The 124,326-nt window shown below is 52.1% G+C and overlaps 2 long non-coding RNA genes across 5 annotated transcripts; one reads left to right on the forward strand and one right to left on the reverse strand.

Annotated features, from left to right (window-relative positions):
- Window positions 1–5,665: 5,665 nt before the first annotated feature.
- LOC120884948 (uncharacterized) lies at window positions 5,666–60,821 on the forward strand. Of its 4 annotated transcripts, XR_013428664.1 has the most exons (9): window positions 5,666–5,760; window positions 7,189–7,233; window positions 8,474–8,631; window positions 54,457–54,595; window positions 55,156–57,846; window positions 58,022–58,329; window positions 59,351–59,381; window positions 60,008–60,261; window positions 60,336–60,821. It is a non-coding gene; the product is annotated as an uncharacterized LOC120884948 (long non-coding RNA). The 4 variants fall into 4 exon arrangements; XR_013428663.1 differs by having other exon boundaries at window positions 59,351–60,261; XR_013428662.1 differs by having other exon boundaries at window positions 58,022–60,261.
- Window positions 60,822–84,260: 23,439 nt separating this feature from the next.
- Window positions 84,261–87,538, reverse strand: LOC144369171 (uncharacterized). The gene is made up of 4 exons (XR_013428665.1): window positions 86,807–87,538; window positions 86,589–86,659; window positions 86,064–86,198; window positions 84,261–85,670 (listed from the first exon to the last, which is right to left on the reverse strand). It is a non-coding gene; the product is annotated as an uncharacterized LOC144369171 (long non-coding RNA).
- Between the last annotated feature and the right edge of the window lie 36,788 nt (window positions 87,539–124,326).

Here is a 124,326-nt window from a genome sequence, read left to right on the forward strand (position 1 = left end):
TGGTGAGCAGGGTTTTTGCAGTGAACTTCGATGGCACTGTTTGGTTAGATTGCCTTTTTTCTGTCAGCTCCCCAACAGATCGAGCCACACATAAATCATTGCTGACGGGAGCCGCGCTGGGTAGTTCCAAACAATCCGCGATTGGAACGTGCACTTAGCCTTGGGACGCACGGCTGAGATTCAGTTTCAAAATGTACCTTCCCAGTGTTTGTTGGAGTGACATGGAGAGGGGCCTCACAGAGCAAGAATGTGGTCAGGGTGTTGGGAGGTGACCTGGGTGGGGTGGGACAGATGGGGGGGAAAGACAATGCTGGGGCTCTTCTGACTTGGAGCAGACATGTGACCTCAGGCAAGTCCCTCAACACTTAGCTTTGCTTTTATAAAATCTGGGAACAGCAGGTCATGTTCCAGAGTGTTCCACTCCAGCGGGTGGAAGTTTCCACTGACAAAGATGTCAGAAGCCCTTCCTCCTCCTCTCGGTTATGTGCATTAGCATGCTAAAGGCTCCGCCAGTCCCTTCAGGAAGGAACTACTACATTCTGCAGCCTTTCCCTTAGCTTCTGACCACAAACCCCCTTTGGTGGTGATGGGGGAGACATTTTGGGAAATACTGGTTTAGGGGTTCTTCCTGCTCTGAAACCCTGTGATGTGAACTGGTTGCCTGCAAAGCACATGCTGGGGACTTGGCCTCAGTGGACTTGTGGTCAGACCTGTTTTAGAAGAGAATACGTCAGCAGGGTCCAGAGCTTGGCTCCACCACCCAGGTCCACTGCAGGACACCCAGCACAGCTCCAGTTCCCACCCCAAACTCAGTTGTAAAGCAACGGCAACTGTTGCAGATCCTCATGGACGTGGAGCATAAGATGCTACCTCTGCCACCCTCTATCACTGTGCCTGGAATGCTCCCCCACCCTCTCTCCAGGGGTCCCAGTCACTAGCCCAGCAGGCCCCCTACCCTGGTTCTCCTCCTAGGGAAGCCAGGCGGATGAGCAAGGGGCTAGCAAGGGGAGGGGCAGGACTATTCCCTGTATCCTTCTCCCCCAGCTTGAGGCAGAAACTCCCTCTTACCTGAGGTCAATCAACAGTGACTACATTCCAAGGCTTCTTACTCTTTGTGGTTTCAAAGAAGCTTTAAAAAAAAAAATCAGAATATCTTGCTTCTAACTAGTGTTTTCACTGTCTTGAAGGCCCAGGTCTGGATAGTGACCAGAGACCCATTTAATAGACCCTGTGGCCCACAGGGCCAAGGGGGACAGAGGCTCAATGTCCTGCCAGCAGCAGGGGCTCTGAGTGGCTTTCCTTCAGGACTCCCTGGGCATGGCTGGCTGATGGACTCCGTAGAAGCTTCCAGGTTGGCCAGAATGCTGCGTCTCTTGTGGGCCCCTGCTGTGGACCTGGGCAGACACCAAGGCTGGCCACCCCAAGCCAGGGCCCCTACATGTAGAGGTTAGAGAGCGAGGGTGCAGAGCCCTACTCTGGGGGCTTCTGTCTCAGAGACAGGGGCTTCTTTGCGTGGCTTTGGCAGGATATTTGGAGTGCCTGAGTCTGAAGTCCTGGAGAAGCAGCTTTTATCATCCAAACATTCAAGGGAGCCTGGAGGAGGTAGCTGGGAGCGCTCTGTGGATGGTTACGTGGGGTGGCAGGGTCCCAGCTGCCTGGTTCCTAACCAGGGAAGTCACACCTGCCCATTCTAGCCTCTGCCAAGGACATGCTGACCAGCTCTGGCCCTCCTCGCTGCTGTAGTCATGGGTTTCAGACCAGAGCTCTCCTGGGAGATGGAGGCCTTTTCCGACCTCCCTCCCAGCACTGGGGCAGACATGTCTCCTTGGCACTTTCCTGTGTCCTGTGGTTTATACCTGACAGCTTTTGGTTTGTTTCTTTTAAGTTTCTCAGTGCAGACAGTCGTTCTATAAACTTTCCTTGTAGCCCTTACAGTGTTTAAAAAGAGACATAGCAGCTGGGTGTTCTTAGGTGTGCCAAGATAGTTTGTCCTGAGTCTCCAGCACTGTTGCAATCCTGCTCTGTCCACCTTCAGCCCCTGTGCCATTCTGTTCTTGGGAACAGGTTAAGAATCTGGTACTGTGTACCAAGTTCAGCTCTGCAAGGCAAAGCCAGACCAGAGCAGGGGCTCTTTCTTCTTCTTCTTTTTTGGTATTAGGGGTTGAACCTAGGCACGTTTTACCACTGAGCCACATTCCCAGCCTTTTTTATTTTTAATTTTGAGACGGGGTCTCACTAGTTGCTTAGGGCCTCACTAAATTGCTGAGGCTGGTCTCAAACTTTGATCTTCCTACTTTAGCTTCCCTAGGGGCTCTTCATTCTTATAGAAATTCCACAACAAAAAATTCCTATTAATCCAAACCTGTACCAATAATGAGGGGAAGTGTTTCTTTTTCTTGAATTTTTGGGTGGAAATTTCTATTCAGTCAACTTTTAAAATGATAAAGGCAATGTATAGAGAATAGGAAAAGGACAAAGGAGAAAATAATAATGAACCCTCCCCCTGCCACCTGGAGATACCCACTTTTGACGTTTTATTTGTTTTGTTGTTCTAATTCTCTGTATAGGTACGTGTATGTGTAATTCTATTGTTCTGGAATTCATTGTGCATGTAATTTTGTGCTATAGTTTTCCATAGATGTTTCTGCATCATTAAATAGTCTCAAAAGTGCCTCTCGAGGTTGCTATGAGATGCCATCTTATGGAGGTACCATCATTATCTAACCATCTCCATATTGTGGGACCAGTATACTGTGGCCAGCTTTTTACAGCCATATATAAAGCTTCAGTGAACATCCTTGAAGAGTAATCCAAGCTTCTCATTCGCTCCCTCCTGTGGTGCCGGAAGGGTCACTGCCAGGTGGACGGACATCAACTCCCTTTTCAGGGCTCTCAGTTCACAGTGCCAATTGCTCTTCAGAGTGGTTCGGTTTGTGCAAAGAGAGACACACAGCTGGGGGCTCTGGGATGGGAAAGTTCATTTTGGATTTCATTTTCTCCTGAGGTAAAGAGAGAAGTCAGGACTTGAGTTGTTACTTAAAAAGCTCTCAGCCAAGAAGGAAAGAAATGAATGAGTGTTGAGATTAACCTGGGTCGGGTCTGCTGGAAAGAACAGTGATAATGCAATGCCTGGGCAGGAGCTCTTTCTAGAATGTTCTGCACATTTACTTGGCTGCTTTAAGTTTTTATTCAGATATTCACTATTTCATCTGCTAGTGTTTTCTCTGTGCAGCATGGACAGCCAGCAGACCTGGGCACGCCTGGGCTGGGCACTGCCTCTGAGGAACATGACAACCGGCACCTCATGGGTAATGCCACCTACAGAGTCTGAGGAAGGTAGTTTTTGGGGTGACTAGACAAGGCGCGTTGCCTTCTGAGGTGATTTTCCGCTTTTCTTCAGGTTCAGAGAGAGACATTTTCCCCTGCCAACTCCTGAGTTCAGAGCCTCCTGGGTGATTCTGAGTGTTGGAGAAGCAGAACATTATGATTCTCAAATTCAGGTTTATTTCTTTTAAAAAAAACATAAAAAAGATTTATGGAAACATCTTAGCTAAAAGCACGTAGCCTCAGACAGCACAGACCCAGCCAGTGTTTGTGAAGCTAAATGGGAGACTGGGGAGGCTGGGGAGCACCCTCCAGGGGGCAAAACGCACTTTGTATAGCCCACTGCCACCTTCTTGGAGGTACCTTCTTGGGCCCAGATCCACATTTGGCAAAGGGTCAGGCGTTGGTCTCTCCAAAAGGAAAAGAGCAGTGCCTTCTGCGGCTCGCCAGTGGGTGGCGCCACAGAGCCGTGGCGTCTGCTGTGGGGATTGAGTGGCGTGGGCTCTGTGGGGCCAAGGGTATGCAGTTCTTCAACTACCAAATGGGCTAATAGAACTGTCCATCTCCTTATATCAAAGAAGACATTTGGTATTTGTTTTTTAGGGATTGGCTAGCTTCACTAAGCATATGAAATATGACATGTCAAGAGCTTTGTAATGTTTTGAACAACCAATAAAAAAAAAAAAAAAAGAACTGTCCATCTCCTAAGTGGTGATCATTCATCGAAAGACCATATGTTGGAAATGTTGTGAGACGCGCAGAAGTTGCGGATGTCACCTTCTTGTGGTTATCCCCTGGAGCCACCAGCTGGAGAGTGAGGTGACAACCTGCCATGGGGGAGGTGGCTCTAAGGGAGGATTTCCAGCACCTGGGGGAGAACTTGAGGGAGATCTCTTCCTGAGCAGAGAGGTTTTCAGAGAGCTGGTGCTCAGAACCGTGAGCAGGATGAGGGGCAGCTCGTCTACGTGGGGTTCGGAGTCCCTGTTTCTCCTCGCCTGGTGCCCAGGTATTCCTGCCCCAGGTGTCTTCTCTGAATTCCTAGCTGTTGCCTTGGTATCAAGGACCTGAACATGTGCCCACTGGTCAGTGTTTAGGGAGCAGAGATGTTCCCTGGGCAGCCCACCTGGGCACAGGGCACAGTGGTGCAGATGAAGGCAGGCTGCAGAAGAGTTGGGCTGTCCTGGCATCTGCTCCTGCTCTGAGGGGGGTGGGGGGGCCAGGGTCCCCAGGTCCCCAGATCCTCACAGGGTAGCTTTAGTGGGCAATGTCTGGGAACGCAGCGCCCGGCTGCCCATGCATAGTTCAATCTATGGAAGCCACCTTTGGCTTGTGGCCCAGGCCTCGCTCTGTCAGGTGTGACCAGGAAACCTGAGCCCTGTGACACAGAGCACAGCAACTTTGAGGCTGGCTACTTTTTCCAAGATGACTCCGTGGCCTCGCGGGGCCTGCATTTCTTAGACAGCTGGGCTCATGACAATTACCAACCATGCAGGGCCTTGCCTGGTGCCTGGCGTGTGGCTTCCTCTACCAGTAGGAAGTGGCCAGGCCCAGGCCTGCCCTTCAGGAGACTGGTTTCTAGAAGAGCGCCCAGGTTGTGCAGTGGTGGCCGATCAGCTGCCGTTCTTGGGGTGCAGCTCCCCACAGCTATTCCAGGGCACAGAGCAGCCACTGACAGACCAGACCGTTCTTGATGTTTGCTGAGGTTTCTTAAAGGAAATCTCTCACCCGTTGGTTCTCTGGGGTGTGGCAGTTGGCTGCTGGGAACAGACACAGTTTATCTGGCAGAGAAAACTGTTTTGCAAGAGGTTTCCCACAATTATGGTCTGAGGGAGGGTCCCTGCCAGCTTTTCTTAGTCACTTGGGCTTAGGGGGAAGGTAGTTTTTTTTTGTTCTCTCTCTTTTTTTTCCCCTGAAGGCAAGAGCCATCTAGGGGCAGGGCACACATGAGTAATCACCCCAGTGAGGGAGGGCAAAGGACTGCTGATGAACAGCTTTCAGTGCCCCTGCAGGTGGCTGATGCCTTTTGGTGGAATGTCACAAAGTACCCAGGCTGCAGGGTGAGTCAGAAATCCTTAGGTCACTTGTGGTTTTCTTGATGGTTTTGCTGTGACTATGAACTTGTTTTTACTTAACAAGAACAACAGGTGTTTGGGTGTCTGTTTGAAGCAGCGCTGGCCTGTTTTAGCAGCTTACTGTAGTCACGAGGCTGCCCCGGTTGGGTGGACGGCCAATGTGTAACTGGAAATAAGTTGCATCTGGCTAATCCCTTAGGAAGCCCAGGTGTCTCATGGAGGGGGCGGGGCATCCCCAGCGCAGGTGCTGAGCTGGAGTCAGGCAATCCATTCATTAATTTAAATCGCTCTCACTGACTGGACCAGTCCCCAGCACCTCCCAGGACCCCCACTCTGGAAGAGAGCACATGTTTGTGGAGCCCAGGTGAGCCGAAAGCTCTCACCTTGAGCTCCGTTGCTTACTGGATGGACATAAAAGAAGTGCATTTGTCCACTCCTGGCCCCGGGGCTTCTTGCTTCCTGGCCGGGCAGCCAGGTGCTCCCTGGTACCAGGAGACAGAGCTCTCCCCCTCCCAGAGTCAGGGGCCCACTTCCCCCCTCGGGTCCTCAGGCCTGAAAGGATGGTGTCCAGGTACACAGACCTCGGAGTGAGCACGTCGGCTCTGCTCTGCACACAGTGGAAGGGAAGGGAGGTGCCAGCCCCGGCTGGAAATGCTGGGATCTGCTAGAGAACACAGACCGGGACTTTTCCTTCCTTCCTTTCTTTTTTTCTCTCCTCCTCCTCCTCCTCCTCCTCCTCCTCCTCCTCCTCCTCCTCCTCCTCCTCCTCCTCCTCCTTTTTCTTTTTCTAAACCCAAAGCTAATAGTGACCTTTCACTCATCCTCACTCAACCTGCATCACGCCCGGCTTGTGTCTGGGACCAGTGACACAGAGCTCTGCAGCTGTGAGCACAGGGATTAGAATGTCAAATGGCCATGGCTCAGCACTTCCTTATCCCTGCCATCCAGTGAGACCCCGAGGCTGTGGGATTCCTGGAAATTGCTTGGATTGTCCCTGTTGTGGCTGGGAACTCCAAAGACTTGCTGTCCCACGACTCCCTGCAGCTGGCAGGGAAGAAGCCGGTGGCCGGGTGTGTCAGATGCCTGGGTCATTACAGATCAGTGTCTCAGAAGCAGTTCCCAGGGGAGGTGACCAGCCCCACACTGCAAAGTCCCCAAAGCTGGGAGGAGGCAGCGACTGCAAGGATACCACTCTTTGCTGGGGGTCCCCATCCCTCAGCTCGAGATAGGCAGGGCGTTCGTCTGTGCTTCTTTTTAAGAGAAAGTAGCTTCTCTTTTGCGGGGCTGGTCAGGGCGGGAAGCTGGTTGGTGTCTCACTGGCTACCCTAAGAGCCATCTTTGGCTTTCTTCTTCCCAAATGTGTTATGGAAGGACACAAGATGGTGCAGACAGTAGCACTGGGGCTTTTTTGAGTGAGTACCTCAGATCGGAGGCTCCTAGGTCTCTACCCCAGGTGCTGGTGAGCCCTGAGCCCTGTGGGGGACCACGCCAGGTTGCTGTTCTCTCCACACATCCCTTCCAGGAGGTGGAGACTTTGCCAGACGAGGGGCGGGTCAGAAGTTGCCCTGGAGTTGAGGAGAGACTCCTCCAGCCTGGCTTTGCTCTCAGAGCCCCTGGACAGCCGGGTAGATCCTCACCTGGCCGTCAGCTGTCGGCTCTAGTGGTCTGAGGTCCTGGGGCTTTTATTGTTCTGTTTGACCCTGCAGGCCCAGGGTCAGAGACAGTCCACACTGGTCACTCCTAGGGTTTCCCTTGATTTGACCCACACTGATTGAGCACCTTGTGTGTACAGGGAACTGTGCCAGGCTCAGATGGATGGATCTGCAGCTGATAACAGGTGAGAGGAAGTGTCCATTCAGGAGCGCCGTCTAATCCCCACAGCCCGCGGGTGTTCTAGGGTGAGGGGGGGACAGGGGCCCTCAGAAACTGCCAACAGAAGCTCTTTTATCAACCCAGTCTCTGAGGTCTGTTGTCCATCTGGCAGCAGCTCCAGGAGCAGAGTCACCATTGTGCTGCCACTGGCCTATGCAGCTTGTCCTCTGGATGTTAGACTTGGACACAGGAGAGCTGGCGTCCAGAGAGGGGACAGGGAGAGGGCAGGCCCCACAAAGCAGCTGGGTGCCCCTTCCTCCTCTGGCTACTGGCTTCTAGGGAAACCAAGGTGTTTCTGGGGCAAGTTTTGCTCCTTGCTCCGTTGTCCCCTCCCTGGCAATGGACGACATGTCCCCTTTCTCTCCCCTCCTATCGAATGACTCTGACCTTTTCTTCCTCCACAGCCAGCTCCTTCCCAGAGCGAGGTCTCCCCCTGTGCCAACCAAGCAGGGAAGAGACGGCTGATGGCCGTCCTCCTAGGGCAGGTCCTTCCCTGAGCACAGGCCAGCCCTTCCTTTCCCAGCTGTGGGGCCCAGGTGGGAAGCACCCTTCATTATTCCGTTTCTCAGGCCTCCCTTTCCCTCTGAGGAGGGTGAGCTGTGGAAATCCCTTTACCATGAGGTCCCGGGCGAGGAGCGGGACCCGCTGCACCACAGCTCCCCTTGGGGGGTCCTATCTCTTTTCCCAAGTTCTCACCGAGGGCAGGGGGAGCCTTCTGCGTTTCTCCACTCAGTTTTCTGACTTGCCCTAGTGAGGAAGGTGTCTTTTCTTACTGGAAGGCCCATGGGAGGCTCAGGCCACGCTGATGGGGACTTTGGCTACCGTGGGGCGCTCAAGGATACCCTGGTCCATGTACAAACGGCCACAGTCTCACCTGGGAAAGAAGGGCCAGGGCTCTTCTCTCGGTCTTCTTTCCTGGGGGGAATGACATCTGGGACAGAAATAGTATCTCTCTTAAAATAAAAATGAAATGTCCCCCGTTCCCCCCCCTGCCGAGCTCACGAGCCAATGCAGCCACCACATTCATAGGTGAAATGACTTTTTATGAGAGTGAAACCTTATCTGTGTGTGGATGGATAATCTGAATGGATAATTGGGTAGTAACTGGAGGCAGGTGGGATGTGGCTGGAGGCAGCAGGTCAGAGGGGTTTGTCCTTGGAAATTCTATTTGCGCCTGCTCCTCACTCTCTCTCTCTGCTTCTCAGTTGCCAGGAGCTGAGCAGCTTTCCTCCACCCTGTCCCTCCACCATGATGTTCTGCCTCATCTCAGGCCCAGAGCAGTGGAGTTAGCTGACTTTGGACTGAGACCTCTGAAACCGTGAGCCCCGAGTCAACTTCTCCCCCTCCAAGTCGTTCCTGTTAGGTATGTTGGTTCTGGCTACCAAAATATGCATGATTTTTGACACCAAATAATTAGCTGTGGAATTTCAACGCATGCACACAATGATGTGCATTGATCATGGTGATTGGCATACCTGTCGCCTCAAATGCTTCTCACTGCTTTGTGTGATGAACATTCAAAATCTCTACTCGCCGTTTTGGTTGACCTGTAGCTACCCTACTATGCTATTGAACATTAGAAGTGTTTTTTTTTTTTTTTTTTTCCCATCAGCTGCACCCCTGTGCCCGTTGGCTAACCTCTCTCCATTCTTCAGAGACATGACGTTCCAGACAGGGCTTAGCAGCCCCACTCTCCCCGGCAGTGCTAGAACTGAGACTTAGGGAGTGAAGCCAGGATCTCAAGTTCCATCTCTGAGGCTAGTCAAATGGCCTCATCCAGCTTTTCCACAGAGCTCTGAGCTCTGCAAGTTTAGGGACAGTTAGTCCTTATTTTCTAAGTGTCCCTCATGCCTGAGCTGAAAGTTTTCCTAAGAACCAACTAATCACAGATGCGCTTAGGGGTGACGGTTTGTCCTCGAGATCCTCACTGTAGTGACATTTTCAGAGTCACGTTATCCTCTTGGCCAGTCTGCCCACGGTGTCTGGGACCTCAGCTGGTAAGATGCCAAGTCTGAGGCCTGTAGTTTCCTGAAGTCTGAAGTCTGGCTGTGCTTATGGCCACTGATGCTGGTCATCAGCTGGAACTTCTGAGGGGGCTGTTGGCCAGAGCACCTACAGGGGCCTGGACTTTCACAGCATAATGGCCCCAGTGTGGTGGTGGCAGACATGGAGATTTCTCCTTGGGGCTCAAGACCCCAATTTGAGAGCTTTAATGGTGGAGCCTGTGTCTTTTCTTATGACCCAGTCTTGGAAGTTATGTGGGACAGTCGCTGCATTCTTCTAGTGGCGAATAAGACTCAAGCCTTCCTGGACTCAGGAAGAAGGATGTTAGAGTCCACCCGATGGTGGAGGAGTACTGTGTGCTTGCAGAGCCTCTGGGCTGAGAGGTGTTTTTTCACCATCTTTGGAAACATAATGTGCCACAGAACAACCGGGGAGAAGGACCTTGCAGATGCTTCGGTCCTGTGTGTCCAGTTGTGTGGGTGGCCACAGGGTGGAGAGGGGCAGAAGATGGCAGGAAGGTGCTCAGGAACAGCCTGTGATAGGAGGATGGGTTTCTCATGGTGCGATGGCGACATGCCCGTGGCAAGGCAGGGGACTCAGGGAGTCAGGGCCCTTGGTGTGGAGCATTATTTGCTGTCACACTTGCAGTTCTGGACTTGACTCTGGGCTTCTGCAGCACAGCATCCTTCTTCTTGCCACTTTGAGCCCAAAATAGTGTCACAAGGGGTTGGGGAACCGCTCAGTGGCAGAGTGTGTGCTTAGCCAGCGCGAGGCCCTGGGTTTGACCCCAGCATTGATGACACCCAGTGCTGACAGCTCGTGTGTTCCGGTCTGGCCAGGAGGCTTCAGGGCCACAAGAAATTCTGTTGCAGGATGTATTTTTATTTTATTTTATTGTGGCTGTTACCTTCTAATGTTGAGATGCCAAGACTGAAAGCAGTGGTTTGCTCGGGACCTGTGAACGGCAGACGCCAGCGCACGGCCACGTATGAGTATGTGTGCTCCATGCACGGGCCAGAGAACTAGAGGCCCCGAGATCCTCCAGCTTGACAGATGGGCCTGGCCAAGTGTGCATCCGTAAATAGCATGTTTTCCAGGAATATTTAGTGACAGAGAGAAACGTGATCTAACGTGGAGGGGATTGCACCAACCATCTAAGCTGTGTGCTGGGCTTCTGCTGAGTCAGCGGTAAACCACAGGCAGGAAGGGGCCAACCAAACCCTGCTCGCCCGTGCCCGCAGAGGGGCCGGGGGAGCGCCGACAGAAGGTGCCGCCCAGCTAGGGCAGTTAACGCCTGGCCCACAGGGTCCGGGGCGGGGGGAGGATGGGGAAGGCCCAACAGGAGGAGGGGCTGCTGGGAAAAAGAGCAGATGGCCCCATGGGCAAAGTTCATCCCTGTGGACCATTTTCCCATCAGCCTGGCCCTGTCCCGTCACCCCAACCTATTCCACTTTGATTAAAGGCTCTGGGTGCCGACCTTTGTTTGGCAGCCCTCCTGTTCCCCAAAGCCATGCCTGCGTGCCCTCACTGCATGCTCTTCTTCTTCTTCTTCTTCTTCTTCTTCTTCTTCTTCTTCTTCTTCTTCTTTTTTAACAGTACTCTCCGAAAGGCCACTTGAAGTCGTAACTGGAGGGTCAGCTTAAATGAATGCACATGGCTTCAGAAGTCCATCGCAAATGCATTTTTCAGTTAATGTCATTGATAGTTTCTGCTGTGGTCTGTCTCCTCCAAAACTCGGTGGGAACTTAATTGCTCCTGTCACGGTCCTAAGAAGCAGGACCTTTGAGAGGTGATTAGGTCATAGACTCTGCCCTGACGACTGGGCTAGTGGGGTTATTCCTTGTGCCGAGCGAGTGTCTGTTATTGACGAGCAGGTTTGTGTTGACTTTGGCCCCCCTCACCCTCTCCCTGCCTGTATGCTTGTTAGACATTCTGCCATGTTAGGGCGCAGCGCCGAGGCCCTCACTATAGGAGAGCCTTTCATCTTCCAGCCTCCTGAATCACAGACTGAATAAACTTATATTGTTTATAGATCACCCAGTTTGTGGTATTCGGTTACAGCATCAGAAAACGGATGAAGGCAGCTACAATTAGCTTGCTTCGGCATCAAGGGTCTTCTATCTGATGGGGTTTAATGAACCAGTTAGTGGAGGGGAATCTGTGAACACAGATTTGCATGGCCTTTGCCGACGGTGGAGTTCCTTTATTTAGACCCTTGGTTTAGATACAAATGAAAAGAGGGGAAATTGGTTTGTTTTAGGAAGGAGTGGAAATGAAAAAGAACCACATTCTGCTTCTGAAGGGACAGCTTTCCAGGTAATATTTGCCTGTCACTGCTGTCCCTGGGGACAAGGGGATAAGGGGCAGAGTGAGGGTTTCAGACTTTCCTCTGGGGACCTGGCATTCTGGGAGTTGGTCAGCCTGGTGGCTGCCAGGCATTCAGGGGACTCTTCCTTTGGCATCTTAGGAGATTTTCACTTCCTCCAACAGTTTTTAAAAGACATTGGTTTTTAAAATACATATACATTGGGGATTAGGGTGCTTCTTTTTTCTTTTTTCTTTTTCCCCAGGGCTGAGGACTGAATTCAGGGCCTGTGTGCTAGGCAAGTGCTCTGCCACTGAGCTAAATCCCCACCCCCAGGGCTGCTTTACCACTGAACCACTTCCCCAGTCATTTTGATTCTTTTAAGACAAGGTCTTACTAAATTGCTCTCAATTGCTTAGGACCTCACTAAGTTGGTGAGGCTGGCCCCGAACTTGAGATCCTCCTGTCCCAGCCTCTTGAGCTCCTGGGACAGGTGTGTGCTGCTGTACCTGGCTCGTTCTTTTTTATTTTCTCTGATGTTTTTTAATTGGTGTGTTGAACGTACTGAATTTTGTTTTTTACACATTCATAAGTGTACACAGTACACAACACACAGGATAATTCGGGCACTTCTCCTTCTTCCCGTCTCCAGCTCCCTGGTCCTTTTCCTCCATGATCCCCTTTGATTTTCATGAGACACCCCCTGCCCACCTTTCTTTCCCTTTTTCTTCTCTAGCTTCCATGTATCAGAGGAAACATTTGATCCTTGACCTTCCGAGTTTGACTTAAAACAATGGTCTCTAGTGCCATCCATTTTCCTGCAAGGGGCATAACTTCATTTTTCTTGATGGCAGAATAAAACTCCAGCTGTGTGTCGACCACATGATCTCTGCCCATTCATCTGTGGACGGCACCTGGGGAAGAGAGAATTCTGCCAGGGGTTGGGCTTAGCCTCCAGTAGCGGTAGCGGGTTTTCCATCATGAACCGCGCAGTTTGGGACTTACCGCCCTCCACAGTCCTGTGGGCCAGTTCAAAATCTCTTGCTGTCTTCTCTCCGTAGTTTGGCTACTGTGAATTGTGCTGCTGTATCACTATATAGACACACACATATCACTATTGCATGATGACTTTGATTCTTGAGGTTAAATACCGAGGAGTGGTGTAGTTGGGTTGTACGGTGTTTCCATGCCTAGTCTTTTGAGGAAGCTCCATACTGATTTCCATAGCAGTTGTATGAATTGATATTTCTACCAACAGTGTAGACATGTTCTTTTTTCTCCATATCCTCTCCAGCATTTATTATTATTTGTATTCATTCTCTATCTCTCTCTCTCTCTCTTTTTTTTTTTTTTTTTTGCACCGAGAATTGAACCCAGGATACTTGACCACTGAGCCATGTCCCCAGCCCTTTTTTGTATTTTATTTAGAGACAGGGTCTTGCTGTGTGGCTGAGACTGGGTTTGAACTTGAGATCCTCCTGCCTCAGCTTCCTGAGTCCCTGGGATTATAGGTACGTGTCACCGTACCTGGCATTCCTATGGCAGCCATTCTGACTGGTGTGAGATGAAATCTCAGGGTAGTTTTGATTTGCATTTCCCTAATTGCTAATGACGTTGAACATTTTTCATAAATTTATTGGTCATTTGTATTTCTTCTTTTGAGTCATGTCTATTTAAGTTCATTTGCCCATTTATTAATTGGATTACTTGATTTGTAAAGTTTTTTGAGTTCTTTATATATTCTAGATACTAATCCTCTATCAGAGAGTGACTAGCAAAGATTTTCTCCCTTTCTGTAGGTTCTCTCTTCACAATCCCAATTGTTTCCTTTGCTGGGAAGAATATTTTAATTTGATGCTGAGCCATTTATTAACTGTTGGAAAGAATCACTCTGAGGTCATTCCAGGTGCATCTGAGGTTGCATACCTCAGGGAGGTCCTGGTGCCTCCTACCTGGCTGGCCCACTGGGGACATCTTAACTGAGTCTCGCACAGTACTGGAACCAGGAGTCTGCACTGGTCATCGTGTGTATGGCTTCATGACACCTCATCATGGTTGCAGAGCCTTGAAGTACCAGAGACCTCCCTGCCACCCAGCCCTGGGCGTCTCTTAGTTCTTTTGTAAATGTCACACACAAGGAGTCACACAGTAGGTGGCCTTTGGAGACTGAGAGTCTTTCCCTGAGCAGAATTCCTTGGAGACCTGTCCAAGCTGCCATGTGCAGCAGGGGACTCTTCCTTCTTATTGTGAGTAGCATTCCATAGTGAATGGTCGATCTTATGCACCAACTTGCCTAGACCATGGTACCATGGGTCAAACATTCTAGATGTTTCTAGAGAGGTACTTTTAAAAAAATTTTTAATGAGATAAACATTTAACTCAGCAGACTGATTTAATAATGTGTGGGCCTCATCCAATCAGTCGAAGGTCAATAGAAAAAAAGACTGACCTCCCCTAAGGAAGACAGAATTCTGCCAGCAGATGGCCTTGGCCTCCAGCTGCGGCAGCAGCAATGCCAAGTTTTCCATCAAGAACTGTGCGGTTGGGACTCGCCGCCCTCCACAGTCACGGGCCCGGTTTCTCACGATGCCTCACTCTGGCTCCCCGGAGGCACCGCCGGCTTCCCTGTTTCCCGTCCTCTGGACAGCCCTGACTAGACAGATGCATGGTCCATCCCAGATATGGATTTAGCCATTCGCCGCGGACGGACATGTGCGTTGTTTCCGGCTGTGTAGGTTTGGGTGTGACATAATTTCTATTTTTATAGGTTAAATACTCCCAATTGCAGTGGCTGGGCTCTGAGGTAAGTGTATGTTCAGCTTTTTAAGAAACTACCAGAGTGTTCTCAGAATGGCTGTCCTCTACGTTCCCGGAGCTGCAGTGCACCAGGAGCCACTTTCTCCCTGCCCTGACCACCTTTGCGCTCTCCTCCTCTCCTTTTGGAGCTCTGATAGGCAGCAGTGACAGCTCACGGGGCTCCTGATTTGCATTCCCCTCATGGCTCCTGGCGCTGAATGGGCTTTCCTGCGCTTTCCTGGTGTATCATCCTCATCAGTGAAATAGCTTTTTATCTCTTTGCCCATTTTCTAATTAAATTGGTTTTTTTGTCTGTTGAGTTTTGAGGGTTTGAAATGCATATTTATATTTTAGATATGAGTCCTTTGTCATAAATGTGGTTTATAAATCATTTCTCCAAGTCCCTGATAGGAAAATTTATGTCCCCTGGTTATCCAATTAAATACTAATCTAGGTACTGCCACAAGAGGATTTTCAGATACAATTAAGGTCACTGAACAGTTGACTTTAAAATAGGGAGACTATCCTGATTTCTCTGGATGGGCCCTATGTAATCACATGAGCCCTTAAAAGTAGCAGATGAGTCAGGCACGGTGCACACATGGCTCTGGAGGCTGAGGCAGGAGGATCACAAGTTCAAAGCCAGCCTCAACAACAGTGAGGCGCTAAGCAACTCAGTGAGACGCTGTCTCTAAATAAAGAGCTGGGGATGTGGCTCAGTGGTCGAGTGGCCTGAGTTCCATCCCTGAGTCACCCTCCCCACAAAAAAGTAGCAGAGGAAACAGGAGAAGGAGGAAGGGAGTAGTGTGTGTGCATGTATACACACACACACACACACACACACACACACACACACACTTGGCTTGTGGGGGAAGGATTCCACCAGTACAAGGGACTCCACGGGTCCTTGCAGACATCAAGATGGTGGTAGGGAGCCACCCGGCAGGAGACACAGGAGGCATCAAGAAGCTGAGAGTGAGCCCGGGCTGCAGTCAGGGAGGAGGGAGGCCTCGGCCCGACACCTCCACAGTCTCTGCTGACTCCAGGAGTAGCCCGGCGAGTCTCCAGACCTCTGGAGCGGAATGCAGCCTTCCTGCTGTGGGAGGCCAGGAGCACGGGACCGTGGAGTCGAGGACCATCAGCGCTGTGTTCCAGGCTGCCAGGACAGTGGGGCTTCGCAGCAGAAGCCAGGGAAACCAGCGCACGGCCTGTAGCTTGGCTTCCGGTTGCCTTAACCAGCTCTCTCCTTGGACAAAAGTTTGAGTTTTGATGAAATCCAGTTTATTAATTCCTCTTCTTTATGGATTGTGTTTTACAAAGTCTTTACCAAGCCCTGGGTTTTTTTTTTTTTTTGAGAGAGAGAGAGAATTTTTAATATTTATTTTTTAGTTCTCGGCGGGCACAACATCTTTGTTGGTATGTGGTGCTGAGGATCGAACCCGGGCCGCACGCATGCCAGGCGAGTGCGCCACCGCTTGAGCCACACCCCCAGCCCGAGCCCTGGGTTCTTAAGATGCTTCATATGCATGCTTCTCAATGTCTCACAGTTCACCTCTTATACTTAAATACACAATCTCTTTATTTTTTGTATAAGATGGGAGAGGAGGCCAAGGCCCCCTCCCTCCCTCCCTTTCGCTCTCCGATTGCTGTACTACCCTTTGTTGAAAAGACTCCTCTTCCTCCACAGAATTGTTCTTTCTCCCTCTTCAACATCAGCTGGGAGGGCTTCCCAGAGCCTGGGCCACTTCACTGGGTTTTCAGCATCCAAAACTGCAAGCTAAATAAATCTCTTTTCTTCATTAAAAGAAAAAAACCCGTTGGCTGTACTTACAGTTGGCTTTTCTGATGGGGCCATTTTTGGGTTCTCTTCTGTCCAGCTGGTCTGTGCACATGTTTCTCTGTCAATACCACAGTCCTGATCACTGCTGCTCTGTAATAAGTCTTCAAAATGGGAGGGTGGGTTCCGTTTGTTCTTGTTGAGCAGAGTTCTCCCTGTCTGGGCTTCCTGGCGCCATGTTGCTAGCTGCTTTCCTCCATCGTGTGCTTCTGCCGTGATGTGCTGCTGCTCACTTTGAGCCCCGGGGAGAGGAGCTGCCATCTACAGACTGAGACCTCAAACCCTCAGCGCCAAAACAAACTTTTTCTCCTCTAATTGTTCTTGTCAGGCCTTTTGGTCACAGCAATGAAAAAGCTGACTAAAACATTTCTAAATTTTATTTATTAATATTTTGTTAAAATATTAAAACTGCCCTGGGGCACTCTCCAGGTTAACCCCGTGAACCCTGCCAGGAGGAAGCTGGAGAGGAAGCGGAGACGGTGGCCCATGTTGGGTGGTCTCTCCCTGTCCCCAGGGCCACCTGGAGAACTCCAGGGACCTTCCATTTGCAGTTGAGGATGCTAGCTCAGGGTTCTCTCTGGAGATTCCACATCTGCACTGGGCCCTCCGACCTCCTGCATGGCCCCGGGAGCTCTGTCTTGACTATGGAGACAAGGTATGACCCTTCCATTCCCAGGTCCACCTCCGCTGTCATGGGGGTGGGCAGGACAAGCAGGAGGGACACGGGTCCTGGCAGCACAGCATCCCTCCCCCACTGAATAGGAGAACCCAGGCTGCTTTCCACATATAAATATATGAGTGGAAAGTTTCCCAGGCCTTTCGGAGTTTAAACAGCTCTTATAAAATGGCATTTTGATGAGCTGAGCATAAATGAATTGGAAACATTCAGATAACATTTCTCCAGGGTTCAGAAACTGAGGGAAAAAGTGCTTGGCAAAGGGTCCAAGGGGCTGGGCCAAGAGTTTAAAAAATGATTTGAGATGTTGTGATGAACCCGAAGTACCACCAGCTGCTCCCGTGTCCTGCTTCAGAAAGGCCAGGAGGGAGGCGGGACAGGAGAGAGACCTTTTGTCCTAGGGTGAACGGGGAGCCGCATTGAAACCCAGGTCATCTGCATAGGGCTTCCCACTGCACTGCATTTGCTCTCAGCATCCATCTGGCCGGCCGTCTGTCTACCTACCCATCCATCCTTCTGTCCATCCATCTCTGTTCATCTGTTTTCACCCACCTATACATCTGTCTCTGCCATAGATAGATGGAGGATAGGTGGTGGTGAGGCTCAGCGACCCTGCCTTGGCAGAGCTCAGAACCACAGTGGAGAACCTTCTACAGAAGCCTTGAGGACAGGTCAGCCATAACAACCTGCAGGACCGTGAGGGTGATGAGCTTGCCAGAGCTCCCCGTGTTGCCTGAGTGGAGTGTTCTGTAGCCTCCACCCTGTACCCAGGACAACCAAGTTGAGAATGACCTGGGGTGCAATGTGAAGGAAAGGATTCACCTTCCCTCTGAGCCCAGGCTGCCCCCAAACTGCCTTGGGACAGTGGAAATCAGACACTGAGCAGTGTCTTGCTCAGGGAGGCCCTTTCCTTGAAACGCTGTCCTAGAACGTTGCTAGGGTCCCCACCAACCCCTGCCACCATGCTGTACTCTCTCACAAAACGGAGGCAGAGGGTGAGCCTGGATGGAAAGGGGAGACCCAAGACCCAAATCGGGGCCCACTGACCCCTCTACTGGGAGATGGAGATTCTTCCATCAGGTATGAACAGAGCCAGGGACACAGACTTGGTCATCAGGCTGGGCTGCGTAGTGTTTGACCTTAATCATAAAAGGAAATTGCTGAGAACAGCAAGGCCCAGCGAGGCCTCTCAGCAAGCCCAGGTCCTCCTTGGTGCAGAAGACAGAATCTTGGAAGAATTTGGAAACCTTATGACCTGAGTACTGACCACACTGACCCCATCCTGTCCCCAGAGGGAAATTTTATAATGTGTGTGTGTGCTTTTTTTCCCTTTTCTGACCTAGATGCAAGAACACTTTGGATTAATGGTGTCCATTTAAGTGCTGGGGGACTTCAGATAAATCTTTCAGCCTCGTTCCCTCACCTACCCTCAAACTCATCACTCTAAGAAACCCCTGGTCACATGCTCAGCTGGCAAGGGGATTCTCTGAATGACTTTTGCGCCCTGCCTTGCTTCTCCACACAGAATCACCATGGAGACAGGAGCTGGGGTGTGCTGCTGGCCACCAGATACATGGACAGCATTGCTGTTTGTGCCCTGATGGTTCAGACCGGAGAGGGGCCCCTCAGGAAAAGGGGCCCTCAGGAGAATTCTAGGCCAATCAAAGCACAGTCTTCTCTTGATGTAAACAGAAATTGCATTCCTGGGGAATTTGGGGTGTTTAAAGTTTGAATATTGGGGGAAAAAAATCCAGGGTATTTTTAAAAATAGGCACAATATCTTCATGTCCAATTAGGCTCCAGGCTCAGGTATTATGAACAGAATTTTACCTCCAGGGACGTCCATGAGGATGTTTGACAATCATCTGGGATCTGGGGTGATTCTTCATAGTGAGTGACAAGTATGAAGTTCTGACTTGTATCTGCCCAAAGCTCTCAGTGACCCTTCCCCCTTGTGGTGACAACAGAAAAGGCCCCAGTGATTTCCTCAATGTCCCCAAAGGGGCCTGGTCTCTTTACCCCAGTGAAACCCACTTGCATGAATGGAACATTCTGGAAAGCATAGAAAACTAGGCTGCACTTGTCATGACCCATTTGGTAAAGGGATGCTGTTCTCTTTCCCGCTGAGAACACACGATCACTCGGCAACTCAGGAAACTGAGGCACATCCAGAAATAACCCACGGAAACCCGGCAGGCTACGGTGGTTTTCCTGGACTGGTGATTTTTTTTTTCCATGACTGTTCAAAATGAGAAGATGATTGTCATATTCCAAAACAGTAACTGTTTAAAATACCTTCTTACCCAAAGCAAGGGACCTTGGTGTTCTAGAAAGTCAGCAGCTTGCTGTCCCAGCAAGGGGCGCGAGGCATTCAATGCAGACAATTTCCAAGTTCAGGGGTGTGTGCTGCATGAGGAGTCCTGGGCCACGTGGATGGAAGGCACTCTGTTAGGCTGCACAGGAGGCCCATAGTCCACCCCTGGGAAGTTAAAGAGCTGAGACCAGCATGCAGGCCACCTGGCCTGGAAGCCTGAGGTTGAGACCATCTTGCGATGAACCTGCAAACCCAGGTTCTGGGACCTCCTGGCCTGGCTGGGCTCTCCGGCCACAGGCCCTCCCCAGCACAGCAGGTCTGAGATCCGTCAGGGCAGCCTACCTTCCCTGAGGGAGGTAGAACCCCAGTGAGATACAACGCTGGCCCCTGGGTGAAGTGGGTTCTGGGATGTGTGTGGCCGAGTAGGGAGATAAGCCAGGCTCTCTGAGAGCTGAGGCCACACTGTTCTCCTGCCCCTTTGGTATCTGCCCCTGGAGAAGGGGTTCTAGGGCTCCTCCGTTGATGTCCTGTTAATTTATGATGTTTTGAGAGTAGGGCAGCCAAAAGGGGCCTGGGGACGTAGAGAGCACCCACCTGCTCTCTGGAGTCTTCCGCCACAGTGGGCCGGAGGGCTGTGGGTGACCTTACTGGAGAGTCTCCAGTTCCTGATGTGGCTGGCACTTCCTGCCTCTTAGGGCTGGTGGGGCCGTGACCAGTTCTGCCCAGTGAGCTGTGAGCCAAAGGACAGGATCTTCCAGAGCTCTCTTTCCTGCAGCTCAGAGTGGGCCATGTCTGCGGTGGGGGTTCCTTCCTCAGCTGGGGTCCCTGGGAGACCCCTGTGAGCGCCAGAGGTTGGGGCTGAGCATGGAATCAAGGCCCCCTCAGCCCTGGGTAACTGTGGGGTGGCTGACAGGGAGTCAGCCCAAGGGATCTGGGTGTTGAGGTTGCTCAGAGGATTGGCCTCAGCTCAGATTGTCCCATGAGTAGAAAGAGGACTCAGACTCAGATCTGCGTGGAGGCTGCAGGGTCCTGCTTCCCAGTGATGGACTTGTGGATCCAAAGCAGACAGCTGCAAAGCCACCTTTAGAAGAGGGGAAGGGACTTGTGACTGAGGCTGCCCATCCACGGGCCCCGTTCTATGCTCACACAGTGGGTTTACCATTCACTGGAGCAGAAGCTGGCTTTGGAAGACTCAGAAAACTTTCACAAGAAGTGAGCAGGCAGGACTTATTCTCATTCTGTGTCCTTTGTCAGACATAGAGCCCCTGCCCGGTGCTTCACCCACGACCCAGGGAGGTAGCACTTGCTATCTCTAGGCCCATGTGGGCTCAGCCATCCCCTGCACAGTAGCCACCTAGAGCTTCAAGTCTTAATGCCACCACCTTGAGGTGAAGTTCTACCTTTCAACTTTGGAAAGATGCTTTCAGACCACTCCACTGGATATGGCCTGGGCCTACCCCATCTCTAAGGTTTGCCTGGGGTGGGGATGACTGTGGGCTTGCAGGGGACGGGGAAGGTGATGTGCTCTTGTCCTCACCGCGTCTGGGGTGCCTTTTCTGGAGGAAACCGACTTTCTTCTGGTCCTTGGGTGTGCAGCTCACGCTCACACCCCTCAGACCTGGATGTGCGCAGGTGTGTCTGGAATTGGTGGAAAGACGGCTCTGGAGCTCTACGGCTCTGGAGCTCTGCGTCTCAAGCTCTCAGGCTGGGGCAGGACTTTACTTGGCATAGCAAAGGTTTCGATGACACAGAGCTCCTAAGAGCAGCAAGTGCTGGTGAGACCCAGCCAGGCCCACCCATGCAGGCCCCTCATGTCCCCAGAGCACCATTTGGTGACTGACCCGCATTGCCGAAGGGGCTCTGCAGTTCCGATGATCGTGAAAACTGGTGAGAGGCTGTGATATCAGGCCGGCACACACAGGTTCCAGGGTAGGCTGGCTTCTATTTGGTCTCTGAAATTTTTCCAATTTGGCTACAGAATAGGTTATCAGCTCCAAAGTAGGTTTCATTTTCTAGCATATTGAAATGATTAGAAGTAAAGGATCTTTTCCTGCTCATTTTGAATAAAGAAGACAACGAGGCATGCGAACCAGAGCTGAGCCACTCCGAAGGCTCCCAAGATCTTGCCCCCCTGGGGCACACACCCCTTCTCCCAGCTCTCCGGGAGGCCAGGTGCAGCTGCGGGGATTTTGCAGGCACAAATAAAGCCCCAGATAAATGAACTCTGAAGAAAGAGGTTACTTTGGAGGAGCTGGACTTCACCAGGTGTGCCTCAGAAGGGGCTGGGCCCTTCCTGGTAGAGACAGTCCCTATGGGAAGACTCCATGAGACGGGTTCTCCACGGATGGTTTTGGAGATGGAGGAGCAGTGTGGCTGGGGATGTGTGTGGTGGCTGACCCGTGTCCTTGCCATCCTGTGGGGACTCCATCCTATGCTTCATTTATCCTACAACCTCAGTGAGCTTGCCACAATCTTCCCTGGAGCTTCTAGAAGGGAATTCTGTGCACCTATCCGTTGGTTTCAGCCTTGTAAGACTCCGAACAGAGACTCCAGCCCTGCCATGTCCAGACTCTGACTTCATGAGCTGTAAATGACACATGGTGCAAGTTTAGGCTGTTTAGTGTGTTGTACTTCCATGTGCAGCCACGTAAAACTACACAGTGACAACATTAGAGGTCAAAATTGTCACTCATCAAGGGTTTGGGATTGAAAAACTTTTCCATTTTAAAGCTCATTTAAAATATTTTTTGGTACTGGGGATTGAAACCAGGGACACTCAACCACTGAGCCACATCCCCAGTCCTTTTTATCTTTTTTTTTTTAATTTAGAGACAGGGTCTTCCTGAGTTGCTTAGGGCCTTGCTAAGTTGCTGAGTCTGGCTTTGAACTTTCGATCCTTCTGCCTCAGCTTCCCAGCCACAGGGATTACAGGCATGTGCAAAGCCCATTTTTTAAATTTAACATTATTTTCTCCCTTTTTCTTATAGGACAAAAAAAACCTTAGGACTATGATTTAAGGAAAGAACCACTGTTTACCTAAGGTGACTGCACCCGCTAAAGATAATGGCAGTCTATGCAGTATGCTATCTGTTATTTAACTGGTCAGAGCAGGAAAGTATGGTTTGAAGTGTTTGGTTAACCACTGAACCAGGAAGTGTGGGTGGGCTTGTGGGGTGGGGGGTGGGGGTGCCTGAGTGTCACAGGCCGCAGGCCGATTTTCCTTTGGTTATGTGGGGGGTTTTAGAGATCTCCCTTGCTTAGCTAAGAGGTGTATGATATTCCGTTTTATCGCCAGATTTGTTAGGGTAGTATTTTGTGAAGAGCTGCGAGGTACACCTCACTCCTCCAGGCTCCCTGTTTCAGAGAGCCCCTGCGTGGCTGTGACCTGCCTTTGAAGAGCCAGACCCCCCAGGGTGGGTCTTTTCATGGTTGCACTTGGAAACCTCGCACGACCCACATCATTTTTGAGTGACTCACTGTCATTTATTGTTCTTATTATCACCTCCTAAATACGATGGTGACTTCAGTGTCCTAATGGGGCCTCAGATGCTGATCTGTGGGAAGGTCCCTGTCTTCTTCCTCATTCTTGAACCGACCCAGCTTTAGGGCAGATTTAAGGGTGATTTAAGTAACCGATGTCAGGGCATGACTTGTATGGGGTTGTGGGGTCTGCACTCATCCCGTCGGCAGAAGATTTGGGGGTCCCTGAGGAAGAGGTGAGCAGACACGTCTAAGCTGGGCACGATGTGACCCCATCTGAGCCGTGGCCAGCACTGCCAGCAGGGAGGTGAAGCATGTGAGTCAGAGACCAGAGCAGTCGCCAGGAGGAGGTGACTTCAAGGCCCGCTTCAGAGGAGGGGAGCAGAGGGGACAACTGGGTGATGGGCTGCTATGGGTGGCCTGTGGGAGACAGGAGGTGGGCCGTCCTGGACAGGGGAGTAGGGAGGGCTGCAGGCCATGTACTTGACCTGCTTGAGGACAATCGGCAGGAGAGACTGAGTCTTCTGGGAAAACCTCCAGCACTAAGGACAGGAGCGAGATGGGGGGTCGAGAGCCACTAGGAGTTTGGCTCCCTTCTCTACTCATTTCTATTAACTCCCCTCTGATCCCCCTTCTGAATTAGTTCCTCAGGGCTACTGTCACACATCACCACCAGCCAGGTGGTTTATGATGCAGAAATTTATTCCTCTGCAGTTCTAGGCCCGAAGCCTGGTATTGAGGTATCAGCAGGGCATCAGAATACTTTTATCCACTTTTACCAAAGTTTTCTCTTCTTTATGGATTTAGGGATATCCTAGCAGAATTTCTGGATCACCCCTTTCTTCAAGGTGTGAAAATCTGAAATGGTTACTTTTATTTAGTGGCTGTTGTGGCCTCTGTCTGTAATACGTATACTACCGGGAAACAGGAAAGAAAGCGATGTTTTGCCAGAAAGGGGTTACCTTCTTAGTTTCCTGACTATAGTGCCTGAAGTTAACGCCACTTTAATAAACTATTGTTTCAGTAGAATCTGTCTCTACCTAATTGTTACCACCATTACCACCCTCCCCCACCACATCCACCCCCACCACCATGCCATTAACACCACATCTCCACCAGCACTACCGTTAATACCACGGCACTGCCTAGGCTGCCACGGACCCCGTGTCACCACCAAGACCACCGCTGATACCATGTCACCACTGACGCTACCATTAACACATGTCACCAACTTGACCACAATTGCCACCACGTCACCACTGATACTACCATTGACACCACCATCACTGCCAACACTACCGTTGATACCACCGTCATCAACATCATCATTGATGCCACCATCACAGTCATCACCAGCATTGTCACCGTCCATACTGGTTTGATCACATCAGCTCCATCGCTGTCTCCGTCCACACCACCAGCACCAGCACCTCATCACCCTCGTCACCCCACTCGGGCATGCTTTACAGCCGAGGTTTCCAGATTACTCTGTGGAGCTCACAGGCTCTGATGAAGCCCTCAGGGGTGGTTAGAAGTGGGGAGATGGGGGCCACGAAGCAGGTGGGTTCTGCGCTTACCTCCTTCCACTCAGTTTCAATCCAGAGCTTTTCTCATTATTTGTTTTGCATATTGGGGTTGCTCGTAAGATTCTATCTGAAGAGACCCTAAAAACCACTGCAAGCCCTGCATGTCCGCTGCTTCCTCGTGCTTTACCACAACGCCGTGTTCTTTCCCCGGAGATGTTTGTGAAGACGTGAATGTGCTGCCTGAGGAAGAGGCACAGTCAGGGGAGGCCCACCATGGGTTAGTGTGTCAGCAGAGAGCAGGCAGTTCCCCTCGAGAGAGGCCACCGCAGCCCGCTCCTGAGCTGGTGTCTGAGAAGGGAGCTGGAAGTAAAAGGGGGTAAAGAAAACTCAAAGGAGCAAAGTTGGGTATCGATTTTGTTCTCAGTGTGTGTGCATCAGATGCATTGGGGTGGGTTAGTCTCAGTGTCGGAGGAGCAGCTGAGGAGACTGTCAGGTTTGTGGGACGCAGTATGATGACAGCCACTCCTTTCCAGTCCACTGCCTGGTCACTCTGCCCCATGCCAGGGCAGGGCAGACTTTCCCATGCTTGTTTCTGGCACATCTTATCTCTGGGTGTCAGTGGCATGAATCTCATCTCTTCTGGATAATAAGGGTTGGAGAATGTGTTGGCCGAGGTTCTGCAGAGAGACAGAATCAACAGGGTGGATGGATGAACAGAGACAGATGAGGGAGAGTTTGCTAGGGAACTGGCTCAAGGAGCGATATCTGACCTCCAGGTATCCAGCTTGTCTGCTCTAAAGTGTTCATGGTCTCCAAGTGAATATGCAGGAGAGAGTCAGAGTGTCCATGTTTAAAGAGGGCCTGTTCAGTGAGGACCATTTCCCTTCTAACTGGCAAACTTTGAAGGATCTGTCGGGGAAAAGCCTGATCCCCAATGGCTCTGGTGGCCAGATGTTCAAGAAGCAGTTTGAGCTTAGACTGCTGGTCATTGGGAGGAGGGACTTTTGTTTGATTTATTTATTTATTTATTTATTTATTTATTTATTTATATATTTTTAATTGGTTGTTCACAACATTACAAAGCTCTTGACATATCATATTTCATACATTAGATTGAAGTGGGTTATGAACTCCCAATTTTACCCCAAATGCAGATTGCAGAATCATGTCGGTTACACATCCACAATTTTACATAATGCCCTATTAGTAATTGTTGTATTCTGCTACCTTTCCTATCCCCTACTATCAAGGGACTTTTGTTTTAAATCACCACCAGTGCTAACCACTGCTGCTCCATCACCTGTGAAGTGAGGGAGCTGGACTGGGGTTCGTATTTCAAGTATGTGTGCATGTGTGTGCATGGGTGCGTAAAGTATATGTGCATTGTGTGTGCATGTGTGTGCAGTGTGTGCATGTGTGTGCATGAGTGTGCAGTGTGTGCCTGTGTGTGCAGTGTGTGCATGGGTGTGTGCATATGTATGCAGTGTGTGCATGAGTGTGCAGTGTGTGCATGTGTGTGCATGTGTGTGCCGTGTGTTCAGTGTATGGAGTGTGTGCATGTGTGTGCAGTGTATGCACATTGTGTGTGCAGTGTGTGCATGTGTGTGCAGTGCGTACATCTGTGTGCAGTGTGTGTGCATGAGATCTTAACCAAGTGGTCCTGCAGCCTCAGGCCTCCTTGACCAGGCTCTGCAGTGGTTTGCCAACCTGGCCTGTCTTTTCCAGATTGTGTTAGTAAGGTTTTCATTGCTGTGATGAAAACACCTGGCAAGAACAACTTAGAGAAGGAAAAGTGTATTTGGGGCTCACGGTTTCAGAGATTGAGTCTGTGGTCAGTTGGTTTTATCACTCTGGGCCTGAGATGAGGCAGCACATGATGGTGTAAGGGTGTAGCAGAGGAAAAGTGCTCAGCTCCTCGCGGTGGCAGTCAGGAAGGAGAGGAAGGTGGGGATGGGAAGAGACAAAGAGAGAATAAGCCCAGGGACAGGATGCATAATCCCCAGGACACATCCCCAGGAACCTACTTCCTCCAGCCATGCTTTACCTGCCTATAGTGGTAATTATTACAAATTTTTCCACCTGGAAATTCTCACAAATCCATTCTAATTATTAACTCATCAAATGGATAATCCCCTGATTAGGTTACAGCTCTCATAATCTAATCATCTAACCCCTGAATATTCTGACATTGTCACATGAGATTTTGGGGTGGGAGAATCTCCTCATATCCAAACCACAACATTCTATCCCTAATCCCTAAAAAATCATGTCCATCTTACAGTGAAAAATGCATTTAGTCTGTCTCAAGAGCCCCCGTATTCTTAACAGTCCCAGCATTGTCCCAATGTCTAAGTCCAAAGTCTCATCTAAGACTCAAGGCAAACTGTTGGCTGTCAGACCCGGTAAAGACCAAAAGCAAGTTACACATATCCAATATGATAGTAAACGTTCCCATTTCTAAAAAGGGGCATAGGAAGAAGTTGTAGGCAATCTGTATACGGGGTAAAAATGGGAGTTCATAACCCACTTGAATCAAAGTGTGAAATATGATATATCAAGAACTATGTAATGTTTTGAACAACCAACAATAAAAAAAAAAAAGAAAAAAAAAAGGAAGTTGTAGGACCACAACAAGACCAAAACCCAGCTGGGCAATTAGGTCCTGCAGCTGCATATCCAGCTTTTGGGGCACACAGTGGCAAGTTCTCCAAATGGCTTGGGGAACTCTGCCCTTTGGTCTTGTTGGCTGCCACTCACACGGCCTCTCTTAGGTTGACTTTCTGCAGTCGGCAGGTTGGGCAGATGTCCCACATTACTGCATCTCCTCATCCTGGGGGGCTCCACTGCTTGTGCTTTTGCCTCCTTCTCATGGTTTCACGAATTGTTCTCCCAGGGGAAATCTTGCAGGGATTCCCACCCTGCTGCACTCTGCCTGGCCTCCCAGGCCTCCTTTGACATCTTGGTGGAAGCCTCCTTGATCCCTGAACTCTAGCATCCTATGTGGTTGTACAGCCAGCACCACATGGATGATGCCAAGATCTCCTGCCAGCTTGAGCCGCTGCCAGGCCCCCTAGCACCATGTTTGCAGCAGCCTCTGGCTACATGGGTGGCTGAGCATGGTGAGAGAATTCCTGGTAAAATAGTTCTCTAGGCACCCCTGAGTGAGCAGAGTGTCCCCCAAGGTTCTTCTCAAAGGAGAAGTGTCATGGGTGTGGTCTTGGTGACCTCTGAGATGCCCTCAGGACATCTTTCCTATTGTCTCTGTGCAAAATACTTATCTTCTCTTTAGTAGTAGTAATCTCTCCAGCAACTGCATTTCCCTTGGCCCCAATCTTACATGTTTACACTGTGCTTTATCTCCTGATTCTCACAGTAAACCAGGCTAAAAGCCACCAGCAATACCTATGCCATTGCCTAAATGCTGTGCTACCTTGAAATTTCCTCTGTGAGATTAATTAATTCATCACTTGTAAATTCAGCCTCACAGAAGTCTCAGGACACAGAAAAAATGTGGACAAGTTCTTTGTCAGCATATCACACAAGTAACCTCTAGTCCAATTCCCACAGGGTTTCCTTTCTTCTCTGAAACCTTGTGAACACAATCTTTACTGTTCACATTCCTATTGGCATTCTGGTCTTCTTAGCTCAGTCCAGAGTTCAGCTCTTCTTAGAACATTGCAAATCTTCCCCAGCCTGCATCTCTAAACTTTCCCAAACTCCTCCCAATATCCAGTTCCAAAAACTTCTGAGCCACACGTATAGGTTAGTCACAGCAATGACTCTACTTCTTTCCATGTTAATCAGCTTTTTTTTGCTCTGACCGAAATACTTGAAAAGAAAAACGTAGAGGAGGGAAGGTTTATTTTGCTCATGGGTTTAGAGGTTCAGTCCATGATTGGCCAACTCCACTGCTCTGGGTCTGAGGTGAGGCAGAACATTATGGTGAAAGAGTGTGGCAGAGGAAGGCTGCTCAGCTCATGGAGGCTGGAATCTCTCTCTCTCTCTCTCTCACACACACACACACACACACACACACACACACACACACCACACATAACACACACACACACACCACACATCACACACACACACACACACACACACACACCCCAACACACCAGGGAAAGACATAAACCAGTGAGTTACTTACTCCCTCCAAGCTCCACCTGATCCTCTCATGCTCCTCTAAAAGCCAAGTTTGTGGGGGACACAAATTTGCAGATGCAGAGGACTTGGCCAGAGTAGATTCTTACGTAAAAAACACAGTGGAAAATCCAAACCTCAAAGCAAATCATGCTCCAAAAGGCAAAATGTGTTTTTCTGGTGAGTTAGAACTCCCACTTCTACTAAGAAAAGAAATACAGCCTAGGAGTCTTCAGAAACAGGAGCCAGCGTCTGGAGGGAGGCACCTGTCCAGGTGCTGCTTGGTTGCTGTTTTTCAGTGGAAGACCACGAGTTCCATCCAGGATGCGGATGGGAAACACACAATGGGTGATGTCCTGCTGGGCACTCGGGGTCCTGTGAGCAATGGCTGTGCTCCAGCTAGTTCATCTGCTGTGCATTTGGCCTTTGGAAAAATCACAGCCATGAACAGTGGTGTCAGGTGTGGAGAGTGAGCTTCAGGAGGGTGGGAAGAGCCTGCAGAGGGGACATCTGCAGAGTGACTCCCTTCAGTGTTCCCACAGGTGTGCTCTTTGTTACCCAGAGCAGAGAGCCTCTGGGCATGGGAACCGGGAGGGTCGGAGTTCTCTTAGGCTGTACCTGGATTCTCTCATTGAGTCTCAGGGTGACCTTTTCACAAATAATTTGACACACGTCACAAGTGAGGAGGCCGTGGTCCCAGGACAGCATTGTGGGGGAGGGGATGGAGCCCTCCACCCCACTTGTCCCCAGATCATGCTCAAAGCTGTTGGTGCTCCTGGGAAGCCTCTTCCTGGGACCGGGGTGTGGCTCAGTGGTAGATCATGGGCTTAGCAAACTTGGGCCTGGGTTTGAGCCCCAGCCCAAGGAAACAAAAGGAAAAAAACCTCACTTCTGCTTATCCCCGTGATGGGTAGTGTTTGGACGGTTCTTGGCACCCTTCTCCTAATGTGGCCTGTTGAGTCCTTCCTTCCTGGGGAATGAACACAGGGACACAGCATGGCAAAGCTGGCCATCCTGGGTGGCTGCCCCCCAGGCTGAGGGTGCACTGCCCTTATCATGTGCTCCAGGAGGATCTGTTGTTTACTCTGACCCTGGATAACAGTTCTGTGGGCACGAACATGGCCTGATTACTCAGGGGTTCCATTCTGCAGGAACGTGTTCACCAGAGGTGGCCTTTGGTGACCCTCTGACTCCTTGGGATCTGACCCCTCTCAGTGCTACAGGAGGTGGCCACATGGGCATTGTGTTCTCTGGGTGCCAAAACCAGGTGCTGGTGAGAGGGCCTGGGTCCTACTGGGGCTTCCAGGACCCCCAGACTGCCTGGGACACAAGGGACGAAGAAGCTCTGGACAGGGCGAGAAGGGACAGGCGAGCCTGAGGAAGGGAGCTGGATGGTAGCAGGGCTGGTGGCTCAAGGCCTCAGCGAGTCTGCAGGCAGGGCCCAGGGGACATGGCCAGTTCCCTCTGGCAGCTTGGGACTGTGATTCAAAGCTGGTTCCAGTCGAAGCCCAGATGTTTCTTTAGGGCCCCAAACACATAACCATTTTCACAAATGAGATAAAGCTTCAAGATCACTGTCCCGAGCAAGGACATTTGTCCCTCCCTCTTCCACCCTTCCTTCAGGTCGCAGTGAACACACAGGGCTTTGCGTCAGCAGGAGGGGCAAATGAATCCCACCTACAACAGAACCCCAGGCTCCTGCCCTGTGGAAAATGCACAGGACAAATGGAGGACCTGGAGAGAACCACAGCACTTCTGAGTGGAGACGGACCTTGGGCATCACCCCTTTCAGCTCCTGAATTTCTCAGGAGAGACCCTGGGGCTGGTGGAGCCGGGTGGTGGCTAAGGTCACCCACCAGTTATTGCGCAGACCAGCCAAGGGTGGACATGAGAGCCCAGGATCATGGCTGTTGGTGACTAGCTACATCCTCTTGGGAAAGCCACCCGACTGCTCTCAAACTCGGTTCCCTCAAGAGCTGATGGGAAGAAGAATGCCGTCTGCCCTGGTATGCTGGTGAGGACCAGGGTCAGGCCTTGCACCCTGAGCGCAATGGCGGGAGTTCTCATCCTGCCATAGGGCTTTGGGGCCTTATTCCCTAGAACAGGACGTGCTCCTAGTTATGATTCAGTTGAACAAATATTTATTGGGCTCATAATGTGCACGCAGCCACTAGCCCGGAACATAGGGCAGGTGGGAGGGACGGCAGTGGTGGTGCGTGGCGTGGGGGGCTGGAGAGGGGTTGGGCCCCGGGGGACAGGAGGAGGCCGGCAAGGAGCAACCATGTGGCGGGGGAGCCAGGAACAGGGCCAGGATAGAAGGGGCAGAGAGGCCGAGCCCCTCCTCCTGCCCTGGACCCCAGGGCTGGCCAGGGGGAGCAGAGCTACAGGCCTGGGGCAGCCGGGCCCTGGGAGCTCGCTCAGGAGGAGCGCGGAAAACGACTTCCGCTCTTTGAGCCTCAGTGTTCTCGTAAAGTGAGAGGCTTCAACAGATGGCATTTGTCCTTTCTCTTTATTTTCCAGCTCTCTCTGCCCATGAAATGGACGACCCGCCCTTTCCTGTCTCATTTCCTCTTCCTTGGAAGTAGGACCTTTCTTATTCTCCTTTTCCAGATTCAGTCAGGGTGGGAGGAGTGGGTGGGGTCCGCTGATTGACTCCATCAGCTTCCTAAGGGAGAATATTGGTGGGAAGGGGCTGGGGGTAGAGCTGATAGCTCAGGTGCCAGGCTGAGGTCTCTCACTGGGGATGAGGCAGGGGGAGGTTCACCTGGGAGGCTTGCATCTTGGGCAGACCCCCAGGGTTGGAGGCCCCGGGGCTGGAGGCCCCAGGATTGGAGGCCCCAGGCAAGCAGCCAGGAGGGCCCGGGAATCTCTTTCAGTTTCTCTGAACCTCAGTTCCCTGTCTGTAAGGTGGGTGGCTAATGGGTCTCCTAGGCTGTTGAGAGGACCAGGTGGGGACACCTGGAGACAACTCAGGCCCTGTGAGTCAGTGTCTCCTCGGTGCTCGCCAGTATGTTTAAGGCTTCAGGTTTCTTCTGCTTCAAAGATGGCAATAGCCTTTGTGCTCTGGAAAGAAAACAGTGTGTGAAAGTCATTTGGAAATGTAAATGTGCAATGGCCTGTCATTGTTGGCACAGCCCCGGGGTTGCTTTCGCTGGGAGATGGGGGAACATTCAGGACCCTGGGAATTTTATGTGTTGAGTTAGAAGAACAAGATAGAGGATCACATGCTGGGTTTCAAAAGGAAAAAAAGGGGGTCTTAAATAAAACTGTGTGTTTTCCCAATAGATTTGTGGAAAGAACATAAAATCCCCCATAATTGGCCTCCAGTTTAATGAAAGAAAGGGAAACTTGATTTAAAGGGCCCGCTGACTGCATCGGCAATGCGAGGGCTGCATTGTGAGCTGGGGGGAATCATCCTGGGCAAAGGAAACTTTCAAAATGCAGAGCAGGCTCCTCGTGCCCCAAGCGGATGCCCAGAGAGGGCTCATTCTGAAGGGGAGGATTATACCAGCACCTGAGAAGGGCTCACACCGCCAGAGGAGAGCCCCGAGTCTCCACCAGGTCTCTGCAGAGAGAGGAGAGGGCCGCAGCATCCATTCCCCATTAAGCTCAGACTCGGAGCTGCAGCTGCTGCTGGGGTTTCACCCCATGGGCCTGCGAGGCGGCCTCTCTGGCCATGGGACTGGAGTAAATGTTGGTGACTTGTGCCCCCCAGGGAGATGGCAAGGGGCTGGAAGTTCCAGCTCTCTAAGCTCTCCCAGGGCCACCTCTTAGCATCAACTCAGATGTGAGTTACACGGGGCTCCTTATGAACAACCAAAGGTGCGCTGACCCTCGGGGCATTTCCAGTGTGTTCGAAGCTCTGGACTGAAAACAGGCGACGACCGGAATGTCTTTATTTTGTACAGCCCGGGTTTGCACAGCTCAGGTCCTGTTTTGAATCCTGGCTCCTCTGCCCTCTTGGAGCCTGATGTCCTTTATTGATAAGATGAGAATAGCGTCAGGACTGCCTTTGGGGGGGACCAGGTCCAAGCTGATGGAGAGGCTGGGAAAGGCTTGATGCAGGGTGCACCCTGCAGGAGACCAAGAAATTCCAGGATTCGGGGTGCTGTGGTCCTAGGGTGAAGGTATGGGAGCACCAGCACCACCCTGTTCCTCTGTGCCCAGAGCAGCCCTGAAAGCTCTCAAGAGGGAGCTCAGGACAGAGAACTCGGTCAGCTCTGGAAGGGGTTGTGTTGGAAGAAGGTCTTGATTAAAAATCCAAGTCATAAAAAGTGACGAGGATGACGGCTGACGGAACTAAGACTGAGCCTCCTGGGCTCGAGGGACACAAGACATTCTGGGGACACTTCCCTCAACCCTGGGTCACGAGCTCACGGACGTGGCCACGGCGGCCCTCCTCCAGTGGCTGTGGGGCCCTTCCTCACGCTCTGGTTGTCCTTGGGAAGAGCCCAGGTCTGGACACTTTCCCGCCCCTCAGACTTGCAGCTTGAGATGGCGCTTGTGGTCACAGCCTCGTGCGGTGGGTATGAAATGTGCATCGGGAGGACCCAGGTGTTCTTCCTCTCGGTCATCACCTGGGTGATCTCACTGAAGAGGACTTCGTCACAGGACCCTGAGGGCCATCCAGAGTGGACGGCCTGTGATGGCCTGGGCACCAGAGACTGGGCTTCCGGCCCAGGGGCCTGTCCACATCTTGGTTCCTGTGGAAAACGAATCTCCACTTTCCAGGCTGGGTATTCTCCTTGTAACAATGAGAGGGTTCGACCAGATGGCTCTTCGCCCCTTTTCCCAGTTCTCGCTGCCCGTCAAATGGACACGAGCTGCACTGTCCATCACACACTACGCACCTAGCAATCTCTATCCCTGTCTTACCAACTGTCGATTAAGCAGACGCAGCCAAGCTCAAAAGAGCACACCGTGTGCTCCCAGGTGTGCACCATTTTAAAAAATCCAAAAACTAACCCACACTGAGGGAGGTCAGAAGAGCGGCCACATTGGGAGGAGGAGATCCTGGTGGGGGGGCGGGGGGCGGGGGGCGGGGTGCCAGGGAACAAATGGAGCGTTCAACGTCACTTTTCAGGGAGGACGTATTCGGGTGTATGTACTCTGTATTAATTCATCACACTGGAAGAATTGTTCCTATATTGTGGAAAAAGTTTTACCAGGGGACAAAGGCTTCAGAAGGCAAGAAAGGTCATCCAGAAACTGCCAGAAGGAGTGTGAGCAGAAAGCCGACCAGGTGAGAGTGAGGCTGAGCAGACCCGCGAGTAGCCAAACACCAAGGCCGAGTCCCGCTTATCCAGTTTACTAGGAGGATTCCAGAGCTTGGTCCGGCTGACACGGAGCAGCTGCTGCTCAGAGCACCGGGGACAGAGGTCTGGGAGAGCCCCTGGCCCCAGAAGAAAGCCTTATCTCATGTGCCTCCTCCCCAGAGTTCGGAACCATCTCCAATGCCCTCCTGATAGCACAAAAGGAAGAAATGTGCTTCTCAGAATTGACCAAAAAAGTGCCTCTAACGATGACCGGGGAAATGCTAGGCAGTTTTCAAAAGGCAGGCGCACAACCCTTGAACCCCAGCACGCAACTCTCCTCCCTCTCTCTCTCTCTCTCTCTCATGTGTGTGCACCTTACATTTGTACATAATATTCAGGTTCATTTGACATAATCTTATAAGCCTGGAATGTCATTTGCTCCACTTCTGTCCCCAGTACCTCCCTTTTCCCTTCCTCCTCTGTCCTCTGTTCCCCTTCCTGCACTCTACCGCTCTTCCTTCTATTTATTCACAGTTTCTTAATTAGTGCTCACTAACAGATATCCAGGAAGGTGGATCACGTGTGTATTCACACGTGTTCAGAGCAGTTTGGTTGACTTCGTTCCATGGCTCCTCCCTTTTCCTGTCCCTCTCTCTTGCCTCTTGGAACCCACATGACCCCTTTCACTGCACCTCTGATGACGTGTTTGAGTGGTGCCTGTGTCAGGCGGGCTCTGCACTCCAGACATGCATGCACTTATCTGATCCCCCCAATCTGTGATGCCCGCTTACACCAGCATCCCCAGCATGCACACGAGGATACTGAGGTGCCCAAACATGGGCACCTTGACCATTCTCACCCTGCCCGCGGTGGGCTTGGTGCACGCCCTTCACCCCGACACTGTACCATGTCTCTGCAGCTTATCAAGGGCAGCTTCTGCAAGACAACAGGGCTTCTTTCGCCTCGTGATAGACATATGATTCCTGCACCCTGTTAATTCATTCCACCTCTCAGATGAGCCTCTGGGCTGTTTTCAGTTTGGACGATCCAGCCCAGAGCTGCCGTGGCCCTGCCTTTGGCTGAGTGTGGTCAGTGTTTCTGCTGAGCATATGTCTGAGGGCATAGTTGATGATTCATACACCATCCCCTCTTCAGCTTCAGTCAGTGTTGACTGACAGCTGTCAGATGGTGAGCCAGCTGCAGTCCCCAGATTCCTCTGAGCAGGCTCCTGTTGAACAGCTTTAATGACTCTTGGTGTTATTGGTTGCTTTCGGGGGCATATGTATAGATTCTCACTGTGGCTTCAGTTTGTATTTCTTGGGTGATGAATGAGGTGAACTTTTTCAGATGTATGTTGGCAGTTTGGATCTCTCCTTTTGCAAAGGGTCTGAGTTCATTATTTGCTCCATTTAAAAATGAGCCTGATTATTTGATCTGCCTTGGAGATGCTCTTTGTGTATGTTGGCTATGAGTTCTTTGCTTTTTTTCCTGAACAGATATTCTCAATTAAATTTTGTAATTTTTTTCACTTATATGTTACTGCTTTTAGGTCTCATTTGAGAAATTTTTACTTCACTCGAGGTGTTGATACATTTATTCGACTATGTAATATACAAACTTATTGCTTTACTCTTCCCATTTAGGTCTACAATACCATTGAAATAGATTTTTATATATGGCATCAGGCAGATGTTAAGATTTAATTGACCTAAAAACACTTATTGAAAAAAAAGCCTTTTCATCCTTTGCCTATTATCTTGCTATGGAATCACGGCTGTGAACCAAGTGAACATGTATGTAAAGGTCTGTCTCTATGCCCCTTATTCTGTACCATTTTCCTATTTGCCTACTCATTCATGAAGAACCACACTGTCTACTTAGTCATGAAATTCTCCAATTTCATTTTCCTCTGAGATCATCTTGGTTATTCTTAGAGGTTTGCATTTCTAGATATTTTAGAATCAGTTTGTCACAGGCACACACAGGCACACACACAATGGAGTTTTGATTAGAGTCACACAGCATCTATGCATTAGAATGTCATTGCATCTATAGATGAGGAGAGAATCAATACCTTTACAATATGGAATTTTCTGATCCATGAACATGGTATGTCCTCCCATTTATTCATGCCTCATTCCACTTTTTTTTCAGTTGCAATTGTAAGTTTCATAATTTAAAAATTTAAACTGCTTTATTGAGATATAATTCATATACCAGACAACTCACTTGTTCAAAATACACAACTCAATGTTTTTTTTGGTTTATTGCAATTTTAAACATGGTGGTGAAATACATATAACAAAATTTGACACTTTAAGCATTTAAAAACAAATTACATTCCCAATGTACCACCATTACCATCTCCATTTCCAAAATGTTTCCATCATTCCAATCAGAAACTTTGTAACCAGCGGCCTCTATCTCTCTGATCTCGAACTGCAAGCAAGGAGTTCTCTGTACCATGACTTGTACAAAGCAGACTGCCTGGCACAGACTGGTGGTAAGGCACACAGGAAGCACCTGGCTACTTGCAAGAGTGTGCCGCCTACCGCAGAGGTGAAGAAACCTCTTTATTACGGGACTGGCATTGTGGCGCTCTGCAAAAGTGGATGTTATCAGAAGCCCATTGATTCACCAACTCTCCTTGTAGCATTGGTGCAAGAAATTGCTCATGAACTCAAAACAGATCTATGCTTTCAGAATGCAGCTGTTGGTGCTTTGCAGGAGAAAAGTTGAAGGCTGTCTGCTTGGCATTTTTTGGAGACGTCAGCCTGTGCATGATCCATGCCGACTGTGTGGAGTGCCAAAGATACCCAGCTAGCATGCTGCATGGGTGGAGAACATGCTTGTAAGTCCAATATGGTAGGAAACATTTCATCCCCAACTTCTCTTCTTCCTGTTAGTGGTAGCTCTGAACATTAGGTATTTTCCTCCCAAGATAAAGGTACCCACGTACGTGACTTAGAGTGGGAAAATTAGGGAACAGAAATCAGACATTGATAGTATCAAATACATTTGTGTGTGACTTTTTAGGATAAATGTAAAACTTTTATGGAAGTCCAGCATGTCAGTGAGCAGGTTTCAGCAGTTCAACTTTCTAACAATCATAAATAAACCTGTTAAAAATTTCTGGGCAGTGTCAGCATCTGAATTTTTAAAAAGTGAGTCAATTTCTTATTGATGTCAACTGAATGGTGTTCACAGTGTTTTTTTCATGCAGTAGATTCTATCCATTCACTCTATTTTTCTGAATAAATTGTCCTGTGTATTAGCACAAGCTTTTAATACTTTCTGTTTTCTGTGCTGTTCCTGTAAGTTAGCTATTAAAATACTTTAAAAAAGCTCCATACTCTCCTCCCCCAGCTCATCGGTAAACTCTAGTCTCTTTTCTGTTATATGAGTTGGCCTGTTCTAGATGCCTGATGTAAGGGGGAGTGTACTTCCTCCTTCAGAGTCTCTAGGTCTTGTTGAAATGTCATTCCACTGTATGTACAAATCCCATTTAAAACCCATTCACCGGTTGATGGATAGCTAGGCTGCTCTGAGCTGTTGGCTATGGGGATGCTGCTGTAATGAACGGTGTGAGGACCTGTTTGAGTCTGTTTCCAGTTTCTTTGGATTTACACCTAGAAGGGAATCGCTGGCCACGTGGTGATGCACTCTTTCAGCTTTTTGAGAAACTGCTCAGCGGACTTTGATTCTAACCCTTTGGTGGGCAGCGCACCGATCTTCCTTGAGAGGTTTTTCCTGTTGGGAGAGGCTGCCGGGCACGGAACCCTCTTCTAGAGCTAGGTCCAGCATTACTAGAACCAGGAGAACTGAAGAGTCCTAGTTATTTCATAACTAAGCAACATAGGCAGACATCCCTGCGCAAGGTACTCAGGACCAGTCTGCAGAGCAAAGGTGGCCTGTGTGTGTGCACGTGTGTGTGAGCATGGGTGTGCATGTGTGTGTGTGAGTGTGTGTGTGCACATGAGGTGTGTGTGTGGAGGGGAGGTGTGCTGTAGGGGTCTAACAGCTCTTTAGTGGCTCTGGGCTGGGACCTGGGAGGCACGATTGGACGGTGACTAATGGATGGCTTCAGGAGTCCATCCAGTCTGGGATGGAGTCCGACCTCCCCACACAGTAGCTGTTCGACCTTGGAAAACGGACACACCTTCTCTCTGCCGGGTCTCCCTGCTAGGGGCTGGGTTTGGTCTCTCCTAACCCACACCTTGGAGTCTCAGCCCTGGTACTTCATAATATGACAAGGTCTGTGGTCTTTGATGTGGCAGCCCTAGACAGCGAGTGTGCTCCCTCCACACGGAGGCAGTGATGGCCGCAGAGCCTCCTGACCACATGGAGGGGAGGGCGGACAACATCAGGTGTGTGTGGGGGCTCTCACACAGCCTGACCCAATGCCTGTTGTCACCACATGTGCTGCTTTCTTATGGCTGCTCCAGAACCACCGCAGACTCAGTGATTCAAAACAACTCCAGTCACCATCCTACAGTTCTGGGTGACACCAGCCGGACATGGAAGTCACCACATGGAAGCCAAGGTGTGGCTGGGCTGTGGCTCCTCCTTTTGGGGGCTTGAGGAGACACCTGCTTCCTGGCTCGTCATGCCCCGCCGGACGAGCACTCAGTCCCGTGAGGCTGTAGGATGAGTTCCTCATGTTCTTGTGAGCTGTAAACTGAAGCCCACTGCCAGCTTCCAGAGGTGTGCTTGTCAGCTCTCTGTCTCTGTGACAAGTGCCTGAGATAAACGGCTCCCAGGAGGGAAGGTCTACTTGGGCTCAGGTTTCAGGGTTTGAGTCTTTGGTGCTTGTCTCCGTGGCCTTTGGGCCTGTGGCAGCAGTGTACCTTGTGGTGAGAGCACATGCTTGCCTCATGGTGGCAGGAGCAGAAAGAGGAGGGGCAGGGTCCCAGGTTCCCCTCAAGGCCATGCCCCCAACGACCTAACCTCCTCCCACTAGGCCCCACCTCTTAAAGGGTCCACCACTTCCCCCAAGCACCACAGGCTGGAGACCCGGCCTCTAGGTGACATTTGAGATCCAGGCCATAACCAGAGGCCAATGCATTCTTTGGGTTGTGTCCCCTTTGTCTGCCTTTGAAGCTGGTGATGGCAGGTTGAGCTTTCCTCACTTCCCCTCTCTCACCGATGGTCCTGCCTCTTTCTGTTTCCCACAGCTCATGGGGTTAACCAGGGACAGTTGCTCTACCAGCAGATCACAGCATTGATTTCTTCTCCTTTTAAATAAATTGTGTGTGTGTGTGTGTGTGTGTGTGTGTGTGTGTGTGTGTGTGAGATTATGTAGCTGTGCCAGGATTGGAAATCATGGTTAAAGGCTTGGTCCTGCTTGGTGCTGTTGGGAGGTGTCCTTGTAACAGGCAGGGCCTGGTGGGGATCCTAGGTCGGAAGGCAGTTCCAGGCTTCCCGGACACTCTCTAGAGGGGCTGTTGTGGATGCCCGAGTTTGGCCCGGGCTCTCTGCACTCTGTGCTCAGAGGTGGTTGGCCCCGGTGGCTTCCTGTTCCTGCGCTGGGGTCGGGACTTGCAGCCTCTATAGCTGTTGGCTGAACACCCTTGTGCACGAGTGGCCTGGGTCAGGTGTCACCCCACAGTGACGCAAGCCGACTGAGTAACTATACAATCCTGAGGCTGGAACACGGCCGCAGGGCTGAGGGTTAGGAGACAGCACCTCCCTTCCGCTCACAGTCACCCCTACCTAGGCTTTGGCCTTCAGAGCCACCAGCCCCGGGACATGTGGCCCCAAAGCAACAGTGGGGGAGGCCGGTGAAGTCCCAGTCCTTGGGCACCAGCCAATAGGAGTTTCGGAACGTTCAGATACGAGACACGGAGAGGTGAGTCCAGAACTCGGCCCTTGGGTGGCTGAATTGATGCCACTCTGTGTCCTCGCACTGGGTCCCAGAGCTCTCCGGCTTCTCAACTGTATGCCTCTGTGGAAGGAAGAGTGCATGGTGACTCAGGGGGGTGGCTCTGTGTGTGCAGGCTGGCTCGGTGGACACACACACGGACACACACAGACACAGATATATAAACTCACACAGACACACACAGACACACACATACATAGATATATACACACACAGAGACAAACACAGACACACATAGATACACACAGACACTCATAGATACACACAGACATACAGACACACAGACACAGATACACACACAGACAACAGATAGACACACAGACACGGATAGACACAGACACACACAGACATAGATATACACACAGACACAGACATATGTACAGATACACACAGGCACAGATGTATATACACACACAGAGACAAACACAGACACACACAGATACACACACAGGTACATATAGACACACATACCTACACACAGATGTACACAGACAGAGCGGGGCAGGGAGACGGGAGCTGTTGTTCAATGGATGATGAGGACAGCTCTGCGGGCAGAGGGTGGCCACGGCACCACCACCACGTGAGCATCCTTTGTACCACTGGGCAGCGCTCTTACAAATGGTCGAGCAGGTAAGTGTGTTTCTTATCATGATTTTTTTTGGGGGGGTACCAGAGATTGAACTCAGGGGTTCTCAGCCACTGGGCCACATCCCCAGCCTTATTTATATTTTATTTAGAGACAGGGTCTCACTGAGATGCTGAGCGCCTCACGATTGCTGAGGCTGGCTTTGAACCCGCCATCCTCCTGCCTCGGCCTCCTGAGACACTGGAATGATAGATGTGTACCACCGCACCCGGCTCTTACCACCACAATTTTAAGATAGGATGGTTAAATGTGGTAGGTAGTAAAGGTGAGAGAAGCTGGCTGTTCAGTCCCCAGAGGTGTGTGACTTGCTGTGAGTCCCAGTGTCTTCCAGGTGTCTTCCCCATCCTGGCCCATGTCCCCTGGTGTCCTCTTGGTTGTTATCCAGTAATTGTGCTCTTGTGCCTGGCTCGTGATGTGTCACATGCCCCAGAGCTCTCCGCCAGGGTGGCTGGGGCCCCTGGGGGGTGTTTTTGTGGGCAAACCCGGGTCTGTGGTTTCTTAGACGTTGGCTGGGTTTCGTGATGCGAGCCTGGGAAGAAGAACTGGTGCTTCTTGCATAAAAAAACCTCGTGGCTGATTGACAAGTGGATCAAGGTCATCACACAGAGACAGACCGTGGAATGTGTGATCCCAAAAGACAGCGCAGGCCATCCTGTTTCTGATGCAGATGGGAGCACAGAAGAGTCTGTGGCTCTCAAAGTTCCAGAAATTCTCAGGCACAACTCACGGGGGATACAAGAGACCCTTTAATCAGGATTTGATTTGGGTGGGAGACATCCTTGGAGGGTGCTTCTCCAGCGCTGTCTTGCGAATCTCCACAGGGTTCAAAGGCAAGGCCCTGAGATTTCCTCGCCCTCCTCTCCCTGCCCAGCCATGGGTCGGGCGGCAGTCCTGAGCGCAGCAGGGATGCCCGGCCTGTGCAGACTCACTGCCTGCTTGCATTTCTGTCAATTTCCTGCCCACATCCTCCTGCTTAAAAAAAGGAGTTGTTATTTTTTCTCTTATTCACTCTGAATAAATTCTGTCCACAAATTCTTTATTCACAAGTGTATGTTGAAACGATTTTGTTCCAGTCTGCTGCTTTCAATCTGTATTTGGTCATTGTACATAATCAAAAGATGTATATAGGCCTTTTCATTATAGCTGTTGTGCTTTATTTCTGTTCTACTTTAAATTTATAAAAATATTATCTCATTATTGTTATGTTTTTATGATATAATTTCATGTTTGCTTTTTATTTCATTTGGAATTCATTTTTTTTGTGTGTGTATGGTGTGAGGTAGGGACCTAGATTTACTCTGTCCCAGGTGGGTAACTATTGGTCCCAATATAAGTTATTTAATTTTCCACTGACTTCAGACTTCAAAATGATTTCATTTTCACTTGCTTGCATGCATCCCTTCCCTGGAATTCTAGATTACTGACCATCCCCCTCCTTTTTAAAGAGTTATTTATCTAGATTTTAAATTTAATTTCCAATGAAATGAATTTTTTTTTGGTTTCATTGAGCAAATGTACTATCTTATAACCTTAACTTTAAGCTCTTGCATTTATTAATTCTGCATTTCTTTCTTTGCTATTTTTTTCTTCTTGTGTTGAAAGTTTAGGATAGCCATTTTTATTTAATTTTTTTCATACTATTTGCATTAAAGACTGTGAGTTTGAATCTGGGGGTGGAAGTCAGGTAGGGTGCTTGCCTAGCAAGCCCAAGGCCCTGGCTCCCCCCAGCACTCCCTCAGCCCTGCAAAGCAGTCTTTTCCAGAATACCTCTCTAGCTGCGATGCACACATGTTGATATGCAGTGCCCGTGTTTGTTTTCAACTTGTTTGTAAGTCTGCTGGGGTTTTTCTGTTTTTTAGAAGGTTGTTCTCCAGTGAATTGGATATTTGACTTCTTTTTGCTATTAATTTATATTTTATGGAATTGTGTTCAGTGAAGTTGCCCTGGGAGATTTCTGCTTTGAGAAACCTGTTGAGATTTTCTTTGAAGCTGGATAATGGTCAGTTTTTGTGAAGATTTTTTTTTTGTGTTTGAAGTGACTGTATATTTTCTGCTTGTTGGGTACATAGTTCTTTATTAAATCCTTCCTGCTAACTATATATTATTTAAATCTTCTAGGTCCTCAATTTCTTTGAATCTATTCAACCTTTTGATTTTGATGTTTTGAAAGAGATACATTAAAATACCCACTGTGGGTGGACTGGTTCTTTTTTGCCTCTATCAGTTTTTATGATGGGTGTTTTGGAATGAGCTGTCAGGGGCTAGAGGCTGATCTTTGTTATATAGATTTTACTTTTTTATTAGTTAGAGGTTTTTTTTTTTTTTCTGTGCCCACTCTGATGTTTCTTCTGTGGTTTCTATTGATTGTAGCTGTAATCCTGTTCAGTAACTGTTAGTGTCTCCCTTGACTCTTTGTACTTTTTATTTTTAGCTCTTTTGCATTATTTTATTTCAGAGTGTCCCTTATTTTCTGTATAGGGAAACCTAACCTTGACTTTTGACTGATTGTCAATTTGTATAAATTTATTTTTTCCATGTTATTTCATGTTTTAGCTCCAAAATAAAATATTACTTTTCCCTCTCTGTCTTAATTAAACACACACACACACACACACACACACACACACACACACTTCTTGCTTTCTGTTTGTTTCTTTATTTTCTTACTAATTACTAGAAATGACACATCTCAATTCTACAGTTTTCTAATGATTACTGCAAAATCTAGTGTATACACTGTATTTTTTCCTTCTCAATGTTGACTTATTATATCTATATATCTTATTGTTGTGTTTGAACAAGATAAAAACCTTAATTCTTACTTCTCTAGCCATCACCATTTCTCATTTATTATCTGGAATGATCAAGATTATTGTTATTTTTTACTATGATCAATATCTATAGAAATTTAACTATATATTTTACTTTTCTTTCTTTTGGTACTGGGTATTGAACCCAGGGACACTTTGCCACTGAGTTACACCCTGGACCTTTAAAAAAATATTTTATTTTAAAAAATTTTTTTTAGTTGTTGATGAACATTTATTTTATTCATTTATTTATATGCGGTGCTGAGAATTGAACCCAGTGTTTCACACATGCTAGGCAAGTGCTCTACCACTGAGCCAAAACTCCAGCCCCCAAAATATTTTATTTTGATAAAATTGCCCTGGCTGGCCTTGAACTTGGTGACCCTACTTCCTGAGCCCTGAGTTGTTGGGATTGTAGGCATTCCGCTGTGCCTGGCACTATTTCACTCCTTTCTTACCACTTAAAAGTATATTCCCTGTCTCTTGCTTTGTGCTTCCTATTGCTGAAGGATATTTTCTAGTACTTCTTTTAGAGACAGGCCTGAATAGTAAACTCTCTGCATTTCTCTATTCACCAGGCTTTGCTGGGGCTTGGCAGTGACCAACTTATGCTTTCCTTGCTGTGTGTCAGCTGAGGTTTCCACTCCTGGTTAAACTTGGTGGGGCTTGGCTCCAGGGTCCTCTGGGTCTGCTCCCTGAGACCAGCTCTGGGAACAGTAGCTCTCTGGGGAAGATTCCTGCAGCCAATCAGCTGAGGCGCTCAGCCACACCCCAGCACTTGCTCACATTTCATTGGATGAAGCAAGCCAAATAGCTGAGTACTCGGCCAATGGGAGCTCAGATCCTCTGTCCATGCGGGGAGGCCCTTTCAGGTCCCACTTTGGAGGGAGGAGAATCCAAGTTACCATGACAAAATGGGAATAGATTTTCCTCAAATTTGAGTGATAGTTTGGATGAGTATAGAATTTGATTTTTTTCCTCTTCCCTCTCTCTCCTTCTTCTTTCCTTCCCATAAAGCTTATTCTCTCTTATGCCTAGAAGATTTTACTTGTGCTTTTTTTTTAAGTACTTTTTACTTGAAAATTCCTATTTATAAAAGAATGTGCACCTGTGATTGGTACCCAATGAATTACATCTATTTTTGAGTCCCCTCTGAGTCTTCTTAATTCTTTTACTGGACAACTTGTTTTTCCATTTGTTTGGTGCTTTTCCCCCAGCAATAGTTTTCTTTAAACTCTGTGTGCTCTTGTGGACTTACTTCCCAGTTTTAAAGAGGAGGTTTCCTGAGTTCTGTTTTCCCTTTCCTGGTCCAGGGTGGGGTGGACTGGGGCAGGTCAAGTTGTGCAGGGAGCAGCTGTCTGTGGATGTGATCTCTGCGTCCATCTGGTATCATCTCATGGGGGTCTAGTAAGCTTCTGGTCCTGTGAGTGCCTGCTTCTTTTTAAACAGCCTGGGTAAGGGTTGTCTACAAAGCATACTTTATTGTCTCTTGAGATGTGGGATGGGAGGGCAGTAAGTCTGTGTGCTTTTATTAGTTTCTTCTTAGATGCTTTTCTAGGAGTCATATTTTTTTTTGCTGCCACGGATGGAACCCAGAGGTGCTTAGCCACTGAACGACATCCTCAGCCCTTTTTATATGTCTTTCATTTTGAGACAGGGTCTCACTAAGTTGCTTAGGGCTTTGCAGAGTTGCTGAGGCTGGCCTCAAACCTGGGACCCTCCTGCCTCAGCCTCCTTGAGTCACTGAGTTTACAAGCATATGCCACCACACCCGGTCTTGGGAATAAGTTTTAAAAGGAAAGTGAGAATCTAAGGATCCAGGGAAGAGGGAACAGAAAAAGGATCCAGATAATTAGAGTTCTTTTCTCTGCCCTTTCTGTAGCACTGGCCTGCTTGGGCTCTGAGGACCACCCCTAGGCAGGGATGCAGACAGCTAAGGTCTCTCCTTCCTCCTCCTTCAGCCTCTCCCTGTGCCTTCTGCTCTCCTGTGCTAGGACTAAGCCGGCCATAGCTCTGGGTCCCTCTCCCCTGGTCTTTGCAGGCCCTAAGAACCTTTGTATGGCCGGCATCTGCATGACGAGTGCCTGGAGCAGCATGTCTGTGTGTTCCTTGGGACCCAGTGGCCTTTCCCACAACACTCTTCCTCGGTGTGGGAGAAACCTTGGGACCAAACTCTTCTTAAAGTGACCTTTATTGCAGCAAGGGCCTGGCGTTCTTTGCCAGCTGACAGGTATGTTCAGTCACTTGTTATACATTTGTTGAGTGTCGTAAGTGCAGGTACTGTGGGGGCTGGGAAAGCTGGGCATGCAAAGATAATTTTCAGAGTTACTGCCCTACAGTACCTTTTCCTCCATTGTGAGAGACCTTCATATAGGAGTTGTAGTGCTTACAAAATAGAATATGAAGTGTTGCTTCTGCTTGCCTGCGTGGGGAGATGGATGGAAGGTTTTACAGAGGAGATGAGTCTCACCGAGTCTTGAAAAGGTGAATGGGCATTTTTCATGCAATGTCAAAGGAAAAGAGACTGAGGAAAGTGAGACTTGCTGGGAGATGATGAGTACAGACCTCCATGCCAGGCAGTGAGGCAGTGAGTTCTAAGGCATGGAGAAGTGACTCTCATTTTGGGGAGTTTCAGAAGATCTGTATGATAGATGTATTAGTCAGCTTTCCCTTACTATAACAAAAAACCCGAAGCTGCATATTTATATAAAGAAAAAAAAGTTTTATTTAACTCACAGTTCTAGAGGTTCAAGGGCTTAGCATTGGTCAGTTCAGCTGACAGCAAGGTGGAAGGGAAGCCACTCCACCACCTGACATCCAGGGTTAATGAACGAGTGCATTGGAGGAGATGCTGGGTCATCTAAATGACTGTTTTCGTTGAGCTTCAGAGCAAGACAGAAGCAAGAAGAGAACTGGTGCTGTGTCTCGTCCTTCCTCACGTGTGTGCACTGTTAATCAAGATTGGCAGAGGCCATTAGGAAATCAGAAATTTGGTTGCTTCTGGGACTCATTTGGATTCCAAGCAAGTGAGTTTAGGGGTATTTGAGTCTCTTATTATTTCTGGTTAAGTGGCACACGTCTATTTACCAGTGAGATCTAACCCCAGGGCCAGGGTGTGGCCTTCTAGACTTGCTTCTCAGTGAGGGAGGGTCCCTGGCACTGGGCCTCCTAGTTAAGATCCGAGTCCAGGACAGGTTGCTCCACATTTTGGAAATGGCATTATCCAGTCCACAGTTATTGTGAATCACTACTGGGTTTAATATCCAACGAGGCTCCCCGGACACACCCCTTGGCCTCCACATCTCTTGTAGCAGAGCTGTAATTAAGTTAACTTTGCATCGTCAGATTTCATTTGGGGTTGAAATGTCTCCTGCTCGATTTTGGCACAGGAACAATTTCTTTTGGAAAGAGTTGTAAAATATCCTTTCAGTTACTTTCTTATACTAGTAAGAGTAGAAAAGCGGATTTTCACTTTTGTTTATTCTACCTCAAAATGATTTGCGTCTGTTTCATGAGCTTAAAACTGTTAGCTTTTTTTTTTTTAAGGGATGTCTACAAAGTAAATACAAAAATGCTTCATTTATTCAGAGGCCATTTAAAACAAAAAAACAGCCTCCATGATCTGGGACATAGCCAACATCAGGAATATCATTTTTAAAAAGCTATCTAACTATCAAAAGATTGTCAAAACTCCAAGTACCCCAGTTCTGCCCCCCCCCGTATCCCTGATTTCTTAGGTGTCCCTTCGCAGCTGATTTATTCTTAATTTAGGTACAAGACAGCAATCCTGGGTACAGGGTTTCCTCTGCCCTCAGCCAGTGAGAAGCGAGGATTGAGATGACAGCACCCTGCCATCAGAGGTGGGGCTGGCGGGATGACAGCAGGCTGGGGGACAGAGACCCAAAGGCCAGGGGAAGAGAGACCCACTCACGGGGCTGGACCAGGGCAGGAGATGGGAGCTCAGCCCGGGACAAAGCCATCAGGAGGAGTTAAGATCCTGATGGATTGAGCAGCTGTGCGACACGCAGAGAAAGCTTTTCATTCTCGGCTGCTGCTGAGGAGCCGGTGGCCTCACAGCAGAGGGCAGCCGTCACACTGAGGGTCTCAAGCGTTGCTTTGGATGTGCCTGGGCACGGAGGGCAGTGCCCTGCGCAGCAGCTTTTCCAGAGCAGGCTGGCCTACATTCGATTTCCTCCCTGTAAAAACAACCACATACCCTGGAAATCATCCAACAGACAAGTCTGGGAGCATCCTGACAACTGCACAGAGGTCCAGGTGGGGCTCCCGGGGCCGGAGGATCGGCCATGCAGAGAGTCTTTGGGGTTTTCGTTTCTCGCTCTCAGGTTGAGTGCAGGAGAGGCCTTCTCCCCAGGACGGGTACATGCATAGATGAGCACAAAGAAGCAAACCCAGAAAATCCTGCTCTCCCGGGCCAGAGGACCAGGAGAGGGAAGCCCAGCAGAGCCCTGGTGGGGAACCCAGCCTCAGCCTGGGGGCCAGGCTCTCTGCACTGTTTGCAGCAGGAGAGGTGAAGCCCTGGCCATTCCAGGCCCGGCCCATAAGGACATCAGTGGGCGCTTCTGTCTGCCCAGAGTGGCAGCAGCAGTGGCACCCTGTGTTGGCGTGGGACTGGAGAGGGTGCCGAAGACTCCCCAAGTTTCACAGAGACATAGGTGTTCCGATTCCTAAAGTCAAGAAAACCCCAAATAGGATCAACCTAAGAAACCTGCACCAAGACACGTCGTCATGGCCAAGCCTGGGCAGAGTACGGATGAGGACATCTTAAAAACAGCCCAGGAGAGGTGACATATGACTTTTAACAGAACATCTGAAACCCTGCAGGTCAGAAGGAAGTGGCGTGGCACATTCCCGGTGCCGAAGGAGAAGGACTGACCCACCAGGTGGAATATCCAGTGACACCGTCCTTCAGGGTCAGCAGAGAAAGGAAAGCGCTCGTGGGTGAGATGCTGCGGCAAGCCAGTGCTACCGTGCATCTGGAATGTCCCACAAAGGCCTTGTGAAAGGCTGTCGCCAGCTCGGTGCTCCTGGTGGCGGTGGGACCTTGAAGAGGTGGCCTGGCGGGACATCTTCAGGTCACTGAGGGTTGCCTCCAAGGCAACTGTGGGGCCCCTGTCTCCCCCTCTTCCTGCTTTTCCAGGCAGGAGGTGCATGTTCCTGTCCCTCATGTCCTCCACCGTGATGCACAGCCCCCCACAGGCCCCAGAGCAAGGGGCTGCCTGACCGTGCATGGATTGACATCTCCAATACGGCCCCAATGAATCTTCTCTTTATAACGTGATGATCCCAGGCATTTTCCTAGCCAGGAAAGCTGACTAAAACACCAGCCTTAAAAATGCCTAAGAAACCTCCAGACAGAAAGAAAACCGGGGCAGAAAAAGGCCGGAACTTCCACAGTGGAATGGCCAGAAAGAAACACAGTGGCCTCTTCCTTCACCACCTGTAGGTCTCTTTAATTCTGTTCTGTCGTTTTATGGTGGAAACCACAATGACAACACCATGTGAGGTCACTCTGTCTGGACCTGGAGGGTACCTGGAAGATGATTATTTAGTAAGTGGAGATGAGAAAGGCATCTAGGAAAGGAAGATCTCTACGCTTCACCAGCAGCGGCCCAAGGTCAGTGTAAGTCCGTGACCATCAGTTGGTGTGTGGGAGGCTAACCAGAGGAAGCAGTAACCAGAGGAAGCACAGTCCTTAAACACAAACTAGTTCAAGTCACCCACAGGGAGAAAGAAGCAGGGGACAAGAAACAGAGGAACAGACGGAGATCAGTGAGATGGACAGGGCAACATGCGTCTCAGCAGGTCGTCCTTATTGTTGCTCAGTGTGCCCTTTACTTCAGTCTTGAAGATTCACTCCAGCGGGAACTCCCAGTGCTGTGCCCAGTGTGGCTGGGGCAGACAGTCCTGTCATGTCCTGGGTGCCGGCTTCTGGAAGCCAGCTTGCCATCCTTAGGAATAAAGACAGCTGTGGATGCGGCTCCTTTTGGGGACAATCTCTATCCCTAAAATATTTTAAGGAAGGCCACATTTATTTCTTTTCCTTCCTTCCTTTCTTTCTTTCTTTCTTTCCTTCCTTCCTTCCTTCCTTCCTTCCTTCCTTCCTTCCTTCCTTCCTTCCTTCCTTCCTTCCTTCCTTCCTTCCTTCCTTTCGAGAGAGAGAATTTTAATATTTACTTTTTAGTTTTCAGCAGACACAACATCTTTGTACGTGGTGCTGAGGATGGAACCCGGGCCACACGCATGCCATGCGAGCGCACTACCGCTTGAGCCACATCCCCAGCCCCACATTTATTTCTAATTGTGTTTTTATTATGATCGAGTGTTTCAACTTTATCAAATGCTTTTCCTGACTGTGTTGATAGGGTTGTTTCATTTTTCACTGCTGACAGGGTAGACCTATGTTGATAAATTAAAAAATATTTAACAAGACTGAATTCTTGGAGTGAATCCTACAGAGTCATGGTGTTTGATTCCTTTTACATATTGATGAATTCTATTTGCAAAAGTTTTGTGAAGGACTTTTGCATTTATATTTGTGAGTAATACTGGTTTGTAGTGCTTTTAATACTGCATTTGTCTGGGTTTGGTGTTGGGGTAAATAAATAGAAGTGTTCCTTTCTATTTTCTGGATGAACTTTATGTAAAATTTCTATGAAAACTTCCTTTAATAAGTTTTCTCTCCAGTGAACCATCTGGGCTTGGAGATTTCTTTCTTTCAGGGGAGAAAGGGAGCTTTTAAATTACGCACTCAGTTTCCTAAGCAGTTGCTCTGTGTCATCTGAGTTGCTAAATGTCTACAGGGGTTGTTGGTTTTAATCTTTTGGCCTTTTGATGTCAGTGCAATCTATAGTGATGACTCTTATTTAATTCTGGATCCTAGAGATTTGTGTCTTATATATTTTTTCCTTATCAGAATGTCTAGAAGTTTGTCAGTTTTACTGATCTTTTAGAGAATCCTCCCTTTGTTTCATTAATTTTATCTTTTGCTTTTTTGTTTTAATTTCATTTATTTCTGCTCCATTTGCTTTGTGTATATTTTGCTCTTTTTCTCCCAGGCTTTTGAGAGAGAAGCTTAGATTGATTTGAGATTTTTCTTTCTTCTATCGATGCATTAATTGCTACCATTTTCCCTCAGTTTATTGCTTTGACTTCATCTCCCAGCTGTTGATATGTTGTATTACAATTTTCATTCAGTTGGATGTATTTTTGAAAAATCCCTTGTGTCTTCCTCTTTGACTTATTAGAAGTGTGTTCTTGCTAGTCAATCCCTAAAAAACAAATACCAAATGTCTTCTTTGATATAATGAGAGCAACTATGAACAGAGCAAGGAGGAAGAGCAGGAAGAAAAGACTAACATTAAACAGAGTCATGAGATGGGAGGGAAAGGAAGAGTAAAGGGAAATTGCATGGAAATGAAGGGAGACCCTCATTGCTATACAAAATTACATATAAGAGGTTGTGAGGGGAATGGGAAAATAAACAAGGAGAGTAATGAATTACAGTAGATGGGGTAGAGAGAGAAGATGGGAGGGGAGGGGAGGGGGGATAGTAGGGGATAGGAAAGGTAGCAGAATACAACAATTACTAATTGGGCATTATGTAAAATTGTGGATGTGTAACCGACGTGATTCTGCAATCTGCATTTGGGGTAAAATTGGGAGTTCATAACCCACTTCAATCTAATGTATGAAATATGATATGTCAAGAGCTTTGTAATGTTGTGAACAACCAATAAAAAAAATAAAAAATTAAAAAAAAAAAAGAGAAGTGTGTTCTTTAGTTTTCGAGCATTTGGGGATTTTCATCATGGGTTTCTAGTTAGATTCCACTTGAGCTGGAGGCCACTCTCTGTGACTTCGATCCTTTTAGGTTAGGTGCAGTTGTTTCATGGCTCGGGATGTGGTCTGTCCTGGGGCAGGTATATAGGCAGTTGGGTGGAGAGGACTATGAACGCTGTGTTGGTTGATGGTGTTCAGTTCTTCTACTTTCTTGTTTATTTTCTAGTTGTTCTAGAGGATTAGGAAGTAGAGTGTTTTCAGCTGTACTCAGGATAGTTGCATCGTGCTAAGCAGAACGAACCTCTAGAAACCCTTTAAAGTATCACCTTGGCTGTTTCTAGAGTAAAAAAGCATGTGAGTTTGAGGGGACGAGGTGGGGAAGGTCTACCCTCCAGGTGGGCAGGAACCACCCAATGGCTCAGGACCCAGAGGGAAGAATACAGAAGGGGAGTTGGTCTCTCTGAGAGCTGGGCCCATTTTCTTCTACTGCGTAGACATCAGAACTCCAGGTCACTGGTCTCTGGACTCTAGGACTTACACCTATGGTCCCTGAGTCCTCAGGCTTTTTGCCTCTGAGAGTTGCACCATAGCATCTCTGGTTCAGGCTTTGGGACTTGGCCTGAGGTGTCCCAAGGTCTCCAGCTTCCAGATAACCCCAGTCGTCAAGCTGGTGCCCACAATTGCCAACGGGAGTGACGTATGTTTCTACCCTCCGCAGTTTGGCCTGTTTCCTTATGAATATGATCCATTGCTCTCAACTGTTACACCTGTAACTGCCATTAGTACACCTGAGTGCTTAGGCTTACAAAAACATGCTATTTATTTTATTATGTAAAGTAACATATGTGTTCTGTTGTGCTTTTATGTTTTACGAATTTCCTTTAAAAATGTAAACAAATATCTTAAATTTTTTCCCCCAAAATTTCTTTTTTTCTTTTAAAGTAGGATTTTGGTGTTTTGGGATTTCAGCATCTAGGACGATGGCATTCTGGATTGTGTCTTTCAGAATTGTGGCCCAATCCTCTTTCAATATCATCTTTCTTTGCTGAGACTCTTTTTTTTTTTTCATTCTGATGCTGGGATTCGAACCCTGTACCTCACACACCCCCAGCGAGGGCTGTTATTCTGAGCTGCATCCCTTTGCTGGGAGTTTTTCATTGGCTTCTACTGTGTTTGCAATTGTTTGTTAAAGTATTTTTATGGTGGCCGTTTTAGAATCTTTGTCAGGGGGGGATAGTAGAGGATAGGAAAGGCAGCAGAATACAACAGACATGAGTATGTCAATATGTAAATCAATGGAAGTGTAACTGATGTGATTCTGCAAGCTGTATATGGGGTAAAAATGGGAGTTCATAACCCACTTGAATCAAAGTGTGAAATATGATATATCAAGAACTATGTAATGTTTTGAACAACCAATGAAAAAAAGAAAAAAATAAATAAACAAACAAATCAATTAATAAATAAATAAACCCTCAATTGATGACCCCCCCCCTAAAAAAAAATAGAATCTTTGTCAGACCATTCCAGGCTCTGTCATATTAGTGTTGGCATCTGCTGTCTCCCTGGCTGAGAGGGTGAATAGTGACTCATTATCCTCCCTGTGTGGCCTCAACTGACACCGCTGGTAGGGAGTGGCCTCTTTGCTGCAGGGTTGTGGTGAGAGTCTTAACTCCACTCTTCTTTGAGGCTCCCTGAGCTGAGTCGGGGAGGCCGTGTTACTGTGGATTGGGGTGGAGGTCCAGGTCACAGGTCTGCAGTGGCGCCATTCAGGGAATGGGGAGCATCAAATCGCTTGTGGGGATGAAGTCCCAGCTCCCACACCACCTTCTCTGACTGCACTTGAGGGGGGCTGAGCCCCCTTGCAGCCTGGGAGGGGAAATCCAGTCTGGCGTGGGTGGTGACTGGGCCACAGTGTCGCCTGTGGCATTGGGCTGGAGTGGGGTGGTTATTGTCTTGCTAGACTGTCTTTTCCTGGCCCTTTGACTGTGGAGGGTGGACTTTTGTTGAGGCTGATTTTTAGAAGGAATGGGGGGGGGGCGTGCCTCTCCTTCCTCTTTCCCTCTGTGCAACTTCTGATATCACATTTCCACGAGAGACTTGCTCCTCTTAACAAACTCGCAACACATCCCAATCTATTGTATTATTAATTTTGCAAACATGATCAGGATCCAAAGACAATAAAAGCATCCCTGAAGGGGCGGTGTTCTGAACACGGCATCCGAGCGCACTGAGCTTGCAACCGACTTGCTCCTGGCTGGTCACTGGATTATATCTGCCCCGCCCCCACTTTCTTCTTAGAGATCCACACTGGGGGACGTGCTACTGCCCGGGCTTCAGTGAGATTAGCATCTGAACATGTTGCTGAACAGAGCTACTATTTCTACACCAACTGATTTATATCAGGAAACCTACCCTTGACAGTTCTTAAAGGAGCACAGCCAGCTGATTCGTGCACACACAACCTGGCAGCCTTGAGTTACTGGAGAGGCAAGTCATCCTGTAAAAAAGATTACTGTGATAGGTGTGGGGACACGGAGGTGCTGGAAGATGGAAAAGACGTGTCTCCACCTAAGGATTCAGGGTCTAGCCAGAGGGAGAGGATGCAAGGGCTGGTTGCAGGGCAGTGGGAAAGGAGGAAAGAAAGACCCAGAGGTGCCCGAGGGAGATGCCAGCTGGCAGTGCAGGATGAAGGGGACAGACGGGCGCTGGCAAGGTGTCATGGAGAGGTGAGGAGCACCGGGGCTGCAGTGTGGGAGCCTTGATGGGGCGAGGAACCAGCAGGTGCAGGAGCTGCGGAGGAGGGTCCCTGACCCAAGGAGGAGGGAGCGCCTGTGGGCGGAGGCCACAGACGTGGCTGGAAGGTCGGTGGATTTTGCCAACCTTGAGGGCAATTGTTCTTTGGGCTTTGTTTTGTAGCTTTGAAATAGTAATAAACATGCGAAGGCAGGTGTTTGTCAGTTTTCCTGCTGCTGTGACTTCAGAGCAGGTAGGCGTTCAGGCCTCCAGGAGAGAGGACAGAGGCAGGTGCCCACCAGGCCCAACCCAAGGGCTCCCTGGCTATTTTCTCAAATATGCCTTCTCTCTCCTCTCCCGTCCTCCTCTGGGGCTGAGTGAAAGTAATAACAGTAATAAACAGCAGCCCATGTGTTGGGGTTTGGGAGTATTTCAGATGACGTGGTGCAGGCGCCAGGCAGGTTTCCTGGTCTCTGTGTAACCGGGAAAGCTCAGGGCAGAGTGATAGGCGCTTGCCCTGCGCAGAGTGGACGGAGCCTCTGTGCTCCTCCAGGGCCTCGCTCCAAGCCACCTCTGTCTCTTCTCAAGGTGCAAGCCACCATGCCTTTTGGTTTTTTCCCCTCAAAAGTGAGGAGAAGGTCCCTATTTTCCTTCCTCATGGAGCTGCGTCTGCGACACATGTCCATCATAAACATGAAGCTAGTGAGCTCTCACACTGGACTTGCCCGGGTCATGAGTACCAAGGTCAAGACCAGGACACAGCAGGCTCCCTGTCCCGTCGCCCAGCCCCCCACCTCCTCCCATCCCCAGGGTTGGCTTTGCTTGCTCTTGAGCTCCCTAGGAAGGGCCAGGCCATGCCTTCTGGGTGACTCAATCCAAGATCCATCCCCTGGGGTGCTGGCCAAGTGGCTCTCAGCAGCCACCAAAACAAAGCCTCCTTTTCCTACACTGACCAACGCCTGCCATGGCTGATTTCCAGCCACCAGTGATTGAAGAACCAGCTCACAGACTGCCAGCCTGTTTCCCCATCCGCCCTCGTGAGTTGCACGCCTGGGTTAATTCAGCCTGAGCCAAGCCCTGCTGTCTTTCTCTCGGACATCTGGTGACCAGACGTGGAGGTAAGTGGGTTCTTTTCATTGTGGCCCTTTGGCGAGTCACTGGTTTTTAGAAATAGCCTCTTTGGGGGTTTTATTTTTGAAGTTCACGGATGCCAGAGCAGGGGCTTGAGTTCTAGTCCTAGAATCTCTACTTCGGGCCCTGTCCCCCCACCTCTTGACTCCCACTCTCCGCCTGTCTGTGCAGAGGGGAAGCACCACACCTGCCTCCCAGGCTGGGAGCACCCATAGGTGCCTGACCAAAGGTGCCTCCAAGCCGTTCTTCCCCTGTCTCCCGCCCGGGCGCTGGAGGGTGGCTGTACCTTGGGTGGATCTGTGGAGGTGGGGATCCGTGTCCCTGTACAGGCCTCTGGGTATTTGGCTCTGCACAGAGCACCTGCAGGATTCCTCAGCTTCATCACGGTTTGGTTTCTGTAAAGAAGACGAGGAGGATAAAGAAGGGAAGGAAGGATGTAGGGGACCTGCCGAGTGCAGCAGCGACCCCAGCTCTGAGCTGGCAGGCTGCGTCCTCTTCCGTGCTCACTTCTCCCGGAGTCGCACAGAGCCTTTCCTCTCTGCCACAGGCTGGAGTCGTCTCTGCGTCCTCCATTGTGAGCAGACTGACGGCTGCCAAGGAAAACACCCCCGGCCTGGCCTGCGAGCTGCGTCTGTGTCCCTCGACAGCCAGCCATGCTGGGGATCGGCGTCTCCCCCCAACCCGTGCCTGTTTTCTTTGGATCTCCCTCAGAACCCCAATTCCAGGCCTTGGGCCTCCCCACGAAAGCCCCTAATTTCCATGGCCTCTTGGATGGCCCTCTTGTGTCCCAAGGGCAAAGACCACATTCAGCTTCTTGGCCGCCTGTCTGTGGGCCATGCCATGGCCGCCTCGTGGGGCGCCATTAGGACAGTCTAGGAAGAGGCAGCTGGTGTGGAGGGAGCAGAGGGTACAGTTTTGGAATTGGCAGGACCTAATTTCAAACCCTGGCTCTATGTTACACTGAGGGTGACCTTGGGCAAAGGCTGGCTCCCAGATGTCAGGCTCAGCGCAATTCCCGGGGGACCCCTGCAGGCACAGACTCACCCCTGCTGTCCAGGGGCCCAGATGAAGCGCTGCTGAGGTGCCCCCGGAGCAGGACCAAGTGGGGCTTGAACCTGCTGGCCGCGCCTGGTCCCTGCTCCAGGCTGGAAGCGCTGGGGAGCTGGAGCCCCAGCCCCTGCAGCCCCGCGCATGGCGTCGGAGAGGCAGGTCTCTTCCTGCCCCGTATGTGTGAGGGGTGAGTGCTGTGTGTGGCGTGGCCCGGACAGGGGGTCACTGCTTGTTAGACACTGAGTGCAGGGAGGGTGTGCGTTGGTTTTGTGTGAATACCACGCCATTTTATGTACAGGACCCGAGAGAGCATTCCTGAGTTTTGGTATCTGTGCGGGGGTTTTGGAACCAATCCTGTCGATGCCAAGGGACAACTCACATAGTTCTTGATGGTTTTCGGTTGGCTTTTTAATGCTTAGATAGCCTCCCATGTTGAATACTTGTGACCCAGATTATTTGGCCGAGAATCTAGAGCTGCAGCCAAGCAGGAAGCAGAGAGCTGGCATCTTGGGAAAGCCTGCTCCTCTTGTTGGACATCCCCTCCTGCCACGGACCTGCCCTGCTGACGGCCCGCTGCCTCTTGTCCAGATGAAGACTCGCCCGTCCCAGAACATGGCCTCTGCCTGGCTTCTGCTTCTCCCTGGGTTCATGCGTGGGGCTCCTCTTACTTTTCCATGTCTTGTCACCGTGTCACTTGCAGCCCTGGTTCTGTTGGGGGTGCCCTCACTGACCAGGAGTGAGGAGCTGATGCTGAGGTCCCCTGGAGATGTGTTTCCCAGTAAAGTAGAAAAGCTCAGAACTGGGGGACACAGGCCCCTGTGAAGAACCCACAGCCCAGAGGGCCACTCACAGACGGGCTGGTGTGCCCTACCTGTGCCACGTGGGGTTTGCCTTCGACGCTCCGATGCGTGTTGTGCCCGTCAACTGTCCCACCGACGGCCCAGTCCTTCCTGGGTGGTCTGAGTGTGTTTGGGGTCCCTTGTGACCCAGCCCCATCTGGTCATCGACATTCCCTAGAGACGCGATAACGGAGATGGTTTCTGCAACCAGGAAACACCGATGTCTCACCCCCTCGCGTGGCCACGCTCTAGTTAGAGACGAGGCTTTCCTCTGTAGGAATGAGATTTCCCACCAAGCAGCTAGAGTCTGCTTAGGCTGCAAATAACCGAAAATCCAAATTGCAGAGGTTTAAAAGGAATGGGGTTTGCCTCCTCCATCTGTGGGAGGTCTGAACAGGGGCCCTGGGGCGGGTCAGAGGTCAGGAACGCCAGGGCCGAGGCCGGGCGCTTTCTTTGGCCTTTTCCCTAATGTCACCCAGAGGAGGCTGGGGGAGGATGGGGCTTGGGGGGCAGTGGGCTGTGAGGCCGGCGTCCCCTCCTGCTGGCCTGGAGTTAGTTCCAAGGGGCTCTTTTCCACACTGGCTGCTCCTGCGCCTATTGCCAAGAAGCCAGACTGGAGCTCCCAGGAGGAAGGGTAAGTCCCAAGGTACAGGGCCTGGGTGGGAGTCACACCCTGTCCTCCGTGAGTTCCTGTCACTTCGTTTTAAAAGTCTGGCATTGCCCTGGTGACTTCGTCACCATCTGGTCAACACCCATCTGTGCCGAGAGCTGAGCCCTGGACCCCATGCAGCTCACTGTCTTGCAAACCGCACAGCTTTTGAGATGGAGCAGGAAGTAGCAGTGCACAGGAGGACACAGAGTCCCCAGCAGGCGGGAGCCAGCTACGGAAAGATGGTGGACTGTCCCAGACCCTGGCTTCCCTGCTGCCCTGGTTTCTTTGTCTTCCTTGGTGAGGCCAGGCTGGGTTACCTGTCTCTGGGCACCCCAGGCACCCCTCTACCTGGGCGCCTAAGGAGAACCCACAGTTCCACAGGGCAGGCAAGCACTCAGACCTGGACGCCAGGCAGGCCAGACCTGCACCTCGGCTTTCCCTTGATATCACCTAATTCCCCAGTTCCTGGGGTCACTGGGGTCCCTGCTTTTCCTGGGGCTCTGTCCATGCTGGACTGGGCTGGCCCTGCCACTCAGGTGCTTTGGTTGCCGCCACCCTCTCTTGTTCTTGTGGTTCCCTAGTTGTGCTCAGGACTCCTCGGTGCAGGCCGCAGCCCCCCACTTGGAGTCCCAGGAAGCTCTCCAGAGTGCCCACCGTCCTGGGAAGAAACCATCTGGCTCGTGGATTTGGATATTTGGTCTGTCTGCTTCTCCAGGGTCCCAAGGGTTTTGACCCACCGGGGCTTGGCCTCGGGGTCTGAAGGTGTCCCTTCCTGAGGCTGCGTGAAGTGGGTGGGGCAGCTTTGGGGCCCTGGCTTTGCTCAGGACCCTGCAGCCTCTGCTCACCCTCTGTCCCACTCATCCTCTCTGCAGCTGGGGCCCGAGACTTGGCTTTGCGAGGCTGCACATGCCCCTGGAGCTGGCCTTACCTGGGGCCTCAGCTTGGCACTCAGAGGTGAAGGTGGTGAAGGTGAGGATGTGCGTTCATCGGTGCCGCGACTAAGTCACCCTGGCTGGGACAGGACTAGGGGATGAAGGAGCCGTCACAACCTGGAATCAACCTTCAGGGATAGAGAGGCAACATCCCAAGCCACCCACTGTCTGCTTAAGGGGAAAGAAGAGAGAGGAGGCAGAAGACAAGTGTTTTTTTTCCTTTCAATATAATGCTGATTAAATTTCAGGTTAGTGTTTTTTTAAAATTGGGTCCATTAGTGCCAGAAAGTTCCCAAATACATTAGTAGGAATAAACTTGCTTTTCAACGCTCTTGGGGTTCCTTTGAAATAACCAGCATTAAGAAAAGGAGTTATGTTATTTTACTTCTTTTCTTACCCTTTAAAGTGACCTGCTAGCCCAGGGAGGGGTTTTCACACTCTGACCTGGAACCTGAGATCCCCGTTTGGAAACCGCTGCGTTCCCACTTCCACTTCCCTCAGTCCTCGCTCGGGGACAAGGTTCAGGGAGACATGCCTGTGGCCTCTTGTCCCCAACCGTCCCTGGCTGCTCTTTCTGTCTGGGAGTGTCCCAGGCATCTGCACCTGAACTGGCCTCGTGACTGTGGTGACTAGGGTAACAGGTGGATGAGTGGTGATGGTCCCCCTGGGTGGTGAGCGGCTTCATTCCTGGCACCATATTTTAGTGATTTCTTTATCCCCAGGGCTGGTGCTCGACCCACAGTGTCAGGGTTGAAGTGTGTGCCCCCAAGTCCTTATGTTGAAGTTTTAGCCCCCAAGTACCCTAGAATGAGACATTATTTGGAGACAAGGTCTTTACAGAGGAAACCATTTGAAAAGGAGGTCTTGAGTGGGGTGTGGTGGTGCTCATCTGTAATCCTAGCTGCTTGGGGGGCTGAGGCCCTTGGTGTCCAGAAGGAATTGGTTCCAGAACTCTCCGCGGTTCTTATATAAAATGGTATAGCTTTGCATGAAACCTACACACATCCTCCAGATCACCTGTGAAACCTAGTAAAATGTAAATTACATGTAAATAACGGTCATACAGTGCTGTTTTGGGAATAACGATGAGGAAAACATCTGAACACATTCAGTACAGATGCATTTTTTTTTTAATGCTTTGCAACTGCAGATGCAGAGGCAGGATGGAGGGCCAAGTGTATTTGTTTTAAATAGTATCTTTTCTTTTATGATTTCCTTCCCTTCTCTTCTGGCCTCCCTGGAATGTCCCTCATTCTCTCTTTTGAGCAGACAGCTTGCTCTTCAGGATGACAAGAAGCGGGTAAGGTTTTGGGATGTTAAAGAATTATGTGAAGCACCGTGAGGCTGAGCCTCAGCTTGGGCTACGGAGCCTGGAGCAGGTGAAGTGGGGCCTGGGAACCTGTGCTGATCTGCAGGAATCCAGGGGAGGGCTGCCTCCTCCAGGGAGGCTGAGGGTCCTCTAGATCTTGGCAGGTGGATGCTTTAGCAAGGCTGGGGACATTCTGGCTGTGAGGATGTTACGAGCCAAGTCTGAGGGCAGCTGAATGTCTGGGCTCCTGCTGGGGATGAGGGGGTGATGGTGGGAGACACAGAGACGGAGACAAGGTACCCCGAGGGTCACCACACAGGCGGTGAGAAGCAATCAGGAGTCAGCCTGGAGGTGATGCCGGGAACCTTCTAGAAGGTGGACTGGGTGGTAGTGTCCACTGGGTCAAGAGACAGGAAAAAGAAGGTAGAGATGCACAAAAGAGGGACCCAGACCCCAGGAGCTGGCTAGACACACAGGCCTGAAGGAGGGGAAGGGCAAAGGGACCCTACCAGGCCCCCAGCGTTCCGTCTGTTTGCTTGGTACTGGGGACCAAACCCAGGGGCGCTTTACCACTGAGCTATAGCCCCAGCCTTTTTTGTGCTTTTGTTTTGAGGCAGGCAGGGTCTCACTAAATGCTGAGGCTGGCCTGGAACTTGAGAGCCTCCTGCCTCTGCCTCTGGAGTCCCGGGATTACAGCTGCGCACCCCGGCACCTGGCTAAGGCCCTGCACTCTTGACCGAGCTTGACGTGGACTGCACGTCGACTCACAAGAGTTTGAGGCCCGTAGGCACTAGTGACGGCATTTTAAAAGCCACCTCCGGGTTTTATAATGAACAGAGGCGATGTCCCATGCACAGTGACGACTATTTTGGTAAGCCACATTAAAGAACATTTAAAAACAATACAATTTCCATTTCCATTTACTAGTAATGTCTATTTCTCTAGCAAATGAGAAACAGTTGAATACTGTTTTCTTAAACCTCTCTGACGGAGCTGGGAAGATGTGGAGGAGCATGCACACTTACTGCCCTTTGGCAAAGGAATCTTCTCTTGTCCCATGTGGAAAGACATAAATTTGGGGGACCCCTGCCCCTTCCCTAGGTTTCTGTGGCCCATGGTTAGCAAACTCCTCAAATGAATTTCAAAGTCACTTTCCAATCAGCTGCAAAACTACTTAAGCCACTCCTTTGTTCTGGTCCTGAAGTCAGAGCGACCCTGTAAACTCCCCAAGCGTCCCGACCATGAGAAGTCTGATGGTAAAATGACATGTTTGGAAGTCGCTGCGAACGCTGGCAGCTGGACGCGATGATAAATCTGAGCCATTTCACATGGTCACTTGGGTCAGTAATAAAAAACATGAACTTAAAATATATTTCCTCTTGCCTTTCATGGCCATAAAGATCAATAAATTTCATAAAGTTTCAAGATAAACTGTGAGACATTTTGAATTTTATGCGAGGGACTTGCACAGTTCAGGAACTAAATCCTGGCCCTGGAGTGGAGGTGATTTACCGTTGATGGTTTCTTGGCGTACTATATGCATATTCGGGGGGTAATATTTTAAAATCAGCCAGCACATGGTCTCTGATAAGATGCATAATTCAGGTACTTTTTATAGGAAGAAAGATGTCTGCCCCCTGTGCAGTTACGATTTGGGCACGTTCCTCCTCTTGGTCCTCTCCTGGGAATCACCAGGGATGGAAACCTGGCCCCCTGATGGGAAGGATAAAGCATGCCCGTGAGAAATGCGTCCCGGGCCTGCGCTCAGGGCCCAGTGCTCCAGAATCCAGAGATCTCCCAGGACTCTGTCCACGTTTGTTTCCCTCGAAGCCAGGGACTGCTGGTACTGCTGGGCAGCCAGAGGAGGGTGGGCTGCCTTCTGGAAACGGGGCTCTGTGGGATGTGACTGTCCCTGGGCCAGGGGCTCCTTTCCTCCCCTGGACTCTAGCCAAGCTCCAAGACTCCCTGTGGTGCTGGGTGCCAAAGCTACCTGGCCCTGGTACAGGGGCTGGGGGGGCCTGGAAACCGCCTGCAGTGCACAGTGGGGAGAATGGCCTCGTGACTTCTGCACCCTCCGCTCACAAATGGCCAGCTCTGCTCGCAGGCCAGGTGGGGAGCCAGGACCCAGAGCGCAAGCCTCTGCTCAGGAGCCGCCTCCTGATGGAGAAACAACCGTCCCCTTAGCCACTCAGAATTGACCACCATTTAATCTCAATGGCAAAGGTAGACAGAGGGAGCTTTGAACGTCAGCAACAAGGAGATTCTTGATGTCCTCAGATGGTGGGGTGGATCACAGTCGGGAACCTGGCATGTGAGACCCAGAGGGTGCTGCGGGAGTGTAGGAGTTCCAGGCAGAGCTGATGGTGCCCAAGATGGCTCTGAGGAAGGAAGAGAGCTGGGTGGGCAGGGATGGGCCTGGGGTGGGAGGGCAGAGGACATGGGACCAGTGTGCTAGGGAGGGCTGGGCCAGGCTCAGGAGCACTGAGTGTCCAGCAGGGACACAGCACAATCAGGCCTGTGTTTTAAATAGATCACTTTGTACAGAAGATTCTTAGGGTAGTGAAAGTATCCCTTCTGACACGTTATGGTGTTTGGCTGCAGCCACGGGTCTTTTTATCTCAACAGCTTGGCTGACCAATCCCTGGCTACAGCGTTCTGTCCAACAGGGGGCGCTCTGCTCCCCGCAGCCTGGGCCCAGGGCATTCGGGCTCCCTTTTATGTAAGACAACTGGCTTCCTTGGCTTCTTTGGTGGGGAAGGGAGGCTGCGGAGTCCCTCGGGAGCTCCTCTGTCTGGAGTCACTGTCAATGTGCTTCTCTGGTCAGAGCTCATCGCGGTGACCTTGACTGAGTGCCAAGAAGCCAGGCAGTGCAGGAGAGCCCCAGGGGCATGGCGGTGGAGTGGAATGCTGGCTGAGGGATTCCATCTCGGCCACAGCCCAAAGGCAGGGACCCAGTGAAGAGGTTTCATGGCTGATGGCACAGGAAGGCTGCTCTCACATAGAGGTGCCTGAAAGGGTAAAGTTTCTAAGCTGGAAAGCTTGAATGTAAAAGATTAGGTATTATTAAGTTCCTCTGTTACACCCAGAACCTGAAATTCCTGACATAGTTAAAACAACGTCCTACTGGCCATTTAGCCTAGAGCCCTGTGCAGTTTGTCACAGGGCCTGAACCAATCAGTTTGAATGTGTAACCCGCTTAGGAATGACCAATCACCCCCGCCCGACCTGTTCCCGCCAATGAATGTGCTAATCACGTCTCAGAGTTGTTGTTCAATTTTCCCTAGCCTCCTGATGATTTGTTCTGATGTATGCAAAGCCCACCGCCCTCTCCAAAAAGTGTACTTAAGCTCTGCTTGACCTCTGCTCTGGGCTCTGGGCTGCTCTCCCTTCTTGAGTGAGCACGGAGACCCAGCACCCTGGAATGGATCCCCAATAAATCCCTTTTTGCCAATTGCATGGAGTAAGTCTCTTGTGTGGTCTCTCCCTCCGACGCTCCACCGGACCCCTTTTACAGTGCCTGCTCCTGCAAATGGAGAGAGACACCTCGGGCTCCAGTGGAGACCGTTGCCCCTCTTTTTCCTGCTCCCCTATTTGGTCAGCTCCCCGTGTTTGGCAATAGCTGAGTTTACTTAAGACAGTGTATAGATTCCCCTTGGGTCAGTCCCATGTCCTTGAGTGGCAACAGGCCTCTGGGCCCAGGGTCTCCTGTGCTCCCAGCCTCCCTTTCCAATCCTGGGGAGGCCTGGCACTGCACTGTGCTCTCCAGCCCGCTGCCGTGGTGCCCTCCAAAGGCACAGTGGTCCTTGTCTTCCAGGCTGAGGCGTGTGACTCAGATCACTGAAGGGCAGTGTGACGAGTGACTCAGAGGAGACACTACCTCTTCGACCATGGTTCTCACGGACAATCTGCTGGGAGGGGAGCAGCTGCCTTCTCTTGAGGACACTCCAGCTGCCCGTGTGGAGGGGTCCACCTGTGAAGAACTGGAGCCCCTGCCCACAGCCAGGATGAGCCAGGCTGGAGGAGCTTCTCCTGGTCCGGCCAGCCTTCAGGGGATTGCTGTGACCCCAGGAGACACCTGGGTCTAGAAACACCCAGCAAAGTCCCTCCCGCAGTCCTAACTCTGTGAGACAAACCTTTATTGTTGTTGAGGCCTCTAAGCTTTGGAGTAATCTGATACAGCAATGGACAGAGAATACTCCCAGCCGTCTCCTTATGCCACTCCTCCCTGGTGCGTGCCAGGATTCCGGTGACTGTGGTCTTCTCCTGAGGTCCCTTCACTGACTTGTATGAGGCTGTTTCTTCTCTTGTCAGTCTCTTTTGGGTAAGGATGAGCTCCTGAGGCCAACGTCTGGCTCATCCTTGGGACCCTCCTGTTTATTTAGGGGCGTGGTTGATAGTAGCAGCCAGCACTGACGTGGTTCTGGCCCAGGCCAGGCATGTTCTCAGACTTTACACACTTCTTCCCACACATCTGTGAGGTGGGCCCTGTCATCTAGGAGACTGAGGCACAGAGAAGTTCAATCATGTGTCTCAGGACACACAGTGAGCAAGGAGCAGGGCTGGTGACCTCCAACAGCTGGGCTCTGGAGTTCCTGCTGTGGTCACCCTCTGCTGACTGATCCTATTTCTTGTTAAGGGAATAAAAGAAGCCAGGCAGGTGAGGGGCTCAAGAGCTAAGAAAAAAGATTTATCGGAAGAAAAAAAGTAAGGGAAAGGACACATGGACAAGCTGGACACACGGACAAGCTGAAGTCTCAGAGAAACAGGGGCTTCATCCTGCCTAGAAGAATAATTTCAGCATCGGCTTTATCTTACTGTGACAAAAACCTGAGACAACCAACTTATCAAGAAAAAAGGTTTATTTTGGGCTTATGGTTTTGGAGGCTTTAGTCCATGAATGGCTGGTGCTGAGGCTTTGGGCCTGCGGTGGTACCTCAAGGCAGAGCAAAACCATTCACCTCACAGTGGGAAGCAAAAAAAAAGGAAGTCTCCTTCAAAGGCGCACCCTCAATGACCTGAAGACCTCTCTCTAGGTCCCGCCTCTTAAAGGCTCCACCCCCTCCCAACAGTGCCTCTCTGGGGAAAAGACTTTAGCACGTGGGCCCTTATAGAACCTTCCAGATCCAAATAATAGCATTTTCCAAATCAGTTGGGATTTTATCTCTAGGAAATACAGATAAGGTAGATCTTTGGGTTGGGAAGTCAGGAAAGTATGAGATAAAATAGAAATGGCCTGAAGGAAATCTTTCTGTCCACCTAAGTCTGGCCCCAAAGCTGTGGGCGGGTCAGCCTGCCCAGCACTCCCTTACGGGGCTTTCACCTCTGTGTGTCCATCAACTTGGAGATGGCCAAGTGTGTGTGTGTGTGTGTGTGTGGGGGGGGGGTGTCCCAGGGCGCCCCCTGGTGCTCGCTGAGGACATCTCAGGATGCCCTTCTGCCGTGGTGGTCCTGGTAATGGGCAGCAGGGGCGGCGCCCAGGGCACAGGGTGAACCTCAGATCTGCAGTGTCAGCAGAGGAGTTCACCAGGAGGACAGAAAAGCCACCGAGGGCTCAGTCAGGTCAGAGACAGCCAGCTGTTTGCAGAGTCTGAGTTCTTCTGGGATTTGGTGGCTTTATAGTCACCTCTTAGAACATTTGGGAGGGGCATCTGAGTAAAGAGACGCCTCACCACTGTGGCAGGCACTGTCCATCGGAGGAGGCCCAAACAGGACAAAGGACAGAGGGGGAGAAACGCTCCTTCTGCTTCAGCTGTGACAGTGGCCTTTTACCCAAAGGCAGGACCAGGGCAAGAGCTTAGAGGGGGAGGGCCTGGCCTGCACCACCACCGAGAGGCACCTGGGCAGGGCAGGGGCTGACCACAAGGAGCAGGACACCAGGAGGGCAGGTGGGGACACAGGAAGGAGACCACGAGTGGGTTGAAAGCCCCAGAGTCGAGCAGGTGGGAAGGAGGGCCCTGACACACTGAGTCCCCAGGGAGCACTGGACAGCGGGTTTCAGGATGCAGGTTTGGTACGCAGAGGCCCAGGTGGACAGGGCTTGCAGTGCCAGAGTGTCGAATCCCTCGTCACTTCAGTTTTGTGGGGTGGGAAGGACAGGGACTCAGACTCCAGGGGGCGGGGTGTTGTGGCTCTGGAGCTTGGGGAGGAGCCGGACTTTGCCAACCTGTCCTTCTCCAGGTCTCCCACCTGCAGGCTAAGGAGGCCAGGGGCCGGCTACAGCAGGAAAGGAAGGTCTGCAAGTTCAAAGCCCAGCCAGAGCTGTGTGGAAACCCTGGTGGAGGCTTTTCCCCAAGTAGCTCCCGAGGTGGGAACCAATCCAGACTTCACGGAAACATTCCCTTCACGTTTAAGCCCCAAATTGACAGCAAGACATGGAAATACCACCTTTAATTTGACCAGCTGACCTCGGGAGGGAAAGGGAAACTGGCCTCTTGGGCCCTGGTATCGCTACGGAGAAGTGAAATCATCAACAGGGGTTCGGATGGTGCCAGTGGGGGGCTCCATGTGCTGGGACGCTATGGCTTTGAAAGCCATGGTCACACCACCGTGGGAGAAGGAATAAGTCCTCGTTACTTATTGCAGTGAGTTTTGACTTTAACTATGAGGCCACAGGCTGTGACGTCCAGATGTCCCGGGGGTCTCACTGCCAACCCTGCCAGTGTGACCCTGGGCAGCCCCGTGTCTCTCTAGCAGCCTCTGAGGTCCTGCCGGCAGAGTGCATGTAATTGCTTCAAGAACTAAGCTCACATGGAAGCATTCGGATTAGTAGAATATCTCTTCTTAGTTTTATTTTTGGTTGATTCTGTCTCATCTAAATTGCCCAGGCCCAAATTTTGCTTGGCTAATGGAAAAAAGGAGACCCAGTCCCCAGCTCTACTTTGCATACGGATCTGTTCCTCCTCATCTGGCTGTGGCCAGTCTGGGCACTGAGGATGGGGAGATGAGATTTAGGCTGGAGGGGACTGGGAGGGGCACGCCGGGCGGGCGCCAGGGCTGCAAGAGGGCTGGTGGGACTGGTGCCTCTTCATTCCCAGTTGCCCTTGCAGCTGGCGCCATGGTGAGGGTGAGGGTGAGCAGAGGAGGGTGGGGTTCTGGAGATGTGGCTTAGCAGGGTGATGGGTCCCCTTAGCCTCCCTCCTTCCCTCTGCGAGGAATGTGGTTGTGATGGTGGGACACAGAACTTGAACAAGGTCACATGCTGAGGATGGCGGAGTCAGAAGATGATGGGTCTCACTCCCTGTGACCGTGGTGGACGCGGCTTTCTGTCTTATGTGTGAGGGTGTGAACCTCCTCTCCTGCGAGTTGCCTGGAGTTTTGCTTTGGATCCGTCTACTGTGGGCTGAACTGATTTCCTAAGGAACGTCTCTGCCCTGGCTCACGGGGAGACGGCCCTGTCCCCACCCCCTGCGAGGCCCACCCTGTCTGAGGTGCTGTGCTGCTTCTCTGCTGTTACAGGGAGATGCTACCTGGTCCTCTGTGGCCAAAGTCCCACGAGCACCTTTGTGCCAACTGGGAGAGGGATCCCTTTCCTGAGATGCCTCCCTGTCGCCTGCCAGATGCCGTTGACCGTGTGTGATGGGAAGGAACATGTCCTTCAGAAGTGGCCCCTGGAGCATTCTATGATGTCCCCTTGGGTCAGTGGGCGCTGTGACCCCTTGGGGCTCTGCTCAGGCCACCCCTGACCTTGAGCTTCTCAGCCCTTCCCTCTCTACCCAGAACTGGCTCAGAGCAGCCCGGCTGGGAAGCGGGAAGGGGACATGTGAGACGGGATGGGCGGCAGCCCACAGCCAGTTGCTGGCTACTAATTCCTTTTTATTTGAGTGATTCATTTCTGTCCCAGTCGTGTGGACTAGTCCACTGGCCAGGGCCCTGTCTGTACTCACAGTCTGGCCCTCTCTGCAAGGCCACCTGGCAGCTGTGCAGGGGGGTGCCGACCCTGCCTGTGGCCCTCTCTCCAGAGCTGTCTGGGGGACGTAGGGTCCCCTGTGACTTGTATCGCTTTTGTGTCGATGAGGTGTGGGGGGGTCACAGGCAAAGGTGGCTCACGTCAAATGTCATCTCCCGACAGGAAGGGTCACTCAGGCCTTGGTTCCGTGCTCCTCACACTGCCTTCAGGCCAGCTTGCAGCACAGGCTGGAGCGTGGGTCCCGGCCGTGGTCAGCAGTCCGCCCACCCCTGCCCGATGCCCAAGCCCTGAGGGACGGTGTCAGAGCTGGACATGGCTGCCCTGGGCTTTGTAAGGTGCCAGCACTGGTCTCGAGAAGCAAGACCTGACACAGAGGCTCCTGGGACTTTGGAAATCGCCACATTTGTGGTGAGAGGATCACTTGCTCTAAAAAGAAATAAGGCTCCTAGTCTACGTTTTGTTCTAGTTTTCTTCTCTCTCTCTTTTTTTTCCTGGAGCTTTAACTTGTCCTGCCAACACAGCCCGTGACAGAAAGCCACCAGCTCCTTGAAATGGCGACAGTGTTGGTAGCAAGTGGCTCCTTGGAAGGCCGCTGCATGTGCCTGTCTGAGCTTCATGGGACTGTCCCCTGGTGGCTGTGTTCAGATCAGTCCTCTGGCACCAGTTCCCATTGTGCTGGTGGCTTATTTGAAAGCTGTAGCTTCTCAGTAGGAGGTTTTTTAAAAAGGCAGCAGCCTGCGGGCCAAAGCCCATCTTCATTACCATGGGACCTCAGGAGATATTATTACGCAGCAAGGAGACTGAGCACGTTAGAATGCATCACTGATCCCAATGCTGTCCCCCCTGGGACGTGCAGACTTGTTGTGACCAAGTTCCCACTGCTGGGCCCAGCACAGATCTGGAACTTTCTTCCTACGTTCCCTAGGAGTCTAGGCCCTCGCTAAATGCCTGCAAGAACCCAGGGTGTCTGAAGCCAGAGACGCACCTTATTTCTCGTGCCCTTGGTGTTCCCCACTGGACTTAAAAGGCTATTTCCAGAAAGCCCTACCCTTGGAGAATGACATGCCGCCGTCCAGGGTGCCCATGAGCGGGGTTGAGATCTCTCTGAAGTGCAGTTCAGATGTCGCATGCGCAGTGGAGTCATCGTGTGACTGAGCACAGAGCCCAGCTGGGAGGCCAATCCGGATCCAGATGTGCTTTCAAAGGCAGCTTCAAAGTGTGTCCATCAGAACGTAAGCGTGGTCTGCACTTGGCTCCAACTTGGGGAGTGGCACTGGCTGGCCCTCATCACGGCCTGAGGCGGTGAGACAGGGAGGCCCGTTCCCAGAGTTCCTCCTGGATGGAGCTCGTCTCTTTGGCCGAGGACCCCAGGCTGCTGTCAGTGTAAAGCCTCCTTATGAACCAGGTGCTTGGCAAACCTTTTGACTGGTGGAGGGAAGCTGAAGCCCAGATGGGAGGATTGTATTTTCATTAAAATGCCCATGTGCAAAATTAAAGAAGGCCAGCGGGGGAGGAAGCGTTCAGCCCAAGACTCTGCGTTTGATTGAATCAAAATGCAGGGGTGGTTGGAGGCGTTTCTGGCCATCGGTTTGGGCTGTGATGGCTCAGCTTATGCTGGGCCCCTGGTTTAGGGTTCTGATATTTGTCAGAGTCAGCAAAGGCAAGACCTTGGGAATCAGGAGAACCGTGGGCCTCCAGAGACTGCAGTGGGCAGGATGGTGACCTGGCAGGTCCCCATACCCACCGTCCTGTCTGGCGATCAGACACGGGCACAGCCTCGTGGGTGTGGAGGCCTTGGGGAGTGGCTGGGTCCGTGCCCTGGCTCACTGTCCTGTTATTCTTGATAGGTTTTGAATGAGGAGCCCCACTTTCCATCTGCCCTGGGACCCACTAATTATGTAGCCGAGCCTGATTGTCAGTCACCCCCAAAACATCAACATGGGTGTCTGCTTGGTCTGAAAGAGATCCTGGGGCCTCCAGAAAAGACTGGATTTATTCTGAGAAAACCAAACGGAACAAAAGAACACAGAGCAGAGAACAAAAGGAAGGGCTCCCCTCCTGTCGTGGCTCAGATCAAAGTGCTGGCGACAGCAGATTCTCCGCCGCGGGCTCCTCTGGAGATGAGCCTGGGAGATGGGTGTTAGGATGTTGGTGAATGTGAGGCCACTCTGGGCCACCCTGAGGTGACAGTGAGTAGGAGGGGGATGCAAAGAGGGACATTCTTTTTATCAAAGGAGCTCATTGCAAGACTGGAAGCCACCAGGCCTTCAGACCTGGCCTAATCTGAAAGTCGGCAAGCCTCCCTCACCCCAGGGGCCCGTCAGTGATCCTGAGATGTCCCTGAGCCAACATCTTGGTCCAGAGCAGCCCTGTGTGGTGGCTCTGGCCATGCGCAGGCTGCTTTGTGGGGTCAGCACTGAGGCTATGGGTTGTACCCCTGCCTTTGAAAAAGTAGGGTGTGCCACTCCAGGTGACGACAGGGATGCCTTGCTCAGGTGCAGCACTAGCCACAGCTGAAGGCAGGTGAGGTTACACAAGGGCTGGACCTGGAAGGCTGAGCTCCAGGGAGATCCCTTCCGACTTCCTCCTCACTGCACCTTGGCTTCCTGGGGCCACCCAGGCCTGCCCACTGACTGTGACGGTGACCAGCACAGCCCAGGCTTTCCCGGGTATCTCTCATTCATTTAGACTCCGTAGCCCCATCCTCCACCCCCCCGCCCACCATTCTGCAAATATTTATTGAAGACCCACTCACTATGTGCACAGAAGTCACGGAGCCATAGGGAGAGGGATTTAGGGACAGAGGTGGATGAAAAGACCCTCAGAACCAGCTCTCAAACTGTGGCGTGTGCAAATGGTGATTTCCAAAGTCGCCCAGAACGTGTTGCTCAAGGAAAGCATTCTAGAGCTAACATGAAACCTTGGTTTCCACAGACTTAAACCAATTACACTGCTTTATCTGCATGACTTCTCAAAGCTTTTAATATGCTAATGTGTCACATAAATCCCCACAAGGAGAAGTGTTATATGTGGACCGCCAGGACTTATTCCATTCTGATTTTTTTCCCTTCATTGAATCCAGATGGAATTAGCCCAGAAGAATAGAAATGAGTTCTTTTGTTTTATTAAAATCAAAACATAAAAACGGTATGTATTCATGGTGTGCAGCATGACATTTTAAAACCCGTGTGTGGGGAAGGACTGAATGGAGCTTACGCGGCGGCAGCACCTCACGCACCCCTTTGTCTCTGGCACTGGGAGTTGAGCTCAGGTGCTTACCACTGAGCCACGACCCCAGCCCTCCTTATTTTTTACTCTGAGACAGAATCTTGCTCAGTTGCCTATCTGGCCTGGAGCTCCCTCCTCCTGCCTCGGTTCCTGCATGGCGGGGGCTCTAGGTGGGTGCCGCTGCACCAGGTCCATGCACTCTGTGTGCCTGGGGAGGGCACTTGACCTTGAGCTACCCTCCAGCAGTTTTCAAAATGGAGACGTGGTGATTCAGCCACCTGCTGCTCCGTGGGCCTCTCCTTTTTCTAACTGAAGTTTCTCAGCCTCTGACCAGTGCTGTTCCCACCCCTGCCCCAGCCCTCTGGCCTCTGGGGACCTCCCCTCTGCTCTCTGTCTTTACACCTCAGGGTGGTCACATGGAGGTCCCCTCTCTGTGTCTGGCTTACCTCACTGGGCATGGTGTCTGCCAGGGGCTGCCCCTCTTTCTGCCTCTGTGGTGGCCCCAGGTGGGGATCCCTGCTTCTTCCTCCTGGATGGAGAGTGGGTGGAGTCGGAGGTCCACCTGATGGTCCTCACTCCAGGCCCAGTCCCAGCACCTGGTCCTCACTCCAGGCCTCACTACTGACCACTGTCCTTGGTTCTCCAAGGGGAAACGAGGCCTCAGTCTCTGCAGCAGCCCAAACAGTTAGGTCTGGGCCTTGATATCCAGCAGCTGGAGCCAGGAGGCCGCCGGGTGGACCTGCATGCCTGCTGCCTGGCCATGCCCGGCCAGAGCCTGCATAGACCCCTGTGGAGTGAGGAGGTGAAGTCTGGGTCCTTCGCAGCAGCCGGCAGTGGGCAGAGGGCAGCAGAGGGTGAGGCTCTGGGCTTGGCACTGACAGAATACGTAACTAGATGTGATAATACTCTCAACTATGAAGAAATGGATTTTTGAAGAAACCTGATTTTGCTGTTTCCCAATTTATAATGCCAACTTTTCTTTCAGGCTTTTTGTTGCCAACGATGACTCCTAATGACAAAGGGCGTTTGCTGGGTGCTGACAGAGCTCTAGGCGCGGGTCAGGGACTCTGCCCGTGTTTTCTCATTGGACCATCTCTGGACCTTTGTGGTCAGTAGATCAATGCATTATGTATTAAAGTACTAAAATAATCCAAATTTCACTTAGTAGATATCAGTCCAACTATGTTCTCAATGATGGACCCCAGACCGTGTCCCAAGCACAATGTAACTATGTGGAGGTGCACGCCCTGACCTGTGTGAGCTGGACCGTCTGCGCCCCATCCCCACTGGACCTTGGAGGAGATGAGCTCATTGCCAGGCTGCCCCCGGCTCCAGGCCCCTGGCCCCGGAGGCTCAGCAACCTGTGTCCCACCACTTAGGTGAGTGTGTTAGTGATTCCATTAATAGAGGCTGTTGACGCAGGTGATTTCTCAGATGTAGCTCTCTCAAGAAGGGGATATTTTTTCCAAAAACTATTTTGTTTACAAAAATGTCTCCTAATTGGAGGGAATTTAAATCAAGAGCTCGTATTTCCTGTGCTGAAGGCCTCCGCACACTTCCTAGGCAGGCTCCAGGCTGGGCTGCACTGTCCTGGGCCAGCCCCACATCCCTCCCCCTGCACCTTCTCCCTGAAGGGCTGGCCTGGCCGCCCCGCAGCGTCGCCCGGTTCAACAGCTGCGCCTGCTCGGCTGCAGAAAATGGGGTGGCCCAGATTCACCCCAACTCACCTGGCTTGTCACCTGGGGAGCTTCTGTCCAGGCCTGAGAACCTGCTCTCAGCATAGGAAGGAGGTGGAGAAGGTGCTCCCCTTACACCCTTGGTCTACTGCGTCCCCGGGGCTGGAGCACCCCCCACCGCCTCCTCCACCGTCCTCAGGGCACCAGGACCCCTGCTCCTGCCCCACGGTACCGGACCGGAGGCTGCCTTTGCATTTCTGATTTACGGGAGGAGGTGGCCGCTCACTTCTGCTTTCTCTGCCTGCACTAGTCTTCCCGATTCTGATTCTGCCCTTGTCCTCTGGTTCCCCAGTCCTGGGGCCACCTGCAGTGGAGGCAACCTTGGGTCCCGTGAGTGAGACAACGGGCTGCTTACTCGTGTCTGGGTTCCAGTCTCGACTGTGTAAGTGAGACTCTGCAGCAGAGCTCTGGTGCCTGGTGGCCTGAGTACTGCATGACACGGGGCTGGGGATGTGGCTCAAGCAGTAGCATGCTTGCCTGGCATGCGTGCAGCCTGAGTTCGATCCTCAGCACCACATATAAACAAAGATGTGTCCGCCGAGAACTAAAAAATAAATATTAAAAAAATTCTCTCTCTCTCTTTAAAAAATAAATAAATAAAAATATGCCCACAAGGGAGAAAGGCACATTCATGCATCACGGATGGGGCTGCAAATGGGGACCACCTCTCTGAAACGCAGGATGGAGATATCTCAGAAAACTAGGAAGGGAGTCACCATCTGACCCGGCTGCCCCACTCCTTAGTGTTTATCCAAAAGACACAGCCACATCAGTGTTCACAGCAGTGCAATTCACAATAGCCAGCCCATGTGCCCATCAACAGATGAATTAATAAAGAAAATGTGTGTATAAACACAATGGAGTATTACCCAGCCATAAAAAGAATGAAATTATGGCATTTGCTGGTAAATGGATGGAAATGGAGAATATCGTGCTGGGTGAAATAAGTCAGGCTCAGAAAGACAATGGTTGAATGTTTTTCTCTCAAAAGTGAAAGCTGGCAAAAGAAGGGATAGAAGCCGGGTGCAGTGGTGCACACCTGTAATTTCAGCAGCTCAGGAGGCTGAACCAGGAGGATTCCAAGTTCAAAGCCAGCCTCAGCAAGGTATACAGGTCCTAAGCAACTCAGCGAGACCCTGTCTCTAAATAAAATACACAAAAGGGGCTGGGGCTGGGGCTGACTGGTTGAGTGCCCCTGGGTTCAATCCCCAATACTAAAATGAAAACAAAAACAAAGTACAAATTAAGCAACTAACTAAGAGAAAACTTTATAATATGCCTGTTTGTGTCAGATTCTATTCTTTCCAGATGAGGGTAGAATAGTAAAGAAAATCAGGTCAAAATTCTTGCCCTGCTGGTGGCTATGGACAAGACAGATGATGAACAAAGTGAACCAGTGTAGAATATTCTAGAAGATGAAAAATGCCGTGGAGAAAGATACAACAGGGAAGAAGCAGGGAGCACTGTTGCAGGAATACTTGAAAGAGTAAGTGATTTGACTGAAAAAAGGTTCACAAGAAAGTGACATTTGAAGACAGACTTGAAGGGGGTGAATATTGAAGGTGATGGAATGTCTCTGCAAAGGCCCTGTGGCCACAGTGTGCCTCACCTAAGAAACTCAGAGAGGGCAGGGTGACCTGAGTGAGCCAGTGAGGGGGAGTTATTGGAGCCGAGGTCAGAGGGGGCGTATGGGGGACAAGGTCGAGGGGACCTCGTAGGCCATGGTGAGTGAGATGGGAAATCAGGGAGGGTTTGGAACAGGGGAGCCACATTGTCTGGATTGTGTTTTAACAGGGTCCTTCTGAATTCCTGAAGGACCACAGATAATGGACAAGGACAGAAGCAGGAAAACGCAAAGGACTTTGCCACAGTCAGAGTGTGACTTAGGTGGTGACGTGGACCAGAGTGACGGCACTCCCCACGGTGGGAAGTGGTCCTGCTGAGGCTCGGATCTGAAAGTGGAACCAGAGTATTCGCTGGGGGTCAGATGCGGGGTGTGCAGAAGAGGCCACCCTGACCCCAAAGACAGTGAAGTTGCTATTTGCTGGAGCAGGGAAGGGGACAGGGGACTGTGGTGTCCGGGGAGGGCCAGGAGCTCAGTGTGAGGTGCTTTACTCTGAGAAATGCCCAGCGAGGGCACCCGCAGGCCACTGGTCATCCGGGTGCGGGCTCAGAGGGAGTGTCGGCCTGGAGACACGGTCCTTGGTTCACAGGGTACCCAGCGACGGGGGGCAAGCCCAGGCGTGCTGCAGGCAGGACAGGGCTGTCACGGCTGCTCCTGGGTCAGGGGACACAGGGACTCAGCAATGTGGAGAAGGTCACCTGAGTGCCCGAGCAGGGAGGGCTCCAGGAGAACTGGAGACAGTGACCATGGACAACTGGGCATGGCAGGGAGAGGGAGGTGGTCAGGAGGGGTCTTAATTCTCTCAAATTTCCAACATTTGCGGATGTAGAAGGTAGAAGCTGTGTCCCCGTCACCCAGCATCAGCACAGAACATGACACAGTCCTGCCGGCGGGTCACAGCTCTCTGGCTGATATCTGCTGGAGGAAGGCGCCGTTCCTCTGTGGGGGCCAGATTCTGCTGTCTTTCCTGGCTGGGAGTCTGGGGACAGTCAAGTTGGGACCTGGTGGGTCATTTCCAGTCCTCCCTGTGTGTCGTGGCGGGGACAGGGTGGCATTTAGTGCAGGGCTAATGCAGCCCTGGGGCTGAGCTAGGGCCTGTCTCTCTGGGGACACTTCTCGGTGCTTGTGTAGCCTGGGCTGCTGGGCCTGGGGGCAGCACCGACCACCTCTCTCAGCTCTGAGGACGGCACGTGACTTGGTGGCTCTGTCCCTGGCCTCGCAGATTTCTTTTTAATGTAACAGCCAGGTTCATTTTGACAAAACCACACAGACGTGGAATCTGACCTTGTCCCCCCAGGGACCTCCCCCCATTCTCCTTCCTCTGCTGTCCCCGTCACCCATTTATTTACTCATCTTGGGGGTGCCCTTGGGTGTGCATACGCTGGTGCTCCCGGTGGCCTACTCACATGTGCACAGGGCAAGGACTGGTCAGATCCAGGCCTCCTCCCCTCCCTCCCTGCCCTGCCCCCTCAGTCTCCTACTCCACCTCCCTGTGTCATGGTAGCTGGCCCCCCACCCCCTTTTCCTTCTTGCTTCCCCCCGGCTTCTACATACATGGGAAAACACTTGGCTCTTAATTTTCTGAGTCGGGCTTAATTCACTCAGTGGATTTTGCCCATTTCTCTCAATTTTCCAGCCAATACCTTCATTTCCTTCTTCTTTTTGCTGAGTAAATGTCCACGGTGTGTGTGCACCACCACCTTTTCTACGTCCATTCACCTACTGCCCAGCGTCTTGGTGGTTCCTTACTTGGCTCTTGTGCGTCGAGGTGCTGTGAACGTTGACGGGCTGTGTCGGGGAGGTGCTGAGCTCAGATCTTTGGACACATGCCACGGAGTGGGGTAGCTGAATCACACTGGGGTCCCATTTCAGGTCTTTGGAGGAATATCACACGCTTTCCAGAGCGGCTGTACGAAGTGCAGTCCCACCAGCGATGTACTAGTGTACTTTCCCCACATCCTCACCAACCTTTTCTATTATTTGTATTCTTGATTAATTGCCATTCTGACTGGAGAGAAGTGAAATCCTGGGGTTTTGATTTGCACTTCCCTGGTTGCTAGAGATGCTGGACATTTTTTCATGTATATGTGGGCCACTCGCATTTCTTCTTTGAAGACGTCTGTTTCGTTCTTTTGCCCATTTATTGATTGGGCTACAGTGTTTTCTGTGTTCGGTTTTTTGAGTTCTTTATGTTCTGGATTTTAGTCCCCTGTCAGAGGAGCAGCTGGCAGGGCTCTCCTCCCACTCCTGGGCTCTCTCTTCCTGCTCCTGTCTTTGTTCTGCAGGAGCTTTTAATTTGTGGCCATCCCACTTAGTGATTCTTGCTTTTACTCCTTGAGCTTTCGGGGTCTCGTTGAGGAAGCTGGGTCTGCACAATGTGGTGGAGGGTCGACCCTCTGTTTTCTTCTAGCATTGCAAGGTCGCTGGTCTAATTCTTAATCCTTGATCATTTGGGGTTGACATTGGTGCAGGGCGACGTTGGGGATATAATTTCCTTCTTCTGCATAGGGCTATCCAGTTCTCTCAGCACCATTTGTTAAAAAGGCCACATTTTCTCCAACCTCTATTTTTGGCATCTTTGTCAGTATTGGATGGCTCTAGGTGTGTGGGTTTGTCTCTGTGTCCTCTGTTCCATTGCTCTTCGCGTCTGTCTTGATGCAATTTCGTGCATTTATTACTGTGACCCTGTAGCATATTTGAGATGAGGCATGGGGACGCCCCCTGCATTATTCCTATGGATCAGGATTCCTTGGCTATTCCCGTCTCTCATAGTTCCAAGCAAAATTTTATCTCAAGTACGTGAGCATCAGAGTTCAGCCAAAGCTTTAGGTCAACTGCCTGCAGATCTCAGGGCCTGGATTTCTATATACGAACCTCCTGTCTTTTATCCTTCCCAATAAGTTCCAGATGCCCTGGACCCTAATCTCTTCCCTTATCAAAGGATGACCCCTGGGCTCAGGGGGTGCTTCTCCCCAGTTGGCAAGCTGGGTGGACTGGGGGACTCCGCAGGCATGTGTCTCTTCTCTCGGGATCACAGACCTGACCCATGGGTTGGCCAGTGTCAGAAAATACTGGTGTCTCATGTTTTGTGCAAGTTGTTTAAACTAGGAGCAGGGAGCAGTTCTGGTAGCTGTTGAGAGTACTGAGTTCTTCCTGATTGAGAGAAGTCTCATGCTATAAACAAAAATCAACTGTAAAAGAATTAAAGACTTAAATATGCAAAAAAATCCAGAAATTTTCTAAAACAGCATTGGTTATAAAAGAAAAGGTTAAATTCAGCTATATTAAACGTAAAAGCTTTTGCTTATCTACAGATGCCTTTAAGAAAGTAAAGACCAGTTATGGTTGAAGGAAAATGTTTTCACCTAACAAGAGTCTTTGCATCTATCAAGAATATGTAGAGAACGGCAGATTCATAGGAAAAGCACAAAACAAGTCCGTAGAAAACTGTGCAAAGGAAATGAATAGACTTTTCATAGGGGAGGAGATACACATGTCCAATATGAGCAGAAAATCGCCACCGTCTGTTGGTTGATCAGGAACATGCAAATCAGGACTGCAGAGAAACACCATTTTACTAAAAAACAATAACAAAGAAATGCCACTTTATGTCCATTTGACTGTCAAAATTAAGCAGTTTGGCAATACTAAGAACACACTGAGGTCATAGGTGGGAGTTTCTTTGGAAAAAGGACTCTTCTCACCTCCTAGGGTTAAGTGCTCACCTATTCAACACTAAGGGCTCCTTTCCTGGCCCCCGTAGGAGCAGACACGTGCAGGGATGTTCCTGCCACACTGCTGCTAAAGTGAAGCTCTGGACCAACTCCAGTGTTCATGGTAGATGATAGAGCCCGTGGCATCCTCACGTGACAGTAATACAAAGCGCAAACCAAACACAGGTGCCTTTAAAGACGAGGGGCAGATGCATCAGAGCCAGGAGCAAAGGCCACGAGTGAAATAAACGCCAGGAGGCCACGCAGAGCGCTGCCAGTGTGTGTCGTGGGTCCAGAGGTCCCCCCACCCTCAGGAGGACTTTCTAGAGGAGCAGGCGTAGGAGGTGAGGCAATGGCTGTAGAGGAGGAGCTTCCCGCCTCAGTGGTGTAGAGTGGCAGCCAGTGTCCCCACCCAGGCCACAGCACGGGGGCAGGCAGGGTGGCCTGCTGGAGTGAGGAGCAGCCCAGGGCTGACCCTCTGTGACTGCCAGTCCCCGGGTCCCTCCTCCTTCCCCTTCAGGAAAGAGAAGAAGTAATTCCACCCGTGATCCCAGATATTATTGAGACAGTTGATGAAATTTAAATTCAGACTATATATTAAATAATGCCATGTATACATGTTAAATTTCCTGAACTCAATCATCATCATAGTCCTCTAGTGTGCTGCTAAGGAAGCAGGATTGGCGTTTCACGTGGGAAACCCACAAGTCCCGCAGAGACAGGCAACGGCTGAAGACGGCCTGTTGCACTTCATGAGAAGGGAGTACACCCAGAGGCCGTGGCACACTTACCAAGCCCTGGACCACGAGCTCCGGGAGGCCACCCACCTCATCTCTCCGGCTTCCTACGCGGGAGTTTCTCCACCGACATTTGACTCTGGGGCATTTAGGGCCCAAGGCTCCAAGTACAGTCCTAGTGTGGTTTGTGCTCAAGAAACAGAGTCGGACTGGACCGCAGTCTGGAGATTCCTCGGAAAAGCAGGCATGAACCACCATGTGACCCAGCTACCCTCTCCTCCGGGGCCGGTGGAGTCGCTGGGACTGGGAGGCCTCATTCCCCCCAACATCTGCATGAGGAAAACCTGTGGTGAGTATCCCCGGACTTAAATATATCCCAAGGACTTAAAATCAGCATACGATAGTGGCTCAGCCACATCAATGTTTACAGCAGCTCAACTTTCAATAGTCAAACTGTGGAACCAACCTAGGTGCCCTTCAGCAGATGAATGGATGAAGAAAATGGGGTACATGTACACAATGGAATATCACTCAACCACAGAAAAAGAATGAAAGGATGGCATTTGCCAGTAAATGGGTGGAACTAGAAGCACCGTGCTAAGTGAAATAAGCCAATCCCTAAAAGCCAAGGGCCGAATGTTCTCTCTGATACGTGGATGTTGACTCACAGTAAGCGGGGAGGGAAGAATGGAAGTTCAGTGGATTAGTCAAAGGAGATGAGGGAAGAGAGGGGGATGGGAATAGGAAAGACAGTCATAGATGGGACATCAATTTCCTGTGTTCATGTACGAATGCACCTCCAGTGTAACTCCAGGTCATGTACAACCACGAGGATGACAAGTCCCACGCCATGTATGTATAACATGTCAAAACGCACCTCTACTGCATGTACATCTGGAAAGAACAACTGAAAACATAAAATAAAAGGAAACAGAGTTGAAACACCAGCTTCCAAGCTGTGGACACTCGGGCAGGTTTCACTTGCCCTCCCCTGTGTGAACTCCTGCTCAGAACCACATAGTTCCAGGGTCACCTGAGAAGCTGCACATAGGGTCCGTGTGATGTGGCCTTGCAGTGCATCCTGTGGAAGTCTATTGCAGGGGGGCCGAGTGTCAGCCCCGCGTCACACGTAGCCACAGAGGCGGGGACTATTCGTGCCAGGCCTGTGCTCACATGAGGTCACCCTGGGACTGGGAGGCCTCATTCTCCCAACATCTGCATTAGGAAAACCTGTGGTGAGTATAGCAGTGGCCACAAAGAGAGGCTGGTAGGTCCCAGGGCGTGTCCACCGGAGGGCGTGTCCACCGGACAGATATTGACCGAGCTCTGTGTTCCCGCCTCACTCAACCCTGCTTGGTGATTTTATCGTTACCGTTCTCTCACAGAGAAGGAAACTGAGGCCAGGGAGGTGGCCGGTTAGCCCGTGCTGGACAGGGCAGTGGTGGAGCAGGTGGAGGCGGAGGTCCGTCTGCGGCCTGCTTCCTGGTGCTCACAGCGGGACACCACAGACTGGTGGGTCATGGGGAAAAGAGCTCCGTGTGGACACTGGGTTCTGAGGTCAAGGGAACCTCTGGTGGTGGCCTAAGGCTGGCAGCACCACAGTCCCCTCTGTGTACCTCAGGGAGGGAACTCCAGCATGCGTTTCAGAGGGGACGAGCCTCAGAGTGTGTAATGACCCCAGGTCCCTGGTCTGGACTCTCTTGACACCTGGTGGTTTGCAGTCCTGGGAGAGGGTCCTCGCTGGACAGGAGGCCACAGTCCTCTGTGTATAGGCCAGGCCCTGCCATGACTAGGGGAGCTGCTCTCCCGCCCTGGCTGTCCCTGCTCCTTCTCTGTCACTTTGAGGGAGACAGCCAGAGCCGCCTCTGCAGAGGAGGGAGAGGGGTTTGTTCTGCACTTTTGCACCATGATTCATTTTATTTGGGGAGGCATTGTTGCCTTGAGAGAGGATTGTTAGGTGCCGGGAGAAATAAATGGACCTCCGAGTGAGCTGGCTGCTCCGGACTTCCCCAGTGTGACCACTGGCTTCCTGGCCAGCCGCCGGCGGGCCCTGGGCTTGGGGACAGATGCTGGCTGGAGGCCAGTGTCTGAGCTGAATGGTGAGGGTAGATGATGCTGTCCCCAGCCAGCACAGCTGTGTGCCAACTCTGGAGCAGGCACCGGCTTGGGAATACACGCCGGGCATCAGACCCTGGCCTTGGCATTGGAGGCCCAGGCGTTGCAGCACACCTTCTGGAAGGCCTGGCTTGGCAGTGAGCTGCCGGACATTCTCAGGAGGACCAGCTCAGCTTAGGAAATGTCTCCTGCCTAAGAGGAAACCCGATGTCTCACAGCTGACATAACAGGAGACTGATTAAAGCAAACCCATGTGCAGTGAAGGCCGGGAAGGACCCACAGAGCTCCCTTTTCCATTAAAATGCCCTCTTCCTGCCCCTCTCCATTAGGAAGGCCTCGCATGACATCCAAAGAAAAAAGCAGATCAAACGCGCTTGCAATCCTCCCGCCAAGAAAGTGAACGGGCCTGTTTTTGAAGACCATCCCAGCCCGTCATTTTCTTTGGTGAGTCAGACCTGAGTGTGTGGACGGCTGGTGACCCTGATTCAGGTGGCTGCACTGCAGGAAGTGTCCTCCCAGGTGTCTCCGTGTTCTTTCTGATAACCAGCACTTCCAGGCAGGGTTTGGGTAACTCACTGGACGTTTTGCCTGAGGTTCCCCCTCCAGGTACATTTCCCATGCTGGGAGCCCGCCTCTGCCCGCCTCTCGGGGCTTCAGGGGTGGGCTTTACCACCCGGTGGTCTCCTTGCTATTGGGATCTCAGGGCCGACTGCCCGTTGAGCTCTTTCTGCGCGGGGGTGGCAGGGTTAAGAGAGACACCAGTCCACGCCCCTCACCTCTCTCTGGGAATTTAGCAAAGTCACCCCTCAATCACACACTGTTGCATTCGCCTTTCTCTGGTGGCTCTTGTCACTGGGCCCCTCCTCAACTGTCGTTTTGAGACACTCTTTTCAGACCAGGACTTGGGACGCTCACACCCCAGACCTCTCCAGGGGGATCCAGAGGTGTGCAGAGGGGGGCCCTGCCCTTCCTCCCCGCTCCATGCCTGGCCAGCTCCTCTGTGACCTCCGGTGCCTCTCTGCCAGCTCGTCTGCGACCTCCAGTGCCTCTCTGTCCAGTCTGGAGTTTGCAGGAGGACCGTCCAAGCACGATGGCTCCCGTGCCTTATCTAGGGAAGGTCTTGTCTGGATGCCAAGAGCTGCGTGATAAAAGTCAGTGTGTGGACTGTTTGGGATGCTCATTTGAGATTGGAGAGCAAGAAAATGGTTCCAGGTCACAGGATCACCACAGATGAGTGGTTTTAAGAACAAGATAAAACCTACCGAAGCAAAAACAAACAAAATAACCCTTTTCAATTGGGATCAGTATGTTTGCAGCACTCATCTGGGGTTTCGAGTCTCAGACACTGGTGTGAGGTGGCAGGGGCTCAGCTTTGTCCCCCCCTTGTGCCCTCCTGTCCCCATCTTCCTATGGGTGCCGTCCTCACAGGCACAGTCAGACTTGGCACAGTCAGGAAGTCCAGGCTGGGCGCAGAGGCAGGGCCATGTGGGAGGCCCCCTGAGGACCTGTGGGCTCTAAGCTTCCAGAGGAGACCCCTGAGCTTGGCCCCCACGACCACGTACAGCTTCGTGACCTCGGAAAAGTCAACCAGCTGTCGGACCCCCCGCCAAAGGGGTGAGGAGAGGCTCTCCGTGCCTTCAGGTTGTCGTGATGGGTTCCATGAGACCAGGTACGGGGACACGCCACCACAGCAACTGGAAAACGGTGACCATTCTTATTCACACCTCCACCACCACCAGGGGCATCGGCTGGCTCCTGCTGGGGCCAAGAGTCACCTCGCACTTGGGCAGGCCACCCACCCATCTGGATGCTGGCGTCCTGGTCTGCTCCCGACTGCTGCTGGCCTGTACTTCTGGCCCTGCTCTGACTCTTCCCTGTACCTTCCTTCCGAGGTTGCCTGCTGACCCACCGGTAGCACTCTTGGCTGCCCGCCCAGTGCCCCTGCACGGCTTGATCTCTGGGGACCCCAGGTGCTTGCTTTTGCCTCTGCTGGGAAGGTCTTAGAGGCAGGAGCACCGTGCCCCCCATTCTCCGCCTCCTGGAAGGCGGCTATCGGCTGGTCCTCCAGTGCTGGTCAGCCAAGGGCACGAGCACCACAGTGCGTATGGAAGGGACGAGACTCCCTTTGCTGAGTCCAGCTTTAGCAGGACACTGAGCACTTGGCCAGGAAACGTGTAGGGTAAGTTCATTTGGATAAGAACAACCGCTGTGACCACAAAAGAGCCAGCAGAGTAATGGGCTTTGCCTGACGGGTGTGCGTGTGTGCACGTCCGTGTGTCTCCAGCAGGGGCTGCGGCCTGAGGGTGGTGGACAGCTGCCCTGTGGAGAGTTGAGGAAGAGCTTCCTAGTAGACACAGGTAAGTGGCAAAGGCCCTGGGGTGGTGGCAGAGTCCCTGTATTTCAGGAGCAGAAAGGAGGCCAAGGTGCCTGAGCAGCGGCGTCTCTAGGGCATGGTGCAGGGCACCCTCTCTGCACCAGCAGGAGCCCTGACAGCTGCCCTGACTCTGGGAGCCATTAGCACCCACAGAAGAGGGCATTTCTTGAGGTGTCTTAGAGCACTGCTTCAAAAAAAGCCACCACCTTTGAAATGTGTGGAACGGGCAGAAAACACAGAAACTAGCACTCAGGGGAGGCAGGGCTCCTCTCTGGCTCTGGTCACTATCTCTGAAAACCCCCAAAGGATGGGAAAGCTCTGGAGGGAGAGTTGAAAACTTCTCAGATAAGACACAGTTATCTGATGTCAAGCCAAAGGGAAGAAAAAGTGGCACAAACCTGGGGCCAAATTTCTCCTGTGCCAAGTCCAGAATCGGCTGTGACGCCCTGTACCTCCCGCCCTGTACCTCATCCTAGGTGCACCCGGTGCTCCTGATGTTTGGGGCTTCACAGGTGCAACATAGGGATCTGTTCCTGAGAAGTCCCCAGGCAGAGGGTCAGATACTACCTTGAACAACGACGGTGACAACCACGAGGGTCATGTGTACTGAAGCCAGGCCCTTGTGGGGAACCGTGAGTTGGACACTCAGACACCTTTGGGGGAGGGACGCTGGGTAGCTTATCCACACCGTAAAAGCATGGTGCCCCAGCGTCCAAAACAAGCTCATCTTCCATCAAGAAATCCAATAATGGTAATCAAGATGGCAGAATCCCATCCAACCCCATTGAAAGAAATGAACAAAAGGGATTGCTGGTGTTGCCCACAGAGCATGCAGACTTTAAACTGTTCTTCCAATCTGGCAACCCCAGGAGCTGGCTGTCACAGATGGCCACCTCACTTTGTGGACTAAGAAGGATCATATCAGGCCAGGCATGATGGCACACCCCTGTAACCCCAGCAGCTGAGGCTGAGGCAGGAGGATGGAGAGTTCAAAACCAGCCTCAGAGATGGCGAGGCACTAAGCAGGGTCTCAGTGAGACTCTGTCTCTAAGTAAAATACAAAACAGGGCTGGGCATGTGGCTCAGTGGTACCAAAAAAAAAAAAAGATCATATCTGAACAAACAGAATAAAATCCGGTGTTGGATCTTTTCTGCGTGTTACTGGGAAAGACAGTGTCTCAGAGGAACGCAAGGAGACAGAGTGGTGCAGGAGACGGAGCCAGACCTTCAGCCTCTGGAAGACAGAGTGGTGCAGGAGCCAAGCAAAAGCACCAGCAAGCCCATGGCCTCCGGTGGGTACTGCACCTGCCTCCAACTGAAACGCTTAGGCAAAATCTGCCCCAAGCCTGCCCTTGCTCACTCCTCTTGCGCGTGCAGGAGCATTCCTGATAGTTCTGATATGAAGTCATCGTCAGTGAAAACACAGAAAACTGCAGATACTGATGCAAGTTTCTAATTTCAACCTGAACATTAAACAAAAAGCAAGTATTGTGCTTTCTCCAGAAAAGAAATCACAGATAAATGGCCTTGATTCCAACTCTCTGCAGTTCTGTCCTATTAGCAAAACCAAGAATCCAAGCAAATACCTTGCCTAGTGCTATGGAGTGTGTCCCATAAAGGTTTATGGGCTGGAAACCTGGTCCCTCAATTCATAAGTTAATGGCCTGGGAATGGGGTGTTCTGGAGGTCACCAGGGTCACATGAGGCCGAGAGGGTGGGACTCCCATGCTGGGAGTGGCCTTGTAAGAGATCTGAGCTGGCGTGCCTGCTCTGACCCACTACGTGCTGCCCTCCGCCATGTTACCATTCAGCACGAGGCCCTCCGCAGGGGCAGAGCAGGTGCCTGTGCCATGCCGTGCTTTGTTCTATCTCCAGAACTGTGAGCTGAATAACCTTGATTGCTTTATAAATTACCTGGCCTTAGGTATTTTTTTAGAGCAACAGAAAGTAGACCAAGAAGCCAGTATTCGCCCTGAGGTGCCCAGTGCAAGTGGCTCCAAGAGGGTGGACGGTGTGCTTCCCCTGAGCTTGCAGTCAGGGTAAAGCAGCAGGTGAAGAGGACATCTCTGGTTAGCTGAGTGTGGGCGCTGGAAATAATTAGCACACTTACGTTTAAGAAAGAGGGCGAGGAAAGAGCCCAATGACAGTAAGTGTTTCAGTCAGCTTTTTCCCTGCTGCGACTAATGACCAGAACAATGTAGAGGAGGAACAACTTCTTTGGGGCTCGCAGTTTCAGAGGTCTCAGTCCATGGACGGCTGGCTGCACTCCTCAAGGCTCCAGGTGAGGCAAAACATCATGGCAGAAGATGTACAGAGGAAGGCAGCTTGTGTGACGATCAGAGGGTGCAGAGACTCCACTCGCCTTGAGGCGCCAGTTAATCCCACCAGGAGATTGACTTACTGGTTGGGAACACCTCGTACCCAAAGCCGAACAGCAAGTTCGGAGGACAGAAGTGCTGACGCAGTTGGCCACGAGACACTGGGTGTGGTGGATCGTGGAGCAGCAACCAATGAAAACCATGCAGAGATGTGCTAACAACAGCCGCATGTGTACACAAGTGCACATACACAGATGTCCTTGCTTGGTCACCTGGGAGGGCCAGAGATAGTGACACCTCACAGCAACAAGCACATATAGCACATAGATGATGGCCTCTGACACCACCCTCAGTAGAACACACGAGCACCTCTTGGAGAGATGGCTGACTCCAGGGCTGGGGCAGGAGACAGGCAGGGTGAGCTGAGCATCGCAGAGTGCCGGGATGTAAGGAGTGTGCGTGTGTGTGTGTGTGTGTGTGTGTGTGTAGCCAATGAGAAGAGCGCTCATGCCCTAAGCTAGAATAAGTCCTGCAAGAAAATAAAGTAGTATTGGATTATGACCCAAAGTACCCTGGGGGCTCAAAACAGGATACCTTACACTGTGGCACCTTGGTAAGATGGCTATGTTACTGTCACTGGGAGACAGCAGACCCTTCCCTGAGGTTGCCCTGTCTGTTCAAAGGCCAGGTCACCAAAGGGGAACACTATGGCCTTCATTCTTCCTACGGACTGTCATTAACTGAGGAAGAGGAGACATCCCATCACAGAAGAAGACGGAAAATCCTACCACACACGGGCCAGGAAGTGTGCTGCAGGCACTGTCTGTCCTTCAGGCCATTCGCCACCCTCTTCCTCTAAAACTGCCTACAGCCTCCATCCCTCTCCCCTCGGAGAAGGGGCGGAAAAGCTTCCCAATCTCACTGGTGTCTTGGTGCTCCGCCTCCTGCCAGGCCCCTGGGACCAGGCCTGGTGCTTTCCTCTCCTCCGTCTGTTGTGGCTTTATTTCAGCAGACAGAGGTGCAAACTTCAGAGAGGGAAGTGAGGAACTCTTTATCCCTACAGTATAAAGTAAATATCCAGATAAATCATCGGGTAAATAAATAAGTGGGGCAAAGAGACAAATCTCCTTGATGAAGAATTCCACATGGTTTATATAGTTACCGCACCTTCAAGGCATGAGTGCAGATCCCCAGTAGCCCTGCAGTGTAGATGTAGTGAATGTCCACACCACTGTGTATGTAGTATATACATAGTGAACAAATATAGGCTTTTGCTAAGAATAGTGTATCAATATTGGCTCATTAGTTACTATAATTGTACTATATTAACATAGAATGTTAACAATGGGGGCACTAGTGGGAAGGTATATAGGAGTTTGATATAAGACAAACAATGAATAATGATTTTTAGTATAAATACAGCCTGCCTTGGTTCAGTGGTACCTACCTGTAATCCCAGCAGTTTGAGAGGCTGAGGCAGGAGGATTGTAAGTCAAGGCCAGCAACTTAGGTGAGATTCTGTCAAAATAAAAAGGGTTGGGGATAAAGCTCAATGGGTAAAGCACCTTGGGGTTAATCCCCAGTACTAAATAAAAACATCCCATGTAATATTGGGGACATGTTTGTACTATGCATTATTGTTGTTTATCAAGAATTCAAACTCACCTGGGTACCCCGTGCTTCTCCTGGTGGCCCTCCCGGGTCTCAGTGCTATCACTGGCTGTCCAGCCTCTGCTGTCACCTTCTCTGCTGACTGTGGCTAGGTGAGGGTGTGAGGTGTTCAGAGATAACCTATGCCCTCCGGTGTCCATGAGTCTCCCTGGGGGCCACCGGCAAGGCCCGGCAGGTCCGGCAGGCCAGAGTCCACCCTGGTCCTGCTCAGACCCTCTTTCCCAGACCCTGACAACTCTGTCCCTTCTGGCTGTCACTGCCCCAGATCTGCGCAGATCAAAAGCTGGGCTTGCGCAAAGAACAGGAGAGAAGCTGGCTCTTACACAGATGAGGACTTGGGGTCTCCGGGCCGCCACTCAGTGTCCCGCCTCACAGGCCTGTTAGGGACACCTACAGCTATGCCGTGGGGAGCGGGAGCCCTCTTCCCTTGCCCTCCAGCCACAACTCAGCTCTTTCTGCCTCAGAGGTCACAGTCATTCCCCTGCTCGGGCTGGGAACGCAGGGGGCGCCCTCTGGCCCTCCAGGCGGTCTGGCTGCTCCCTCTCCTGCGTTTCCCACACCCAGATTCTCTCAGGGTCTCCTGTAGCAGCACCCCCAGGTCCCATGGGCCCCTCCGGCCAGCGCTTCCTTTCCTCAAGTGCACGTGGGAACGGGGGCGGCTGCTGGGAGCCGCAGTACACAGCGTTTCCCAGACGCTCCGCTCTGCTCCCGCTTCCTGTTGGGAGCTGGCTCTGAGCATGTGGCGCCCACGTGCTGCTGTGGGCGTGGCCACGGTGTTAGGGCTGTGGGCGTGGCCACGGTGTTAGGGCTGTGGGCGTGACCACCGTGTCTGCTTGTGGGCGTGGCCGCAGTCCTGGGCGGGGGCGGGGCCTCCTCCCTCCTGCGGAAGATCTCTAGGAATTTTTGCAAACTCCTTGTTAAACACAGCCATAATTAAAAATGACAGAACCTTCTGGTAGACAAATAAAAAACGAAGGTAAAGGACACTCAACGCGCATCATTTCCTATTTTAGCACATTTTACTACTTCCTATGCCGTGTCTGTCTGTGGGGTCCATGAGATGCACGCCCCCTGCCCATCCCTTCAGGACTAGGCCAGTGGGAGGTTTACCCAGGGAAACAGCCAGCGCTCTGAAGGACTGGTTAGGACCTGGAGAGCCGGCTGTTGCGTTTCCTAGCACAGCACTGCCCAGGCGGTCCTTCTGAACTAGAGACAAACCCCGGGCCACCTTGTCCTAGCGGGGCACATGATGCCAGCCCAGCACCTCCCCCTCGCGGTCCTCCACTGCTGTGGGCACCTCCACTCAGTTGGGCAGGTCTGTCCCTCTCCCTGTCACTGCCCCCCAGTGCTCATCTGCCGCCTCCCGCTCCCTCACCTAAGCGCCTCAGCTTTTCTCACCACCGCTGGAGCCCCACAGAGCTCCTTCCCATTGTCCTGATTCCTCACCCCCAAATTCCTCGGCCACGTCTTAAATAAGCTTATCCGAACTTTCCAGGAGGAGCTCACTGCACCGCTACCAAAACCGCCCCTGGAGACGCTGCCATGTCTCCGCGCAGGGCACCTGTGCACTCTGCACGGTGACACCCGCGTCTGCACCACTCTGGAGCCCCACCTCTCCCTATATAAGTCCCCCCACCTCTCCCTGTGCAGGTACCCCCTCCTCTCTGTGCAGGTCCCTCGGAGTCCTGATACCCCCACGAGAAACCAGCACAAGGGACAGGGGTGCATTTTAGGGATGGGAGAGAGCTCTCCAGATGACCTCAAGCCACCTGTGAGACCTTGAGGATTTTGTGGCTGTGCCTTGGGACTCTGAGTAGGGTCGGGGAAGAAGGGACTTCACCCCAACACGGGTTTGGACAGAGTTGAGTGTCCTCTAAGGGTCGATGGGCTGAAGTTTACCACTGGGAGGTCGTGAGAGGATGGAGATTGATCCAAATCTAGGTTCAGAGGTGGGGCCTTTGGAAGGGACAGGGTGAGATGACATTGTTAGTATGGCCTTAAGCACTGTAGTGAGACCCTGTCTCTAACTACAGAGGGCTGGGAGGTGGCTCAGTGGTTAAGTGCCCCTGGGTTCAGTCCCTGGTACCAAAAAAAAAAAAAAAGAAGAAGCGCAGTCTGGCTCAGAGGCTGCCCTGGGCTCCTCTCCACGCCTCCTGTAATGACCTTGAATACCCAAGGTCCTTGAGGACGTGCTGAGGTCATAGACAAAAATCTCCCCAGCACAGTGACCGACCCAAGGCAGGTGCTGAGCCCATGTTAGCTCCTGGTGCCTCTTAAACGCATCTCTCACTGTGCACCAGGACAGCTGGGAGCAGGAGGGAGACAGGGTTATGTGTCCCCGTCCATGTCTTCGTCTTTCTCGATCAAGCTTTGCCTGCTGTGCAACAGGAGGTGGGGTGGGGGTGCTGAGTGGAGCTGCCACTGGAAGGTTAGGGTGCAGGGGACATGTCGGGGTGGGGCAGAGAGGCCAGAGTGGCCAACAGGCATCTTGAAGGGACAGTAGTGGCACCTTGTGCGGGTCTCTGTGCAGCTCTGGGGGGGCCCTGCCTACCCTGCCGTACCCCCAGAATCCTCAAGCAGAGCTACATTGCCTGTTAAGAGCTGGGCCTGAGTCCCACTCAGCCTCTTCCTGGCTGCAGGATCCTCTGGGCTGTGTGGGGTGTAGCATGGGGCAAAGGTCACCCAGGGCACAGGGGCTTGGGGGTCAAGTAAGCACCAGCATGGGATGATGGCGCTGGTCCCCAGCGCTGCCTTGGTTTCCATGACGATGGCGATGTTGGTGGCAATTCCTAACACCTGCTGTGTGGGGCGTCCATCTGTGTGAGTGTGTGGGTTCTGTCCTCATGGAACTTAGATTCTATAGGGGACAGGGACAATCAATGAGCAATCACGATGGCGTATAAGGTGGCAATAGGAATATAAGAGCAATCGCCCCTGAGCCAGGGCTGGGGGCTGCAGTGGTGGGGCCGGGCATCTCTGAGGAGCCCGTCTCCTTGGGTCTTCCCCACTGCTGGCCACCTGGAGGGGACTGGAGACGCTGCCGTGGGCAGATCCCTTGCCATTGTTCTCCCTCCTCTGAAGCTTCTCCCTTACACCCTCCCGTAGCCCCCTCTTTCCCTGGCCAGTCCCTGTCCATTTTCTCCTGGCCTAGGAGTATTTTATTCTGTTCTGCTCAGGGTACTTTCCCAGGCAGGAAGTTGAATGTCCTTGGGAGGTGCAAGCCCCCAGGCCCTGGTCAGTTCTTCCTTTTATGTGGGTCCCTCCAGCTGCACACTACAAGCTGGGGGCGTTTCCTGGGGCGGGGCGGTGCCGGGTTTCTGTTCTCACGACTAAAAGGCTCAGGGGTCACTCCAGTTAAACTGGGCTAAATGGGCTACGCAAAATAACCACACAAGAGACACAAATACCTTTTTCTTTGGGGTCGCTGTGACAGCTCCTCTGACCTTAAGGGTCCACAGAAAGAGAGAGAGCAAGTGCCGACCCCTTTTATTGAGGAGAAGTTATTTAAATGAAGCAAGGGGTCAGGTTTCAGGGGGCTGAGTCTATCTTTATGATGTCCACTGTCAGCAGGTTGACTGACACCTGGGTAGGCCACACCCAAGGGCACAGTAAGAGGAGGGGACACACACAAGGCACTTCCACGGGGAAGATTCTATCCTAAACAGGGCAAGGGGTTATATTACAAAGGAACAGTTCAGCGTAGCTCCACCCATGGGGCTGTAGCAAGACACACCCATGCACGAGACACCGACCCTCGAACCCAAGAAGGGTGGGGAAAACTCTGCCACATTTCTGCAACTGAGAGCCTCAGCACCCAGCCGGGGGGTGTGACTCAGTCACATGTAAGGTTGGTCTCCCAAGGGGTGTTTCTCCCTGGGATCAGGATGATCCAGTCCTTCTGAATGATGTGATCATCTGCAACTACATCTTTAAGGTCCCGTAACATTGCTTTTAAAGGAGGTGCTGATTTATGGCATTTCTTGCCACACATTCATCAGAGCTGAACAATCTGTGCGATACTGTGAAATATAATATGGCAGAGAAGAGGGTAGGTCTTGCAAGTCAGGGAGTGGATGGTGATATGTTTTCCTGTACCACATTAGCCATGCTGCCTCCCCCACCCCACCATGCTGACACCATGGTGAGAGCCACTTTTGTCCAAATCATGACAACACTGCATGTTCGGGCTGCTGGGGTCTAAGTTAGAGCAGCCAGGGTGACAGGTCACTTTTCCTGCTGGCTCTGCTTTCTTGCCTGCCTCCAGGGTTGCATGGCAGGATGTGCATAGCCTTTCCAAGGCTCAGAGCAGCTGTGCAGTGGCTGGTGCCCAGTGTCCGCCTTGCCAGCTGATCCCTGGACATTCTGCAGGCTCCAGTTCCCAAGTGCTTTCTTTGGAAACCCCCTACCCCTGGAATTGGGTTTCTGCCTGTATATTCCTTCTTCCTCCCTACCCCCAGGTGCTCCTCCCTGCCCACCCCCAATGAATGCCCCACCTCCCGCCTGCCCTCACCCCTCCACCTGACTCCAGGCTCCTGCATTCCAAACCACTTTGCCAGTTCTTCCAGCTGTCTGCCCACCTGGAGTTGTCAACGCTCAGCTCAGGGTTTCGTGAAGTTTCAGAGCCCCACACAGGATGGAGCCCCTGAGGGCTGCTGCTAGGTGCTCAAGTGTCCAGCGGCTCTTGGTCCCAGCGAGTCTGGCTTGAAGCATGGAGGGCCACCTCCTGAATGGCAGGTGCCATTTGCACTACAGAATTTCTAATGGTTTAACTGCAGTGATTTGCAGAGAGCTTTAGTGGTAAGATGCAAAGGAAGACGAGAAAATTAAACAAGGAGACACAATTCAGCCCCCTCCAGTGGAGGTTCCCATTTTAAGGGACTCAAATTGGAGGATGTTGTTGGAGAGTCCAGGGTGGGGGTGCTGCAGGCAGGGCCAGCCTCAAACTTTTGTCCAGCAGGTAAAGACTGGATCTGGGGACAGCTAGGACACCTGTGGGACCTGGGGCAGAGGAAGGAGGAAGGAGGTCTCTACACTAACTGACCCTGGCGCCCACAGCTAATCCAGGCTGGTGCATGAGCAATGAGGAGGCGGCAGGCCCCTGACACACTGGACAGACAGGGAAGGTGTGTCGGGCCTTCAGATTCACAGGGTTTTGCAACTGCAGACAGGAAGTGCTCAGAGCTGACATGCTCAGGAGCAGCCCCTCAACATCTGATGGTGACCTTGGCCACAGGAGAGAGGCTGCCCTCCCACCCAATGAGGGCAGGTGGATTTTACATAAATCAGAATAATGGGGGTTTGAAACTTGACATAATGCAAAAATTTCCTCAGTAGAAAACCACCTCCAACAAAAATGCATAGAATTTCAAAGCTGTGTAAGGGGCTGACATAGGGGGCCTGAAGCGTGTCCCGTTTCAGAGAGTGAGCAAGTGATAGAAGTGTCACTGTCCTTTGTCCAGCTGGAGTGACCTGCTGTTGATGTGCTTCCTGAGTCAGGTTTTTGGCGATTGTCCTGTGATCATTTGAACCCTCATGCTGAGTTGTAATCTTCCAAACAAGCAGAGCATCCGGCTGCCACTCGGGTGCTCGCTCAGAGGCGAAGAGCACACCAGCATTGGCAGCTTTGGCATGACAGTTGGGGGAGGTGGACTGTCATGAAGGTCTGAAGACGCGGGACCTGCCAGCCTGCTGGTTGTAGGACAAGCACTCCTAAGAAATATCGGTGATGCTGCTGAGAAAGGCATAGCCTTAACGATCCAAAAGTGGCCCGACCCCCTTTCTTTTCAATTGATCCCAGGGAGAATCAGCCTCGACCTGAGGGCTTCAGCAGTGATGGTCTCATCTAGAACATTGTACCCTGCATCCTCAGAGTAGGAGCTCCCAGGGTGGAGCTTCCCCGGCAGCAGAGGCTGGATCAACAACCATGTAGGACGTCACCCCCAAGATGCACCACATCAGCTCTGTCAGGAGAGGGGCGGGCAGTCTGGACGGACCCATTCCCATGCCTCTGGCTGTGACTGCATCCTTGGATGTAGATGGAGCAGGACCTGGAGGTGACATCCTCACCTGCAGACTGTGGGTGCTTCTAGGCCCCGACTGTTTTCCCAGAACGTCACTGTTCTGAAAACTGGGCCTTATTTAAAAAGCAAGAAAGAGGTGGCACACCATCCTGGGGGACAGGGACTGGGGAACAGGTCCTCAATCCCTGTCCCAGCTGTCTTGGTGCAGTGTGGCAGTGACCATCGAAGGGGGCACAGTACCCCCTTCTGTTTTCCTGCCTTGAGCTCACAGCACTTCCTGGGGGGGGTCTGTAAATGGGGGACTTAGTCAACAGACGCCTGTTTCTCACGGTTTGGAGGCTGAGGTCTAAGATGGGGTGCTGGCAGAGGTGGTGTCTGGGGAGGACCCTCTTCCATACCTTCTGATGGCTACCTTCTCTTGTGTCTGCAGATGGCAGAGATGGGAGAACTGTTCTCTTCCTTTGTGTGTGTGTGTGTGTGTGTGTGTGTGTGTGTGTGTGTGTGTGTGGTGCTGGGGATTGAACCCAGGGTCTCGCACGTGGGAGGCGAGCGCTCTACCGCTGAGCCACAACCCCAGCCCCTCTCTGCCACTTCTTACAAGGGCACTATCCTATCCGGAGAGCCCCACCCTGTAACCTCTTGTAAACCTAATTATCTCCCAAAGTTGGCCAGGGCTCCCACTGGGGCTCAGGGCTGCGACATACTAATATTGGGGAGACTCAAACACTCAGTCCATCCCAGCACAGCAGGCTCAGGACCTTCCAACGTGGTAAAGGCCCTTTAGGTAAATCCCTCTGCAGGAGGCTGCTCTGGACTCTGTGTGCTCCCCATGTCACTGCCCCTGCAACAGCTGCCACCCCACTGTGGCTCCAGAAGTAGCTCAGGCGGAAAGGACAGCCCGGGTCTAAAGGAGGAAGGCAGAGAGTGGGGTTGGGCCTTCTTGCTCCATTCTAAGGAAACTCCCCCAGAGAGCTCAGGGCCAGCCTGGCCACTGGGCCACAGACGGGGAGGTGGCTGTCAGCTGGGAGTAGGGCCTGTGCCCTGGACCCAGGAGCCCAAGAGAGAGGTGGATGCTGAGGTTATCGCAATGTGGCTTGGCTGGGAGGGTCAATCTTCAACCAGAAAAGGTGACCGCAGCCACTTGCTGGACATGACCCAGTGAGGAGCCAGCCAGTGGAGTGCAGACCCTGCCCCATCATTGCAAGAAGCCCAGGCACGCTATCTTGGGGGACAGGGACTGGGGCACATGTCCTAAGGCCCAGGGAGCGCTTGCTTGGATGGGGAGGGGAGAGAGTTAGCCCAAGGCCAGCACAGCTACCCCAGCCTGTCCCCAGAAGCTCTGTACTGTCCCATGCCATGGGCTCGGCTCTGCTGGGTGCTGCCCTCTAGATGCCATGTTTCCTCAGTGACAGTGACGAGATCATGTGTTCTCTGGGGACAGGGAACACTTCCCCACTCAGTGGGATACATACAGTCGGTCATCAGACCAATGCTTGTGCCGTCTCTCGGAAGTGATCTTGAACGTGGAAGTGAGCATCTCAGAGCTGTGCAAAGCACCAGGGCCTCGGTTTGGACTTGCCAGCCTCCTCCGTCCCCCAACCCCTCCAGCACCTCCTCTGCACGAGCTTTCCCAGGACAGATGTGATCCTGGGAAACCAGCCATCTGTATAAGGGGTCCACACATTTCCACTTATCTGTCAGCAGTCATTTATTTAAGAGCTGCACGTTTAAAAAAAAAAAAAAAGATTGTTCATTCCCCCCCCCTTTTTTTTTTTGCAAAAGATATCACAAAACAGAACTCACCCTGAAACCGAGAGGAGTGATTCTGCGTTACCATGCTCTGGAAGGTTTTAGCTCCCATCCGGGAGCAGTTTGCAAACCACCCCCCACACCCCCCCCCCTTGCACCCCCCGCCTTCATTTATAAAGAAACCTCCTACATGGTGCTATTAAAATAAAAACTTACTCATCTGCTTAGTCAATGCTGAGCAGAATTTCTTTCATAGGTTTCCTATGAATGAGTTCTGAACTCACAGGTCTAGAAAATGAAACTGCTCAAAAAGAATATGAAAATGATTTGAAAAGGTGCCAGAAAATACTCTGTGCATGTGTGATACGGGGGGGGGGGGGAGAGGACCAGCTCGTGGGAGGGGAGTGTCCCAAGGCTTCAGGTGACGATGATTAGAGGATAAACCCCGGAGTTGCCGTGGGAAGATGCCGTCTAGGCGACGACACCCCCACTCCAGACCTCTGGGCTGCTCCGTGCATGGCCTCGGCTTCCCCGCTGTGTCTGAGGTCTTGGCGTGGAGTCTCGGCTGTCCTCAGTGCTGGCTGCGTGTTGGGCTAGTTGCTGGACCAGCCTCAGCCCCATCTCTTTCCTGGGCTGTGGGTATCAACTACACTCCATGGGATGCAGGCTGACCTCGTCCCTGATTCCTCCGAGTTCAAGATTCAGAGTAATCCCAATCCCTGGTCACAACAGGTTTATGAGTGGCTCTCTGCGTCAGTTATTGGTGATGTAATCGGTTACTTCCAATAATATAATAAGCACCCAGGAATTCACCTTCCAAAACCAAAGCTAGGTCTGGAGCCACAGCCTCCATCTCACCGTGGAGGCCCCAGAGTCAGCACTGAGGGCCTGGGCGTGCGCCACCGCCCTGGGTCCTGTGTTCCGACATCCTGGCTTCTTCTTGTCCGTCTTGACACTTCTGTAGGGTTCCTAGAAAGTGTGTGTAGTTTTATCCTGATGGTTTTGAACGTTATAAAAATGGCACACTGTGTGCAACTTTGGGGGGTTTCCTGTGTCCTATCAATGCTAGGCACTAGGGCCATCCACTGCACTATGTCCCTGAGGTGGGTGACGGTGTCTGAGTGCATTGAGGTGTGGTCTCTGTCCAGGCTGCAACCCAAGGTCCCTGAAAGGGAGGAAGGAACTTGCTAGTTGAACAGTGCTGTAAGAATCCTCCTTGTGCTCATCCCGTGGAAGCCTAAGTGGGCGTGGACCTCAAAGGAGATCATGTCAGAGAACACGGGAAAGTTCAACTTGAGAAGCTTCATCCAATGTGCTGTTTCCTTAAGAGACTGCACAGATCTGCAGCCCCCGGGCTTCGTCCCACACCTCTTGCCCACTGAATGTGGGGACCATGCTATTTCCCTGTGATCTTGATTTGCAGGTTTTTTTTTTTTTTTTGTACCAGGGTTTAAACCCAGGGGTGCTTAACCACTGAGCCATACCCCCAGCCCTTTTTTATTTTTTATTTAAAGACAGGGTCTTGCTAAGTTGCTGAGGCTGGCTTTGAACTTGAGATCCTCCTGCCTCAGCCTCCCAAGCTGCTGGGAGTACAGGCATGGGCCACTGTGCCTGGCAGTTCTATGCACACTTTTAAAACCAAACCTACAAGGCTGACATTATGAACATCCTGTTCTAGGTTCCCCTTTATCGACTCTCTTTTCAGAGACATGGCCAGGTGGATGGCAGTTCTTGGTTTTGATACAAGTTAAATGTATCATTTTATAGTCAACAATTTTTGTGCTTAAGAAAGTCTGCAGCGATCCTAATCTTTTTATCCCATGGAAGATTGTCTACTATGAATACATGGTATTATCTACTATAGATTTTAAAGTTTGCTTTTGTCAGACTTTGCCTTAATTTCTTTGGCACTGCTTTTCAGACACTCTGGAGAGAGGTCTCCGTTTCTTTTCCTCACAGGGTGACCATTTTCTTCAGTTCCATTTATTGGTCCTTGAGAACATGGTATTTCCAGGCTTGTTTATTCTCTATCATATACTGAACTTCCTTCTATGCATGACCTTTTTCCTGGGATCTCATTCGTATTCCATGGTCATTTTTTCTGCCCATGGACCAGTTCTGTAGGATTTTAATTACTCCAGCATCATAGAAGTCCCACTAGCTAGTAAAGCAAGTTGCTGATCACTTCTTCTTCAGAGATATCCTGGCTGTTATTTGCCCTTTACTTTTTCAAATAAATGGGGCTGGAGGTGTAGCTTCGTGGCAGAGTGCTTGCCCAGCATGCAAGTACCCCCAGCAATCCCCAGGCCCGCACACACACCCACGTGTGCATACACACACATACACACACACACACACACACACACATACACAAGAATTTGGTAGGAATTGCCCTGAATGTGTGGATCAAATTATAATATTTAGTCATTTTGTCCTTGAGCATGATATCTCTCTCCATTTGTTTAGGCCTTCTTTAATATCTGTTAGTAAAGTCTTACGCTCTCTTTTTAGAAGCTTTGGACATCTATTGTCAGATTTATTCTCAGGAAGTTGGCATTTTTCTAGCATTTTCTAGTGCTGTTGCAAATAGTATCAGGTCTTCAATTGAACTTCCTAGCTATTGGATGCATGCAAATCTGTATTACCTTTCTGCTACTGTAACAGATGTCTGGATAATCAACTTATACAGCGAAAAGGTTTGTTTGGTCTCACAGTTGTGGAGGTGCCAGCTCTGTTGCTTTGGGCCTGTGGTGAGGCAGTGCCCCATGGCAGGAGCGTGTGGTGGAGCAGACACTTACTTATGGCTGGTGTGTGAAAAGGAGGAAGAGGAAGAGACCAGAGTCCCACAATCCTCTTGGAGGGCATGCCCCCAGTGACCTCCCATGAGGCCTGACCTCATCTCCTGATGGTGCCACGCTGGAGACCCGCCTTTAACACGGGGCCTCCTGGGAGACATTCCAGGTCCAAATTCTAGCACATTTTTATATCTTCATCCAATTTTACTATTTCACTAGACATTTGTAGATTTGGGGGAGTTTTCTATATGAGCAATTATGTCTCATGCAGACCATAACAGTTTTACTTCCTTTGTAAGATTATTTTAAGGATGAACTAGGGTTATGCAAACAGAGAAGCTGCAGCGGTTGGCAGCTGGCTCACGCCGTGGCTGCCGGGCCCATCCCTCCTCAGTGAAACAAGACTTCTAGAAATTGCTGCCACCAATTGCCTCATGTTAAAGAAGCGGGAGCTCAGCTCCATCTCACGATTCCCCCGGGGGTCCCACGGAGGCTCAGTGCCCGGGCTAGACCTGGAAAACTTGGGTTCCTGGGCTGGAAGATGAGCGTCCTTTCCTCTCAGTCCCCGGCCCTGCTCTGTGTGGCATAAACATGTGCCAAGGGTGTCTTCCTGTGAGCAGAGGTCTCTGGTGCCGGAGACCAGCAGCTGAGCACCGCTCCTGCTGAGTCCCAGGATTCCCACCTGCACACGCTTCCAACAGAGGAAAAAGCTACGCGCTGCCACTCAGAGGTGCAGAAAATAGTCATGCCTCTCATTTAAAAATTCTCAACACTGATCACATCGTTTCCTGTAGGAGGGAGGGGAGGAAGACAAGCCTTCAAATTACCCACAGAAAGCAGCGTGGACTCTCTGGGTCTAATTCACTTTCTTTTGGGTAAATACACAACTTAAAATTCAGATTTCCCTCTCAAAGGGTGCCTTTTCACCCTCCTCTGTCCCTGGTTGGCAGCTGGAGGAGGGAGAGGCCCCAGGCTCTCATGGTGTGTGTGGAGGCCTCTGAGCAGGACTGGTGGGCTGCGGGTGGGGCCTGGGCTGGACTTCAGCCATAAGCCTCCAGCCTCCAGCTCTGGGGCCCTGGCTCTGGCTGGCCCTGGGACCTCAGGGTCTCCACTGCTCAGACCTTCCTGCTCCTGCAGACCCTCTAACCCCCGGCTGTGCCTGTATTCTGTGCCCAGGCTTTGAAGTGGTGACCTGCCGACAGGCCGACACACAGGACACCAGGGCCCTTCTCAGGCCTCGATGAGGTGGATGGAGAGGCAGGCCAGGCTTCCGTCCCTGGGGTGGATGTTCTTGGACAGTGGCTCGGCGTCCACTTCTCTCAACTCCTCTTCTCTCTGCACACCTGTCGGCCACTCACCTGGCACAGGGCACCTGCTTCCCCTCCCTGTGGGTGGGGCTTCCCTGACCTTATTCCTCTGCTTTCTCTTGATTCCTAGGCTGGCCAGGCCCAGCTCTTGGTGGGCGAAGGGGGTTTTGAGACCTGGAATGTTGTATGTCCTTTCTCAGCAAAGCCTGACTTTCAGGGCCTGTTTCTCCAGGGCCCCTCAAAAGGTCACTTTTGATATGCAAATGTCCTCCACATGTTGTCCCCGTTCCCCATGGGAGTGGTTGGCTTCTGGGTTATGACTAAGACTGCAGAGGGACAGAACATGTCCTCCTGCCCACTCTCTGCTCAGTGGGGGGCAGCTGGGTGGGAGGGGACAAGCATCCCCTTCTCCTCCTCCCTTAGAGGACAGGAACGAATGGAGGCCACATCTGTCCTCAGCAGCCGTTCCCTGCTTAGCCACGGCACAGTTCGCTGCTCAGAGATCAGCCTCCAGTTCCACCCTGCAGACCCCTGTGAGACCCTTCACTGGAGAAGTTATCTGAACCAATTCCCTGGTGTTCAAGAAGGAGTGGAACCAGCTCAGCTTCATGCTTCACGGGAGCCCTCAGCTGCTGGGGTCTTGGGCTGCTGAGACACGTGCCCTTGCCTTATCCCCCGCTCTGTGTGCGCTCCTGTCTGGCACACATGTCCAGTAATGAGACTGTTACCAGGAGCAGAGCATTCCGGCACCTCCATGACCAATATTCATTAAATGAGCCCGTGAATTAAGCTGCTCAGAGTTGCAGAGCTGATATGAGGCCAAGGCAGGACTTGGACCCAACAGGGTGGCCTCCGGGTCTGTTTCCTGACCTCTCACCTCTGTTGAGGCTGCAAGAAGTGGACAGGTGTCATGGCGCACTTCACATCACGCCTCTTTCTACCCGATTTCCCTGGAGTCCAGGACAATTAGCAAGGGGGCATTCCAGCGATCTCTCCTTGGAGTTCTAAAGAGAGGGACTATTTCTGGGGGGTTTTGTGGGTCCTCCTGGCCAGCCGGCCTGGCCTGCTACCTGCTCTCAAGGGGGGGTCCTTTAACTCCAGCAGCCGGGGATCCACAGGAAGCCCTCACAGAAGCCTCTTTGGGTGTGTGTGTGTGAGGGGGGTGCAGGGCAGCTATGCAGGGGGGTCATCTTCAAGAGAATGTCTTCGCTGCTCTGCCTCAGCATGCCGGGTGCCAGCCAGGCCAGCCAGGAGTTGGGACATGGCAGCTGGAGATGTGCAGTCTCCATGTGCACCTGGTGGTCCCAGGAGGAACCTGGGCTGGCAGGGTCCTGGGCTGCTTACCCTCTCCCTGTCCTACCACCATGAAAGCCACGTGCACCAGGCATTCACAGAACCTCAGGGGGAAGGGTGCATGCCAACCCTATCCTGGGGTCCCCTCAAACAGTTCCAGTTTCCATGCCACCTGTCCTCTCACCAGAACCCCCAACCCACCAGTGTCTAAGTGACAACCTGTAGCCTACGAGAGGAGGACACCAGGCAACTCGGCTTGTGCTGGTGTGGCCCTGTGCTGGTGTGGCCCTGTGCTGGTGTGGGCCTGTGCTGGTAAGGTCCTGTGCTGGTGTGGCCCTGTGCTGGTGTGGGCCTGTGCTGGTAAGGTCCTGTGCTGGTAAGGTCCTGTGCTGGTGTGGCCCTGTGCTGGTGTGGGCCTGTGCTGGTAAGGTCCTGTGCTGGTGTGGCCCTGTGCTGGTGTGGGCCTGCTGCTCCCAGAGGAATGGGCGTTGCCCCTCTCCTGGGCACGGATACCCTTACGTGGCATGGCCTGGGTCAGGTAAGCAGAAAACCCAGAGTGACCGGTTCTCTCTCTGGATCCAGTCAGGAGAGGCCTTGGCTTCCATTTCTGGAAATGGAAGGGAAGGACCCCAGGGAAATGCCTTTGGTCCCAGACCGGCGTGACATCCCACCATATTGTGCCTCCTGCCGGCTCTGAAGGAGCTCTGGGCAAGGTGGCTGTATCAAGCTGGCGGTGAGGCCTCCTCAGTGAGCAGCCCGTGAGCCACGCATGCACCCTGAGTCACATGTGCACTGGTCACGCCTACAGCGTGAGCCACGCGGGCACCACTGGTCAGCTGGTGAGCCTGGGCAGCTGTTTCCAGGGCCTCTGCTTCATTCTAGAGGACTTCTAGACAGGACTTGGCCATGCTGGGGACTGAGGGGCCTGGTGGCTTCTGAGCAGGGCTCTCCCAGAGCAGGGGACATGCAGCAACTCCATGTCAGTGCTATTGGTTGCTACTCTGTGAGGCAGCTGGTGACACTGGGCAGGGGAAGGACACAGGCCCTTGAATGGAAGTGGCCACAGTGTCAGCCTGACAAAGCCTGAAAGGGCATGTACACCACATCCCTCAAATGTCACCGTCACCAGAACCAACCCTTCTGAGACACTCTGGTTGACCCTCTGGGGCAAGTGTGGTGGGCACTGCCTGCCACCCTCCCTGTGTCATGTGTGGGGAAGTGAAAGGTGAAGAAGTCAGGTAGCTGGCTGAGGCCCTGCAGGGGACTCTGGGGGTCCCGAGGGCACTCCTAGACGTCCCCACACTCATTCCACCAGACATTCAGATCTCCCAGGTCTCCTAGCCTCCTCAGACGCTAGCGGGAACCACGCAGCTGTGTGGAGAGTACACGCTGGACGCGGCTGCGGGCCTGGAGCGTGGACCCCGGCCACCCTGCTTCCACGCCACTGGTCTCACTCTTGGCCCTCTTTCCCAGCCAGCCACCCTTCCCTCCTGTCACTCAGGGGCAGAGTCCCCCTCTAGTCTCTTCCTTCAAGACTGCTCCAATGGGGACAAGCAACCTTGTCACAGCACGCACGTCCTTGTCTCCGGCAGGTGGGGACTTCTTTCTGCAGACTGATCTTCTGGGAATGCTGTAGGTGGTGGCTTTGAGAATCACTTAAGGCTGCCTTGCAGCTGGGCCTGTTTCTCTCAGGGAGCTGCCCTGGCCTCTGGGAAGGACTGAAGGACCCTGGAACAAAGAGTCCCCCTGAGAACCCCCAAAGCTCAGCGGGCTGCACTGCGTGCTCAGACCCCGTGGTCCTGTGGGGACGGGGACGCAGAGACACCCAAATCCCGTGGGCCTCTCGGTAGTACCCTGTTTCTTTCCTCCTCATTCAAGAAACTGAGTAAAAGATTTCTCAAAAGTGAAGGTTGGCAAGTGTCCCTCTAAAGGGTCTCTTCAGAGCCGGGTCCTGCTCCTCTTGAGGCAATGTGACCTCAGACCCCCTGAGCAGCCCGTGCTGAGTGGCGGGGGTGAGGGGGCTGGATGGTGAGACTAGGGCCTGTCGCTTGGACTCCTTGGGTGGAAAGCAAAACCCAGAAGGTAAGAAGGTGGTCTGGGTCGAAGGCCGTGGTTTCCCTTCTGCGAGACAAAACCCATACGATTGAGGTCTATGCAAAGGAATCTTTAGAGTTAAAAGGAAACCGCATTTCAAAATTAGGAGATATCCCGAGAAAGATGTTCATAGGTTTTAATCATATTTAATTAAACCTTGTTGTCGAAGAACCTCTCAGATATATGCTGACACAGAACATGACCATGAGCTCCCCCGTCTCTGCCCCTGGACTTCAGCAATGACCTGCTCGGGGACAACCACCTCGCTGTGGTCTGCAAGGTTTTCAAAAGCAGAGCCTAAGCCTCATACGGTTTCGTCTGTAAATATTTCAGTATGTATCTGTAAAATATGAGAACTCTATTTTTCTTAGGTGTAAAGAGAACCAAATCTGATTCATGAGGTTGAGCACGATCCCCTCCATCACACCCTTCTTGTCACTCTTGGTTTTCAATGACTCTTCATGTTGTTGGAAAGCTGCCTTGCAGTCCACTTCTGACCCTTCCGGAAGTAGCTCCTAGATGCGTTCGAGGTGCCCCCCAGAGGTGAGCCATCTAGACCGGAGCCTCTGGCTCTGGAAGAGGTGAGCCTGCCCGCTATCGAGAGCACCTGAGTGTGGCTGTGAGTGCACCCGCCCTCTGGCTTCCGACACGGGCACTGTCCCCTGCTTGGCTGCAGAAGATCCTCAAGGGCAGTGAAGGCGGGACTGAGAACAGAGCCACCGTCCAAGACAGCAGCCAGTCCAAGGACAAGTGTCTGCCGACAGGGTCTCTTTCAAAGAGAAATAAAGAGCTGTCAAAGCACCAGGCACCCTGGACATCCAGACTGCACGGGATGGCTGCTTCCCAGACGGCTCTTGGCTGGCCACAGAGACGCCCCGAGTAGTTGACACAAATCACAGACACACCCTGACCCTGACTCAGTGAGTGTGTAAGAGAAGCCAGGTAGCCCTCTGCTGGGCACACCTGGCTCCACAGCTAATTGGGTTTTTGTGGGTGATGGAATGTGGGATGACTGTATGCTGTTCCTGGGACCACAGAGGCCACCGTGAGTGCCATCATCAGTGGGCCTGTGATGGAGGCCAAGGGAGGCCCATGGGGTCAGGTATCTCTGAGCAGCTTCTGCCTGGAGATTCAAGGTCAGATTCAGAGGTGACTGTTTGAGAGGCTCAGAAAGGTCCCCTGTAGTAGTCTCCCCCAGAGTCGTGCCCCTGCTTGATGTCCACTCAAGCCCAAGTCTGCAGCGGGACAGGACCCGCTGGCTGTCTCCCCCGGGAGTGTTTTGCTCAGGTTCAGAAGCCTGACCGAGTGGTTCTCCTCCTGAGGGAGCGCCGTGGGTTTCGCGCCCTGTATTTCATTAGCATTCTTCTAGCAAAACACGGCTCTGAGTCATTTCTGAAATACCTGCTCTGTCTGCAGGTTGTTTCTGTTTTGACAAAAGTTGCCTTTTCTACTTACTGGCAGAAGGGTTTACTGCCACAGGAGCCTAAAATGGGCTGCTGAGAAAAACACAGCGAGCTGCCCGGTGGCCCTTGGCCCCGGCCCAGTCCCTCTGCACAGAGTGAGCACCGTGGGAAACGCCCTGTGGGGATGTGGCCACCTCGGCCTTCTCAGGTCTGAGCCGGACTGAGCGGTCAGAGGAGGTTGAATGGAGGGAAAAGGAAAATGGGGACTAATATGTAAAGGGTGGTTGGTGAGTCGTGGTCAGAGAGCAGTGCTGGCCCGGCCTGGCCTTTGTCCCTGGCCACTTTCTCCAGGAAGGGCGAGAAAAGATGTTCCCTCCTCTGAGTGAGTTATTAGTGTGGTTCTTCCAACCAGAGGAGTCGGAGGCTCCCACGCTGTCTGGGTGTTGTAAGACTTGCCCGGTTTGCCCTTCAGGGCCAGCTGCATGGATCCAACGGGTGCCATCCGTGGGTGGTGCCACCCACCCTTGCCGCTGGCCTCCACAGCAGAGAAGTGGTGCTGGCCTCTGAAGAGGCCGTCTGAGTTGTTTCAATCTCTTGCTCTTCAAGGACACTAGGGACAGATCCTGGTCCATGACCTCTGCCCTCACTCCATGGGGTCCTTCACACCCTCTGAGGCCCTGCTGCGTGCCTTTGGGACAGGCTCTCTGGGCTTCACTCCACCTCTGCAGGTGGCGCCTTGACATGCAGATCAGTCCACACCCACAAAAGACCCCCAAGAACTTCCAGAACCTCTGGCTCATGAAGGAGCTTCTCTGTCCCTGACGGGAGGCCCGGTCTCCGAGGCCGAGCCCAGGGGCAGGACCAGGACCATCTCCAATCCCTTCCTGGACTATAGAGAGAAGCCACAGGTGTGGCCGCTTACAGGCACCTGGGTCGCTCTCCTGGCTCCTGGCCACTCACGCCTGTGGGAACTCACAGGGACCCCAAGGCCTGCAGCGCTGAGCAGAGAGCCCTGCTCTGTCACTCTGCGGGACACAGAATGAGCTGGAAGCTCAAAGGTGTGATGCTGGGATGCTGTCTTAGGTGAGGCCCAGGAGCCCCAAGACCGCTCTGCCCAGGAAGTGGACCCAGGCCCTTGCCCTCTGCGGTGGCCAGGGCCTCACCTGAGGAGGGACGGCTCTGTGGGGAGGGCCACCGGCCACTCACAGACACATTTAGGGGAAATGACCAGGCTCCCTGAGTGGAGCTTGGGATGCACCAGTCAGCACCAGGTGAGGGCCACAGCCCAGGGCCAGCAACATGGCAGGGACCAGCAGGCTCCAGGACCAGGAGCAGATGGCCGCAGGCAGAGGTGGCTGGAGCAGCACTTGCTTCTGGAAAAGATACATCTGGGGTCACTTAGGCACCTGGTTCCCAGGTCTCCTTCCCAGACCCAGGTCCTCCCCTGGCCGTGGTGCACCACGAGGAGGCACCAGCCCCTGGTCCTGAGTCTGTGGAATGTCAAACAGTCCCACCGTCAGCACAGCCCAGTGACACCTGGGGGGGGGGCATTTATTGTTGTGAAGCTGTATGCAGAATGCTGTGGGGGACACGATATGACAAATGACATCCTCCCTCCCCCACAGGATATGATGGTCCAGAGGGAGAGGCGGGCCCCGTCTGATCAGGGCTAAGTCATTTAACACGTGGGCACCTGCAGCACAGACCACTGAACTGCCTGGTGTTCTGTGCTGGCCTGGGGGGAGCAGGGACAGCCACCTGTGCAGATCAGCAGGAACCACGGGCTGTTCCTGGGGACCGTCTGATGAGCTTCACCCAGGGGACACCACAACCCAGGTGACCGGTCTCTGAAAGTTGGAATTTGTTGAGCAATTCCACAGGTGACTTCTCCTCTGGTGTTTTTGCTCTCCCGTTCCCAGAGCTCACAGGGACGCCCTGATGACCACTGAGGCATGGATACTTCACTAGGCACATGCAGGCTGTCCGTGTGGTGCTGTCCACTGTGTCCCCGGGCAGTCCTGCACATGGGAGATCGTGGGGGCAGTCACCTGGGGACAGATATTGAGGGGGCCTCATTGATACCTTGCAGGCTCAGCAAATGCATCTTTCCAAAGCACGCTGTCCACTGCCCAAGCCAGGGTTTCCTGAGCAGGCCCTGCACCACTCGGCTTCCCTTCCCGCATCTTTAAAGCAAACTACCCTGTCTTCGGCACGTTCGAGAAGCATTTGATTTCCCTGGCTGCCCAAGTGCCCTTACTTTCAAGTTCAAACCCCAAAGAAGCAGTGTGATTATTCTTCAAGCTGATCCAGTACAGAGTAACCGCAAATGCCAGCCCGGGTGACGGTTTCTAATTGAATGTGACTTTCTTCGTTAACGCCTGTCCTTGCCCCCAGCAGCAAGCTGACAAGCAGGGCCTGCCTTGTGAGCCAATATGATGTGGCTGATAACCAACAGCTTGTACTAATTTTTCCTGATAATCTCACGGTCCTTTTAATGAGCTCGGTGGCAAACAGGCTACTTCTGGGGCAAATTAATTTGCCCTTGCAAAACAGGGTGTCAGCAATTTTTATTTCCTTTGTGTCTGATGTGTAACGGGCTGTGTTTTCAGTGCAGGTTGATACAACCTAGTGTTTTCAGCTACACTGCAGGGAGGACAAGATTTTGCCAAGAGCAATAAAATCAGCACAACCAGAATTAAAGCAGATGATTGACATTTGGAAGACGGCTTGCTGATGGGTCTCCCATTCTTTTCCACGCCAAAGTGCGCTGTAATTGAGAAAGGACCCAAAGATTGAGTGAGGCAGTCAGAGGCTGGGCCTCTGTGTGACCTGGCCATGGAGAAGCTTAGTGGATAGGGAATGAGACCCCTGCCCCTTTCATGTGCACCTGCCCTCTGTGGTCAGTGACCAGGCTCTTACCTCATGGGCAGGTGTGATGCTGGGGACCTGCCTCAGGCCATTTGCATTGCTGAAGTGATGAGGTGAAGTTCTGGAACACGGGTTGGAAGGAAATATTCTGACTCTTCCATTCTCTCGTTTCCAAACTATTGTTTCTTCCCAGCCATCAAAGAAATCAAATCCACATTGCCACCAGGTTTGGAAGGGTTTGACCACAGTCTCAGTCATGGCAGATTTCGTCTTCTTTGCTAAACTTTTTTTACTTGCCTTTCTTTAATCAAAGCATGGGATGGAGTGTGGAGCTGGGGGATTCATGGAACCACACTCACAGTGGACCCAGCTGGGTGGAAAGGAATTTGTATGGGAAATCACTAGGTTTCAAAGTGTAGCATCCCTAGAATTTTAACTAGGAAATCGCCTGCTTTTAAATGTTTGGTGAGAGAAGATACAGGATGGCAATGGGTTTCATGAGCAGCAGGTGCTTAGAAGGACCTGGCGGTGCAGCCTGCCATCTCAGTGACATGGGAGGCCGGGGTAGGAGGAGACCAGATTCAAATAAAAAATGAAAAGGGCTGGGGGGGGTGTGGCTCATAGGAGAGTGCCCGGCCCCGCGCTCAATCCCAGGTTTATAAAAGGAAAATAAAAAGACTGACTTGTGTGGTAGAAGGAGGTCTTTCCGCAGACACCAGCAGAAAGCGCAGGTGGGATTCTACCTGCTGTTTAATTTCATCGGAACCAGCTGAGGATGCGGAGCTTCCTCCGCAGCCGCTCTGCACTGTGCTGGGTGAACCCCTCTGGCGTGGCTGGCGGTGTCTGGACCACGGCTTCTACAGGGCGGCAGGGAAGGGTGGCCTGGGAGCTGAAGGGCCACGTGTCAGGGGCGTGGGCCAACTCTTTTTGGCTCATGATTGGCAACTTGGGGCACCCAGCGTTGGACAACTTGCACAGGAAGTGCCCGTCCTGTCTGAGCCAAAGTCGGCTTCATTGCTCTTAGCTTGGATTTCAAAGCAGCAAACCACATAGGTACCTTACTCTCAGGCAGAGAGGCTTGGGATTCCTTATAATTAAGGGAAAGCTGGGTTTTTAGCAGATGTTTTCAAAATTGGCCTAGACAGTAGGAAAAATGTTGCTTTTTGGCCCCAATGACGCAGACTGTTCCAGGGACACGCAGCCTGCACGCCCCATTCTGTTGGGGGGTGGAATTCCAGCTCTCCAGGTCACCCCGTTCAAGACCAGCATGTGGGCCAGCCCTCTGGGTCCTGAGTCTTCCCCAGGGGCTTTGGTCAAAGGGATTTTGAGAAAAATATGGCCCCTCTCAGCTGCCCTCGGGGCGTGTGGATGTGGTGTTCAGTCTTTATCTGGGCAAGAATAAAGCAGTCTTTGAACATTTTCAGAGTGTCCCCAGCTCTGCCTGTCTCAAGAACCCAGGGCCAGAGTTCAGGCTCAACAGGAAACAGAGGTCAGGTTCCTTGGCGCTGCCTCTCGGCTCTGCTGTTCCTCAGAACACAGGGACCTAATTCCCGCTTGGATGACTGTGACGGTGCCCAGATCCTCTTGAGAGCAGCATCCCCAGGTTGGGACAAACAGCAGTTTGTGATGCAATAAATAGAACAAGATGAAACTTTTACTCTAAGGTTTTCAGGTCGCTTCACAATGTCATTTACCTACCCTTGCCTTTCTCTCGCTATCATTTTTTGGAAGGATGGATATAAATAAACTGCTCTCTTTGCTTCGTGGCTTGGTCACCTGAAAACCCAGAATCTGAAGTCAATTCCCAGCAAGAGAAATTGTGCCTTGCCACATACAGTAGGTCTAGAATGAGTCTCTGTGTTCCGGTCTGACTCAGGATGTGGCCGTGGCTGCGCGGTGCCTGCCAGGGTCTCTCACTCAACTGAGACGAGCATCTCTTCTGGTGCACATGAGTCGCGCCTGTGCCCTAAAGACACTGCTGTAAAATAAGGATGGGGCTCAGAGACAAGGGATGAAGGTGGATGATTGTCACACACCAAAGGGTGGCCTCGCTGCATCTCCTCTGTGGCTATGCTGAGCAATGCAGCAATCTCCCTGGTTTCACACGACTTCACGACCAGTGAAGTGATCAGTGTGTTTCACACCAAGAGTGTTAACGAGCACCCAGATGTGCATAAATATATATAAACATATATATTTATAACACAAATGTCAATATGATGTTGGTGAATGAATGCATCTTTCTTTTTCTCTTTCCTGGTGCTGGGGATGGAGCCCAGAGTCTTGCACACATCTTTGAACAGCCCAATGTCTTCAGTGGCCTTTTGACTGGCCACCTAGCACAAGCACTCTCCATGTCTACAGCGACATACAGTGATGTAGAATGACTACCATTGACAAGTGGATTTTCACTTAGCCTCGTGAAATGAGAAATTATTTTCTGGCATTTTGACCATTCTCAGGTTAAAGCAGAACAATGTTATAATTTTAGGGCATATGTATTTTTTTTTCCAAAAAGTAAACCCCCAATTAGTACTTTCAAAATTTCTGGTTTCTCATTGAAAAACAAGAAAGACAAAAAAAAAAAAAAAATCAGGGCAAATACTACTGAATTAATATTTGCTTTTGTTAGCTTCTTTTTGCTGCTGTCACCAAAAGACCTGGCAAGAACAATTTGAGAGGGAAAAGTTTATTAGGGGGGCTCACAGATTCAGAGGTCCCTGTCCATAGGTGGCCGGCTCCATTCCTTGGGCTCCAGAGACATGGCTGAAGCGTGTGACTCAGGAAAGCAGCTATGGCTCTGGCACCAGGAAGCAGAGAGCTCAGCTAAACCAAGACAAAGTGAACCCCAAAGGCAAGCCCCCCGGGAACTCCCTCCCTCTGGCCACACCTGCCTGCTTACAGTTTTAATCCCTATCAGGGCATTAACACACCCTCGGGTGAAGACTCATAACCCAGCCATTTCACCTCTAAGCTCTCTTGCATTGTCCCACACATGAGCTTTTGGGGGGGCACCTCACATCTAAACCAGGGCAATAATTTTTCCACGTTTTTCATAGGTGCATTATGGTCGTGCATGGCGGTGGGGTTTGTTGTCACATATCTGTACCCACACACGATATGACGCTATAATGTGGCCAATATCCCTCTCCAGCACTTCCCGTCAATCAAAATCTAAATAATGTTTAAATACCAGATTAATTTTTAAAAGAATGATGCCAAAGAAGTTCCTTGCAGATGAATGGCAGGCTTCAATGGGAAAGGTTTTTTAATTATTATTATTATTTTTTTTTAGAAGAAAACATTGGATAACTTCATGATCGCGGCAGTAATTCGGACCCAGAAAAACACCATAAAACTAAGTAACAGGAAAGAAGCCACTGAACTAAGATTTGGTCCCTGTTTATTCCTCCATCCGAGTGAAAAACCAGAACAGAAAACAACAGGATGGCGTGTTTCCCCGTGTTGGAGGGACGGACCTCAGAGGCCAGGTTACTGCCAGCTCGCTCCCGGAGGTAGGGAGCCCATGGTCACCGCCAGGGCTCCCCCTTCACCCACTGTCCCCTAGGGAGGGGTCACCATGTGGGACTCTTGCCCCGGAACACCGCATTCCATCTAGACAGGACCCAGAAGTAGATACGAGGAATCCGAGGCCAAGTGTGTTCCGGTGATTTGCCCCAAACCAGGCCCCTGTCCAATGGTGGGGGGCGTGAGCCCTGTGGACCCTGCAGGGGCCCAGTTGTGCGCTGGATGCAGGCCTCGGGCCACGCCCCGGCCACGCCCCGGCCACGCCCTTGACCACGCCCTTGACCACGCCCCGCCTGAGTTCCTGTGGGCCCCTTCCCTGCCTTTCCCGGGTGAGGGCTCCCGAGTGGCCACGTGATCTGTTTGGTTGAATTCGGAGCCTGCACCAACCGATGGAACACAGTTCTGAACAAAACCCACCCCATTCGTTTGTTTTCCTCCCTGCAAACCATTTTCCCAGTGGTTTCCATTCGGTTTGAAGAGCCTTTATTCAACTGGAGGACGGAGAAGGAGAACAGAGCCCCCTCTTCAAGTTCAAGGTCAATCCGGGTGTCAGTTCCCTGTTGAGCCGTCAGAGAAAGGCATCCTGGGACCGGGCTGCAACCCAGTATCCTCCACATCCCCCTCCTCCAGTGCCTCGGACGTTCTTGTCGCCTCCAGTCAGCAGCTGTCAGATGTGTGAAGAATGACAGAGTCACACTCACTTTGGGGTCTCAGGCTACGAGCACTTGAGCATGTTAATATCAATTAAAAAATCCAACACCCATCTGCTGAGGTGACATTCAGAGTCAGGTGTAAATGCTTGCTTGGTTATCTGGATGTATTTTAGACGCTTGCTTTGAAAAGTTACCTCTGTGACTGGGACTCAAAAAGAAACTTCCAGAATGAATGTATCACCCATGTGATGTAGGCTATGGAGAAAAATCTGTAGCACGATTTTTAAAACTGGCTCATAATAATTGCACGTGTATTTATGGGGTAGAGTGTGATATTTCAATACATGTATACAATGTGTAGTGATCAGATCAGGGTAATCAGCATATCTGCCACCTCAAATATGTATCATTTCTTTGAGTTGGCAACATTCAAAGTCCTCTCCACTAGCTCTTTTGAATTATGCAATGAATTGTTGTTAACCATAGTTACCCTACTGTGCTTCAGAATATTAGAAGGTATTCCTCCTGCCAGGCACAGCGGCACATGCCTGTAATCCCAGCAGTTTGGGAGGCTGAGGCAGGAAGAACGCAAGTTCAAAGCCAGCCTCAGCTACTTAGTGAGGCCCTAAGAAATTTAGTGAGAGCGTGTCTCAAAGAATAAAAAAGAGCTTGGAGTGTGGCTCAGTGGTTAAGTACCCCAGGATTTAATCCCTTGTACAAAAAAAAAAAAAAAAAGACGTTATTCCTCCTGGCCACCTGCATCCCCATACCTGTTAAGCATCCTCCCTGTTCCCTCCCCTCCCCCATCCTCCTCGGCATTTGGTAACGACTGCTCTACTCTCTGCTTCCGTGAGATTGACTTTTCCAGCTTCCACATGTGAGTGGGGTCTTATTTGTCTTTCTGAGCGGTATAAGTTCTGAGTAATTCCCCTCACGTACGTGAGCTCACCTGTGTGTGTTCCAACCTTGACAGTCTCAGGTGTGTGAGCAAAGTCCTGTGAATGCAGCATGGCTGTGCCGACCCCAGCCTCCGATCAGAGGCTGTGCCTCTAATACCTGTAGCTCCCCTAGCCCCTGAACCCATTGCTCTCGAGGCCTGCTCCTCCACGTGTGGTCCTTGGGCCAGCAACAGGGCATCCCCAGGAAGTGTGTTGAAGATGCTGAATCCCAGGCTTGACCCAGGCCTACCACGGAACCTGCATTTGTCCGAGAGGCTGGGGATCTGGCTGTCCATGGGCACTCAGGAGCCTCATGCTGCTTTGGGGCCTGGGCAGGGATAATGTCCTCTACCATTCCCTGGGCGGCACCTGTCTATGGCTCCCCACATCACTCGGGTGACTTAGTGATGAACATGGCCAGGGCTGAGTCCTTTAAGACTTCTTGGACTTCCCGAGGTTAGTTAGCATGGTCTCTGTGCTATCTTTTTGCTTTCTTTCTTCTTCAGTACCTGGGCCCATGCCTACTGGGCAGTCACTCTTCCACCGAGCCACACCCTGGACCTTGGGTGCTGCTTCTATGGCATGGCGTCCTTGGTTGGTGGCCTTACCACTTTGTTTACTAAGATCTTCTTTGGAAAGAAGGAAAATTTCAGACGGATCGGGTTTCAGCAGCCGAGAAGCAGGGAAGCTTTCCAGATCCAGCCCTATGTGAGGCAGAGTCCGTAGGCCTCTGAGGATTCTCTCTGGGCACAAGATGGCCCTGTCCAGTCTGTCCTCATCCCTAACAGGGAATTTTAGCAGAATATTTGGAACTGAACTATAATTGTACCTTCAATTCCAGTGGTAGCAAGCTTGCAAACATATTCTGTGTGATCAGACAAGCAAATTTTCCCCAAGAAAATCTGGGTGAAAAATATTTTAAAAACATGTCAGCATTTGGTTGATTTCTCTGATTGAAGGATGCTGATCCATAGTATCTTGTGTGGGGTGGGGATGGGAGGATTAAATGAACTCTGGATAGGGCAGAGGGGAAAGGGGGAGGGGGAGGGAGGGGTCATGGGAGTAGGAAAGACCATGGAATGCGATGGTCATCATTACCCTATGTACCTGTAAAAAGACACCAAGGATGTGACTCTACTTTGTTTTTTTTTTTTTTTTTTTGGGTCATAGTCTTTTTTATTTATTTATTTATTTAATTTTTATTGTTGGTCGTTCAAAACATTACATAGTTCTTTTTTTTTTTTAAGATAGAGTGAGAGAGAGGAGAGAGAGAGAGAGAGAGAGAGAGAGAGAGAGAGAGAGAGAGAGAGAGAGAGAATTTTTAATATTTATTTTTTAGTTCTCGGTGGACACAACATCTTTGTTGGTATGTGGTGCTGAGGATCGAACCCGGGCCGCACGCATGCCAGGCGAGCGCGCTACCGCTTGAGCCACATCCCCAGCCCCATTACATAGTTCTTGATACATCATATTTCACAGTTTGATTCAAGCGGGTTATGAACTCCCAACTTTACCCCGTATACAGATTGCTGTATCGCATGGAAATGGAAGGCGATCCTCAGGGTTATACAAAATGATATATAAGAGGAAAGAAGGGGTAAGACAAGATAATACAAATGGAAGAAATGATTTACAGTAGAAGGGGTAGAGAGAGAAAAGGGGAGGGGAGGGGAGGGAGGGGGGATAGTAGAGAATAGGACAGACAGCAGAATACATCAGACACTAGAAAGGCAATATGTCAATCAATGGAAGGGTAACTGATGTGACTCTACTTTGTGTACAACCAGAGATGTGGAAAATTGTGCTCTGGGTATGCAATAGGAATTGTAATACATTCTGTTGTCACATAAAACAAATCAAAATTAAAACAATAAATAAAATCATGTCAGGATGAGGAGAGCACGGAGGGGCGGAGATGAGGAAAGGAGGATTTATTATAAAAGAACAGGCCAAAACTCCCCCGCGGAATTGCCAGCTCCAGCCCTTCTCTTGGAGAAATCCACCTCAACATGTCCTTCTCTTTTGAAATAAACCTGCTGCTTGCTACTGCTCCTTCTACGCTCTGTTCTCCAATTCTTTGCTGACCGAGGAGACAGTGAAGCCAGCACCCCTAGGCGGTAACAAGGTCACCTTGACTTTTTATCTCCGTGACTAATGGACTTAGAGGCCAGGTGGGTTTTAGGATCCCTTGTGCTCTTGGATTTACCTCCTGTTCTCAGCTGGATCCCCTGGGGTTTTCTTAAAGCCTGCTCTTGGCAGCTTAATGTGGGTTCACAGCCACTCAGACCTTCCCTCTTCCCACCTGCCCTGCGGCCAGCCGCCTGGCCCTCTCCTGGCCCCTCTCACAGGCTCTCTGCTTCCTCTCAGTTTTGAGTCCAGACTCTCCATCCCGGGAATCTGTTCATCCGCATCGGCTCGAAGCAGGAGTAGAGAGAATAGGGAAGTTTCAGGAAAATCAACCTTGCACTGCTAGTTAAAATGGTTAGTGGGGGTGGGTGCCCACGTGGACCAAGGCTAACTGAGAAGAGGCCATGCCCCCGTGGAGACAGATCCGTTGGGCCCAGATGCTCTTCTTGGCCCTCCCTCTCCTGTCCTGGAAGAAAAATCCTGGAAAAAAATCCTCAACTCCACTGTTACCACCTCAAAACCTGAGCCCACTACAGCCCAAATCTAGGCTCTGCAGATTTTATGTGCTGCTGGTAAGAGCGTCCAGCAGTAGAGAGCCCCAGAGGAGGACTCGCAGGGGCCGCAGAGCTGCAGGTCATACTGTGTTGCAGGACATGAGTCCCCAGGGAGGAAAGCTGCTCAGCCTTGTCCACTGGGAGGCAGGGGGACAGAGGGACTCCAGGAATTCTGGCGTGATCCTGAGCCCACCCTGTCCCTTGTGTGGACCAGCACACACACTCGTGGGCAGCATGTCTCAAGCTGTGTAGAAGTCACCTTTTTGCACGTGGAACAAGTTTTCTATTGTAGAGAGGTTCTCTAAGTGAACAGCTCGTGCAATGAGGGATCCCCCCCAAATGCAGCTAACTGAGCCAATGTCTGCATTTGGCTCTCAGAAGCAATGCACGCACCCTACATAGATGTCAGTGCATTTTTACACTAAAAGATCCATGGGACAGAGTGACACCAGCAGCTGTGCAGATACGGCCCAGCATGCAGGTGACTTATTGCTCCCTGACAACCCAGCAGGGTCCCCTTGCTTCTGGGAGGCCTGGTGCCATCTGTCTTGTGGCTCCCCTCGGTTCCCTGGGACATGGGACACCTCTGCACCCAGCCAGCAGACAGGCGAAGAATGGAGAAACCTGTGTCTCTGAAGCCTTGGTCCAAGTGTGGCTCACGTCACTTCCCTCACTGCCCACTGGGACACTAGGCCCAGGGCAGCAGCCCTCCGTGGGGAGCTGGTGGCAGAGGGTGGCTTCAACTCCACCATGAGAAGACAGTGCACTGCATTTTGGTCACGGAGGCCATTTCCATCATGCCATAGGTGCTTCTGCGCCGGCTGATAGCGGACTCAGAGGTGTCAAACTCTGGAGCCTGAGTGACTGACTGGGTCTTCATGGAGGGTGAATTAGTCCTTGCATTGGGGCAGACTCGGGAGCAGGACCAAAGACCCCGGGATGGGCTTTGCTCTGCAAAGCCTGCCTCCAGTGTCACTATGGTCTCGAAGGCAAGTTTTAAGAGGGCAAAAGTCAGCCCGGACTGAGCTGCCCAGGAGCAGCTTTGTGGCCTGGTGTCTGGGGACAGGATTGGACCGGGAGTCCTGGCCTCAGCCTGAGCACCCACCAGGCTCTATCTTGGGTCCAGGTCTGGCCTCTGTGGGTTCCAGAGCTTCTGACTGTGTACTGCTGGGACGTCCCTGGATTTCATCACTACAGCAGAACCTGGAGACAGTCCTGTTCAGCAGCCTCAAAGCACAGATGTACGGAGCTCGTGAGAAGACCCAACCCCATCTCCTTTCTTCTGAGAGCAGGTGCTCAGTGACTTGGGGGGACACAGCTTCTGCCCGGAGACACAGGCGCCTACAAGTAAAAGCCCAGCCTTAGGGTCCCACAGCCTGGGATTTGCCCAGCTCTGCCTCCCACAAGAGCATCTGGGCTCGGGCCGCAGTTGCTCATCTGTAAATGGGCAGAATCCCCCGCTTTGCAGAACTGCCTGGGTTGGAGATTCGGGGGCTCCCCACATGGCTGATCTGTCCCCCAGGTGTCCCTTCCTGCTCTCCACTCCTGTTTGGTCTGTCTTGACTTCTTGGGTGCCTGGGGACGCTTGGTGTGCCTGTTTGAGCTTCTCTTTCTGAGTCTGATGGCCTCCTTTCTGCTGCCCTGCTCCTGCCCGCAGTGTCCTCTGTGGCTCCTGGCCCCTCCACACCAAGCCCAGAGGTCCTTTCTTACAATGGCCCTTCCTTCTCTCTTGGCAAGGGTCTTGCTAAGGACCCCAGCTCCAAGTGTCTTGAAATGAATCCTCTGCCCCATCCTCAGGATCCTGTGGTTGCCTCCCACCCCCAGCTCTGGTCCCTGGACCCACTGCGGGGGTCTGCGTGTCTGGCTGTCCCCTCAGCCTGCTCCCTGGGACTCTTGTGACCCTCCACAGCCCCACCACCCCATCTTCACCCCCCGTGTGAATCCTGGAGCCTCTCCTCTGCACACGGCTTCCGCGGAGACATTGGGCTCTTTCCGTGGTTTTCTTTTTAGACAGTCCCCATCTCTGGGTGGTGGCTACGACATGGACGGGGTTCTGCGTCTCTCCTGGACTCTGCCCTGGACTCTGCCCCTCCCCGTCTGGCCTGTTCGTGGTGCTGCCTGCCACACCTCATCTGTCTTGGAATCGCAGTGGGTTCTGTGACCCACACCCCTGGTCCGGGTCCCAACACATGCTAATCTAGCTGGCTGTTGTCCTGTGAGGGCGGCCAGGTGTGAGGAGTGGCCATCTGGGGACCACACAGAGCGTTGAAGGAGAGGAATCTGTGTGCACATGGGTGGGCTTGGCACTCCTAGTCTAGCTACTCAGGTAAGCCAGTGAGTCTGCTCTGTCCCACGTCCCCAAGGTGGCTTTTAGAGAGACACCAATATATCTTCCCTAATGAGCGACTCTAAAACCTTAGGAAGCCCTCTGGATTCTGGTTCCTGGGGTTAACAGCCATCCTTCCCTGTCCTGAGAAGGAGTCCACTTGTCCCCTCAGGGCAGCCCGGGGAGGTGGTGACAATTACGTGAGATGCTGTGATCGGATGTGCCAGGTAGTGGGTAGTGTCGGGTGACAAAAGCAGGAAACTCAACATGTTCTATCTGTTAGGCTCTTTGGTAGCAAGAAAGAGAAAACTTGAGGTTGCATAAGAGAATTTATGGAGAGACCTGAGACCAGCTCAAAGAACTAAGGGAGGCTTGGGAGGTGAACTCTGGGAAGGAGGGGAGGGGGTCAGCTCCCCGCCAGCCCTGGTCCTGGGGGGAGAGTCCAGCAGAGGCCCATAGATGGGGACACGGCCCGTGGATGGCGACGGTGGTGGGCACCCTGTAGTATAGATCCGCAGCACCCTCTGTCCCCAGGCCAGGAACGCAAGTGGAGGTGGCCTCAGGAGCGCTGGGCTGGGGGCTTCACGGGAGCGCGCTTCTCTCGGGAGTCCCCAGTGGGTCAGGAGGAGGAAATGGGAGGGGCTGATGTTCGGAAGGACAGAAAGAGGCCTGTGGGCACGCGGAGTCCCCCTGACCCTTTGAAGCAGGAGACCCAGCCCCTGCCTGGAGGGTGGCCTCCCTGGACACCAGTGAGGGGCTGGTGACTTCCAGTGACAAAACTCACAATCCTGTGCTTTTTTTCTCTTTATTAAACAGGATCAGGATCTGTTTCCGACTTATGTTGGGACCACAGTGTCCTAAGCTAGCGGCTGCCATGTTCCCACAGAGGTTGCGGGAGGCACGATTCATGCGTTTTGTGCGTAGCTCTGGATATTGATTTGGTAGCTGGAGACATCCTGTTTCCTTCCAAGCCCCTTCGTCCAGTGCCTTCGATCCCGCGGATCCAGGAAGGATCTGGCCTGGTGATCGATGTTCAGACACTGCAGGTATTTTTTTTTTTTTTTTTTTTGGTGGGGGAGAAGATATTTTAAAATATTTGTCCTCGTCATGGGGATGACGTCATGCAGACCTGGGTGTATGCAAATGCCCAGACGTTGAGAGTGTCCTTCTGTCGTCCCCCCCCCCCCCGGGGGTGGGGAGGCAGGTAGTCTGGGCCGGCCAGGCATGGTCACCTCCCCACTCTCCTTCTTCCTGTACCTCCTCCTCCCCATGGTCACCCCTCCAGCCAATACTTCCTATCTCTGTTTTGCAAAATCCTGTCCCCTCCAACACAGAACTCGGATTTGGCAAAGGTGGCTTATGGGCCAAGGCTTTGACACAGACCTGCTTTGGATCAGGGCCCGATGTGGGTCTTAGGATCAGCTGGCCTGGGGCTACCACCTAAATGTCTCGGAGAAGGAAAAGCTGCATGGGTTGGAATGAGAGTCCTGCCTGTGTGACAGGAAGGAGTGACCCTTGTCGCCTCCCAAATAGGGCACCCTTGTTCCCAGACCCTTGGAGCCGATTCGGAAATCGGGCCTGACTCGCGGCTTCTGGCCTTCGCGGTCCACCTGGGTGTGCCATGACGCCAGAGGTCAACGTGGGGTGCTCGGGAAGCCTCTTTATTTTTGGGACTGGGGATTGAACCCAGGGGCGCTTGCCCACGGAGCCACATATTGTATTTAGAGACAGGGTCTCACTGAGTTGCTCATGATCCTCCTGCCTCAGCTCCCTGAGCCGCTGGGATTACAGGCGTGCCCACGGCGCGCGTCTGGAACCCTTTTAACTTAACGGGGCCTCAGGGTTAAATCCCGCAGAGGGATTTGCCTTGACCCCATCACGGAACCAGGACAGAAGTGCCCACTTCAGTAAATGGAGGATGATCTAGTCGCAGTTGGCTGGTGAGATGCACTTTGGTGTCCCCTGGGCTCTACCCACGAGGTCCCTTCAGCGCTGGTGCTGTGGGTGGTGAACGGCCCAGGACATGGGTGTGAGGTGGCCCCCAGAAGCTCAGGTGAGAGACGAGAAGGTTCAGAGGAGAAATGGCAGGGGTCAGTGGTCAGCCCCAGCTGGGGTGAGCTGATGGCAGCTGAGGTGGCGGGTGTGGCTGGGCAGGTGGGCATGGGGCTGGCTCTGGGGTGTGTCCTTGCATGGGGCAGCGGGGTCTCTCTCTGCTTCTGGATCGCCACGTGAGCTGCTTCCCTCCAGCACACACTCTTCCTTGACGTTCAGCCTCACCTTGAGCCCCGAGAAATGGAGCCAGCCTTCCATGGACTAGGACCTCCGAACCCTGAGCCCTTAAATGACTTTCCCTCCTTTAGGGCTGTTCTGGTTGGAGCCTTGGAAGTGCACACAGGTCCACCCAGATCCAAATGTCCTCATGGCTGAAGACACCTCAGTGCCCCTCTCTGCCCCATGCATGCCCCCACGCCCTCCAGTCGACGACGCCTTGGCCAGCTGTCACCCCAGTCTGAGCTGGAGATCAGGGCCACCCGCCTGGGCCGGCTGGCGGGGCTGGGATGTTCCTGGTGCACGCCCTGCAGAAGGCTGGGCTGCTCCACCCAGCAGCTGTCTTCCAGTGTCTCAGTGTGTAGCCCTGCCTGGGGACATGGTGGGGAGTAAGTGACAGCATCCAGGCAGCCCTCAGAGGCCCAATCCTGCCCTGCTTTGCTGTCGGTGGCTTGGGACAAAGTCGCTCTCCATTAGAGACCTGGGGTCTCATCTGCTTCATCTCCATCTTCCTACCATGGCTAGTGATCAGAGGTCCAGTCCCAGAGAGATGGTCTGAGTGTGGGTCACTGCTCGCCACTGCTGTGTCTCCTTGGGTGAACTGCTGAACCTCTCTGGGCCTCGCGGCCTTATGGAGCAGACAAAATTCTTCTGTGCTGTAGGACTCCTCGGCCCTGTCTTCCAGGGCAGGGAGGTGGCAGGACAACTCTCCTGGTGCAGAGGCCCCTGCGATTCCATAGACAAGCAATGCCCGGCTTTTGAGCTTCATGTGGCCTCAGATATTCTTCTTTATTTTCCAGAATGTTCTTATTTATTCATTTATTTATTTTTTGATACTGGGGATTGAACCCAGGGGAGCTTAACCACTGAGCCACATACCCAGCCCTTTTTATTTTTATTTAGAGATGGGGTCTCACTAAATTGCTCAGGGCCTCACTAATAAGATGCTGAGGCTGGTCTTGAACTTGCCATCCTCCTGCCTCAGCCTCCCGAACTGCTGCGATTCCAGGCCTGAGCCACCACATCCTGCCCCAAAATATTCTTTCAAGGTTCCACCTGCCACTGGGTCTTCCTGGAGGCAGAATGACATTACCCTGCTCTGGACAGCTCGCTGAGGACGCCGCCAGCCCTGCGGGCCACTGACCTTTGGCATCCCTAGTGCTACTCCATGTTCTCGCCTGGTCCTGGGGGGACATAAAAGAATGAGAAGGGGAAGGAGAAGAGATGTGAGGAAGGTGACCCTAGGGAGGCCAGGAGAGTCTGTCTGCCCCTCAGGGCATGTCCCCCAGGTCCCTCTGCCCTTCTTTCTCTGAAGCCAAGTCTGCCTTACCCTGGGGAGCGGGGCAGTGAGGGGGCAGAGCCGGCCTCCCCTTCCCCTGGAAGAGCCGCTGCTGAGCCTCCGTGACAGTCCCGGCCCAGGACGCTCACCTGTCACTCCTGCTACTTCAGTGTGGCCCCAAGAGACCCTCATCCAGGACAGGGCTGCTGCCCACCGCGGGTCTGATCCTTTCCTGGGCTAGAGATGTGGTCATTTCTGGAGAGGCCGGCAGCAGGGCCGCTGCCCACCATGGTCTGATCCTTTTCTGGGTGGACCATGTGTCGCGGTCCCTCCTGGGCACTGTGATGCCGAGCAGGTTTGGGACGTCACCTGTGTGAAGCGCTTGTGCAGTTTCCCGGTGGATTTCCCGGGACGTGGCCCGCCAGGCACTAAAGAGCACCTTTGGAGCCTGGTGATCTGCTCTGTGGCACTGGAATGTTCTCGAGAGCTCGGACTGAGTTGGGTTTTCCATGTGTAAGGGGCTGGTGCAGAGTCCCTGTCTGTCCAGGATTCTGGATGCTGCAGTGTGCATCAGGCTCGGTCCAGATGTTGAGGAGTAAGCAAGTGGGCGGGGCTCTGCCCTGTGTCACTGTCTCTGCAGAAAAGACAGTTTTTTTTAAAGAGACCAAATGGAACACCAGGAGCCTGGTCCGGTCCATTCTGAGTCCACGTCCAGGGCTGCTCAGTCTGCCAGGCCTGCCCTCCTTGTCCTGGGCCCCCAGGTGACTTCAAACGTGCACACCGGGCCTGGGTGGGCTGACTGCTCGCTGTTCCAAGGTGAAGCCAGCAGCCCTGAGCTGTCCCTGCCTGTCACTCCCCTGGCCTCCCTCCCCTTCCATGTCCGGGGTGTCCCCTGCTGGGGCCTACCTCCTGGGTGCAAAACTGACCTGTGCTTTTGCAGGAAAGTGCTTCTGGGCTGGCCGGGCTCCTGGCAGGCGGGAACTGGGCCCTGAGCACGAGCAGGCAGCTGGGGCTCGCCGCGTCCTTCCCTCCACGGCCTGGGTTCTGCTGCCTGCTCCGCAGACGGGGAGCAGCCCCTGACTTTGGAGGGATGTCCTGGAGGCCCTTCTAACTTGCCTTTGCCTATGAAGCCTGGGCATGAGACCCCACGGAGCATCGTCTGAAGCCCACCAGGAAACCAGACCTCCTTCAGGCCCTGGGGGTTTTAGAAATGTTTATAAGTGAAATAAAGCAGGGACCATCATGTGCACAGAGTGGACACAGGAGTGAGAAAGGAGGGAGAGGGACAGGAAGGGAGGAGGGAAGGAGGAGGAGCACGTGGAGGAGGAGGAGGAGCACGTGGAGGAGGAGGAGCACGTGGAGGAGGAGGAGCACGTGGAGGAGGAGGAGCACAGGGAGGAGGAGCATGTGGAGGAGGAGGAGCACAGGGAGGAGGAGGAGCACGTGGAGGAGGAGGAGCATGGGGAGGAGGAGGAGCACAGAGAGGAGGAGGAGCATGGGGAGGAGGAGGAGCAGGTGGAGGAGGAGGAGCACAGGGGGGAGGAAGAGCATGTGGAGGAGGAGGAGTACAGAGAGGAGGAGGAGCACAGGGAGGAGGAGGAGCACAGGGAGGAGGAGGAGCATGTGGAGGAGGAGGAGCACGGGGAGGAGGAGGAGGAGCATGGGGAGAAGGAGGAGCAGGTGGAGGAGGAGGAGCACAGGGGGGAGGAGGAGGAGCACAGGGAGGAGGAGGAGCATGTGGAGGAGGAGGAGCACAGGGAGGAGGAGCACGGAGAGGAGGAGGAGCACAGGGAGGAGGAGGAGCATGTGGAGGAGGAGGAGCACAGGGAGGAGGAGGAGCAGGTGGAGGAGGAGACCAGGTAAATGTTAAGCAGAAGCCGGTGGCAGCCGTGCCCCTGGGCCATCTTTGGATGACCTCGCCTACAAAATGAGAAAATAAAAAATGGCCTGAGAACAGACCAGAAGTTTCAGGACTACATCACAGAAGGACTTCCTCCTTGGAATGTGCTAAACGTATCCTGGGTGAAATGAGGGTGCTCTGCGGTCGTCCTCCAGGCACATAGTGGACGGGGGATGGAGGGCAAGGCCGTTTCCCTCACGACCCTGTAAGTCCGCCCAGAGGCTGCACAGGCCAGGAGGGGTGGCCTGCAGGCTCAGGGCGGTCCTTCCCCTGGCACTCGGCAAATTTTTCTGGGAGACACATGGGATTTTCTGCTAGAGACGGTTCATGTCCTGATCAATCCCGAGAGATCTAAGAGGACAAGGACATCCACCAGACCGCAGGGTGGCTTCTCAGTGTGGGACCTGGGGTTGACTAGGAAGGGGTCACTACACCAGTGACCTCCAGGGCTGATGGCACTTGGCCACGTGGAAATGAGCAATTCCACACATTTATGTGACCACAGCGTGAAACCACGACCTCTGTGTGGCTCCAAGACCTTCCATGGCCCCAAGGAAACCTGCGTCCATCAGGAGGGGCTCCTCCGGCCTCCACCAGCACGGGCCACCTGGCTGCCGTCCCTCCACCCTGACCGGCCCCTCTGGAGGAGCACATGGAGGAGGAGGGTGGTCAAGCCCCGCCGTCCTCCAGGTCCGCTGCTCTCCCTGGGCCCAGCTCCAGGGCCCAGCTGCGCCCCACGGGGATTAAGGCTGCGCCCCTTCTGGTCTGGATCAAATCCCGCCTTTCTGAGCTCATGGCCTCCGACACCCGGTTCAACCCGCAGCTTCCCATCAGCCCACGCGCTGCCCTGCTCAGGCCTGCTCGGCCCCGCCACTGTGGCCCTTGACTCGCTCCCTGGGGCTGCACGGTGGCCACTCGATCCCTGCTGGAACACAGCAGGGGCCTGGCCTCCCCGTGGGTCTCTGTCTGAGCCACTCGGACGCCCCTTGCTGTTGGGGATTCACACGTGGCCACTTTTCTGGCTTCACGAGGCCCTGAATTTCAGAACCAATTACAAGTCCACCAAGAAAAACCACACCCACCCAACACGCCACGCCACACGGGCCAGGAGCTGGCAGGGACATGCCTCTCAGGGTCATTGCGCAGAGGAAAACCGTCCAACCTGAGTGGCCAGCGCCGGTCCCGAGGTCTTGCTGTGTGTGCATCATGGCGGCTGATACCCTGAGAGCACCTCTAGCCTCTCTCCTTCTCTCGGGGGCGGTGCAGGTGGAGGGGGTTCAGAAGACACCTGTTTGGATGACGTTTGGCACACACCAAAGCTCCGGCTGCTGGCTGTCGGTTCTTCCATCCAGGGACAAACGTGAAAGGTCACATGTGGGAGGGTATGTGGGTGGGAGGGGATTTTCCCCCCAGGTCCTTTCAGTCTGGTGGGAGGGGTGGCGGATTGCAGAGGGATGGCAAGGAGCTCACACGGCCCAGGGGGAGGGGGGCTGAGGAAGGCCCCCAAGAGGTGACAGGGTACCAGGCGTGGGCACGAGGACATGACCAGTGTTTTCTAAGACCATGCAAGGGTCAGCCTGGACGGAGGGGTGGCGGGGGCTCTGTGAGGAGGCAGGATCCACCAGAGGGGTCCCCGATGTCACCCGCAGACTGGTAATGACAGAACCTGGCCATCCATCACTACAGACTGTGGTCTCCGTGGCAGTCACAACCCCCCCCCCCGCCACAGCCTCAGGGGACCCAGGGTGCCCGGTTCCCCTGGTGACAACACCTCCCTCCTAGGGGGAGCCTTGTCCCTCTGCTGGCTCCGTCTGCCCTGCGTGCTGATTGTGGAGGGCGGTGTCCTTCCACCTGTGCCCACAAGGAATGGGGGGGCCTTCCCTTTCCCAGCGTCCAATCCCATGGAAGGTCACAGGTGGCCAGGCCTGGCCGTGGGCCTGAGGAGCTGCCTGTTCTGCCTGGCATCCCGCCTCCCCTTTCTTAACTGAGAACCCTGTCGGATGGCAGGTGGCCACGTGCCCTGTTCCTGGACAAGAGACAAGATGACCACAGTGTCGGGCGTGGCCTGCGGGCCCAGCCCCCTCCCCAGCTTGTCCACCCGCCCCCGTGTGCTGTGCTGGGGACCCCCATGACCAGGCCCTCGTCTACCTCTGCCTGGGCAGCCCAGGCTCAGGCACTTCCTCCAGGCCACTGGGCTGGGAGCCAGGTTCCAGCTGTGGGCGGTGGGACTCCAGGATGGAACTGACCCTTAAATCCTGCCTGGACCCAGGCCGCCCTGCGGACGGGACAGCTGGAGTGGGTCCTCAGATCCGAGGCCGTGTGTCCTCACCCAAGTGGGGGGCCCACTCAGAGCTGGTGGCCGAGCTGGGGAGGGGGGCGGGGCGGGGGTGGGCACATCCTTTGAGGAACGCA

Source organism: Ictidomys tridecemlineatus, chromosome 12 (genome assembly GCF_052094955.1).
Source record: "Ictidomys tridecemlineatus isolate mIctTri1 chromosome 12, mIctTri1.hap1, whole genome shotgun sequence".
Taxonomy (NCBI): domain Eukaryota; kingdom Metazoa; phylum Chordata; class Mammalia; order Rodentia; family Sciuridae; genus Ictidomys; species Ictidomys tridecemlineatus.